The sequence below is a fragment of the Calonectris borealis genome, chromosome 3 (genome assembly GCF_964195595.1).
Source record: "Calonectris borealis chromosome 3, bCalBor7.hap1.2, whole genome shotgun sequence".
In the NCBI taxonomy this organism is placed as follows: Eukaryota; Metazoa; Chordata; class Aves; order Procellariiformes; family Procellariidae; genus Calonectris; species Calonectris borealis.
In genome coordinates, this window is record NC_134314.1 from 28,100,655 (window position 1) to 28,222,550 (window position 121,896).

Genomic DNA, 121,896 nt, shown 5'->3' on the forward strand with positions numbered 1-121,896 from the left:
CCCAGTTAGAAGAGAGCTTTTTTTCCTTCATCTCTCAGGTAGCATTATATTTTTCAACAGTTCAAGGAAGTTATTTCTTTGAAACAGTTTCATTATCGCCTTTTTTGCATTATATTTAATATGTATTTCAATGTATCACAGAGGTACCAAGAATTTTTTTCATGCTTTAAAAAAGGAAAAACTGAAAACAACAAATGGAACACTCTCTGGAATTTACAAGGTTCCAACATGAGAACGATACTTCTTGCAGGCAATATGGACATATGGTGCCGTAACAGTTACGCGGCTAAATCTTCTGATGAATTCTCACCTACCTTTTCCGTAAGTGGAAGAATACTATATACTTTTATCAGTGACAAGAGGAAACTTGTCAAAAAGTGTCAGAAAATCAATACAGAGCACTTGAATAGTTCTTTAAGTCTATGGCAGACAACCAAGGAGCCTCCAACCCGCCAATATACCTTCTGGAGAGCTAGCTGAGTGGCCAGACACCGCTTCTGGAAAAACATCTTCTAATGCCGGCATCTTTTGCCAAGAAAGGAAAGAATAACACAGAATAATACGATATACTGGAACATCATCAGAATATTTCTTTGTTACCAAAAAGCACTTTATGGAAATACAGTAAATACTGGGAGGTGGAAGATGCTTGTAAAGAAAAACTCAGGAATCTCATAGTAATGATTTACCCATTGTAAAAATGGACTTAGATTCTCCAGTATACATAGGTGATGTCCTCTATGAGAAAATCTTGCTTATCAATAGAAGAAAATAACCGATACATTTTTTTTTCAATATTAATTCAAGTTTTAAACATTTCGACAGCATCCCAGAAGGCAATAGTTCTTAAAATGGTTTACTGTCTCTGCTGAATATGGATTAATAAGATGTATTTTGATTTATCATCTATGCTTCCCCCCTTACAGGAAAATATTATAGTCTCTTTTCACAGGGGTTTGATTCAATCTGTGTGAAGTATAATGACAGATCCTGACAGTGTTCACTGCCAGGCCAATCAGATGCACTGATAAGAAATTTCATTTTAATGCATCTTGAGTATTCTGAGAAATTAGATTCTCTAGTTCTGAAAGATGCACAGATAATGATTGTCAGCTCCTCCTCAAAGAGGCCGACGAACCTTGAAATATACTGGCTACTCCTGAAGCTGACAATGACACCTTGGCTCTGAAGCAGTAGCAGGACGGTGATAGTTCAGTTCTTACAAGATGACTAGATTTCATTCTTTTACTTTTTCCTTTTTAATTGGAAGACTACGGTATCTTTCAGTTAAACAAATGAAAAACTGAGAACCATACATATACATATATATATACACACAGCATATATACATATATATATTCACCAAATAAATCTGCACGTGTGGAAGCCATCTGTGACATCTGGTCTTTTAATAAATTATATATATGTATATATAGACACATCACTCCATATGTATTTACTCCAAACTTCCCTAAGAAGATCATGATCCTCAGAGGTGCAAATTGCTGAGCTCCATACACCACTAAGCTTTCATTAAGAAATTTAGTTTCCACAGTAATACTTTGCAATTCTGCATCTTTATGTCCAAATACATGCCTCGGTATCTAAGAGGCAATAGCAATCAATGACCATGGTAAAGTGGTAAATATTAAATCCATTTGACACACACAGCGATATTATGAGTTGAAGCCGTATTCAAAATTTAGTGTAGTGAATTGTAATTCCTCTACTGACACCAACAGGCACTAGACCAATCAAAGAGTATATTTTTTAACTCAAGGTCACACAGCAAGATGCTACTAAAAAAAGTCCAGAAATTCTTTTTGCATCTTACCCTCTACTTAAAAATTAGCCCAAGATCCAGTTTTAAAGACTATCATCAGGAGAGTAAGTAAATGTCAGTTAACAGAGTTTCTCATAACTGTTTCCAGACAATATCTGGTAGCTAGATGGTGACATGTTTCACAGTGATTTTTTTTATTCACAGCTTCTGATTGCAGATCAACACCCGCAAGAACCTCATACAGTTTGCATGAATAGTAAATAAGAGTCTCTCTCCTGTGGATCATTAATCTGATGATACTCAAGCTTACACCATTTGATTAACCTCTTACTTTAGAATTAGTTGAAGATTTGGGAAAAATATTCATATTCTCAGTTAAAGGATCCAATCAAGATATGATCTTGAACACGCCTACATTTACTGTATAATCCCACTATACGAAATGAAGTCAGAAAATTAAATTATTTGTGAAGTCAGCTAAATTCTGGCTTGATAAAACCTTACAAGGAGCAATAATCTAAATCACAGGTTCCTAGGCTATAAAGTATGCATTTCAATGGGATGCAAGACACTTGCTAATAGTTTCTGGCTATTTAATCATATAGAACTAGTTTCTCAAAAGTGTTTGTCTTCATTTAAATAAGCTACGTTGTTATTAGCTTTCAAAGAGGAACCTGCACAGGTTAGATGGCTAGCATTTCCTCTGGAAAATTCCAACTTGTCAAAAACAAATCCTTTTTGTAGAGATGTGACAGGTTCACAGACTCAAATTCGGAGCAAAATACCAAAGATATAGCAGTTCTGAAGCTCAAAGCATCCAAACAGTTCAGCAGTTAAGGCAATCAAATAGATTCAGCTTCAAATCGCCTCCTTTTGCAGATCAAGGGTTTGAAGTTTGTTTTACATTCAGTGAAGCCTCTTAATTATCTAGTTTTCAAAGTCAGTCTTTCTTACTATCTTATTATACAAAGTGAGATAGCTCCAACATGAGATTTTGCTTTAAAGCTGTAACAAGGACATGCACTAGCTGAGATTCTACTCTTTGAGCAGCACTGTACAGAAATATTCATACCAGCTACCTTAGATACCAGAAGGAGCAGTGGAAAAGTAAAAGTCTCTCTTTTATTACCATAGACAAAAAAAAAAATTAAGACAAATGTCCCTTAGCTGCCTCCCAAGATGAGAACCAGAAGACCAACCACTTCAAATGTATGTATACCAATGCATGCACTCTGGGCAAAAAACAGGAGGAACTGGAGCTCCACGCCCAGTCAGAAAGTTATGATATCATAGGAATAACTGAAACATGGTGGGACAATTCACATGACTGGAGGATCGCAATGGATGGCTGTTTCATAAAGACAAGCAAGGAAGAAGAGAAGGAGGAGTCGTGCTCTATGTTAAGGATAACTTTGAACGTATAGAAGTCAACAACAGCAATTGTGGAAGCCCTATCGAATGCCTCTGGGTCAAGATCAGAGGGGTCATCTTCAAGGGGGATCTTACAGTAGGCATCTGCTACCGACATCCAAACCAAGGCGATAAGGCCAACGAAGAAGTGTTTGTGTCACTCTCGTGGTTTAACCCCAGCCGGCAACTAAGCCCCACACAGCCGCTCGCTCACTCCCCCACAGTGGGATGGGGGAGTGAATCAGAAGAGTAAAAGTGAGAAAACTCATGGGTTGAGATAAAAACAATAATAAGACTTTAATAAGTAAAGCAAAAGCCGCGCACGCAAGCAAAGCAAAACAAGGAATTCATTCACTGCTTCCCATCGGCAGGCAGGTGTTCAGCCATCTCCACGAAAGCAGGGCTCCACCACGCATAATGGTTACTTGGGAAGACAAACACCACCACTCCGAACGTCCCCCCCTTTCTTCTTCTTCCCCCAGCTTTATATGCTGAGCATGATGTCATATGGTATGGGATATCCCTTTGGTCGGTTGGGGTCAGCTGTCCCAACTGTGTCCCCTCCGAACTTCTTGTGCACCCCCAGCCTACTTGCTGGTGGGGTGGGCTGAGAAGCAGCAAAGGCCTTGACTCTGTGTAAGCCCTGCTCAGCAGTAACGAAAACATCCCTGTGTTATCAACACTGTTTTCAGCACAAATCCAAAACATATTAGCTACTATGAAGAAAATTAACTCTATCCCAGCCAAAACCAGTACAGTCACTTAAGCGAGCTTCGGGTCAGCAGAACCTGGTTCTTATGGGTGACTTCAACTACCCAGACATTTGTTGAAAGAACAATACAGCAGCTTACGTTATCCATCAAGTTCCTGGAATGCTTAGGGCACTGCTTCCTCATACAAATGATATGCCAACCAGGAATGAGGCACTGCTGGACTTGCTACTCACAAACCAAGAAAACCTGCCTTGTATTATGTCGGTTAGTGATAGCCTTGGCTGCAGTGATCACAATAATGTGGAGTTTGGGATCCTGCTGAGCACGCTGGAGGTTAGTACAGGGACAAAGGTTTTAGATTTTAGAAGAGAAAACTTCAGCTCCCTCAAAGCTCAGTTGGGAGGGATTCCATGGGAAGCTTCTATGGAGGACAAAGGAGCTAGCAAGTCCTGATAGTTTTTCTAGAATGCTCTCCTGGAAGTACAAAAACAGTTCATTCCTTTTAAAGGTAAGGCAAGCAGGCAGAGCAAGAGACCTCCTTGGCTTAACTGCGAGCTTCTGAGTCTGCTCAAAACCAAAAGAGAAGCAGACCAGAGATGGAAAAGTGGATGAATACCCAGTACAAGGGCATTGCCAGGGCGTGCAGAGATGCAGTTAGAAAAGCAAAAGCTCAGCTTGAACAGAAATTGGCCAGAGATGTCAAAAACTACAAGAAAGGATTCTTCAGGTACATAAACAACAAGCAGAAACAGAAGAAAAATATTGGCCCACTGTTAAACAGGAGAGGTGAATTAGTCACCAACTACACCGAAAAGGCAGAGGTTCTCAACACTTTCTTCACCTCTGTCTTTACCAGCACTGCTGGGCCCCAGGCCTTGGGAACAAAAATCCAGGTTAATGCAAACACAGACCCACTGACAGTGAAGGAAGAGTTGGTATGTGAACTATTACAGGAGCTTCACCCCTACAAATCAATGGGCCCTGACAATATCCACCCAAGGATGTTAAGAGAGCTGGCTGACGTCCTTGCGAGGCCATTCTCCATGATCTTCCAGAAGACTGGAAGAAGGCTAATGTCACCTCCATCTACAAGAAGGACTTAAAGGAGGATCCAGGAAATTATAGACCCATCAGTCTTTCTTCAGTCCCTGGGAAGGATATGGAACAAATCCTCCTGGGGACTACCACAAGACAAACGAAGCACGTGATTGGGAAAAGCCAGCATGAATTCTCCAAGGGCAAATCGTGCTTGAGAAACCTGATCACCTTCTATGACAAAGTAACCTGCTCGGTTGATGTGGGGCGAGTGGTGGACATTGTCTACCTGGATTTCTCCAAGGCTTTCGATAAAGTTTCCCACAGCCTCCTCCTAGAGAAATTGATGTGTTACCGTCTAGACAAGTGGTCTGTGCGGTGGGTGGGGGAACTGGCTGACAGGCCGCACCCAGAGGGTGGTGGTAAATAGCTCCTTTTCAAACTGGCAACCTGTCAAAGTGCGGTCCCCCAGGGATCAATATTGGGCCCAACGCTGTTTAATATCTTCATAAGTGATCTGGATGATGGGATCAAGTGTATCCTGATGAAGTTTGCTGATGATACCAACGGAGTGGGGAAGTGGACTCTTTGGAAGGGAGAGCCACCCTGCAGGAAGACCTGGATAGGCTGGAAGAGTGGGCTAACAAGAACCTTATGAAGTTCAACAAAGACAAATGTAAGGTCTTGCACCTGGGAAAACATAATCCAGGAGTGCAGCACAGGCTGGGATCTACCCGACTGCGGAGCAGCTCTGTCAAAAGGGACCTGGAAGTCCTGGTAGACAAGCAGCTCAGTATGAGTGAACAGCATGCTGCTGCGGCAAAGAAAGCCAACAGGGTTGCATCAACAAGGACATCAGTAGCAGGGATGAAGAAGTCATTATCCCACTCTACTCAGCACACACACTGGTCAGGCCACACCTGGAATATTGTGTTCAGTTTTGGTCCACGCTATACAAAAAAGATGTGGACAGGCTGGAGAGGGTCCAGAGAAGGGCCACAAAGATGATCAAAGGACTGGGAAGCCTGCCGTATGAGGAAATGCCGAGAGAAGTGGGTTTGTTCAGCCTTGAGAAAAGAAGGCTTAGGGGAGACCTTATCACCAATATTCCAGTATTTAAAGGGTGGCTACAAAGAAGATGGAGACTCTCTTTTCACAAGAAGCCACATGGAAAAGATGAGGGGTAATGGGTACAAGTTACTCCTGGGGAGATTCCTATTGGACACGAGCAAAATTTTTCACAATGAGAACAATCAGCCATTGGAATAATCTCCCCAGGGAAGTGGTGGATTCCCCCACATTGGACACTTTTAAGATTTAGCTGGACAGGGTGCTGGCCCATCTTGTCTAGGCCATCTTGCCAAGAAAGGTTCGACCACATGGTCCTTGAGGTCCCTTTCAACCTGGTATTCTATGATTATATGAAGATACAGGTTTCCAATTAAGGAAACAATAAAATGAATAAGAAAACAAGGTAGATGAGAGGTATTCAAAGGGAAATATTGGCATAGGTAAAAAGCGGATTGCTTCGAGAATTGGTTTTTGGATCGACAATACTGTTTTCTGTAGTGACCTTGACAGAAAAAGTAGGAGCATGCTAACAAAGATTGGATCAAAAGAAAGCAGGATCAGAACACAAGAGGAATTAGTTTGGAATTAGAACAGTAAAAAAGCTCTGAAATGCAGTGCTATGTACTGCAAGCTCATACACTTAAGAACTAACAAGCATAGCTACTTTAAGTTGAGGTCCCCTCCAACCTGAATTGCCCTATCCTATAGGAGCTCATCAGCTACAAAAAATAGAAGAGGGAATAGATCTGGGTAAAACTAGTTCATGAGAGAAGACCTACATGACTCTTGTATAACTTCCCCAAGAATTAAGAAAACGAGAAGCCGAACAGAGCTACACGCTTTGAGTAAGTATCAACATCACCGAGGTATGACTGAGGTTCCTTACCTAGAATTATGGACATATTTCTAGAATTACTCATCCCCCCTCAAAAAAGTGAAGCAGAGAACTACAAGGATGAACAGGGAGTGGAGAACCTTTCAAACAAATGGAAAATAAAAGGTTTGCTTGCCTAACCTAGCAGACGAAAGGCTGTCAGGGAACACTGGTTTTCTAAAAGATGCCAAAAGAAAAGGAGTGACTCAGGCCAAAGACAATGTTAGCATAAGAATGAAGGTATATAAAACGGCCATTAATAGATGCAGACTGGAAATTACATATAGATCCTCAGTCAGAGTCATTCAGAAACAACCTCCAATAGGACTAATGGGGTGACAAAACCACCACTACTTTTAGAATTGAAGCTTGATGTATGTGTGAATTTGATCAAATGAAATCATAACCTAAGCTACCAATCAGACTGGCTGATAAATCAAGACTTTTTTCCTGACAAATGCACTACATTAAGATTTTTCTTCCTCTTGATAAAACTGAAATGTTTGTATATAGAAGGAAATGTTTTGCCTAAATGAATGAAAAAAAAAAAGTGAAATATTCAAAAATGTCCAACTTTTCCACCATGTTTCTGATGTGGAAGAATGTATGTGTGTTATTTTAAATTATAATGAAAACAAATACTGGGATTTTCTACAAGTAAGGAATTCTAGTTTTCTGTTTGTATTCGCTGCAGTCAGAGGTCCTTCTGACTTGCCTTTTTTTTTTGTTTTTGCTTCCTCCCAGGCTCGTCAGTCACACCACCATACATCTTATTGGAAAAGGTGTCTTAAACGTGGATTTAAATTAGCATGCAGTGTGGACAGCTCAGAAAGGCTCTACAAACATGCTGGGATTCTGATTCCTTCCTGTCCTAGCGACATGTTTCACTTCCAAATAAACAGTGTGAGATTGAATGCAACAAACTAAGAGGTTTCTAGATTCTTTCTTCCACAAAGTCAATCAATGCTTGTTCACATGAGCAAAGTCCTACAGTGTGTACCAAGGAACACTTGTCTAGGGAGAAAACTTCATGCACAGCTTCATTTCTCAGGTCCATGTCAGTATCTTTCAAGAATCATCTTGGAGGTTTTTAGACTAGGTTTTATGAGATGCTAATGACTGCACTGCGCTATAACCAAAGCTGTGGTTTGGCTAAGCTACTCACTGCAAGCACCCTTCCGCGGGCCGCAGCTCTGGGCGGGCAGCAGCCATTGGGCACAGTGCAGCTGGCCGCTCTGGCACTCCCTGCCCCGCCGGCGGCGGGAGCCCAGCAGAAAGGTGCTGCTCCCAGGGACGGTGCTTTCTTCAGAGGAAATGGAAGGACTCTGGGGAAAAAAAGCAGAGCTGCAAGGTGGAGCTATCCCTCCGTGTATAACAGGCATCACTCTTTTCTCCGACACAGGACACAGGCGAATCTTGCAATCTCTCATCAAACTACCACCAGTTCTTTACAAAATTTTATTTTACCTTGAATGTCAAGCGTATTACCAATCTCTCATAGTAGGACAACAGAAAAACAACACATTAGAAAAAGCCACTTATAAAGCGTCGGTTAAGTTTAGTACAAGACTCTGCCTTAATTTAAGAAACGGATTTTAAATTCTCATGGGAACTGTGCCTTTGCTCTTTATGTAAAAGCAAGCAATACACCTCATTAGCAAAGCATACAATGAAAATTACACATAGCTTGCTTAAAATGAAAAAGGAAACGGCATAACAAACATTGCAGCTAGTCAGCCAGCAGTTAGACCTTTCTCCTTGTAAACCTGCTTCTTCAATTTGGCAACTGCAGTCCTTGGGGAGAAACAGCAAAGGGTATATAATTTAATACTTAATTACATAGAACTGTTACATTGGGGTTGTGCAAACATTTTTTAATTTTTATTTTTGTCAAATCATAGCTACAAGTCAGCTACACTAATTTTTTGGTTTCATTTTGTAATGCTATTTGCATATAAGTTGAATCACCCCCATGGAGCCTTTTGACCTTTTGTAGCTGGAAGTACCATCTTCAATAAAACCTTGGCCCTTCTGGAACCAGTAGGAGTTCTACCCTTGCATTTCACCTTGGTTTTAAGCAAAGAGTTGCATGGTAAAATAGGTGATATTACTTCCACAATAAGTCCAGTCATTTCTCTTAATTTATCAAAATCCGATACATGCTCTCGCTCACAGAACACTTGGAGCTATGACATATGAAATGTACAGAAGCCAATGAGATTCACACACATATGAAGTCAAAGCCAGCCACATTCTTTCAAAATCAAATACTGTATGTGTCGGCTGCGTGTGAAAAGTTTCACAGTAATTTATACCTGACCAACACCATTTAAGGCCTAATCCTGCTCCCAGTGGCATCTCCAGCAATTTTGCAAAGGACTTCAGTGGTAACAGGAGTATGATAGGACACTTAAATAGTAAATACCAAGTATTATAGTTAATTTTATTCCTATTAAAACTCATGATACTTTAAAAACACTTAAGATTCAATTGATGCAAGTTATAAAAAAATTATTGGAGTTTCTTTTCTAAAGGAATGTATAACCTTTGGGATCATTATTTATAATGTTTATAATGTCAGAATTACTTTTGTTCCTGCTTATGGGATTATTGCTGGTCACCTTCCTGAGACTTGAAAGACCATAAAAGACAAGCACCATACCTATTCCTCTAAATTATTGTATCACAATTTAATAATTTGGTCCCTTTCTAAATGGATCTCTCCCCACAATTACACTAAAACACAGTGATGGGTCACAAATTCCAGGGGGTCCAACTGGTCCTGGCATTCCTGGACTGCCACGATCTCCATCTTTACCGGGCTGCCCACGCTCTCCAGGACGTCCTTCCTTACTCATACCTGGGGGACCTTCAGGACCTTAACAATACACAAGCAATAAACAAATACGTTACAGAGGATTTTTATTAAAATGAAAATAAGAGCAAGTATGGACCCACAAACCCCCTGCTCTTTGGTGAAGTATGCAGATAAAGAAAACTTCATTTTCTGAAAAGGACATTTCTTGTCACAAACCGTTTATATGTTTATATAACCAACATGATACTTTATTAGGATTTTTTTTAAAAAAAGCATGTGGAAAACACTTTAAATAAAAATAGCTTTCAAAAGGAAATATAAAAATCTACTTTAGTACACTGCTATACTTTGTCATATAATCTGGAACCACCATGGCATGAATGGTGGCCTCCAATTTCTATTCGTTTCTCTTGGTTTGGATCACGCCCTAATACCTCTTCCAAACGCTCAGTTTTGCATTTTGCATGAATACACTGCTGTTAGGAAGAACGTTTTCCTTCACTTGCACTCTGCTCAGCAATGCTTACAAGTCACATGATTATATCAGGGCTCAGTTCTCAGATAATGGCTGACTTCAACATCCATCTATCAAGAAACAGCAGTCTCAGATATCAATCTCTACAACACCTGTCTTATATTAAATAATGTATTATATGACAATTTAAAAGGCATGCAAGAGACAGGCATTAGCCATGAAACATATATGGTAATTAAGATGTGCAAAAACTATCTAAGTAAATTTTCCAAATGATACCAACATTTTTTCTAAACCACATTGTTTTGGAAATTATTGGCATGCACTGGATCTGCACAGCTGAACCGTCCCTCACCTGGAGGTCCTGGGGGGCCTTGGATCCCAGGAACCCCAATTCCTTGATTGCCTTTTGCACCATTTTTCCCTGGCAGTCCTGTGAATTAGCAAACACATGTATATCTTCGCACACTAAAAATACTTTCATCCAATGAATTAGGAAGTCAGCATTCGATAATACTTATTGAACAAAAAATGTAATAGCTCAAAAGCAAATAATGGGATGTAAAATAAGCATTCCCTTGTAACCTGCACAGTGTAACTGAGTTCTAAATTATCCTCATTTCTACTGAATTAAGAGCTGATGTAGCACCTGTTAAGCAGACAGCCACTATGAGTTGAGGGAACAGATGATGGGCAATTAAGAAATTTGCTGTCATTGCCTTTCCAGTGGCAAAGTTTTTAAGAAGTTGCATGAAGGAAGTGTAAGGTATTCACCACAGTCCCTGTGGAATACAAAATATATAGACAATCTTCCACAAGAAGATTGGCAGAATTAAGTCTCCACCAAAGAAATACTGAGAGGGGCAAAATATGTGCTCTGTTACACTAGTACAACCCAATAAATTCAGTTTCTTCATAGAAACAGATATCTATTTTTCCAGCTCTTACAGAATAGCCAGAACTGTTAGTGTCAGCTCCAGAGGAAAACTGCACATTCTCCTACTGGAGATAAAATTATAAAAGCACTACAGAAAAATCATCATTACATCCAAAATGAATTTGATGTGCTAGGTCACACTTAATAAGTCACAAAGAAAGTAAATATTTACCAACCATTTGCCTTCCTGCCCTTGGCACATTACTAGTCATCTGTATTTCATACAGCTTTCCTGATTATTTTGATGCTATAGGAAACACAGTTGCTGCTGGGACCAGTTACCAAATTATGGACTTCACCCAGTCTCTTGGTCCAGACCAAGACCATATATGCATACTTAACTTAAAGTCTGTAAATACATCACACAAATCAGTTGGAATGCTCAGACGGATGAGTTACCTGCAAGCTTGCCTAGAAAGAAACCAGAATGTTGAAGAAAAGCATAAAGAAAGGAGTAAAAATCCTTATGAGATAAAAAGAAAAAAAGGAGAAAACCCCAGGAAATCAGAGGGAGTATAAAGGTTGTCGCATGCCAAAAATCAGCCTACAGGGCAGTAGATAGTAAATAGCCGGTGAATAAATACTGTTCTTTAAAACAGCAGAAACAAAGAAGTTTGGAAGAAAAGAAACCAGAAAACATGGAAATACATTGAAATCCTTGTCTAAGCATATTTGATCTAAAAAAAAATCTAAATGCAGTTAAAAACATTTACATGAGACTACGAACTCTCTAAAAAGATCAAAACAAAGTTTGACTATGGTAGAACTGAACACTAACTATCTTGTTGCGTTCTTGTATGTTCTTTTCTTCTGACATGCGTTCTTCATAAGCTGTGAAACATTCACATTACACCATGTCCTCAATTACACTTTGTGATACAAACCCAGCTATTCCCTTACTCCACCATGCACTAATCCCGTTCAAAACTGGAAGCAGAAAACAAAGGCATAAAGGCCATTAGCACTGTGACACATGCATGCAGTACCTCTTGTCCCACGAGCCCCAGGGCGACCCGGGATGCCTGTCAACCCCGGAATACCATCATTTCCTGGTAAACCAGGAAACCCTCTTGGGCCTTCAGGGCCTCTTGGACCTGGTGGTCCTGGAAGTCCCGGGGAAGCACTTTGGGATTGACAGTGGCTACACTTTTGTAGCCTTCCACTCTGGAGGATGGCAGGCAACTGGGCTGGGAGAATTAAAACAAAAAATTGCTTAGAGTTTTGTAACAATGAAATATAAAAATATTGCCCCCTAGCCACTAATACAAAACCAGTTTCCTCTCTTTAGAGAATATGATACTTTTAGGAAACAAGATGGTAAAGTACAGAAATATTGCTGATTTATCACTTGTTTTCCTACAGCCTGTAGGAAATCAATCTTCCTTTCAAGAAAGCATCTTTATAATTATCAGGAAATTTCTTTAGCACTTTAAACAAGGAAAGAACAGCAAAGAGGCTTACAAACTTACTTCTCAGTACATCTGAACACACCTGTCGAATAAATTCTTCTGAAAATTCTCGTGCCTGAATTGAACAGAGAACGGTTAAAAAAAGAAAGCATGCGTTTGTTTGGGGCTTTTAAGGTACCCAAAATGACAAGTCTGAGGTTCTATACATACAGGTTTTCCATCTGATCCAGGTGGTCCCGGCGGTCCTCTATCTCCTGGCTGACCTCTGAGACCAGGAGGTCCAACAAAACCCTGGATACCGGATTCTCCTTTCTGTCCATTGATGCCTCGAATGCCTGGATCTCCTTTCTCACCTTTCTGGAATGAAAACCAACAAAAAGCCAATTGAATCTTCACAGACCATTTGGAAGCTAGGTAGCACCAAGCAAACATATTCTGAGAAAATCTTCATTGACGATCTTAATGAAATGAATATAAGTTGTCATCGAAAACTAACTTGATACTGATGAGATCTATTTCACTAAAACGTACTGAAGTTTTCAGATTCTTTAGTAACTGTTTCAGATACAGTTATTTACCAAATATAACTAGAAATAAATTACCATTTCTTTTTTTTAACTTTAAGGACCCATTTTACTTACTAATTAATATGAAACAAAATAGTCTTCCTTATTAACATATGGAAGGAAAGGCTTTATTCGCTTTTTCATGAGAATTAGATAATTTGTTACAGTACATTAAAATCCTTCAAAGGCGGGAAAAATTAGAAGTTAAATTCTGGCATCACTGAAGTTCTTGGCAAATGTAATATAATAATCAAGACTTTTAGCGTAGTGTGTAAGACAAAGGAAAAAAATAATTTTATTTCAGTTAGGGTTTTTTTGTTGTTTTTTTCTGACTTCATTTATTCTCTATATGATTAATAACAACTGTAGACCTTTTGCTTCACTGGAAAAGGTTAAAATAATAGTGGAAATAATTTTGATATATCTTCATCAAAGCAATGTTTCTTCTATGTATGTGTGCTCTCTCCCACAGGGTGGGGAGTGAGCGAGCAGCTGTGTGGTGCTGAGTTGCCGGCTGGGGTTAAACCACGACAGTATGGAATTACCTACTGCAATAGTTCATGTGGAACTCTTTCCCTATGCTGTAGCCAACAAACATCAGTACAATGTAATTTGGTACGTGCCCAAGATTAAAGTTAGTATACTATGTTTGCTCCCTGATAAGTTTTTTCCTTCCATTTTTGCACAGTTTCCGCCTAATGTTATCAGTTGCTTCAAAATTTTCTTTTGCCCTATCCAACTATTTTACATAAAATTATGGAAACAAGGCAGCAGGATTACTATATATGACAAAACTTATTGGAGCAAATAATGTAAGCTTCAGAAGCACTCAGGCATACAGTCTTCATAGACTTACACTGAATTTTAAATTATGGTATTTATATTACTTTGTATCATTGTATATAGTACTTATCAAAATTCTTTACATCAGAAAAATTCAAAGCTTTCTGGCTTGGTCTGAATTAGTAACAATTCCCAGAGTTTTCCACATGAATTATTACAGGGTAGCAAGCTTCAAATTCAGTATCGGATTACTCAGTTTTATGCAGAGAGCTAGCCACTAAAATAAGGCAGGTGTATCTTAAAAAAGCAGAGAAATGAGACAAAACGTGACGGATGTCAGTCAAGTGCCTAAGAGTACTGCTGGAAAGATGGTCCACCAGTAAGATGCCACGCATGACCTGAACAGCTGACTATACCCTCTTTCCACTAGAAAAGTTAAACACTAATTCAGAACTGACTTTTTCCAAGGTTATAATTGTATTTTATTTTCTTGATACTGTCAACTTGAATGTTGTAGTCATAGAGAATTGATACTCTTAGTTACACCAGGTAGATTTGTACGTGTTCATTTCTATTACATAATTACAAATGTTTTTTTCATTAAACAGGGTCAGCAAGGCTCAGAGATAAACATATGGAGCATATGTCTGTGGCTATACTAGAAGCTGTATGTGCTGGGATCTGAAAACTATGCTGTTCTTGTAGCTAGAAATTATTTGTTTTAATTTTAATTACTTTTACAGCTATGAACTATGAAAGACATCTGACTTGCAAGTTGATTTATTTGGACTAAATGTTAAAGGGGCTAGAAAGCATTAAGAACCAGGGAAATAGTGGGAAAATGGCATCTATTGTAGAAAAACATTACAGGCAAGAAGCCAGTATAAAAACACCAGGACAAAACATTGGAAGCATCAGCACAACTGCCTGCAGAACTTGCCAAAAAACAGTGAAACTGCTGAGGGAACATTTTCTGCAGTATATCTTGGTCTTGTAATGCTCAGCCACATCCCATGTGTGGCCTTTGTTGAAGCTTGCTATTGGCAAAGAAAATAAGAAAAAAGGAAAAGAGCTCAGTAACTGCGGAGAATTACAGACTGAAAAAACTTTTTATTGAGGAGTCAGAGTCTAACAAAAGACAACATATTTTATGAAAACAGAAAATAAACTAATTTTATAGGTCTGATAAGTAAACACAATGACATCATTATATCTTAGCGTATAGTAAGAATATTATTAAAAGGATTTTTCAGAAGAAATTTATTATTACCACGATATTTAAATATTTAAAGAGGCTCGTTCAATAGTATACAAGGAATCTTTTACCAATTTTGGCAGTGATTTAGCAAATCACCTATAAGCCAAACTGTAATTTTAAGTATTTCATAGAACCACAGCAGCATATAGGGCAATTTATATGTTTAAATGCATAAAATTATTTAATTATGAGAATTGAGCTTCCAATGAATATGTCCAGTTATTGATATGCAACAATGCTTTAATGAAAAAGAGTTGAACAAAGAAATCTCTAAATAAAGTTGAAGGAGAATTATATTAATGGGACAGTGTGTATCCTGATTCCACTAAATATTGGAATAAAAAAACCGCCAAAGATTAACAAAGTTAATCTTTAAATACCAATTTTTAAACAACATGCAACACAAAGATTAAAAGGTCTGGCCATAAATATATCTACATTAGACAAATACAAGGAAAAAAAAAAAGATGGGACTTCTAAAAATATCCTGGAGACCAACAAATGCAGTTTCTGACAGACCAAGAGCGGTGCAAGCAGCCTTTCCCCTTATGCCCCTCAAGTTTCAGGCTGAGTTGAATTATTCCTGTAAAAACTTAGTAGTAGAGAGAAAGAATTCTGCCCTGCATTTTCTGAGTCAGTCTCAGAGACAGAATCCTCCAAAACCAAAATCTTTGTAAAGGCGTCGTTATTTTTCTTTTCATTAGCTTTGAAATAAAGGTACACAAAGAAATGTCACTGGTGAAGGTTAAAACACACAAGATAAATAGTTCAGCTGTGAAAGTCCTTACCACAGACTTTTACGGAAGCTGAAAGTACAGTATATCAGCATAGTTCAAAAGGAATGAGGCAAATTAAAGATTGACATTAAATGCAATGGTCTTGATCTCTAGCTTAAACGCCCCTAATTTGTTGGCTGCCAAAAAGAGTGGAGGTATACAAGAAGAAGGATCTTCTTTGTGTATCCTATGCCTTATTTTTGTATCCTGCCCTGCTATTATTGGCTGCTGCTGAACAATATGGATTATTTTGATCAAGCATTCTGTATTCTTTCATGAACTATATTTTTATTTTTCCCTGAACTTAGAATCTCTAGATTTTTTTTTCTTTAATTATTTGCTTTCTTCAACCAGCTCCTTCTTGGGTTTTTTGTTTGGTTGGTTTTTTAATTCTCTTAAAGTATATACTTGGCTTTAATTTTTTTTTTAATCTTTCATTTCATGAAATTTATATTTCACTATGTCTCTTTTTAACTAATACTTCTTTCTCTTCTCTTATTTCTCAATTCATTTCTCTTCTGTTGCTTATAGAGATGTGAGTACGGAAATAAGATTGTAAACACATTTTACAGATCACACAATTTGCAGAAACAAATGGAATAATTTTATAATACTATATTTGTCATTACAAAATACTTACCTCTCCTCGTTCTCCACTCAATCCTTCTACTCCCTTTAGGAATTAATATGAAAAAAAAAAAAAAGGGCAAGTTGAGCCAAATTACTTGGAATCAAAAATAATATTTTTGTCCTTTGTTTTCAATAATTAATCACAAATGCCAATTTTTAAAGATTCTGTGATTGCTATTTGTACAGAAAAACCAAACTGCATTTAAGGATGAGAAATGTGTATCGTAGTGAATTAACACTTTGGTAATACCTTTAATATCATATACCAAAAGGATAAGTTGGGAATATATGATACATATTATAAACCATATATTTTATTAGTATACAAGAAGTGCATATAGACAAAACCTTATTCACTCTACAAAAGACAAAAGAAATAAAATTTTGTGTTCTAGCAAAAGGAAACTCCTGATTTTACCTGTTTAATACTGTCTTACTAGACAGAAATCAAGTTCAGAGCCTTTGAAATACAAACTTAGTTTGTAAGCCAGATTTTGCATGTTGGCAAATGGTTTCTGCCATATGGTTCAATGGTGTTATTGATCATCAAGTTCCATGGCAAGACGGCAGTTCAGAGCAGGCTTTTTCACTTTTCTGATATACTCTTATGTACAAGGGAATCTGTATTGTATCTTTGAGAAGTCCTGGAGGCTTGAGAAACCTTGGAAGGACCTAGCACTGTGTACAGAAGTATGTGAATGACTGATTTTTTGGTTGCTGACCAAACTAGATAAGCCTGGGAAACAATTTTAGACCAAGCCTGTATTATTTTTTCAGCTTTCTCCAAAAAACAAAAGCAAGCAAAAGCAATTCAGTTGCATCATTCTATCTGGAAAAAAAAAATTAATGTTTTCTTTCACTATCACTTTGTTTTACCTTATGATTAAAATAATAAATATATGAAAAATTTGTCCATTATTTGCAAAAGGAAAAACCAGAAAGTTTAATTTGTAGAATGTTAGAGTAGGACATTACATTTGGTTAAAACCAATGATCGGCCTCCTAGTTTAAACTATTTTTTTTCAAAAATATCTGCTTAGCTTTACTACCGGACTCCTGTCAACCTACATCCCCCTGAGAGTGATAAAACTAGACTAACATACAATTTAGATCTCCTGCCCATGCTCCACTGGAATCAGCTTCTTCTGGCTAGACAGGCAGCTGTATCGATGTCGTAATTCTGAAAAAAGCAACTGACTTCCTTCCAAGTCTAGTTTTAGATATGTACCTCTAACAAATACTTTTCTGTTTAGACACGACATAGATTATGTAGTTAACAAGTATTTATAAATACTAACAGTTATTTTCTGTGGTATAACAAGATAGCCAACTATGACACAATCAGAATACATTGGCCCAGAGTTAAAAAGAAACAACTGGATCTCACTGATTTGCAGCTGAAACAGGAAACATCTGTAATTTATGAGCACAGAAGATGTCAATAATGTCTCCCAGTATAGTCTAGGAGGTAATGAACTACATGAAAGTGTAGCATGGTACATGCAAAATCTTAACATCTCAAGCATCACTCTTTCAACCTTTACACAAAAACCACTTTGTGCTGTTATCTGCATTTTATATTATTTATAATTGTTTCATGAAAATTTTCCATAATTAAGGATTTAATAAAATAATCCAGAAAAATGTACTTCCGGTCTGTTTCTCAAGATATAATACCCCAGAACCACAGAAACATGTAGGTTGGAAGGGACTCCATGGGTTCAACTTCCATTTCAGAACAGATCCAGCCAGAACAGGCTGCTCAACGCCCTGTCCAGACAGATTTTGCTACAATCTTTGTGAGCAGCCTGCTCCGGTGTTTGACCACCCTCAAAGCAAAATGCTTTTCCCATATATCAAGTTGGGATTTCCTGCATTCCAACTCGTGTCCGTTTCCTCTCGTCCTTCCACTGTGCACAGCCAAGAAAAGCGTGGCTCCATCTTCTCTATATGTGTTGTATTTGTTATTTTTAAAATACTAAGATTGTTTAAGAGGTAATTTATATAACTATGTAATCATGTTATACATAAATATATTTCACCTAATGCAAAGAACTATCCATGTTGATGGAAGTAATCTTAAGAAACAAATATGAATCATGGCTCTCTTGAACTAGGATCAGTATTTTAACAGTACCTGTAAGCCTGGATTTCCTTGTCTTCCTTTTTCTCCTTTCAGTCCCTTCAGAAAAGAAGCACATTTTATTAAAATATACATTTATCTAGGAGACATAATTAAACTATCAAAAATAACACAAACCATAAGATCTCATCCTAAACGAGGCCCAATCAATCTGAAAAGTTACTCTTCAAGAGTTCAGAGCAGAAACTGTGCAGAAGGATACAATTTCTACTCCAAACACAGAGGAGCCAAGTTAGGATCTGAGTAGTGACATGATACTCTTCTTTTTCCTGTAGGTATTTCCATGACTTTTAGATAACAAGGAGGAAAATCCCACTGGTTATAATATAGTAGGTAGGCAGAAGCCAGGAGGCATTATTTTGACTATGAGCATTTTTGTGATCCCACAGGGCCTGGGGCAGGCAGGGACAGAACCCATCCCAGGACAGTGCTGGGTCATGTCCTAGCCCCCTGGGGCAGCAGCACAACCCACATCCCCAAGCCCGCACCATTGCTAGGACCACACAGCTCTGCACCAAATGTCAATAGCCTGCTCAGCCCCAGAAACGCAGCTGGAAATTCATACTGGGCAAACCAGGCAGTTTTCCTTGAAGAAGCGTTAGGGCTCAGTGCTGCTATTCTTCAAGCAAACCTTCTGTGGAGCTTAATCTTAAAAAAAAGCTCCTGAATTAACACCTAAGACTTGTATTAATAGATGATATCATTAGAAACAAAGTTGATATACCTGGATACCACTTTCACCTTGGTTTCCTTTGTCTCCCTGTAAAATATTAGAAGAAAAGTCTTCATTGTAACATGATTCATCTCAAAGACATGTAGCCTGTGTTTTAATTTAACACAGCAAATACAAGAGAAGCATCTAAGAGCTTTTATTTATACTGAATGAAAAACAAATCACTTTATCCCCATGTACACAAACACTGAGAAAAGTACAGAAAGTTATATTAGGAAGGGAATCTGTCATAGAAAGAACTAACAAAAAGAAAAGTGGATACTCATATACCAAATTAAAATTAAAAAATACAACATAATGAGGTGACAAATGCAGCAGGATTTTATCCACTCAGTGTATGGGAGCGGAGAGGATGTAGGCAGGGGGCGGGGGGGGCAGTATTTCGGGTTAAATTTCATCTGAATGCTAACCACTAAGTATGCTTGCCTTCACCCACAGAAAATAAGTACAAATAATTTCTGTAACACTTATTATAAACCCATTGAACACACCAAAGAAAAAAAAAATTTTTTAATCAGAAAAAAATTATATTTAAATTTAATCAAAACTGTGTAAGGACTAATTTCCACTCCCACTCACTCCTTTTGACTTTCATTGAAATGTTTACAGTAAATAAACATTAGTGGGGTGATTCGCAATCAGATGGTGCAAATGGTACTTAAAACACAGGTATCTAGGTTTATGAAGTTGTCTGAACACCATCTAATTGACACTGGAGAGAAACAGGCAGCTCTTGAAAATTATTCATGCCAATTAACGACAGAGGTATAAAATGTGTACTCCCAGAACATGCCTCTCTCTCTTCATTGACTGAAAAGGAAACAAAGTTATGGGAGATGGCTCCTGCCCTAAGTCTGACCTCTTAAATCACTTTGACTCTGTTTAAATAGACATGAATCAAAATGTTGGGCCAAGAACATAGCAACTCATGAAACAAAAGAGATCTGTGAGGGGGTGTGCAAAACTGCATTTAATAAAGAAAATAATTAGGATGGAGTTTTTTGGATCTGTTGTGCCAGTTTTCTTGTAAGAGTCAAACATGTGTGTGTTTCGTTGCTTTTTGAAAGACAGAATGTTTCGTTAAATGCTGAACAGTAGTAAAGAGGAGATTTTGGCCATGGCCAATATTTTCCTGACTGAAAATCCCAGAACATAAGAGGGTATTTATGCCAGCTGTATTTGGTTGTATTGTACTTGAATATAAAACATTTGGTTTGGTTTCAAGTTTTAAAATGAGCTATAGCTAAAAGGCTTCACTTTTACTGACAGATGCCCAAACTGCACTGTTTTTTCCTGAATAATTCAAGAATTTGTCATACTTATGATTTGTAACTCCAGTTAACCAGCAATATATATTCTGGCTTGCATCTTTTCTATAAAATGGATAATGACTTTTGCAAAACCTTCTTCAGTTTAAAATTTAGAGAGGTTCCATAAATTTTAACAAAATCTCCCTCCTTAAAATCAGTATTACTGTCTTGGCACATGTTCCTTACATGACTCTCAGATACTGAAACTGAATATATGGTGATAATGAAATTAATTGAACTATTGCTATGCCTCTGACTCAACTCAAGTCACACTTCCATTGGGCTTCAATACATTTTGAAAGACTTAAGCCAGGAAATCTTTGTCCTTATGAGCTCTGGAAATCACTGTTTTGAAACGGGTCAGAAGACTAATTTTTCTACATGTTGTCTTGGAAAATGGAACTCAGGTTCCATTATCTCATTTAGCTGAGATAACCTCATCTAAATTTGGATCATTCTCTAGCTTCCATTGACCAGGGACTTGCGTCAGTTGTCTAAACATAGGCATTTAAGATGCTTTAGGCAACCCAAGGCATCCCCATATGTGCCTACTGACATCTGAAATATTCTAGCATACCTAAGACATCCATACATGGCTGGCATATATGACACTGGACATACAGGAAACCTGTGCCCTTATGGAGCAGAAGCTGAAGTCTAGTGGAATACCTCTGCATAGGATTTTCATAAAACTTTAAATATAACACCACGCTTCTAACTTCCTGCTTCTTTGCCCTTAAACCTTTCTTTCCATAGTGCAGTACCTGATTCAACTCTATTTCTGTAATGCCTTTTTATGAAGGGCTTCATCCTTCAAAAGGTGGTCCTCTACATTATTGGTAATACTACACAGATGCATTATCATTTTTTACTAACTGCTTATTTCTATCTGACACCTTACCTGAGCTTCCTTTGCTTTTACAGGATTTCCTGTTTATTCTGAAATCTGTAATTTGAATACGTAATGGAGAAATCTTTGCCCTATTTGAGACTCCAGTATTTCCCAGGAAACACTGCTAGATTTCTAACGCAAGTGTCAGATACATTACCTAAACACTTTATTTATTTTTATACAATTTTTTTCTATATATCCAAATTTGAAGTTATTTTTAAATCAGTTCAAATATAATTTAAAATTTGATTTAACTTATTAATTTAATTGTACTCATTTAATTAATTTAAAATTATATTAAATTTTTAAATTTAAAATTTACATCTAAGTAGTAAATTTGGGCTGATAGCAAATATAGCAACATTTTTAGCCTCAACAACTTGTTGTTTGAATAAATATCTAGTTTGAATAGTTGCAGGTAAAGCTTCTTAGTTATAATAAACTATATCCTAAGGAAACAAGTATATTTGTTCTATGACATCAGATCACTTATATTGCTCCAAAGAAAAGTATAACACTAAAATAAGCTTTATACTCATATATGCAATTAAGAAACTCACTGTAAAAAAAAAATTTTTGTCATGTTTTCCCATAAAAATACAATAAAATATTGAAACTAATAGCCATACTCATTATCTTGCAAAGCAATGAAACATTTAATTTTCAGGATGCACATATTATTGCTTTAAAAGTGTCCAGAATAAAGAAATCTTAGTTACAATTTAGAGTAAAAATGTAATGGATACAAGTCAGAGCTTCAGTTAAAATAGAATTAATTGATTTACAGCAATGGAACAAATTTGACTTCAACCACTTTCAAACGATGAGAGCTGACAGGTGTTCAACCCTGAAACTCTCCTCAAATCATGTTATTGAGATTACAGAGAATATTTTTTCTCCAGCTGTTTCAAAAAAACATGTCGTGTTTCCTTCACATAAATTTGCCTAAGAGCATATGTAAAGTATAAATTCTTGGTCCTTCTCTGTTTCTTGGTTAAATTACACAGAAGAAGGGTGCCATCCTGAAAAAACATCATCTAGAAAACACAACTCCGTTTTAAGTTCTTTGTAGTTATCCACACAGCATGAAGATCAATGATTTTCAATTACTTTTAATTTTCAGGTTCTTAAATCCCATTCTATAGACAAAGCATAGCTGATTTTTCCTCAAGAGACTCATTTCACACTCCAGAGAGTTCTGTGAGTTATAGTAAGATAAAAATAAGTCAGTATTTTAAAACAAGAGATATTCTAGGGGCTTTCCAGCTTCCAGTCAAACAAAAAGTTCTGCAGTATTGGCTGAGACAAAACTGAGAGGTTTCAACCACACAGGAGATTTTTAGTAGAATCCTGTCATCTTGTAGAACAAAATCTCTAGGAAAGCATTTAATGTAATGTTAATTACAGCTTTAAGTTATGCAAAAAGCTGTGTGCTTGAATTTCAAAACATGCCAAAGAACAACATTGCCTATAATCTTTTCAACCTGGGACTCCTTAAAGACATGTAATTGTCAGAAAATCCTACATACCTACACTTCAAAAATAAGGATGACTATCCAGTTAAGTCAAATATCAATATGAAATTTTACAACGTGTTCACAAAACAGTTCTTCAGCAATGAAGAATTTCAGCATAACCACACCTATAGCAGTGTTTGATAGATGTAAGGCTGCACCAAGAGATGCTCCCACCATGGTGAGCACATAGCGCTTGCTGTGGTGGGTTTGTGGGAGCGTGATATAATCAATCTGCCAGGCCTCCCCATATTTATATTTCAACCATTGTCCTCCATACCAAAGAGGCTTTATTCGCTTGGCTTGCTTGATTGCAGCGCATGTTTCACATTCATGGATAACCTGTGCAATAGTGTCCATGGTCAAGTCCACCCCTCGATCACGAGCCCATCTGTATCTGTTGCACCTCTTCTTTGATGGCCTGAGGCATCATGGGCCCACTGAGCTATAAATAATTCACCCTTATGTTGCCAGTCCAGATCCACCTGAGCCACTTCAATCTTAGCAGCCTGGTCCACCTGCTGGTTGTTTTGGTGTTCTTTAGCAGCCTGACTCAGGTACTGAGCATCTACGTAACGTACTTTTACAACCAGGTTCTCTACCCGGGCAGCAGTATCTTGCTGCAATGCGGCAGCCCAGATGGGTTTACCTCTGCGCTGCCAGTTGTTCTGCTTCCACTGCTGCAACCACCCCCACAGGGCATTTGCCACCATCCATGAGTCAGTATAGAGATAAAGTACTGGCCATTTTTCTCGTTCAGCAATGTCCAAGGCCAGCTGGATGGCTTTCACCTCTGCAAACTGGCTCGATTCACCTTCTCCTTCAGCAGTTTCTGCAACTTGGCGTATAGGACTCCATACCGCAGCTTTCCATCTCCGATGCTTTCCCACAAGGCGACAGGACCCATCAGTGAACAGGGCATATTGCTTCTCGTTTTCTGGTAGTTTGTTATACAGTGGGGCCTCTTCAGCACGCGTCACCTCCTCCTCTGGGGATATTCCGAAATCTTTGCCTTCTGGCCAGTTCGTGATCACCTCCAAGATTCCTGGGCGACTGGGGTTTCCTATTCGGGCCCGTTGTGTGATCAGTGCGACCCACTTACTCCACGTAGCATCGGTTGCATGATGTGTGGAGGGGACCCTCCCTTTGAACATCCAGCCCAGCACCGGCAGTCGGGGTGCCAGGAGGAGCTGTGCTTCAGTACCAACCACTTCCGAAGCAGCTCGAATCCCTTCCTATGCTGCCAATATCTCCTTCTCAGTTGGAGTGTAGCGGGCCTCGGATCCTCTGTATCCCCGACTCCAGAACCCTAAGGGTTGACCTCAAGTCTCCCTTGGTGCTTTCTGCCAGAGGCTCCAGGTAGGGCCATTCTCCCCGGCTGAGGTGTAGAGCACATTCTTCACATCTTGTCCTGCCTGGACTGGCCCAAGGGCTACTGCCTGAACTGTCTCCTGTTTAATTTGTTCAAAGGCTTGTCGTTGCTCAGGGCCCCATTTGAAACCATTCTTCTTCCTGGTCACTTGATAGAGAGGGCTTACAATCAGGCTGTAATCTGGAATATGCATTCTCCAAAAGCCCACAATGTCTAAGAAAGCTTGTGTTTCCCTTTTGCTAGTTGGTGGAGACATGGCTGTTATTTTATTGATCACATCCATTGGGATCTGACGACGTCCATCTTGCCATTTTTTTCCTAAAAACTCGATCTCCTGTGCAAGTCCCTTGACCTTACTTTAGTTTATGGCATATGGTAAAACTGTCCTTCAGAAGGATTTGGACTATTTTCTTCCCTTTCTCAAAAACTCTTCTGCTGCATTGCCCCATACGATGATGTCATCAATTTATTGTTCCAGAGCTTCACCCTGTTGCAGTGCAGTGTGGATCAGTCCATGGCAAATGGTAGGGCTGTGTTTCCACCCCTGGGGCAGTCGGTTCCAGGTGTACTGGACGCCCCTCCAAGTGAAAGCAAACTGTGGCCTGCACTCTGCAGGATTGAGAATGCATTAGCGATGTCAGTTGTGGCGTACCACTTGGCTGCCTTTGACTCCAGTTCATATTGGAGTTCTAGCATGTCTGGCAACAGCAGCACTCAACGGCAGCGTGACTTCGTTCAGGCCACAGTAGTCTACTGTTAGTCTCCACTCCCCATTAGACTTTCGCACTGGCCATATGGGACTGTTGAAGGGTGAGCGAGTCTTGCTGATCACTCCTTGGCTCTCCAGTCGACGAATCAGCTCATGGATGGGGATCACGGAGTCTCGGTTGGTGCAGTATTGCCGAGGTGCACTGTTGTGGTGGCAACCTGTTGTTCCTCGACCCTCAGCAACCCCACAACAGAAGGGTCCTCTGAGAGACCAGGCAAGGTGGACAGCTGTTTAATTTCCTTTGTCTCCAGGGCAGCTATACCAAAAGCCCACCGGAACCCTTTTGGGTCCTTGAAATACCCTCTCCTGAGGTAGTCTATGCCAAGGATGCACGGAGCCTCTGGGCCATTCACAATGGGGTGCTTCTGCCACTCATTCCCGGTCAGGCTCACTTCGGCCTCCAATACAGTTAACTCTTGGGATCCCCCTGTTGCTCCAGAAATACAGATGGGTTCTGCCCCTTTATAGTTTGATGGCATCAGGGTACACTGTGCACCGGTGTCTGTGAGAGTCTTATACTCCTGTGGGTCTGATGTGCCAGGCCATCGAATCCACACAGTCCAGTAAACCCGGTTGTCCCTTTCCTCCACCTGGCTGGAGGCAGGGCCCCTCTAGTCCTGGTCATCATATTCGTTACTCACTTCTTGTAAATGCAAATCAAAAGTCCCTTTATTAAGATCAGAAGTAAAGTCAGGTCTTCTACTCTGTCTGGGGAACTGCTCACTGGAAACTGAAGCAGCAATTTTCCTGGAAGAACCCCCTTTTGTAGTTGTTTTTCCTTGCAACTCACGTACCCGTGCCTCTAGGGTCGAGTAGATTTTCCACCCCACTTCCTCATGTCCTCTCCGTGGTCACGCAGGTAAAACCACAGGGTGCCCCGGGATGTGTACCTTCTATATCCTCTCTCTTGAGCAGAGGAATGTTTACTCCTAATGGCTGAGATACTGGTCCATACAGGTGGGGAATAGGACATATCCTCTTTGAGTTGCTGGATCTGCTGAGATCGTTTTTCCACAGCAAAGACACAGGCCCATAGGGAGGAAGAAGTAATTCTTCATATTGCCGGAGTTGGCCAGCCAATTCATCCACCTTTTGTTCCTCTCCATCTTTCCAGGTTATTACTGCCCATGAGTTTGCATGCAACGATGGTGCGCTCCGTACAAACTTGTACGGCGCCACATGGGTCATGTGCACTTGACTTTATCTGGATCTTTGGATAACTGCTCGTTGTTCAGGTCATCATAAATCATCTCCAGGACAGCTAATTCCCTCAGGTACTGGATAGCTCTCTCCATGTGGCCCACTTGCTTGAGTGACATATAACATCTTCCTTGAAGAGATACCTTTCCTTCACGCCTGACAGGAGTCACCTCCAGAGGCTGACTTATGCCCCTTTTACAATTGCTTTGTCAATGCCCCCTTCCCTACAAAGGGATCCCAGCTGCTTGGCTTCCATACCCTCTAATTCCAGGCTACTGGCCCCATTATCCCAGCATCAGAGCAGCCAGGTGACAATGTGCTCTCCTGGACGACTACTGAAATCTTTTCACATATCGCACAGCTCACTCAGAGATAGGGATCAGGTGGTTACCATCTCGTTTATGGGTTCTGCCTCTTCCTCCTCCTGTTGTCATGATGGCCCTGGTTCATCTTCATCCCTTACTAAACGAGCTGATTTTCCTGTGTATTTCTTCTTGTGTATAGGGGTGACTGATACCAGCATGGGTTGGTTCTCTGGTTCAGCCACAGCGCCTGTTGCCGGGGTTTAAGTAGCTGCAGTACCTGTCGCGGGGGTTGGAATAGCCACAGTGCCTGTCGCCGGGGTTGGAGTAGCCACAGTGCCTGTCGTGGGGGTAGATCTCTGGATGGTATTCTTAAATAGTTGTTAAACCCTAAACAAGATCTGAACTACATTCAGGAGACATAGCAATAGGTACATGCTGGCTTGAACATCCCAAGGATATTCAAAATTCTCAAGAGCTGCTGTAACTAGCCTGAAGGAGAAAGGGAAGGTGAAGGAGTGAGGGAAAGTGTCCCCCTGTCTCCCCCACAGATTGGTTCTCCGAGGAGAAAAGGTAAAGGGTGTAATTATTAATAGTTTCCGAGAGGTGGCTCCCGAAGTATGGAGATGATGGCAATGCCGAGTAAAATATCATATTAATCTCATGACCAATGATTTTATCATATCATAAACCAGTGTTACACAGTGCAGCAAAATGATAACCTTGATCCAGCTCTCAGAGGTGATAAACAGCACAACAGGGAACATATACTGCAAGTGAGGTATTACATAACACAACTTTGACAGCAAGCACGACAACTTTGAGAGCAAATAAATCAACATAGTGACCAGTGACTATTAAGCCAATATAATGAACGCTTATAACAAATTTGCCTTAACACGCTCTGGTCAGATCTGCCGTTATCTCAACCCTTTATGCCCCATGTTGGGCACCAAAAGGACTGTTGTGGTTTAATCTGGCAGGCAGCTAAACACCACACAGCCATTCGCCTGCTCCCCGCCCCAAAGTGGGATGAGGGAAGCGAATTGGGAAAAAAAAAGTAAAATTCGTGGGTTGAGATAAAGACAGTTTAATAGGACAGAAAAGGAAGGGAAAATAATAATAATAATGATAAAAGAATATACATAACAAGTGATGCACAATGCAATTGCTCACCAGCCATTGATCGATGCCCAGCCAGTTCCCAAGCAGCAGTCGCCACCCCCCGGCCAACTCCCCCCGGTTTACATACTGAGCGTGATGTCACATGGTATGGAATATCCTTGTGGCCAGTTTGGGTCAGCTGTCTTGGCTGTGCCCCCTCACAGCTTCTCACTGGCAGGGCATGAGAAGCTGAAAAGTCCTTGACTAGCGTAAACACTACTTAGCAACAACTAAAACATCAGTGTGTTATCAACATCATTCTCATATCAAATCCAAAACACAGCACTATACCAGCTACTAGGAAGAAAATTAACTCTATCCCAGCCAAAACCAGGACAGTGAGATCCTTGAAGACATGATCTTTATGAGAACTCAGTATGCAAGAGGAATAAACATAGGTTCTTGTCTGAAAAGAATAAATAATTTTCAACCTGTACAGTAGAAGTAGGATCCATCTAACCTAACTAAAATTTCAACATTTAATTTAGCTAATTGTCTAGGTTTCAGCTACAGTCAAAGAAAGGCTTAGAGATGTAAATTAATGACTCCCCAGGGAGCTCAGACTCTCTCAGCTAAATATGGAGAGAACCCGGACAGCTTGGTTAGATCAGATAGATAACTCTTAATGGCTAAGGCTAACTGAGCTGAACCTGTCCCAGCTGCCTAGGGTTAATTGCTCCACTTCTTATGGGAGCTCCACAAAAGACTTTGTGTAATAGACTTTATAGATGTAGCACTTGCTATAAGATATAAGACTAAGTAAATATAGAATCATGGGTCATACCATTATGTACCATAATTCATAACGGAAATTTCATTAATACCTATGCCGTAGCATTTTATGTTAACAGTTTCTCCATTTTGGCCATTCTCTTCTCCCTATGAAAAACGATTGTTTTTCTAAAGAATGGGCCTTCTGAAATATACCAACTATTCTCTAATAATAATGATGTATTTAGAAAAAGGATTTCATTTAATAATGATCACTTATAAGAAAAGCACTTCCAATAAAAGTTGTAATTAATGTAAAACTGAAAAAAATACTTACCTTTATACCCTGGGTACCAGGAATGCCTGGGTAGCCTGGTTCACCTGGAGCACCTGGTAATCCTAGTTCTCCCTGAATAATACAATAGCTCTGTGTCAGTGACGTCCTGTGTGTAAAAACGTATGTTGCATGTTTTCTCAAGGTCACATGACATGCTTTGGCTGTGATATTTTGAAATTTTATAACTGAGGATGATTCAAATGTCTGGAGAATTTGTGAAGGGATGTTGAATATAGAGAAGCCACAAAAGGGTCTCCTAATTCTTAACTTTAGTTTTCCAGTATCTATCTTTTTTAATTGCCTTTTAATACAGTTCATGTTGATTTTTCAAAATTACACAAATAAAACTACCTGAAGTAATGGCAATGTTTGCAGGTTTGAACTTCATGAACAGCTGACTTGCATTGCCTAAAGTCTAGTATAAAATCAGTAAGAATAAGCCATCAAGTGGATTTTATGCTAACTACTGTTTTATTTTGAAACAAACTGCCTTGTAACTAGTCATGGAAGATCATGGAAAATCAGTAAATCATGGAAAAGTAAATCAATCCCTCCTTTAACTAGAATACTTCCAGATTCATACTTACCTTGGCTCCTGATGATCCTGGTTTTCCCTGTGTTCCAGGTTCGCCTTTATCACCCTATTTAATAATATAAGAGTGTGGCTGATACATCAGTATGTTTTGTCGTATGTGAATGAATAGCAAACATAAACAGACACTGCTGGGAAACTGGCTCTTAAAAATGGGAACAGCTGGTGACTGAAAGGCTGAAGTTCTGCTCCCTTACAGGAAACTTGAAGTTTCAACTTTCTCTCAGGAAAGATGAGATACTGATGACAAAATGTGACCTGCCAGCCTCTGCTCACCTGTCCCTTCCCCACCTGCCTAATTTCCCTTGCCCAATCATACCATGTTTGTGCATACTGACTTCAAATTTCCACCATCTTATTTAATAAAACTCTGAAAATCCTCGGACCTATCTGAGGCAAAATATTTATTTAGGTTTTGGGTTTTACTGTAGCCTATGGAATTAGCACGAGGATTTTCATTAAAATGTAAGAATTATTAATTCATGATGCTCCTCTGTAAGAAGAATGATTCTGTAAGAATCACCCTATAATCTGAATGAGAGATAAATACACAAAACAAAAGCATTTTTCACAAATGAAAATAAAGCTAATTAATTTTAATAATTTCATAAGTATTCAACCTTCTTGACCATAGCAAACACTGACCACTTTAAAAAATGTTACCTTCAGTATACAATTTTAAATAAATACATATGTACTTTTGGACATAAAATACTGTATGGGTGGAAATGGAGCTAAATGTAAATACAAAGTTCAGGAAATGGATTCTATATTCCTAAATGTTCTCTAGGACATACAATTCAGTGCTTACTAGCCAAAACTCATCTTGGATTAAATTAAAAGGTTACACTAACCGATCTGGATTTACAGTATCTATTTTAGTTTCTGAGAGCATGGGTCAAATTAATTCTTGCTGTAGCTGCAGTGCAATCAATAAAGTTACATCTGAAATAAATTTGGCTCCTTGGGTGGAAAAAGCAGCATGTAGGTTATTTAACACAATTAAAATATAAATAAATGTAACATGGGCAGAAAGTTCTGATGTATACTAAGAATTATCTGGCTCCCAGCATTGCAGAACATTTTCCAGGACTGCAAAGCTGAAACAAAGTCTCATGACCATTTCTGCATAATTGTTCCAAACCTCGTGGGATAACAGGCACCATTTACTGAGCTATATTAAGCTCTCTTGAGACTGAACTATCACATAAGGTAATATAGGGAAAATCATATAGCTACTCGCCAATATTCAATATACCAAAAAATTAGCTGCGAAATCCTGGTGTTTTGTCATCTATAAAGCAGTCATTTATCAAAGTCACAAGCAAATTAACACAAACACTTACCTTAGGCCCAGGAGCTCCAGGTAGACCAAATGAGCCTTCTGGTCCCATCAAACCCTATTTATTATTGAAAAATGCAGAGACATTTCTGTAACAAGCTAGAGGAACAATGGCTTCAGTACAGTGTATTAGTATTAGTAATAGTAGTAGTATATTTCTATAGTGAAATAAATAGGACAGGAAATATAATGTCTTTCACCATATTACTATACAGGCTGTAGCTCTGATACAGCACAGTGGATTATTTAGACCTTCTATGGCCTAAGGCAGGGCTACTGTGAAATGGAAAAAAACATTCAGGAAAAACCACAGCGTTGTCATGACATACTCCTGAGAGAAAAAATTCTGCAACTCAAAGACAACTAAACGTGTTCTTGTTATTTAATCTTTGCTTTCATATAGATAAAAACAATCACCTTCCATTTAGTACTAAATGTTAGGAATTATTCAGTTTAATGACATTATCTCAGACCTCCTTCAAGAGCTACATGTGATCAAAAATAAATGTATGTCTACAGTAATTTGTTACACAGATTGTAACTCAGTTTTGCCAAAAAATTATTAACTTTCATTGCTAAAACTAAAAGGATGGCTTTATTTTTGCAAATACAAGAGAAAATTCAGAATATTTGTAATTCTTTGTAGCCAGGGTTTTCAGCATTTCATCAATTTTCTGGTATTTCACCTATGCTTTACTGTTAACTGAGGCAGCACAGATTAACTCAGGTTTCTTTCCTGCTGTGTTGTAAGAAAGTACTAATCACCAAAACTTTCTATCAACAAAAAAAGTAACTTGCTTTACAGGCCACAGACACAGAGCTGTGAACACCAAAAAATGGTATCAATCACAAGACTAAAACTTGAGTAACTTTACTGCCAATTTTCCTCAGTCTCAGACTTTTCCCATTCAGTCAATTGCACATGAAAATTCTTCTATTAAACTTCAATTTCTCTAAAATAACTAATAATATCATACATCAAATAATTTCCAACACTTTCCTAAACTTTGAAGATTAGATCTGCTTGTTCTTACTTACATAGAAAATCAGTCATCTTATCAAAGATGATGCAGTTAATCTATCATAATCTATTATTTGGTAAATAAAGCTTTATTATACCCTATGCCATTTCTTTCATAATTTTGGAATAGAAATTACCAATTCCTCTCTAAATGGAGTGAAAGTTTCTGAAGTCTGCTTCCATGCATAACCTAAAAGACAGTGTATTCCCATTAACCATTTGCTTATGGCCTATGTTCAGCATCAGCTTTGTTACAGCAAGCAGAAGAAAATATTAATTTGGTTTTGGAACCTAACCTTATTATATTAAGACTGTCTTAATTCACTTGCACATCAGGCCTGCTTCTTCACTTTTTCTGTTTTTATTTACATAGCAAAATAAGATTTTATCAATTTTAATTTCACTGTAAGGCTTAATTCAATTTGACTTTTTAAAATCAAATTTCATGTTATCTATTGACGACTTCACTTCTGAAATACAGCTCTCTTCATCGTGTGGTATTTTTTGCATTCCTTGAAGGCTACCTTCCTTTTCCAAAAAACGCTGTGAAATTATTATTTTCTTCTCCTCAGATTCCTGTTTTGTGCTCACTACTAGCACGTTAATTGGTAGAGAAAAGCAAGCACAAGTTTGGGAAGGAATAGCTGGAAGGGATGAGAAATGTGACTAGGGGATTTCTGGCCCCTTTCACGTTGCCACCTCAATGTCGCCCTGCGTTTCAAGTCAGGTAACACGCTGTTGAGAGCCTACCCCCTACCAACTCCACACTAGATCACTTCTAGTTTATGTCCACCAGTCCTTGGATTACAGAAGTGGTTAAATGTTCATCACAAATGTCCCTCATTCATTTTATCTTATACAAACTGGAAATACTATGTGTACAGAATAGCTGGTTGGGTTTTTTTAAATCAGATATGTGTATATATCCACACTGATCTGCAAACACATACTAGAGAAGGCAAATCAGAAAATACGTTTAGCATAACTAAAGGTCAGGCATACATCTGCAGGAAAGGGAGAAATAAAACCCAGTTGTCCTGACTTCCTTTCTTGCACTTTAATTACCAAGCCATATTTAACGTATTTCATTTAAAAAATTGCAGGAAGACAACTACATGAAATCAGTAAGCTGCAAGACGAAAACTTTCAGATTCAATATAGGAAAAGCTTGAGCACATAATCTGAAAACTATGGCATGTAAAATTAAGAGAAGAGCACATTCCGAATAAAAATAAAGAACAATTCAAGAACATAAAATGTAGCATTACCCCCTCATTTTCCAGAGCTGTCACTATTTATGTGGCAGATAGATTAATAAATTACTGATGTTGGCAATGTAATAAGGATACTTATTACTGAAGAAGAACTTGTTACTAAAGAATTTTCCCAAGGTATTATTAGACCATCCACAAGCTTTCCATCTGTTTTTTCTGGAACAAACATATTCAGTGTGACTAATACAAGGAAAATCCCACTGTCTTTTCTGGTTGAAATTCCCTAATGCCATATAATGCATTGAAATATTCCATGTATCAATTTCCTACTTGTTTTATCAGGTGACAAAAGATAGATTAAATGAGTTGACAGGAAACATGAACAAATTATTTTCAAGTGTATCAAGAACCAGATGCTATTTATCTAAATAAAATTTGAAGAAAACATGGTAGGTGAGTTACTTGAATAAATACGCACACTTTGGAATCCCACAAGGCTTTATTATAGCTGTTGATTCAAGCTTCCCTCCAGCATTTTGTTCAGCTTTGTCAGAAAGAAGTGGAGAAAAAATTTCCAGAGATAGGCAATAAAAATGATTAGAGGCACAGGTGAGAGAACAAATGTGCGTGTGTTAACTAGGAGTAGGGACATCTGAACTTCCAGTTCAGGCAATGTTTCTTCCAAATGTGATCTGAACAACTGCAATAACTGGTTCTCAAGGAAATTTATTCTTTCCAGAGAAGATCTTTACATGGCTGAAAAAGTCCTTTAAGTTCATGAAAAGAAAATTAACCGGTGTACTCACTTTATACAAAAGGGCTTCTGACAGCTGTAATGTATTGGTCATGCCTGTGGTAGAGTCACGAAAGGAAGAGCTGCTGGGTGGATGCAGGGTAGCTGTATATTGTGCAGGAAATTCTGAATGTATTGGGTGACAGAGTAGCCCAGAATTTGTAAAACCCAAAACTGGTTTCAATCTTTCTCTCCAGCCAGGACTGTATTGGTTTTAATTGATCATATATTTTATTAAGGAACTGCGAGCATGGAAAAAGAGGTGAGCTCTTCAATACATTTATAGACATTCATATGCCTATATATAATCTTTTTTATCTGGAAACCAGAGTCAAGTTTTTTTAAAGCTAGCATCATTCAGAGAGCAAGTTCAGGGCTCCCTCCTTTGTCTGTATTATCTACAGAGGTATAGGAGAAAGCACAAACCACACCCTTAGTTCTTCTGAATTTTCTTTGATGAAAACCAATAAAACAAAGCAAAAAATTAAGAAAAGAAATAGGAAAGAAGATGAGATTTGTGGACTGTATAACTTTGAGAAGTCTATTTACAGTTTAATAACCTCCTTGGCTTCTTCAAGTGATAGTCCACATATCCATTTGGATTCCACATGACTAAGCAATACTCAGAACAATCAGAGCATCATACAGTAAATATTTAAGAGTCCTTTGTGGAGTCAATGATCTCAGCATCATTCTGACAAATGCACAATTGAAAACAAAAGACCACCTCAGAAATGGTGAAGTTTTCTTGTGATAAGATAGACATACATTACGGGACAGACACGCAGCAAGCCTTGACTTATAGGGTGTGTGATAATTCCTCCTTTTGGAAGTCTGAACAACCTGACTGATTACAAATGAAGTTCAGCACCTGATTTAAGTGCAATTCAGACGCAAGATAAAATAGAAACTTGGGAGGGGTCTAAAGATATATTCTCTCTGAAAAATAAAGTTAGAATACTATTCAGCCTTAAGCATCTGAAGTTCATCCACCTTCTGACTGGAGAGAAAAGGCAATCTTCACAGAATAGAGAACAAATGGCCAGTGAAAAACAAGAAGTCTTCCCACAATGGACATAACATTCTGTTAAATCAAAGACCTTCTCACCAAATAATCAACCAAATAATCCTTTTTTTGGATTTTGCAAACTTTGCAGACAACACCAAGTTGCACAGGAGTGTTGATCTGCTCGAGGGTAGGAAGGCTCTGCAGAGGGATCTGGACAGGCTGAATCGATGGGCTGAGGCCAACTGTATGAGGTTCAACAAGGCCAAGTGCCGGGTCCTGCACTTGGGTCACAACAACCCCATGCAATGCTACAGGCTTGGGGAAGAGTGGCTGGAAAGCTGCCCAGAGGAAAAGGACCTGGGGGTGCTGACTGACAGCCGGCTGAACATGAGCCGGCAGTGTGCCCAGGTGGCCAAGAAGGCCAATGGCATCCCAGCCTGTATCAGAAATAGTGTGGCCAGCAGGAGCAGGGAGGTGATCGTGCCCCTGTACTCGGCACTGTTGAAGCCGCACCTCGAATCCTGTGTTCAGTTTTGGGCCCCTCACTACAAGAAGGACATGGAGGTGCTGGAGCGTGTCCAGAGAAGGACAATGAAACTGGTGAAGGGTTTGGACCACAAGTCTTATGAGGAGCGGCTGAGGGAACTGGGACTGTTTAGCCTGGAGAAGAGGAGGCTGAGGGGAGGCCTCATCACGCTCTACAATTACCTGGAAGGAGGTTGTAGCGAGGTGGGTGTTGGTCTCTTCTCCCAAGTAACCAGCGATAGGATGAGAGGAAATGGCCTCAAGTTGCGCCAAGGGAGGTTTAGATTGGACATTAGGAAAAATTTCTTTACTGAAAGAGTGGTCAAACATTGGAACAGGCTGCCCAGGGAAGTGGTTGAGTCACCATCCCTGGAAGTATTTAAAAGACGTGCAGATGAGGCACTTAGGGACATGGTTTAATGGGCATGGTGGTGTTGTGTTGACGGTTGGACTCGATGATCTTAGAGGTCTTTTCCAACCTTAATGATTCTATGATTCTATATAAACTGACAAAATCCCAAGGAATTTGGGGCAAAAAAAAAAATACAGACATGCTTTTAGGGAGAGGGCAGCAGGAGTTACAGATACTGAAAGGACTTTAACTGAACTGATGCACATAATCAAAACTTCAACACTAAGATATAATCAAAAATAGCAAGTATAGAGAGGACTCAGATAAGCCTTAGGCCAAGTACATGCTCCATTTAGCCAGGTAGGCATATTTTGCTCTTATTCCCAGGAGTAATTGCAAAAGAACAGGCTCTTTCTAGAAATAAAGAGCCATTCATCATATGTGTTGTAACTGGAGCATATAGTCTTCTCTAAATCCTTTATTGTCAGGTTTTCTGGGTGTGAGAAAAGCATGGGACTCCTTAACGCCAAGCTCAGAAAAACCACAAAACAAAACTGTCTTAGCTGGCCAGATGTAGGCAAAATCTAGTAAAGCGCATCTGACTTTGTCTTTTGGTGATCCTTAGACAGCCATGGAAAAGGCATAAAGCATTATCTCCCTCTGTAACTTCAACTCCAAAAGTGTTAGAACTCTATAGGAAAGCAGAGTATACTTGCAGTTGAAAGCAAAGGAGACAAAATTTTGGAAAAGCCCATTCATTAAAATGACATCTAGAGCAAATTTCCCACTCCTGATTCAATATTCTAAAGTGAATGAGAATGTCTGACATCATGTTCAAGACTCATATGTGACTCGCATATCTGACAAAACAATTGCAGTATCTTCCCAGAAAAGAAGAAAAACCCTTTCATTACTTTGCTTGGGGATGGAAACAATCATGTTTTCAGTTACTATTTGCTTATAGTGAGCCCTTAACCTGCGCTTCCCATAAACAAACTTCTCCTAAAGCTCTGAATTCCAATACGTCAATGTGTATTTTCTTTTTCCTCTGGAGGAAAGAAGACTCCTGGTTTTGGGTACCGTTTCTGTCTTAGGAGGGAAACATGCACCAGTAACAATCTGGACAGAGAACTGCGATACCCTGAGGAATATTCCATGCAAATGACCCTTAGGCTAGTAGTTACCTTCATCCTCAGATGGTTAATTTGGCATGCAGCAACACATAGTTATGCAAGACTGCATGTACCAAGATGTATGTGTCCATCCAAACAAGGATTCTCTTTAGAATGAGGAATGATGCAGCAGGATGTAAGCCCCAAATAATTTTAATATCAGGTCTGCCCTTATGCACTTTAGAGGATGGTAACCTTAACTAGGATTTTAGAGAGATTCAGCAAGAAAACAGAGGATCAAAAGGTCCACACTGAGATCCTTGGCATCCTCTTTCTTCAAGGTTCCTTACACCCACCAAAATGAGGCACCAGCTACCACAACAACACGGGTAAACACCATTGGAGTCACTGACAGCAGAAAAGAAAGGTCCCTGAAAAGATTATTCCTGTCCTGCAATGAAAGGTAGATACTGACAGTAAGATGGCCTTAGCAGTGTGACAGTAGGCATCCTGATGACTGAGAAATGAATATCAAACCCTTTTCAGAGAGTCACTGACTATCCTGTATTTGACTTCGCAAATGTAAGTATGGCTTTCTTTAGGTTCAGAATGAGCCTTCTCCCTTTCTTCTACTTTTAACACTACAAAGCGGCATCTGAAACCCTTTTGTCTTTTGAAATGGATGAAATCCAGTCTGGCAGCTGGATGTCAACAGGAAGTTCGCTACCGATTAAGCATTTTCCTAGTGAAAGACCTTGAAAAGAGATGGGGTAGATAAATTGAGAGACAGACAAGTTATGAAACTGAACAATACAATCTGTTAACAATCACCAAAATCCAAGAATCTATAGCAATGTTCTGTCACCTGTTGCCAAAATATCAAGAGGTATAAGGTAACGGCAAGGACAGCAGAGAGAAGAGTTCACAGCTTTCATCCACAATTTCCACACTTCAAAGATGCTGCTGGGCTAAAAACTTACATTTGCTATAACCTTGTCTTCTGCTGCTCATAGAAGGAATATTGCGACTTCTAGGCATAGCTTCCCTATTTAGGAATAAAATGGTCAGTGCCATTTGTACCTACAATGCAGATGTCACCTTCTAAGCTTCTCAGTCTCTTCTTCCATTTCATGAATGCCATCTGCTTATTTCTAATGGTTTTTCTTAAGCTCTATCCAGAGCATTTCCTTCTTGCTGCTATTTAAATCCTTCACCTTTGTCCAGATAATTTCCTTTACTACTTCCTTTTACTCTTCCATTTCAGACAGAATTAATTAGCAAAAGAATTACTGCTCTGAGATTAATTTTTGTAAAAAGTGTTCATTTGTTAGTCTCTTATTTATCAAAGCAATGCTATCAAAGCATTTATAAGAATCTGATACTTCTTCTCGGTTCAGATATTAGAAAACTGATCACTATTGTTATCAAAATCAAAATCGCAAACAGAGTTGTACTTGGTGATTATTTATCTTCAAATGCATTTTCCAAGCTAAAGAAATTAAGGAGTATCTTACAGTTTCCCATATAATCATATTTATCCCAGTAGTAACACTACAAAAATGCTGAAATTTCCCAATTAAATATTTTCACTGAACTGCTTTCTTGGCTTCCTGAGAAACTGAAGTTGTATCTTCTATTTGGACCGGGCATGGACAAGTCCATTACATGCACAGCATACAGTGAATCTCAAGATGAGGCAACAAGGAAAGAAAAAAACAAGTGATCTTCTTCCCATTGTTGTCACACATTAAAACATTTGAATATGCCAGTTAGCTACAAATCAAGAAGTGTTATGTAATTTTTTCCCTGACAAGTGTTACTAATTCTGAATACAACTGCATAAAATCTCTACCATATGGCTATATATACTAAGAATAAACAACAAATTTCTTAGAAGGTTAAAACATTTAAGTCATTTAGTGCCCTATTGTTCATAGAGATAATAGCATGAGTCTTAATTCTGTACTTGATTCTTTACAGTATTTATTTCATTCTAGTAGTAATAGTCTATGTTGATCTGCTTGAGGTCGAATATAGGGTGAAACATAGGTTCTTTAACTAAATAAAAAGTCAGAGTAAAAAGCTTGCTTATGATGCTAAGCCATGTATCTCTCAGGAAAGTCAGAAGCATTTTAGTCAGCAAAGATAAAATATCTCAAACACGAAACAAAAATGACAAAAAGACATGTGAGGATGATTAATAATGGAACCATGTAAACGTTGCTGAACTTTTCAACAGAAAAGATAATTATTTTTTAAGGCAGCATATGTTCAACCAATGATGAAGTTCCTAGTAATTAATGAAAGATCTCTAACCAGTTTTAGGCAGCTGTCCCTTTTGCCTTTAAAATTTCCATTTTTTAAAGTCTACGTATACTTGCACCAATTTTCAGAACAATTATTTTACTACTGTGATTTCTAAAGGATTATAAAGAACACAGAAATCACCCTATACAGACAGTAACAAAGATGTGGTAAGCTGGACTGTCTAAAAAGAATGAATTGTTTTCCATTTCCTACATTCCAAAATTAAAATCTCTCTTTAAGCATTTCGGGAATTGAGTGATCTCAGCTATTCTCCCAGTCTTTGTCAAAAGAGCACTATCACAAAAGCATCCTGAAATTCATCTTCAGAAATCCATTGTACACTATGATAGTATTTAAGTCGCTCTTAACTTTCATAATAAATTGATTTGAGTACTTTCAAAGTTAATTAATTCAGAGAGTAAGTTCAGACTAATGTGTTTGCTGGATTTGTTTATCAAATGTGCAGTCAGGAAATCAATTTTAAAAAGAAAAGTGGGTGTATAATATTTTGGGGGGAATTCAGAGATTAGACTTAGTCTGATCATATTTGCCAACCTGAAAATGTTAGGTTGCTACTATATTTGCCATTTCTTGTTTGTTTATTACAATTAGAGAATGACAGCGTAAGAATTTGTTCATAATAACACCATTTTGCAAACTTACAGTATCCCCTGGTGACCCTTTTGCTCCTGGTTGACCCGGTGGTCCAATTTCACCCTATATTTTTTACATAGAGAAGAGCTTTGTGATTAATGTATGTATAGTTAACAAATTTGTCAAATATTCATGAATTATGCATATTTATTTGATTATGATTATTTCTCAAAGTATTATGACATTAACTTTGGTACTTTTAAATTATTCATTCCTTCTGAAATAGTAGAAATAAAACCTAATGAGAGATTTCAAACATGCCACAAAGAATTTGAAGCATGTCTCCATTCATTTGCAGCATGATTTGATGTCCTAAATCCCCACTATGAAAACTCTCAGCACAGACTGAACCCTTACTTTTGAATGGGTACATATATGCACAGGTTTTAACTGTGTTTTGAACTATTAATAATACCTTTTGTCCTTTTGCTCCTTGATTTCCAGGGATTCCAGGAATTCCCTGAGGGGGAAAAAGAAAACCTTTTAAATATATGGAATAGTTTCTCCAGAAAATAATATATAACACCCCCTGCTCCATGTCCTCATAAATTTAACATTTGCCATATGATTGGGGTTCAAAATATGGTCAGGAAATAGAAAATTAAAAAAACACATAGGAGAAAAGAGCTTCAGCTGGAAACATGCAAACTATTTTATCTGGGGATACAATGAAACACTAATGTTCAGTCGCTCCCCAGTGCTTTCCTGCCAGGAGTCCATGTCTGCCACTGGGCAAGCTCAGATGCTCCCGGTTACCTACCAAGGGCTGCAATGCTTTACTGAAAACCTTGACTGACAAGGGGAAAGAAACCACTTTTCATTATCCATAAGATTTCTCACATGAGATAGAGCATATCTTCTTCCAGCAAAAGGTCTGGTCAATAGGACCATGAGAATGAAAAATCCTATTTTCCTATCTAAAACACAGTGATTGTAACAGAACCCAAGAAACAGCTGTAATTATATTTGATGTATGCTAGCTTCCACCTCCATAAATACTTGAAGATCTCTCTCATTTCCTTAGCATCATTGCTTATTTAGCGCTACAGTATATCTCACAGTTTTCTTATAGTGATCACTTAATTGAATATAATTCAGTTTTAAAACAAAATTCCATATATGCTTAAAACTGTAGTCTACATTCAGGTAATCTATTTCATCAAAAAATAGATTTTTTTTTAAACTATTCAGATTTATTGGATAGACACTGTTCTTACTTGTACCATCATTAATCTGCAGCAAGAATTTGGCTTACGGACTTTACATTTTAATCTAATATTGAAATTAATATGCTGCAGTGAAAACAAGAGGACTGTTGGAGACACCACCAAAACAAATGCATTCTGTGGGAAAAAAAAAAAACATGAATGTAACAACCAGGAATAACCTGATAGTTTCCATATGGCTTACATCTGTGCAAAACTGGCTTGGAAAAGATAGCTCCATTGTTTTGCAGTTTACACCCAGCTTCTAGTTAATAATGACCCCATCAGGCAGAAACAGTTCATTGGTCAATGGCATATGAGTTAACTATGACATCCTGAGCATTTTACAGGTCATCAAAATTCCAATGTGCCTATCATTAAAAGAAGAGATCAAAGATATAATAAAAAGAACTGGAAAACAACGCCTCGTTCTAAGACTTCTGTTCACATTGTGTAACATAAGTCTTCTTGCTAAACTTTTGTCCAAAACCATCTTAGATCTTTTGCACAAAAAAAGAGATGGGAAATAGGGCATATTTATCACTACATTTAGGAACTTCTAGAGCCGTCCATGAGTTCCCAGTATAATTATTTAAGAGCTAATTTCTGTAGCTGTAAAATGTAAAACTAAACTATAAATATCTGTACCTGGAATATAAAACAGAATTTCATATATGCTGAAAAAACCTCTCACTAGGGCAGCAACCTTCTCATAGTGCAAGGACGTACCAAAGCTTTCCATGGTTACATTTCTACGCTGTTTGCAGGGCTGACCAAAGACAGTTCCACATACTTATCCAACACAGCAAATGATTTACCATTATATAAGCATGCCTAAAAGAAGAAACACAACGTCCCGCTGAGCTGTGTTGAACTTTCTTGGCTAAAAGAAATTGCTGACACAAGACTTTTAACTTTACCTTTATATCAATGGCGAAGAAGGATAAAACTCAAACAAGAACAATTGTAAAACTAAGTCGTATTTCCTTTTTTTTTTTCTCCTTTTTTTTCTTCTGATTGACTGCACTACTGAAGTACACGGAACTTAGGCTCTTATTTCAGTGGGAGCTGGTCCAGACCCTTAAAATTCTCTTACGGCTCATTGACATTCACTCAGCTAAGAATGAATCTATCACTTATGCTAATGTGAGTGATCCCAGAGTACGTGGAGTGGAGATTTTCGGTTATTCTCCACATGTCAGTTGGCACAAAAGAAGGAGAATGAAGTGGCTAATTTGGTCATAAAGAATGAGTTTTTCCCATGAGAGTTACTTTTCTGTATAGCTTCCATGGTTCAGCAGTTACAAAGACTAATTTCTGTAGGATCAGCTCCAGGATGCCTAAAAAATTAAATTTGGTTTCCTTCTCATTAATTATTCCCAATCTATTACTTCCTTTTACATGGATAATCTCTGATTATGCCAATTAGAATTATTTGCACTTTCCCAAAAGACAAGGTTAAAAAGTAATTTAGATATCCTGAGTTTCTTCCCTAACTTCTAGGTCAAAAGCCAAACCAAGCTTTGGAAATGTGTCTTGTTCCTAAACAGAGACTTCACATGCAGTACAAATGCTCAGAATCTGAGCATTTTTTTGTCCGCCATAAGTAATAAGGCACTTTTAATAGGAATTTATGTTTAATAGGGTGACACAACACTAACTAAACTATCAAAGAAACCTTACTCTAATTATCAAAAAATGTATTCTTACTTCAAAGCATGAGGCAAAGCAACTAGTTTTACTCCATTTGTAAGATAAAAATGTAATTTTTATGAAGAGTATATTGTAACTAAATTTATCACAAATGCCTGTGTTTAATCAAAACTTAATATGAAACAGATTCATCATGCAATTTTTCTGCCACTAAGGGAAACACAATGTTTGGAACTACTACAAATGGGAAAACTGCCACCCACTGAGAGTAACAGAATCAATGCAATGGAATAATTCATGATTCACTGGCCTACGGAAAAAAATTGCCTTTGGGGATGTCCTTTGCAAAGCTATCAAGCAACATTTTGTTCATATGAAATAAGAAAAAGGGATTGTGATTCTAGATTTTCTTTTCTTTGTCTTTCCAGAAAACTTATTTTAAATGGTTTATATTTATCATATGTGCAGTTATAATATCAATAAAACATAGCATTAAATTTCTAGTCAGAATAGCTAAAACTCAAAGCATCTACTGTGCTTTAGTGATTTCTGTCCTTACATGAGTTGGACCATCTTACACTTCTGAATCAGTTAATTTGTTCCCCTTCTTCTTTTACATCAAATTTCATGTAAGGTTTATTCAGTGTTTCTTCATATTTAAAAATCAAGTTTATTGCAAGTCTTACCACTGCCTCAGCTCTTTCAGCATCATCAATCTGACTTTCTCAATTACCTTCATCTCATTCAAATGCCTTCCTCCTTTCTCTGAAATTTTCCCTTAAATGGGAAGTCTTCCCACCCCTTAAAAGCCTGTAATATTATTCATTATTTTAGCCTTAATCAGCAAGTGCTATAATCACATGAAATTTAAAGCCAGCAAGATAGCCTAGTAAACCTAATTCCTTGGTTTAAAAACATGTCTATTCTAAAGATTCTCAACTGCAGTTTTATCACACACTGCTGAGTTTGTGCCTAAAAACTAATGTGATCATGCGTCAGCCTGGCAGCTAACCAAGATTTTTTATTTGTTGAGACACTGCTGTCTTTACCCTTTATTCAGCCTTCTTTGCCTGTTTAATCATTTATCTTCCACCCCGTGTTACCTATGTGTACCTAGAAGCCTGTCAGCTTCCTAAGCTCTTGTTACAGACCTGGGGAAGCTTTGCAGGATACCCCCAGGACCTAAAGTGACACTTGAATGCCATGTAGGTAACTGAAATCGTCTCTGGTGTCACTGAAGGGGCTGTGGGATAGCTGATCTACCCTTTGAAAAAGATGTCAGTCTGCTCCAAGAACTGTGTCGCACATGACAGATGTTGCAGTTGCCTTCATACATCTCAAATGGCTCTCGGTGCCAATGCCTAAGCAACCAAATCCCACACACCTTGATGTCTCATTCTCTGGAGCAAAAATTATCTCTTTTTTTTCCTTTTCTTTGCTTGTTTATATATGCCTGGTGTGACAGGTCTCTATAGGCTCAGATAGCAAAAACTTCTGACAAAGTCTTCACATTGGCTAGGAATCACAAGACATATATAAGTGTAAATGAGGATATCCAAAGGTAAAAGGAGCTATGGGTATGCTCCACCTGCAAGAAATAGCAATGCTTAGCCATGGGTCTCACAGCTTCATCACAGAAGGAAGTTCATCTAGGTATGCAACTAAATCCCCTGATGCAGTCTTCCTCAGCTGCAGCCCCCAAAGTTGGGACTATGGAACACCCAAAAGCATGAATTTGTTTCTACTGTGATGATGAGCTTCAATGATTACACTTAATCAATTCTGTATAAATATTCTATTTTATCCAGTTTTAGCAATTTAAATAAATCTTCCATTCTTTGATAATACCTGGCAGATGTAATGGATTTAACTGTAAAAGGAACATGGTTTCACAATCCCTGGAAAATCTTTCTTGTAGCTTTCGTTAATCATGAAGCGTCTATTTTTGTTTTGGATTATATTAAACAGCTGGATTTTTTTCCATGCAGCCCCACAAAAAATCCATTAAATAAATTGCCTGAGGCCTTGTATACAGATCAACTAGGTGTAAGCATTTTTAGTTAAGCCACAAGCTGCATTTCTTAAAATATTTTTCCCACTTTTTCTAGCTAGTATTATGGATTATTTGTATCTCCCTCATGATTAACTAGATGCTTGCGAACAGTAAAAGAAGCCATGCATAAAAACTTTTTCCAGAACAAAACAAAACAAAACAAAAACTGGTTTAGTCCTAAAATGAATAATTATTAGCCTATTCTATTCTTTATTTTCTGCTCCTGTCTTTAATACTCCCCATCTCTTCAGTGCCTGGTAGGACTTCATTCTTCAGTACTGGCTGATAGCCCTAGTGTGGAAAGTAGGAGTTTCTAGACTACAGATAATATATCCATTATCATAAAATTCTATCTCTGGAAGATGCAAAATTACAGAATATTTCCAAAAGCGTCTCTGGTATGAGCAAACAGTTTTGCAGCCAATTCCCCAAGAAGATGGAGAGAACATTAGTATAATTATCTTATTATTATCTTATTTTCTTAGGGTAGGTATACAAAACCGTACTCTTTCAACATACTGCTTTAAACAGGCTCCTCACTGAATACAGTACATCTGGACTTATTTTGTAATGTGTCAAACATTTGATAAATACTGTCTAGGACAAATCACTATGGAACAGTTTTTCAAACTATCCATTCTTCCTTCAACATCAAGACAAAAATACCTGAAATAGTATCATTTTTCTCTATTAAAAATGATCATGATTTTTAAAGTTATGATAAAACAATATTTCCTGTTTAAACAGTGAGACCTTCTGAAAAAATGAAAAAGAGGTAAAATGTAAGGTAAGCATAGACCCTTTATTTCAGAGGTTATTATTTAGGGGAAAAAAATCTACCAGCTTCTCTACTACTATTGTTGCATATTGGTAAATATTATGGTTTATTTTATGGCTTAACATAGTATCTGCTTTCTTTTTTTTTTTTTTAATGAGGATGGTCAGTGAGGTTATTTTGCTGTGACTCTACCTTGTTTAAATTATACTCATTTTTAAAAATGGATCCACTGAGTAACATTTAGCAACTTTTGTTAAAAGATGGTCACATCCTAGGCTGTTGCCCACTTACACAACAAAAATTCAAACTGTATCCCTAATAATGATTCGTAATTCAGACAGTGACACAAGCCTCACAAAAGATTCCCAGCTAGGCACTGAGAAACTGTAATCAGAGTTTCAGCCTTAAAAAGTCCATAGGCTTTTTAAGAAGATTGCCAGAATGGTGCTAATTTTGACCCTACTCTTTCTTCAACTATTAATAAGGGTCAGCTGAAGGATAAGGTTTAAAACAGATAAAAGTCATGACTACTGATAAAAAGATGTTTTTTTCTAGTGTATATGAGTTCTCTGAATTATGCTTCAATCAAATGGCTCCTTCCACTCTGAAAAATCTGCAATTCTGATGCTGGGAAGACACTAAATGACATTACATGAATTACAGCAATAGAACAAGATTCACAAAAGATATCTGTCTACTCAGATGTTCCCATGATCCCTTTAAACACCTGAAAAATATGACTGTTTATGCATTAGTGATCCTTACTTGAAAAAGCATACTTGATGATACATGAGAGATTTACTGGAGGTACATAAAAAAGTACAAGTCAAGCCATAATTTGGATAAATGTACAACAGTCAAGATACTTTTTAAAAGATTACAGCAGATCTTTGCTAATCCTAATAGAATGAAAGACACAAACCCAATTTGGATAACGGATGAAACTTTCTACTGGGGAAAGTAGCAAAATATATGTAAAAGAAATTCAATGAAGCTGCATCTGCTACTACTGAGTAGTTGGAACTGATGACAAAGAAAAATGGGCTAAATACAAAGAAGCATTCCCACAGACATAATGAGCATCCACCAGACTAGCACAGCAGCATTAAATCAAATGCAGGAAAGTAAAACGCATTACCAAGATCTTTGCAGTTATAGTTTGCAAACACTTTTTTTCGGAAATCAATTATTAAAAATAAAACACACATATATTAAATGTGGAACACAGTGACCCCTGTTGCATTGCCACAACACAGACTTTGGAAAACTGTAATTTGAAAGCTGGCAATACTAATAGAAAATGAAAACTGTGTATATCCTGTAACAGGTTGAAATTGGTGTCACTGTTTCTTGTAAATACCCTTCAAAATATTGTGAGTATCAGACTTGTCAAATCTTTGTGGACCCAAAGGTGGCCAGACAAAACCCGAGGCCCCAGCCCTGCAGGTGACACCGTGATGCCCTCACTCTGCCTGCCATGCCAGGCACCAGCCTTACAGACTGTGCAAACCAACACCTAATCTGTCTAAAAAGTTTACACTGACTTCTAACAGCTGACAAACTGACCCATGTTTGACATTTACATGTAAACACACTGATATTCAAGCAGTTACATGCCTTCAAAATGTTTTAAAATTTCCCCACTACTTAAATTATGGAGAAAAGCTTATGATGGATCACACAATTTGAGCACCTTGCACACATAAGAGAGGGCAGGCTGAGGATGGTAGACCCTCCTCGAAGGGCACTGACTGCTGCTCTGCTCCTTGCACCCAACACGCCCGGCTGTCTGACACTACAAGAATCACAGTTCCGTTCACACAGGTCACACTGATGCAGAAGAACGCAATTTTCAGCCATCCCCCTTTCCTATAGTAAGGAGTCACTCAGTTAAATTAGCAGTGAGTAGGTTTAATAACAAATCATGCATTTTTTCCATATGGTGCATACTGTGAAGTTTGTCACAGGATGTAGCAAATGAAAACAGTAAAACTGTGTTCCAAAAAGGACTGTAAAATTACTAGAAAATTGGTCCATTGCTGGCTATTAAGTAGGACGGGCAGCCAGCATGCATTTTTGGCTAAGGAAGTCCCAAAAGCTCTGACAGACAGAATCTGGCAGTAAATAACAGGCGAAAAAAAATCGTTTTCTACATACTCCTATCCATTGTTAGAGAAAAAGTTCTGTGGTAATTCCTTTAGTCTGAGTCTGCTTGGCAGTTCTTACCTGTTTAAGAAATAGTTAAGAAACCTTGGTGCAGAGACTGGGATCAAACCCTTCCAGAGCACAAACACGGAAAATCACACCTTGACTCATGTAGCAATCACTAAGACTACATTTAATTACTAAAACTAATTACTAAAGCAAAAATTAATTTGCACAATAAGAGTCAAAGGTTGTTTCTTAAATGGTTTAATATTTTTGTAGTACATTTCTTTATTCTCGGTCTTAGTGGATCTAACAACCTTGATTTTGCTGGTCCTGTACTGATTTATTTCATATTGGTCCAATATGAGTAAAATGTGTCAAAATCCTAAAGTCAATTTTTTTTAAGCTTGACCTAAGAAAAAGGATCCCATAAGCACTGCATTCCTTGTGCTTCATTACCCCAGAGTACTATTCGATTTGCGATACATAATCTTTTTAGAACAATGGCTAAGCACAAATATACAATATTTTAAAATTATCTATCTGAAAAAAAAAAAACAAATGCTGGTCATAACACACATAATAATGAAGACTTCCAATACAACAACATGTGGTACTAATGAAAAAATACGTATTTTTATAATGGGCGTTTTTTTCAGTTTGGGAAGGAGAGGTCTTATACCATCACGATATTTTAATCTTAGCAGAAACATTAATTAAAACTTACAAATGGATTTACATTCACTCTGATTAAAGATTGTTTAGTTTTTTGTTTCATTATGGATAGGAAGCCAGCCTGTATTCAGACAAGACTTTCCATAGCTTCAATTCACTGTCATTTTAATATGTAACGATTACAAAAATGAAAACACTAACTGCAACAAATTTCCCCAAATTTGCTAGCACTGTATCTACTTGAGTGCCTGAGACTTGAGTATCAACTTCTCAATTCACACTTAAAGCTCTTTGTTGCCAGGGAATGTTTTAATTGCTTCCTGAATAAAGGTGAACCAACTGATCTCAGTTACAAAACTATCTGTATCACCTTCTTTATAGCAAGAATATTGAGTATAAGCAATACTAACATGGTTTCTCTGATGAAAGGATTTTTAAGGCTCACAAACACTGCAGATCTCCCTTATTTAACTTTACTGTATCTTTTCCTATTTCTACACTACAAAGTATGTGACAATCTATCTTGAACAGCTGGCACAGAATCATAGAATTGTTTCAGTTGGAAAAGCCCTTTAAGATCATCAAGTCCAACCGTTAACCTAGCACTGCCAAGTCCACCACTAAACCATGTCCCTAAGCACCACATCTACACGTCTTTTAAATACTTCCAGGGATAGTGACTCAACCACTTCCCTGGGCAGCCTGTTCCAAGGCCTGACAACCCTTCGGTGAAGAAATTTTCCCTAATATCCAATCTGAACCTCCCCTGGCACAACTTGAGACCATTTCCAGCTTGGTGTCATCTGCAAACTTACTGAGGGAGCACTCGATCCCCTTGTCCAGATCATTGATAAAGATATTTACTTATATATAAAGATATACTGAAGCATATAAAGATATATATAAATATATAAAGATATATATAAAGATATACTAAAGTATAAAGATATACTGAGCTCTAACTGAGCATGACCCTAACTGAGTACACTGCACAAGAATAATGCAATGCTATTGAAGGACACATGAAAGAAGCATAACAAGAAACTAGTTGCTCCTGACAGCCCAGCTACCACTTGAACACAAAAATAACAAAGAAGCCCTGCTTTAAGTTGTTTGCTTGTTTTTCTCTTCCACATTTTCTGGAAGGGTTCAATTCAACTAACTTTACTTAATCTAAAAATCTGAACTGTCTAAGCCAGTTAAAAGAAACAGGCAACTTCAGAAGAAAATGACCCCTTCTATTCGAGACAAGTATTTCATGATGGGATGAATAATCCCATGCAGATATTAGTTTCATATCAGAGAAGAACCATAACACAAAAATGGACTAAATATGTCTACTTGACTATATGAGGTGAAATGAAAACCGTTCTGGATAATTATCAGAGACTGTAGATTCGATGCCCAGATGCAGCACTTGGAGCCCTGAAGGAGTTACAGCTAGATTGCTTCATATCACCACCCTGATCACAGTTCTCAAGGAGGCTGTAACTCAGACCTTCTGAGGACTTAGGTACAGCAAATCTTTTCTCTGGCTTGTCCCATATGTTGAAGAAGAACGATGACTAGCAAGAAAACTGGCTACCCTGCTACCACCCTGTTGAAGTTGGATCAGAAGAAGGAAAGTCAAACATCCTTTTGGCAATCCTCTTTCTATTTGTGGTTAAGTACAGAGAAGCACAGAATAGAACAGCAATGTGTAAATAAAATCAACTGAAATAATAAATATTTATGGCTGCTACATTCTAACTGAGTGTCTTCTTCATTCACAGCCTACTGCCTATGTTTGGTTTCTAAGTATAGCAGTCAGCTGGGGGAAGTTTCTGTTTGGTCTCCAGAGTCACTGGAAGCTCCAGCAGATATTTATCTAAGCTGTAAATCAAAATGCTAACTCCTAGTGTTCATAGCATATTAGGAAAGGAAGATAGAAATATTTAGGGGATGTGTTAAAGGCATTCAGGCATCTCTTCTTTTGATTACTCTCTAGCATGAACATTAACAGAGACAAAATTCATACCAACAAGAGGGCGCTTTCCCTAGAAACCTGAAACACCATGTCCCTGTGCTCTATGGAGCAACATTTGAATACATATAGGAATTTGTCCTTGAGCCATACTACTAAGATTCAAATCACAGTTTATATTACTGTTATGTCAAATTGCAATGATACAAACCAGAGACAGTTGATAATGTGTGTGCCTAAAAATGAAATATGAAATTGCACACACAAACAGAAATTGTATTGTGAAGCATTAGCTCCTATAGCATTGCCCACGACTACATGGAATTACCAACATACAGTTTAAAAAGCTTGGTCTAATTTTGTATTTATACGCCATAAATGGGGGAGAAAAACTCTACACACACTCTGCTTTTATTGACCATAAATTATAATCTTAGAGCTAAAATTTTATTGTCTGACAAATATTTAAAGATTCAAAACATTTCCATTTGGCAACATATGTTAAAACATATCCAGCTTGATTTTCCATAGCTTGCTTCTGAGACCTGACAAAATGAAAGACCACAGTAAGCACAGTGTTTAGTGACTTGCCACTTAGGACAGGGGCATCTTAATTACATATTTATACACAGTCTAACATAGTCTAACATACATGGCACTTTCTGTGTGATTGAACACAGCTGCTGAGCAATAATCTTGAACACAATTGTTGTGAATTACCAATGAAAGCAATGCAAAAATGATGTTCTTATTTATGATCTGGTAATCTAAATTAATATGTTCTATGCCTTGTATTTTTGCATAAAATCTACTTTCTAAATGACCATTTATTGTTGCTAAAATATTTTTAATTCTATTAGTATAGATACCAGAAACTGAGGTATTTTATATCCTAACTCTGTAATATGTATGAGAGCGGAAAATTAGCATAGACAAATACACAAATAATAAAGCTAGCATTGCTGCAAAATATTTAAACACAAAGAGAAAAAAAAAATCTTGCATATTACTTACTTGTAACTCCTCTGCCACAATCCACAAATGGGATGTTTACTCCACTGGTTGTCAAATATTTTCTCCTTTACAAAAGAACTTTTTTTTATTTTTTGCTCTTTCTTCCAAATAAGCTGCAAAAATGTTACTTCAGTGATTTCAAATACTTTGTCATATCATTTTGGTTAAAAGGTCATGCATATATGACTAAATCAGGCCAAAATCATGTGATGATACCGCCACCCAATAGAGACTGTTGGGTACTTTGGCTGTCAGAAGTTCATTCAAATTCGTAAGTATTTCACTATGCATATATTTATTTTTCTGATCCCAGGCATAATGCTTCTGTTGAGGAATATACAAAATCCATTTTGTTAAAGATGTAATTTCCAATGTGTTATCTATATTACTGAAGGATTTGACAGTGTCTTGAACTGTTCCTTGAAAACTGTGGGAGTTAAGAAAACTGTAAGGCAAGAATAATGGAGAGATGTTGCTGTTTCAAGATTAATCAAGCACATGTGAAACATTGTTTACTGGAAGTGTAAACACCAACCTTCCTGGCACTAAAATGGCAGACATCAGCCCAACACACAATATATATCAGTCCAATCATTCTCTTCAAGCATCTCCTACTTCAGAAAAGCCTTTCTTGGATGCATGAAATTAGCACACAAGTTCAGGAATGCCCTATGTATTATTATTGACATCAGGTGGATCCAAAAGAATGCAAATGAGTCCTTTTTTAAATATCACGTCAAAGGAAGTGAATGTTAATCACTATTTTATACCAGTTTTACTATATAACTTTCAAGATTTTTAGTGGTTATTCTCTTCTTAGCAGAATGGGTGAATTAACCCATTATGCCTGGAAAGTATTAGATCAGATCAAATTAGATTAAACACTTAAGCAACACATAATTTAGTACATTTACAGGGAAAGTAAAGAATGATTAAAGAACTTCTAAATTTTCTAACTCAGATCAGCTACCCAGACAGCGCCAAACTGGATTCACGCACACACACATACACACACCACACACACACATACTGAGATTATATAGTTTTAATTCTTTAATCTAAGCCAATTCAGCAACCGATCACATTTTTAACTGAGATTTGGGAGTAAAGAAATTTCTAATAAAGAATACAGGATCAATTTACAGTTGTGTGGATTTGTCCATTCAACTCTTCAAAAATCTCCACTTGATCAAGTCCAGTAATTTTTTAGAATGTCTTTTTTTCAGTCCAAGCAGTAGTATGTTAGCTAACATACTTGAAATGTATCTGTACATCATTTGCTCAAAATAACATAAAACAACTCATCGGAAAGGCTTTTGAATGATAACCAGTTATAGTAAACTGACTTCTTCCCATTTAAAAATACATTAAAAGTCAAATTGTATAGCTATAATGTTCAAATACTGATAAACCATCTCTATAGAAAGGCCCACTACAATATTAATGCTAAGAAAATCTAGTTTCTGGTACTCAGAAAAAAGGTAGTGATGTTTGTAAGCATCATTGTAAGCATTGTGCATATTGCGGTCTCTGCAACTGATGTGAAGGTCTCCAGTCTCCTAAACGCACAAGCATTTAAGTGGGCAAACATTTATATGTATTTTTGAGTAATATTGCCACGAGAGGGGATATCTGATGTGTACTGATTACATCCATACTGCCAAGTTGATTCATTCTTAGTTTCACACCAGATCTCTAGACTCCACCTTAGCCAAGCCGAGAACATGACAGCCGAAGGCTGAAGCTGCAGTACGAAGTGAATATGATCATTCCCTCCGTGGGAAAAACCACAGGTGGAACAATGTGTGTCACAGCTCTTACCCTACAGACAGTGTAAGCTTATGCCAAAGCACCTCATCTGGGAGTTTGTGGTTTTCTGTATAAACAGAACTAGTTCATTGGAATCACTCATGGAATACAAATAAATAAGCACTACCACTGATTTTGTGCTTAGAAGATAGTTACTGCATTCTTTAACAACGCTGCACCTTCGAGGGTTTGCTGCAGGACAATCCTTTCAGAACCACAGCTTTAACAGTTTTTTTTAATTTATACAAGATTAACAAGTTATTAAGAGACGTTTTAACAAACGACAAGCATCTGTTTATTGTAATACAGTTCAGCAAGTCAGTAGGGAGATTTTAAATTGGTACAAAATATTGATCAGACGTATTTCTATCACTATATTTAAAAACCAGCTGCAATGGAGGAGGAATGGCGGTATGTAACTTCTATCAGCACATGAATTAGTAAGAAAAGTGCAAGCATAGCCATAAAAAGGTCACTACAACATACAGGCATAAAACAGATTACTCTGAGTACTGTTTATAACTATTTATAGTACACACCATTCACGTCCATAATAGGCTTACAACTACAGCTCCTTTCACATTTCTTACATCTTTTAAGAAATTGCCTTTGTTAACATTGCATCTATTAAATAGTCTTAAAGAAATGGCAGCAAGGTATGCCACCTTTTCTCCACTTGATTTTCCAAAGTTACCAAATTTGAAATTGTACTAATGGAAAAGATAAAAAAATAATACTTTCCCAAGTCTCTGTAGACAAAATAAAAATAAAAAGATACCATATAATTATAGAAAATTAATATAATTAATGTAATTGCATAGTGTGTGAAGACAGAAATTTAAAAATTAGAAATCACGAGGAACAGACAGAAAGTGAGAATTAGATGGCAGAGAACTGTTAGTTTTACAACTTAGAAAAGCAGGCATTATTTTCCAAATTGCACTAGGTCAGTGGGTCCAAGTTTATTACAGCATTTATTGTGGCTGCAGTCCAGACTGAATTCAATGGGAATCTTTCCACTGACTTCAATACGCTTTGGATCAGCAAGTATGCTGTCATGTCTTATATCATTTTTGTCAACTAGAAATAATAGAGTAGTCTGCCTGAAGTTCCAGAAGTCTTTAGTTACCTGTTTCTTTACAGCACCATTCTCATATTTATCTTCTTAATAGCAATTAACTCTGCTGAAAATGTAGTATGGAATGAATTTAGTTAAAATAACTTGTCAGTCAGAATGAAGAAGATAACCTAGGTTGCAAATAAAGTCTGTTAAAAATATATACACCTAAAGTGGACCTAAATGTTATAATTGACAGGAAAACCTGCATTCAGTCTAAAAAATGTGGTTGAGCTTACAGCAAGCACTGTGTAATTAAAGAATGATTATTGAAAGTATTGTGCTGTCAAAGCTGTCATCTCCCGCTTCCTCAAGTGGGAACAAGACTAACAATATCTGTTATAGAAGCTCCAGCGATCAGAAAGTCATCAGTAAGACTCTGCCCTGTCTAGTCCAACAATTCAGAAATTAGAAGAAGAAATGAAGAAACAATCACTAAAAAACTAATTCAACTAACCAAACCTACTTGTAAAGAAATATTGATGTATGGCATATGACTACCAAAGTCTTACTGCATCAGCTGTTTATGTAGAAAAAAACACCCCACCTGAATACCATTTCACTTTATACATAAATGTATTTACAGGTCAATGTCAGAATTTTCAACAAAGCAGCAAGGTATTCTTTTGAGACCCACAAGACATCATTTGCAGAGCAAATACTAGTTCTTGCTTCCCTTATGACTGTAATACTGACACCTTTGAAAAGCAAGCCATCAGTGTTCAGAGTTCAGCTGCTACTATCGAGGCATCTCAGACTAGTGGAAAAGCAAGAATATTAGATTTGAAGCTAAGAATTTTGATAGACTCACACCAACCGGTTTGCTGAGTCTCCTGATCACTTTTGTCTTAAAGACTGACAGGAAGTAATTTCTTCGATATGTATTACTTATAGAGAGAGCACTATTTTATAGCAGTGCCTGCTTTAAGGGAATATAAAACTTGAATGAGTATTTATTACACTATGAAAGATTTTCACACAACACATGATCTTTTGAGCACTGGAAATACAACAGGATTTTTATGCTTTAATCTACTGAGAGATTAAAAATAGAAATGCAACAATAATCGGACTAGGTGCATTAAAAAATAAACCAAGGAACACTTTCAGAAAGAAAGATCTTTTCCACAAGGCCTATTGCATAGATATACTATAGAGTTTTTAGGTTTGTTTCTAACTGAAGTATTTCATAACTCAGTACATAAATGCAGATATGAAATATAAATATTGAGTAAACAGCATCTTATTAACTAAAACTGGTACAAACCAACATAACATGAACATAAAGTGCATCAAGCAAAAAATATCATTGTGAACACTGAAGAACACATTTGTGCATACATGTGGTGTAATTATTTCATTTCCACTTATCTCAGCCAGTGGTCATCATCTCTTTCAGTCAACACTAACACACTGTGCTGCTCCTTCCATTTGTGAAATAGGAAGATAGGACTGACAAAGTATTCACACATGATGCTGCATTCTCAAATATGGTCGTTATTAGAAATAACTCTGCAAATACAATTGATAAATATGACCACTAAAAGCACAAAATTTGAGCTATTTTATTAAAGTTGAATAGTAGCTTTCCTCCTAAACAGACTAGCATAGCTTTACACTCCACTGTCTATTGCAAAGGTTTTGACTGTGAATTTTAAATTTCCTTCCATTAATAGTTTTCCATTATTCACAGTCCCATCCTACTCCACAGGTAACTGGCTACCTTCCCTCTCATATGGTCTACCTAACTTAACCAAGTTAAATGTACAGAAATCATGCTAAAATTACTTTCTGATTCTGTTGTAGACTTGAAGAAGGACTTGAACACCTTAAAATTTGCACATCTCATCTAACTAAATTAGATAATCTTATAAAAGACGTTCCTCTTTACACACCATTCACTCATTTCACATTTTTCACTCAAATATGGTAGTTGTGGTGTTAATATTTCTCTCCTCAGTGATTCTCATGGGAATGTACACATAGCTAAAGACATAAAAGGGTGCAACTAAAGTGAAAGAAAATTTTGTTGCCGCAGGTAAATATAGGCAAAATATCATTTTTCCAGAATTTCCTCCATTCTCAAAATATTTGCTCATTTTCAGTTTATAAAATGACAGTCAGTGATACAATATGTGTAAAGCTGTACTGAAGAAGAAGAAAGTTCATTAGAATCAGCTACATTTACATTTTAATAAGTAAACATCATTATTTCCTATATTATTATTATGATTGGCTGCCAGGCATTTGTTCTGAGAACAGGATCTCTAAGGAACATTGTCAGTATACAGATAACATAGTTGCTAATAGTTCTGTGTTTTGTGTCTGGTTTTTTCATAGTTTCCTATGCAAAGAAAGACAAGAGAGACAACACTGAACACAAGACTATTTAACAAGCCATCTTGCCTCAAGGTGTTGCACTCTAAGGGTTCCACTAAAGCAAATTTGTTCGTAGGGAAGAGATCTGGAAAACTGTACAATAAGGGAGAGGGGGGAATACTATGTGGCACACAGAAGGAAAAAAAAACACCAAAAAAGTATTTTGTTCTGCATACTGCCATATAACCAAGTCAGGAATTTTCTTTCCTTGGTTCCTGTTTCTATTAATCTCAGCATGGCTATAGGTCCAGTAGAATTACATTAACTTTAGATTTGCTTTCCAAATATACAGGCTACCTGGCTACACCAGTTTCTATGTTTTATTTTAAAGATTTCTGCTTTATGAAGAAAAATACAGAAACTTCTGTTAGAGATTTCTATATCCCTAGTGTATGTTGAACACGTTTCAGAAAGAATTCTGCTACCATACCCTAGCATAAACCACACATTTTTCAGAGAATGCATTCATCTAGATCTGGCATTCCTGATGCAGATCAGTAAGAGATCAACAGACAAACCGGGAGTATAGATATAACAGTGGGAGTCAGGTCAGAAGCTGAAAGCCATGCTGCTATCACTGGCACAATCGAGGCCACATCTGAGATCTTGTGATGTGACCTAAATATTAAGGGCAAACTCTACCATTTTAAATGTTTGCAGCTGTATTTCTGAAAAACATGATTTCTGGAGAGTAAACATGAGCAGTTGCAAATGTTCAGACATATTCCTTGTGGCAGGATAGCATATGCTAGGCCTAGAAGAGTGCTATAAATGTCCTGCCAGCTTCACCCACAAGCACTCACTTCAGAGTTCCCATCTGCATGATTGTAAACACAAGGAGAAGTCTAACACAGCTTCCGCTGAAACCAAACTCAGACAAAACTCTACCTATGTTGAAAAGGACAGCCAGGCTGAAATTAAGCTCAAATAAATCTTGATTTATTCTATCCTTTAGACAGTTGGCCCCTCAAAAACCCATATTTATCAAAACAGCCTGTCATCAGTAAGATAGATGACTAGCCATTAAACTACTCAAGTGACAGCATGACCTATTTTTGTCATCAGTAAAATGAGCTTGATTACTAGGTTTTACTAAATGCTATCTAAATTATTTTGTCCATACTGTCAAACGTTATTCTTACACAGAGTGGGTGAGATTGGGATGGCCTGGCTAACTTAAGTTCCAAATAGTACTATTGAGGGAAAACAACCACATCACTTGGAATTATTTACTTAGCTTTACAACCTACTTTTTCCTGTTCATCAATTTGGGGATTAATGAGAGTAATAATATACCAGAAAGTATGTGTCCAGAAAATAACCACATCTCTCAGAGGCTGGATGCAATGGGAGTTCATTTCAACTGTGCTCTTCATCCTAGACAGTTGCCTCTCAGATGTTGCCTCAAGACGCATTCATTTCGCAGCCATGTTCTTTTTATTTGCTAAAGCAAGAAGGATCATAAGATGGCTATTTTTAAAAGGATCAACTTAACAAATAACGCCATGTCTAACACTAATGTGGCTGAATGGAAGAAATACTGTTTGCATGTATGTGTGGGTGGGGTATCCATGCAACCTGCTGAGCTATCCCAGGGCCACAGTTGCATCTGGCTGGTTAAGGATATGGAGTCACACGGTTTCAACAGTATCATCCAAGGCCTGTCTGGAGCTTAGGCAGCCTATCTGGCTATCACAGGGAGGGCACAGCAGCGTTCAGTCCCCCTCTCCCACATCAGTACCCTGACTACTAGGGTATCCCACCAGAGACGATCACACTGAATTACACAAAAGAGGAGCAGAGAGGAGGCGCTTACATGTTATACATCAAATACACATTGGAGGAACAACAGAAACAACAGAAGTAGTAAGTTGCACAAGACATCCCTCACAGCCCCCACAATCCAGCTCATTTTCCATCAGATGAAAGCTAACTACCTTCTACCTATGCAGGGGAGCCCACGTATCCCATGGCTGAGGATAGCTTTCATTTTGCATAGCCCAAGCACACACTTTTACACAAAGTTGCTGCACAGAAATGCCCTTTGCTCCTTCTCCAGGCTCTAAATAGATGGGAGCACCATGTTTGCACATGCAGTCTGGTGCTACACCAGCAACAGTGGCAGACAAGCAGGTACGACCAGGTGTCTTGCATTTCCTACCGTTACCTTGAGGCAATTTCCTGGTCAGCATGTAGACTTTCCTCTTCAGAAGAACCTCCACTGATTATAAATGAAGCATATAGTGTAATCTGGCTTGCCCTGTTAGGATTGTGTAAATCTTTTGTAGTTGTTTATATATTGGAAGTCTTCCTCTATATTATTTTATGGTGATTTTAAAAGACTTTGTAATGATTTTACTGTTTTAAATCTGCCACTTCATTTCTCTTTAAAGCAAAACTATGGGTCTTAAGTGATGAGTTTACATTGCTGTTTAAAACGTTATATTGTGAAGCATTTATATTAATTTTAAATCAAAATATATTTCTTTAGTAGATGTAGGTCAGGCTTAACCAAAGTTATCAGATCAGAAAGAGGCTGTTAAAAGTATTAGATACTTAGTTTTTCCTAGGTCAGCAATGCCTTCTCCCTCCTATTTTTTAGATTAATTTAAAAAAAAAATCACAATGACTAACCAACATTTTTTTCTAAAAATGGAAAGAGACAAAACAAGGCTAGGGTCACTAACAGAAGTCTTGTTATTATTTCATATATCAACACATTTGTAATGGTGTACTAATAATATACCAAAACCTCTTCATTTGTATTTTATGGTTTTTAATTAACGTTCACTTTCAGCATTTCTTACATCTGAACATACCATAGATTGTAAAAGGTTAATACATCTCACAGGTATTTGGGGCAGAAAAAGAGGAAAAAAGAAAGCCAATTGAGGAATTACTGTGTTCTTCACTTAAGCTATCCAAGTGGGAAGAAAGTCTCTTGGGAATGATTGCCCAGTGTTTTGCAGTCTACTCACAGTGTTTTATGAGGTTTTGGTGAATACATAAAAAAATTAAATGAAAGAACTTGAGAATTTTTCCACCGGGAGTGTTATTTCCATCTCCTAGTTACCAAAACTCTCTACCAGATTTCAATACCATGTAACACATACCACCCCTCGTTACATTCAATACTACAAAAATTTCTGAATATATAAAGCTGTACCACCTTATCTTACAATTCAAAATGTAATTCAGAATGTAACTCATCTGGAAGGCAGCGTTCCATCAAGTGAGCTCCATTTACTGCTCTTGGCCTACAGAAGAATTACTGATGGTTTGAAGACAGCTGGCTCGCTCTCAGCACTCAAAGCTTTCAGCTATTTCTACAGATATCTTGGCTCCTCTGCTTCAGGCAAAGTCTGGTGGCCTTAAGGAGCCGAACAAGGAAACAAGGAGGACAAAGCCTAGCTATCACATACAAAGAGGAGGAAAAATGAGCTGCCCTGAGGAGTTGCCCAAACACCAACAGAGGAACAATGTCTTTGGAAACAAGCAAAACAAAAACGCAGCAGCATGTTCCCCAGCTAAGCAAGACGAAGAGAGATACAGATAACATGGACAGTGTAACAAGATGCAAGGAAGTAAAAGACCAATAAAACTGGACAAAGGAGAGGGGGAGGTAGAGAGTGAAAAAATAAACTTTAAAGTGCAATTAACAAGTATATGAAAGAACATATACCACGTCGCAGAAATGAGAGTTAAAAACATGCAGAATCTTTCCTCGTGTAAGTAACTATCAGTATCTAACCATACCATCCTATCAATAAGAAAAAAGTCAATAATGAGACAATTTTGTAACATATATACAAATTGGTATATAACAGCAACATAATTAAGAATCTTTTCTTGTTTATTTCTTTTACTAAATCCAAATTTAAAGATGAACACCACAAAATAAAAAAGCACTTTTACAAAAACGGACGTATCAACCAATTCAAATTAACATGGATAAAACATGAAGTATGACATCCATTAAGTAAAAAAAACCAAAACCAAACAAATTGGTATATAAGGATATGTCAGTAATTTAATCACTTACGGGCTCTCCCCGATGTCCTTCTAGGCCTGGAGATCCAGGCTGTCCAACTTCTCCCTTTAAAATAAAAAAGACTATTAAATACAATATTCAAAAAAAAGACCTTCCTTTGCATAATAAAAATAATTAGTTCAAATAGTAAATTATTATTTTTAATATAAGTAAAATGTAAAACCAATACAGATGATCAAGGCTTCATCAAACAAACTGGTTCTTAAAACCAGTTTCAAAGACAGTGATAAGTGTTGTCAATCCGATATTCCCTAATGCTGCGTCCAACAGACAGCTGTCAAACAGTTTGCAAAAAGAGATGAGAGACAATTGTCTTTTGAATCAGAACAGCAATTACTGCTTGAAGAAGTGCATAAAACAGTAATAAATTGCTATTGTCTAATTGTTAGTACTACTAATAGTCTGAAAACTATTTCAAAGCACTCTAGAATACAGCAGTACCAGATATGATCAAATCTTTATGTCCTTACTCAAAATATATATGATACCAAAAATATTCTGAAAATTTGAAGAATAATTCCAGAAATAAAAGCACATAAAACAAATGCAAAGATCAATTAATATATATATAAAATAATCTGGTAATAATTAACTTAAAATTACAAAAACTGGACTTGAAGTAACAATGGGTAGCATCTGGGTTTCAAGACATGCTTTTTTATCACGTTCTTTCCCAGAATGAATATTGTAAGAAAACAGGAAAGCTCCAGCAGAAATTTCCTTCAAATACAGCCTGTTTTTTACTGCTCTGAATTTGATTACAGACCCAGAATGAAGCAATGTTTTATAGAAAGCAGATGTTGAAGTCAAGCTGACAAAATGTTTGAATAAAGAATATGGCCGCTGTTAACTATTATATTATAAAATTAATAAAAACTAATGAGTATGTCATATTTTTGTACTACAATAATTAAGAAAATAGTCAAGAAAATGTCTTTCAGTTTAAATGTACACAGGTTCACCCAACTAATACACTGAATTATCTGTATATTGTTTACAAGCATAAAAACAGGAAAAAGTCTAATAACTAATTATGTTTTTCTACTTTCTATAGTACCAGAGAAGGAATTTCTCCACCAACTTAGCAGAGATATCTGTGTGTGTATATATATGTGTGTGTGTATATGTATAAAAAAAATAAGGCAGGATTCATTTCAGATAAATTCATGTAGGTAACTAAGCTCCTATCACAGCCAACAGAAGTCTAGTAGTCAAGACAATTAATGGAGGTTTGATTCAGCTGACCAGCCACCAAGAGCTCAATTTCATTGCCCGCACATAGACATCTGGTCATATTTGAGATACCCAAGGATGTCTTGTCTGGGTTCCTACTCCCACTCCAGAAAGGCACTGGCTTTCCATAGGACTTATGTCATATTTGTCAGCTCCCTTCGGATGCTTTGGACATTAATGCATCTCAAATACACCAGACACTTTTATGTAGGCAACTAAACTGATACCTACAAGTCGTCTTTGAGCTGAATTGCTCTCCAGACTCCACTGATGTTACTGGTTAGACTTCCATTGACTTTGATGGCAACATAAGTAGCTACTATGTCCACAGACACAAACATAGCTGAGTGTTTTAAGAATGCCTGTTAAATTGTCTTTGCCTGCCATATTTGCAAGTGTCAGAGATACATGCTCTTGTAGATATATATTAATCATGACAATTTGTAGGCAGATATCAATGGGATTTGAAGATCAAAATGAAATGAATGTAGGGGTATTTAAAACTAAACCAAGTAACAAATAAAGAAAAAGTCCTTCAGTATCGTAGAAATAATCTGCTGTTGGTTGCTGAAGTTAACTTCAGAAAAATGAGCAATAAGAAAATATTTTTTTCCATAATTAAGATTTACAACTTCTTTTACTAACATATTTTAAGCATGTAAACTTAAGGGCAGTTAAAGAAAAGCAGTATAGCAATTTGACATAAAATAAAGTTACTCCATTACCTTTTAGCACAGTCTCATTAGGCCTTCCAAAGAGAACAAATAAAATAGGAAATATTGAGTTTACCTACTGTAAAAGTTAAATTTTATATATACTTTTTACAGGCTGTTATTTTAGATGTGTTCTCCTAATAAATTTCTGAATTGCAGGATGCTTAGTTATACATTGAAGTTGGGCAATTTTTAGAACAACAGTGCTGTAGTGTTGTATGTAAGTGCTAACTCCCCCCTTTAATTTCAGATTAAGATGCCTACATGTCTTTTTCTACGTGAAGTTGTCTCGAGATACATTTGGGTTCTAAGATCCCATTACAGTGAACAGGGGCTTGATTCAGTTACCTAATCATAAATGCTTGGTGCTATCTGAGATGCTTAGGGCAGCCAAGGCTTCCACATCGGGCTGGCAGGTACCACCTACAGGAGACCTGGGTCCTTCTGAAATGGCACTTACAGGTCACCTGGGGTACTCAAAAACAGCAAATAGGACTGCAAACTTATGAGCGATCTCACGAAAGTTATAGCAGTTAACAGGCAGCAGCTGAATGATTTTAGAGGCTCCATTTAATGTATTTACTAAGAGCTTGATTCAGTTGACAACACATAGACATGTAGAGCCATTTCCTGCTGCAAATAAGGGTGAAAAATTTTTCACCATGAAGACAGTCAAGGATGGAACAAGCTGCCCAGTTGTGCTGTCTCCATCCTTGGAGGTTATCAAGACCCAGCTGAGCAACCTGGTATGGATTCAGTGCTGTCCCATTTGTGAGCAGGAGGCTGGTCCAGGAGATGCCCCAAAGTCCCCTCCAGCCTGAGCGAGCCTGGGATACTGCTGGATCCACCTTGTTGGTAGCTGCTGCCTGGAAGGGTTTACGTCTCTCATAGGTCTTGTGTCATATCTCCCTGCTGCAGCAGATGTCACAGATATGCCATGGTATCCCCAACTGCTCTAGACAAGCATGGTCACAAAATGAAAGAAAGACCCAGATCTCCAACTACAGTAATAGGAATTTAGACAAATACACTTAAAAGTACACTTGCATTTTTGGACACTGAAGGAACATTAATCTTGAGCAGCCCTAGATCACTTCATTATTATTATTAAGAAAAATATTATAGGAACAAAGCTGCTGTTAAAAAGCTTCTTTACACCAATTCAACTGAACATTTACATCACATATTAATAAATTTTTTTTCCTGTGAACTTAAAACTGATACTGCTAAAGTCCATCTTTTCACAAACTAGAACAGCACAAACAACAACTGGGTAAACAAAACGTCCAGTGAGCTCACAGACTGCAATATATTATAGAAATATCAGATCATGTAGTCTTTTTCACAGTAGACAGATACTTAGTCCACTTGAAAAACTGTTCTAAATTAAATGGGACTGCACAGTGAAGAGAATATGAACATAAACATGAATCTAATACTGAAGGTGTTTTCCCCTAACTTTCATCCAGCTCCCTTCAAAAGCAATAATAATAATTAGATTACTTCATTCTTAATTGTATACAACAGGTATGTTCTGCAGCGTATGCTTGTATATAAATTTCATTAACAGATTCACGGAGTTAGAGAAACATAAACAGGATTAAGGGAGATGAAGTATAAACAATCTCTGATGATCACTAATACACTCTTAAAAGCTTTGCCCTTGCTCACAAATCAACTGAAATCAATGAAGTCTGTCCATTGACTGCAGTAAACTTTGGGATTTCCCAGTAACACACATTATTTTAATTTCCAGTAATTCTCCACAGAATAAACAGGGTATATTTAGACCAACAGCAATGCTATTGAAGACTTTGGCAAGGTATGAATATACATTTGTACATACCTTGAAACCAGGACTTCCCGGTAATCCATCTTTCCCACTTCTGCCAGGGTCTCCCTGTGGCAATGGTTAACAGTCATCAGTAGGTGAATTAACAAGCAAAAGTTAAAGGCAAATTGTCTTCACAAAACTTACGGATCGTCCAGGCATTCCTGGAAACCCCGTATCACCTTTCTCTCCTTTTGAACCCTGAGAAATACAGCAAACGAAAAGTAAGTGGTGCTCAATGTTTATGCTGCAAATTCATATATTTAACCTATAATTCATGTATGTTATTTCTTATTTTGAAAATGTATGGAAGATCTGTTTCATTCTTAACACAGGCAGTGGTCAATTAATAACTATCCCCTGTTACGGAAACGTAAATATGCTCTAAAATATAGAAATGTGAACACAGACCCTCTTTCAAATTGCTTAAAACTCTAGACCAATAAATACATGAAGAAAATATAAGGACAGGTGAAAATGTAACTACTAACATTGGATGACCAAAACATGCTCTCTGAAATGTAAATGTTTAGATACAAACACACCCTGCTTTATATAAATTACGAATTAAAACAACATCTCTCTTCCAGGCTGCTATCAGTGTCACTTTGTGTGCTCCGCTCCTCACTCCCCTTACTCCTCTCCATCTCACCCGTTTGGTTATATGGTTCATGTACGTTTCTATGTATTAAAAAGAACAGACTTATTTGCAATATAATTATTACATATACCCCATATTAAAGGCATAGACATATTTGCAAAAAATACAAGCATTTTGTGTTATGTTAAAATGAATTGCATTGATCCATTAACAGAAGGATGAAGAGAGTTCTCGAAATACCCAAATAAGCAGAGCATGAGTTTAATATTACTAGATATAATTATATCCAGTAACTTTACTGGAAATTTTTCTGAGTTAGGACTGCAGAATTAAATTGTCTGTGAATACAGCTATTATATAGCTGCACGTATCCAGGCGCTGGCAGGGGGGGCTGCAGGGCGGCCTCTGTGAGGAGAGGCCGGGGCTGCCCCGTGCCGGACACAGCCGGTTCCAGCCGGCTCCAACTCACCCCCCGCAGGGCACGGCTGAGCCCCACAGCCAAGGGGGGGGCGCCTCTGGGAAATGTATTTAAAAACATGACACAGGCAAAGTAAGGAGTGAGGGAAAAAGTGAGAGAAACAACTCTGCAGTTGGTCACCAAGGTCAGTGAAGAAGGAGGGGGGGAGGTGCTCCAGGCGCCAGAGCAAAGATTCTCCTGCAGCCTGTGGACAGGACCATGGTGGAGCTGTCGTAGCCAAGCTGCAGCCCATGGAGACCCCATGCAGGATCAGGTTTATCCTGAAGGACTGCATCCCGTGGGAAGGACCCATGCTGGAGCAGGGGAGAAGTGTGAGGAGGAAGGAGAGCAGAGAGGAGCTGTTATGGACTGACCGACCACCCCAGCCTGCTCCCCATTCCCCATCCCATGAAGGAGTGAAGTTGAGCCTGGGAAAAAGCAGGGTGGGGGGAAGGTGTTTTAGTTTTTGTCTTTGTTTCTCACTATCCAAACCTATTCTAGTTGGCAATAAATTAAATTAATTTTCCCCAAGTCGAGTCTATTTTGCCCATGACAGTAATTGGTAGGTGATCTCCCTGTCCTTATCTGGACTCACAAGCTTTTCCATCTTATTTTTTTCCCCTGTACTCTTGAGGAGGGGGAATGAGAGAGTGGCTGGGGGGGCATCAGCAGCCAGCCAAGGTCACCCCACCACAGATGCCAATAACATTTTGATTTATTTTATGATTATAAATTTACTTGCCTTTTTTCCATATATTCCTGGCACACCTTGATCTCCTTTAGGACCCCTTTCTCCCTAGACAAAATGCATGTGAATAAGTTAATTTTTAAAATTGAAGTAGTTATACACAAAGTATACATGTATAGCAGACATAAAACGAAGCAGGCAAAGAGCTCCATCGGATATAAAAAGATATGCTCAAGACAGTAAAATCTTGAATTTTCCAAGCTCTCCTAGCGGAGGAGTCCAGAATGTCCAACACTGCTGGTGAGACAATCCACAGCTTGCAGGCTTAATGCTTCTATTTTCAATGGAAGGCACTTTGAGTTTCTGGTCGCTTCAATATAGGTAGGTATCTAAGTGAAAATTCAGTTCTTTGAAAAGTGCTGCACTCTTCTGAAGACCTTGTTTGAAAAGTTTAAAACACAAATTTGGAAAAACTAAGAAGTAAATTCTGTTGAGTACTAACACAGAAGAGCAAAAGATACGGTTGATGATGTTTTGGGGAACATACACGTGAAATAAACTCATTGGGTTAGACCAGAACTATCCTTCAAAATACTGTCACTCAAATTGAATGACTTCACAACAATTATATAATTTTTTTTTTTAGCACATTATTTGTGATGAAGAAGGTTCTAAGTAGTAGTAAAATCAAAGTTCAAAGTAATTAATATAGAATCCCATAGGACAGCACAAAAATTTTAAAACCTGGCAGTTTTCATTGCTTGATATGTATGTAATGAAGTCCCATGGCATGCATCTTCCTTCAATTTCAGCATCATATCTATTCATTTTATGTAGTTCATCAAATGCACTGACATAATATTGCATACAAACTTATTTTTCCTTTAAATTAAACTATAGAGCAAGCGTAAACACCTGAATATTGTAACAAGAAATATTTAATTTCAACCTTTGGTGCTGGCATCCCATGTAATCCAGGAAAACCAGGTAGTCCACGGTCACCCTAAAAAGGCAAACATATTTTAAATCCTTATATCTAAAATAGTAGTAATATATTGTAATAACATTCATATTCTCAATGATCAACAAATAGAGGAAAGGCGTTATATATCACCATATCAACTACATAACATTGGTATGCTGACTGATGAGAGTTTGTTGATCTTTAAACAAGATTCAATACATAAAAGAAAAAAATTAAACAACCACCAGACTTTTTAGAAAAAAATTTACTATGACCTCTTTAATAAGGTTTATAGAGGTTCAAAAGTAGCAATTTAGCTTTGACAAGAGGAAAAAAAGAGGAAAAGAGTTTGTAAATCTCTGTAGGAGCTATGATAATTCTACCATCCATTACTAATTCCCAAAGAATGGGATGGCTTTGCTCCTACCTCTTACTGAAAATATCAAAGACCTACTGACCTTATCAAATTTCTCACCAGCTTCCTCTGGATGAGTGAAGTATTAAAAAATAAGGTATTAAGTACTTTCTCTAAAAAATAAACAAAATGAAGCCAAAATACTCTGACAAAACAACTTTGGCACTTTGACAAATGAGTTCTCATTTCAATGGAAGAAAGAATCCACTTTGGTAAAAGCAGTTGGCAATTGAAAACACAAGCGAAAACATCTGTTCTTTCTATTGTCCTCACACGTGTCAGATATCAGGAATTCCAAAACTTTTGCTGTTGGTACTGAAGATATTTATCTGACAATTTGTCTGCAAGCTCTCTTGAGCGATTACAACAAAAGGCTAAATTATAACTTGGCACTACCTGACTTGAAACAATAAAAACTTGTGCCAGTAGACTGGATCTACTTCGCCCAGGACAAAGAGCCAATCACCAAATCATTTTTGGACAATCACAATGTTTTGTCTCTGTTAATATTTAACTTTATATTAAGCAATATATTTCAATTTGTTTAATATATTTCAATCATAAAGGAGGAACAGTAAATTATGCTCAGGAAGTTATTTTCTATAATATTTCAAGTTATAAGACAAAGGGTAAAAGAAAACATGTCTCAGTGTCAAAACCATTCATGTCTGAACAGATTTGGAGAGGTCTGTCACATATTCACAGAAGACAGGAACACAACCACAGAAATGATAGCTTGTGGGTTAATGCTATCAAAATATCTTTCAGCAAGTAAGTATTGAAAACAGGCAAGGGAATGGAGTTCAAAAAATCAGCAAAGCTTATAAACTAAACACTTCATGCATCCATTGCTTCTTAATGAATAAGAATGGAGCCTCAATTTCTGCTCAGAAGTGGTGATTCAATTATTGGATAAACTAAAACATTTGGCAATGGAAACAGTTAAATTAGTTGCTATAGAAACTTTACAAGTAATGGGATGAAATTAAGAGATGAAAATCTGGGCTGAATCATCAGGAAAAAAATTCTAATGGCAAGACCTATTTTACAATGGAAGAAGTTTTTAGAAACAGTGGTGGAAGCCCTATTTCTTGGCATGTGTTAAACAAGACTGGACTGAGCATTAGGAAATATTCTATCTGTCACAACCCTGCACTGCCAGGACAATAGCGTTTTTCATCATCAGTATCTTACTTTCTGCACGTGGCCCAATACTAACTGATCAACTAAATTAACATCTAAGATCAATTAGATTAAGATACCTAAAGCACAGAACACATAACCACATTTTTCAGCTCTGCTCATGCATTTGAGAATTCTGCTGAACAGTGATGAATTTAAGGACCTGCTTTCAATATTGGGAACTTTAGAAGAAGGGAATTCTACAGAAAAATCTGTTTGGAAAACAAGTGTTTGTTTTACAAAAAAAGTCTTTGAAGTTTTAATAAACCAAAAACAAGATATGTTTTTATCACAATGAACTTAGAACTTTTCTAAACATAGGGCAAAAGTGTGAGAGAAGGGTGGACACAGATCTTTAAATATCAATGAGACTTGCCAATAGCCAATGGTGAGTTTATTCACTGTGTATACAGGAGATCCAGATTCAAGTTTATCCTGATTACCAGAAGGGAGTTATATATAAGCTTCCACATTTGTCTGCAGCTCCAAGCTACTGGCTACACCTCAGCTAGAATTTTTCTACGAAAAGCTTTGGTTTCAATTAGTCAGTGTTTTCTGATAAAAAGTGCCGTCCAAAAATTCCTACCTAGCTCACTTAAAGAGAAGGGTGAAAAGAGATAGGAAAAACCCATTCTGACAGATGTCTGTATCGTGCTTCCACGATAGCTTAGATATGCTTTCTAAATATAAATTATTCGGTGCAATAAAAGTGTTACTGGCAGTGGTAAAGCCTATATAAACTTTATTAAATAAAGCAGACCAGATTCAGAATTGAAGTAACATTCTAAATTTAGGATTCTTATTCCTTCTTCATTACCTTTTTAGTAAACAATTCTCACAGAAGCCTCATGTGAAAATATTGATACTATTAACTGTACAGCCAAAAATGATAAATGGTAAGAGTAAAATCTTCTTATCTATTACTCTTTTTTTTTTTTTTTTTACCTTAGCCCCATCTTTCCCCGGCTCTCCCTTGATACCTGGTAAGCCACGTGGTCCCTAAGAGAGAAAAAATGAAAACCAGCGCAAATATGAATACAGTCTGATACAGAATGATCAGAACGTAATGCAACATGACCTGGAGACTCATTTGTCAGCTGGCTGACCACAACATCTTGGTAACTGGATGCAAAAGCAGAACCAAGCATGAAATGTATCCAGCACGTATGAATATGGCACACTATCACAACCCATGACTGGGGAACACCAAAACAATTCTTTGCTCTAACCAAAGACCACCCCAAGAACAAAGGACATCACGCAGCCTGTATTAGTCCAGAGATGTCCCCTTCCTTTCAAATGTCCATCAGACAGCCTTCACATATGCCATGTTGCAGGCTTGCTCTTGGTCCCAGCATGCTCTCAGATATTTAATCCAACAAATTAGTAAGTCCTCGACTATCCAGCCAGACTGGATCATGCCACAAGTAAAATACAGCACTGGTTTCCAATAACTGTCCAGTAAGGGCTACTAAATTAATACAATGAAGAAAGAAAAAGAATTCTCCTCCGTCAGTCTGGGCTTTATCTGAAACCTTCCTTTGGACATGTGAGTTGTGGAAAATCAATCACCATGACAAGGCTTCAGATCACTGTTACTGATTCATAGAAAAATGGAAGGAACTCCTGTTTGGCTTCTGGATCAGGATGAAAATGTCTAAGCCGCAGCTGAGTCCTGCTCCTACAGACCTTACTTAGCAATGATTAGATTTGCAGTCTAATTGTCAGTCTACCTACAAACCCCAAAGCCATGTAAGTTCCAAAACAATTCACCCTAGGACAGCCCCTGACTTCATGCCGTCACTTGAGCCCTTTTCATTCCCCACACCTCAACTCTCAATGACAAACTATGGATATTGGGAGAGAGTTGGCGGGATTTGTCTCAGATTTTCAACTTCTAGGAATGAAACAGACACTTACTTGAACCCCTGGAGTTCCTGGGATACCTGGAGTTCCTGCTGATCCCTGATATCCCTAAGGAAAAGAAACCAAGACTTGTGACTTTTCATAAGTTATATTTACAAATTTCCAAACACCTATTTAAGGAAAAAACAATCCTCCTGGTTACTAGAGAACTGTTGTCACAACCCTGTCGTTTTAGGTCACAAATTTCAATAACTGCTCTCACAATCATACATTTGAGATTTAGATTTCAGCTTCCAGAAGCTTTCATCTCTGCATCTGAAGTTTGCAGCCTCCAGACTTTCTGCTAAAATCCGGTATTTTAGAATTGTTACATGAGAATGTAACAAACATATTGTTTTATTCCCCATTGGGGGGGGGGGGGGGGGGAAGAACAAATTAACTTTTTTTTAAGCTAAGACGCTTTTTTTTTCTCTCTCTCTCAAGAAAAATAGCTGAAAAACGCCAGGACTTTTAAAGGCTTATTTCCAGCTACATGAATAAGCTTTAACAAACAAGGCATGTTCTAATACATTATGCAGCTAGTTTTACCATATCTCTAAATAATAAAAATTCCATTCTCAAGACTAAGGACTTAGCTATGAACTTGAAGGTATGTAACAGGCTAAGCAAGTAAAAAAATAATTTGAATGACTGGGACTACGAAAAGAAATACTAAATAATTCATTAATTGAAAAGAGAATTTCAGGAATGCTTTACTAGAAATCAACATTGGCAGAACAAGAAAACCTTTACAGAACCCAAAATATATGCCTGAGGTGTTTTGATAGATTTGATTCAACGAGTACAGCAAAGATAGCCAGTTTTTATGCAAAATTAACAAGTGCTTTAGAAGAGCCCTTTTACAGAGGCAAGTAACTGAAGAACAGGAATTTTACCTAGCTCCATTAAAAACATGTAATTCCAATGGACAAAATGAGCTACAAAGAGGGTTTTTTTGCAAAAACATGGAAGAGAAATTGTCCTATAAAACTCTGAGGCTATTTGGCTCAGACCTTTCAACAGGCAGCCCAAACTAAATTTGATAAATCCCATAAAATGGACTATCCAATTTCAAATACCCAGAATTTGGTTTTTGATTTGAACTGAAAGAACTAATAATCCTTTTTCTAAATGAGTTTCAGTCTCAAAAACTTAGCACAAAATTTAATGGTGGGATTTCCACACTGGTAAAAAGGAACTAATAGAACCTTTCCAATACAAGGAAGGCAATGTGTATGTCTGATTTCTTCTTTAAATCAGTCAGAGCTTCCTGGGAATAATAAACAGACCTAAAATTATTTGCTGGATTAGATACAGGAGAGTACTTGCTGTGCCCTCTTCCCAAAAGACATTTGAACACATGCCCGACGAGCCAGCTGGTAATGTTTAGTATAGAAGTAAACAGAATTCTAGGTCTCTGTCATACATGGATCCTTTATCAAGCATTTCACTTTTAGTGCTCAAGGCAGTTCTCGCAAAATCAGCTTTAACTGTAAATGGTGTAGCATTCCCAGACTGCTTATAAGCCTCCCGGGTAGCTGAACCAATTCACCAAGCCAAAAAATGCCTTTAAAAGTTTATCCTTTTATTTCTTCTCCAATAAAAGCAAAAAGTTTGTATGACTTCCTCTAGGATATAACTCTGTATAAATAAAACTTTATTTCACATTTTAGATCTCTGAAATGCAATTTCCCTTCCCTCTCTTTCTAACTGAGTAGGGGAAGAAGTAGAGGAAGACAATTTCCTGGCTGAACTGAATTTCAAAATTCACAAGATGAATGGAGGATGGCAGAAGAGTTTTCAGCTTACAAAACTACATATTTAGCTCAGAGCTACATCTTGTAATGTGATTTCAAAGCAAATCAAACATATTGCCAGTGCGTTTGTTTAATGGAAAGCCGGAACAGAGAAGATTCAAAAGGAAATTCACAGAAAGTCACAAAAATGAGAACCGCTGTCTGGTACAAACAACATAGCAATTGTTTGGACAAGTTAAAAACACCTTCTATAAATTACGAAAACCGGCTTTCATAAAAACTGAGCGTGCTTTGTATCACTACTCCTTTTGCAATATGGATCATCAATCTATATGCTAACGCCTACAATTTTTTTGCACTGAAGTCAGCTCAAGTCCTCCTTCCCTAACCTCAAAGCCCTCAATAAGAGTAGGTATGTGACATACATACATATGCTCCAACAACAGCTGTGCCACAGCTGACATTTTATGTAAAAGGGACAGAAGTGAAAATTCCCTTTTCAATTGACACAGATGAGTTCAGTACTGAAGGTTCACTTTCAAATAAGGTGAAAGCACTAAATCTGCCACCAAAAAGAATCGTTTTTATTTGGATGTGGTCTTCTCTCGTGAACTTTTCAGAAGACACACAAATGGTGTGAAAAGTATTATGGCTAACCCTGAATTTGATACTCAGTTTTGAATCCAGTTGCCTAAACATAGGCAGCTCCTGCCTTTTGAGATTCCCTGGACACCCATCCAGTGTTAGAAGATAGTGGCACAAAATATTTGGGAGGCATTCATCCTTTTGAAGCAGCAGCGTGGGCAAGACAAAATACCTTACTCCATAAGAATCCCACATCTCTTGGGGTATATTAATTAAATATCTGTTGACTAATATGGGAATTTAGACACCCACTGTCTCTGTACACATGTGAACACTAAACATAGGTGCCTTAAACTAAATCCCACCTATAATGTTTCATCAATGTTGTCAATCAGCACTACTCCACAGCACTTTGTTTATATTCTCATTCATTATTTTACATCAGTGTAACTGAAATCAGGATTATACAAAATCTCCCTCTCAGTTTGTTGTGTGTGGCAATAGTACTGATAAATTTCTAGTGCCTGAAAATCTGTAAAGGCAAAGCGATAAACAGCAAAACACTGAGATGCTTAGTTTTGTAACAGATGGCTAAAAAATCACAGATAAAATGGGACTTTGGAATTTAAAGAAAATGGCAATAATTTACAAAAAGGGAAAATGTTGAACAGACTTCTTAGGCCAAAGAACTTACATAAAGGACACAGACAAATTAGCAATACTGTCACCGTCAGTGAATTAAGAGCCTTGCTGGAAAATGAAAGTTAGTTTACCTGTAGGGAAAAAATTGAGCAAGAAGGACATATGACAAGTATTAATTCCAAAGAACTTTTAGGTGCAATAGCAGAGTGAACCTCAGAAGTATATCTTCAATGCACTTGCATGCCTAAAGGACAGAAGTTCAGAAAGCATTCATAGGTGTATCACATCAGACAAATATAAAATAAAAATAGAGGATGTACTGATAAAGCAATGACAACTGCACTGCACACTTCCTTACTGAAAAGCTTTTGGAGTCACTGAACAACATAAATGACAAAGGCATAACACAGGACTAGTTGGGAAAGACAAGGGAGAAGTAAACAAGCTCAATTTGGCCAGGAAATAACCAAGGATCAACCCTAATGGTCTAAAGATATTTAAGGACTGTAAACACTAAGTAAACAGAACTATTTAGGGTGATGTAACTAAGCATAATGGAATTCAACTGCAAAAGAAAAATTTAACTTGGTGTTAGGAAAACATTCTGACAGAGAGGTCTGTGGACCTCTTGTGGAAGTCTCTTGCAGAAAATCTTTAGTACATTTAAAGTACAATTATCTAAAGCATTAGAAGAGAAGTTTTCAAACCCTTTTCATAAAATACATTACATCTTAAAGGACAGAAATTCTCGTAGCTATTCAGACACACAAATTTGCAGTCATGCTATGACCTTCTCCCTTACTGGCAATATCAGTAACTAAAATCCTGCAAGGCAACAAAAATGTTAGAAAGTATTTGATGTATTTGAATTAAGTGGTTTAGCCTTTTTCTGAGTTGTTGTTTGTCATCTAATATTTTTTCTCAGGTCCTTCCTCCTCCTTTTCTCAAGGAGCTTTTTTCCTATCCCGTCCCCAGATAACCTTCTCTAACACCTCACTATGCCTGTACTCATCTGCCTACTGCTTCTCTTTTTCCTGCCCATTTGGACATGTGGATCAGTCAGGTGGTCCTCTCCAGCAGGTCTGTTTGGAGTCTGTGCCTTATTCCTTTCTCTGGGACTTTCTTAAGCAGTGATAACTCAGGAGCTCAGAACAAGTGTCATCTCCTCTCTCCTCCCTCTGTTAAATAGCGTGGCCCTGTAGAAGGACTTCTGATGGCGTCTGCTTCTGCAGGCTACCAGAACTGTGTCTGCAGTGAAGCCCCTCTGTCTACACATACCAAAACATGAAAATGAAGGGCAGATTCAGCATTAGATCACAAAGGTAACTAAATGCAGCATTTACCCTCCAACATAAATTTGGGGGTGACTCCTGATCAAAGATTTGTAATCACGTGAACATTATTATGGGAAAAGTATAGAAAAGAGTTTTCTTTTGCCTTTTTTTGCTTTTTTCTGTTTTGGCCTGTTTAATTCTTTCTCTATTTGATTACATTTCCTTCCATTGGCTACTCCATCATCTGCCAAGGTTTTCATAGCTCAGAGCCGCTAGCAGTATATTTTACCTGAGCATGATGTTCTGGGCTCAAATACCACAGAGGAAAAAAAATCCATGAAGATTATTAAATAAAAGGTCATAAATCCGGCTTAAAAAGTTCCTGAGCTTCAGACTTCTGGGAGATGGGATGATGTACCAAGGGAGTATAACTTCCTGCTCGCTGCTTAAATATTCATCCTTATCATCTGCCCTTGGCCACTACTGAAAACAGTCATATGGTCTTTTGTCTGAAATGCATACCTGTATGCAACACAAGTCAACATCAGGCATTGCCCTGATTTCAAAGTAGTAGGTCTCAGTGAAGCCATTACACCACTGTATTAATCAGAATGGAGCAAACATATTTCCTCTAAGAATAACAAGGTCACAGCATTACTGAGGAATATGTATTTTTCTGGAATTAAGAGCAGCATTTTACAGCTGAATTATCAACTATGACTCTGAAAGTTTCCTGAGAAAAGTAGCTGCAGAGTTTATATCAACTTAAATCCCCAGGCAAACCATCCCATAGCACAGGCGATCCTATGTATACAGGAAACTATTACCCATTTTTATTCCAAAAGTACTATTGAAATAGCTGGCCATTGCCATTATTCTAAGCTCATCATAAAAGATTCGGCCTTCAGCTGGTCACCAAGTATTATTAAACTCTAGGTAGTGCAACTGTGTCGTGGTTTAACCTGGCAGGCAGCCAAATACCACGCAGCCACTCGCTCACTCCCCACCCCCCAGTGGGACGAGGAGAGAATCGGAAGAGTAAGAGTGAGAAAAACTCATGGGTTGAGATAAAGGCAGTTTAATAGAACAGAAGAGGGAAAATGAAAATAATAATAATAATAATAATGATGATAAAATATACAAAATGAGTGATGCACAATGCAATTGCTCACCACCCGCGCTGACCGATAACCAAGTAGCAATCGTTTCTTCCTGGATCACGCCTACCATTCATATACTGAGCATGAAATCACATGGTATGGAAAACCCCATTGGCCAGTTGGGCTAGCTGTCCTGGCTGTGTTCCCTCCCAGCCTCTGCTTGGTAGCATGGCAGCTGTCCTTGACAGGGTACTTATAACAACGGAAAACATCAGTGTGTTATCAATATTCTTCTCATACTAAATTCAAAACACAGCACTAGGAAGAAATTTAACTCTATCCCAGCTGAAACCCAGACAAACTGTAATAATGTTCTATAGTTTTTTAAAAAGAAATATTGGAATGATCAGAAATTACTATTATGTGAGGCTTTTGATAACTTACGAACTCTGTATCTGGGTATATCAGTAAACTCAGCCTCACCAGATTATTTTTAAACTGCTTATTGCTTGTGGACACTGCAAAGACAAGGCAAATGGTTCTAAACTTTCATGAATGAAACTAGATGGAATACTGGAAAATTGTCCAGATTTGCCAGCCACGTGGTTCAAAGTTCAAAATTAACAAATAAGTGTATTTTTTCATTTCTTTCAGCAGACTGGTAACCTATCACCTCTGTTAACCACAAGTGATCACTGCATAGACTCTGTTCATTTACTTTTCCCCGCAACTTGAGTTTTTCCCCAATATGTATAAAATATCCTTTGGAATAAAAAATGGCTTTGTGACAGCACAGTCAGGCTGCTCAGCGTTCTCAGGGCCAGAAACCACTCCAGCTGCTTCTTTCTGATGAATTAATGCCCATTAAAATGAGTTCCAGTTGAGATTCAAATACTATTTTTACCTTTGTAAAGGTAAAAAAGGTTAAAAAAAAGGCTTATTTATCGGTGCTATTTCTCCTGACAAGACAATTTAATCATTTCAGGTCCCGAATGACATTTTTGATTGAAAAAAATGTATTTTTCATTACTTATTATGCTTCTCACTTTTGTACTTTTCTCCAGTTACTTCAATAGATCTTTTCTGTATGTATCAGAGTATGGAAAATAAACAGAGGTGGCAATTAAACGGAAAAAACAAAGAACCTATAAACAAAACTATTTAAAAAAACAAATAAAGAATGATTGAAAATGAGTCATGTTTATGTTCACTTCCCCAAATATTACAGCAAACAATTTTACTGGGTAACACCAGGTAAACAATTATTTTCTCGCAATATTGAAGATATTCATGGGAAGTGTTTTGCATTTTTCTGGACTAAAACTAACTTTAAGTATTACAACAGTCTAACCAACCCACAAACAATAAACTAAATTTTCTTTGATGTTTTACTTTAAAAATCAGTTACATATAGTAATATAAATCCATGCCTAAAACCTATCTCAGAGGAAGAAACACTTTGTTGACCAGTTATACTGTTCCAAGAAAATGAATACCAGATAGGCAAACTGGAATAACTTTAGAGAAGAACATAAAAATGTGTTTGGGAACAGAAAAGACTGACTTTCCAGGAAAAGCTTTTCATGAAAAAGCCATTTGATTAAACAACACTGACGACACAACTACCTGTAAGCCTATTGTGCTGTCTGAATTAAGAGCTTGCTTTTCAGAGTTCCCCAGGGGATACAACTAAAAAGATTCATATCAGCAAAGTTATCTCAAACAAGGAAAATCACTGACAGCGCAGAAAACACGCATGTCGTATTAGCAAATAAATAAGTAAAACAGAAAGAAAAAGATGGAGAGAGGAATCTGTTTTCCTGCACAGTGTATCTAAAGGGTCTCCCACCGTTCATGGCTAAAAGCTAGCCTGGAAAGCACTCAAGAATGTATTGTAAGGAAGAATAATGTACTGGCCAGAGCTGCAGATGATCTAATAGGTTCGCAATTACAAAGAACAAGTGTAAAAAGCTACAGATTATTTTTCAAAAAAATTAGTCAGTTAATAAAGCTGTAGGATTTAACTGTAAGCACTTCAAATAACATATGACCTTCAATTCAGCAAAACGGTAAAATTTCTCCTTTAGTGGGGCTGTTTGATTCTCTTCTAATTGTCTGAGATACTTTCATTAATCTTTTTTATGTTCAGAGAATGCCCATCTATGCACATTATGACTCACTCGCAGGAAAAGAACCATAACTGCCAGATTACAAAGTTACAGAAAGACTACAGTATCCATTTATTTCTCCTTCATGACTCACACTGTTACAAATTTCAGTGCTTACGGGAAGATATATAGCATTGAAGTGGAAACCTGTTAATAAGAGCAAGAAAAAGTCATAACAAATTGTTTCTAAAACAATACTGTTTCAGGTGACTGGACACTTCAGAAATAAAGTCTTAATCTATTTTTTAAAAGAAAGAATGGAAACTGACAGTTCCCTGCCAATATCCAGTCCATTCTGGCTTCACTAAAGCTTACAAAGTATCACTTTATTTTTCAAAATATCAGTGTTAGCTGGATTAAAGACAGCTCTGCTATGCTTATCCATATTGCCAAGTCTACTTCTAGCAATCAACATGGTCAAACTGTGATGGACACCTTCTCCCATGCAACTCCGGGTTGAGACAGTTTGTATACCTGTCTGTATAGGAGAACAGGACCGCTCTTCAGAAGCGTAAGCACCATCAGTAATCAACTGAAAAGTTACTCTGATTAGACCATACTTCCCCAGCTCAGATTCCACCCATTCCTATTTTAAAACCTGTATTTTCATGATTGTGTGGAACAAAAATGTAGCATTTTATAGCACTGACAATTTCAATTCAGATTGTTTTCTCTACTTCTAGTTCCAAAAAACTTTGAAGATAATAGCTATCAAAAACTGTTTAAGACAAAAGCAAAAGTACAAAAATGTTTTTATATCACAGGACAATGAGGATCTTTGCTTGTGGAACTACTGAAAAATTCCTGTAGTCACTGCTCTCCTGGGCCATCGGGGCTACCATGGCCAGGTTTCAATATACCAAGTCCCATATTTTAAAACAGGAATTTTCAGTTTTTAGAAACAATTGCATTTCTTGTTTTCAGTGCCTATTTTTTTTCCTATCAAACTAACTCTGCTTCCAAAAGGAATCACCACAGTTAAATGAACCAGCTGGTATCCCTAAGAAAAGGCTAACATGTAACTAAGCAACAAAATAGGAGAAATGTGAACATTTTATAATGTGTAGCACAGAGCTTTCTCTTTGCTCTTTGTAACTGGTAATATTTATTACCCTTACAGCATACACACTTCCAAGTTAGTATCAATCTCACTGTTTCCATCTTTAGCTGACATAGAAATGAAATATATTACTAGTATTAAAAATTCTTAACAAAAATAGAACGTTAGGTGTTTTTATGAAGCCATCAGAGTTGGTGGGTAGTGCCTTTTTAGTAGGAATAACATGCTAGAGGTACTAAAATTGATAAGCGAGGGCAGATTTGGGAAAGACTTGTGATTAGTTACAATATCCTCATTAATCTTTCCACAGGACAGAAAAATTACTAAGAGAGTAAAGTTGAAAGGTCCAGTCCAGCCCTTTGTTGCCCTTCTTTGAACTCTCTCTAGTTTGTCAACTGTGGACCAAAATGGCCCAGAACAACTTAATATCCCTTCTAAGTCTCAACCAAACCCATAGACTATTAGTTCCCCAGTCTATAATCCAATGTTTCTTTCATAATTGATTTTGTCTTCTCTGCAGTCATCCACTTATATCTTCTAATGTTTTGGGACATCTTATATTTTTATTCTCAATAGTATTTGGGACTCCTCCCTAATTGTGTTTTCTGTGGATTTCAAGACATGATGCTTACCTTCTCTTCTATTTCACCATGGAGATTTCAAAATAACACTACAACCTAAGGACTCAACCATAACATTTAATACTCACAATAAGAATGAAAAGTTACAATGAATTAACAATTTCCAGTATGTGCATGCACTTTTCTTTTCCTGCTTTTGGTATCCAAGCAGAGAAATTACCCTCTTTTCAGAAGCAAATCATTTTTAATGCTCCCAACTGTCTATTACCTTTTCCTTTTTCTTTTTTTTTTAACTATAAATAAAATAGCTTCTAATGAATAGTAAGCAACATCAGAGGCCACATTCTTAGAAAAGAAGTATGGGTGGTCAAGTCTCCCAGCTTTTGGCCTACCTTCTCTTAACACACCAGAGGCAAATGCACACCACCACTTTGGTGACACAGAGACTGCAGGCTGTTAACAAAACCTTACTCAACAGAGAAGCTTGGCTGTCAGTATCTTAGAGGCTTCCAATTAGATTCAGAGATCTAATATATTTTTTACGGAAACCTTAGGTTATTTTTATATATTTATTTGCTTTTATTACAATTTTATTACAATAAAAATGTTAACCATGAAGACCAGAGGAGCCACTGCCAAATCTGTCGTTTTTATTTTAGGGACATATGTTATTCATCTACTTCCTTCCAGTCTTTACCATCCATACTAATGGAATGCCAGCTTAAAAAGTAAAATCTAGGGTAAGAGAAAAATACAGGTCTTTTTATGATGTATGTTTTAACACACAATGTTTAGAACTGCAAAATATCTGTATTTTTAACACTGTATATGCATATCTACATATTTTGATGGACTAGGCTGATGGCAGCCTAAAAATAAATTAAATGAACCAAGCTTAAACACATGAGAAGCAATCCCTAAAACAAAATAGACAGGATTTTAGGTACCCTAAAGTGCTTTCTAATGCAAAAATTCTTAAGCAGTAAAGACTGAAGGTCAGAAGGTGCTGCTGCAAACTGATGCAAAGACCAACAGGAGCACTTATAGCCTGTTCTCTGCTTTACAACAGTGCCATGATCATGCTATCATATTTACAATATTTTAGCTTGAAACAAAAATACTATGATTAACATATTCATAGAATTTTTACACTCAGCGCTTAAGTGACATTCACAGTTTCAAAGAATGGAGACAAAATCATCTGAATTTGAAAATCTGATATCAGTGGTACATGTTTTTTCTCCTGTTAGTTTTGCATTTACAATATATGACTAAGGTTTTAGTACTCACAGGCTTACCATCTGGACCAGGCTGACCAGGATAACCATGATTCCCAGGTTGCCCAGGGTCACCCTATGGAGAAGCAATATGTTAACACACAGCAGATATGAAAGAGCATTTTAAAATTAGCACAGAGCAACCTTAACCCTAACACATTCCACAAAACAGTGGTTGCAAGCCCAGATACCTGCTATTGAGGAGTAATTCCTACAGCAAAAAAGAACTGATCGTGTAACTCCCTCCCTGGGAAAATTCTCCCTAACTTCTTGTGCAGGATTGGAGAAGTGAGCCCACATTCAGTTACAGCACAAGTTTGGCCCATCATCTCAAATGCTTTCAAGCTTTTTAACATCTTAATCAACAGAAATAAACACACTTTTCATCAAATAGATGAAAAAAATCTTTATTAAAACCTTGTTAATCTAGTAGCCTTACTCTGAAGAAAACTCTCACCTGCTTTGGCTGAGTCTAGTTCTTAAAGCAAAAGCACTGGAAAGGCAAGAGCCAGGATTAAAACCTGCTAAGTACTAAACTCCTCTCCACACACTTATTGCTGTCTACAGAAAATATTACTTTAGATTTCTTCTTATAAGGCCTTTGCAATTATTTTTATAACCTCTGTTATGACCATGTTAAAGGAAAAGAAAATTCGGTTCCTCAGGCTTCATGTTTATGATAAGAAAGCAGGAACTTAACTTCCTATTTAATATATCTTCCTAGTGTATTAAAGTTTTCTGTTTATTTTACTAACAGACTTGATTTGAGCCCAGCAAAAGCCAATAAGACTTGATCTATGTGAAAACATTTTACTTCAACAGGAGCGTTAAGCAGGTACCACTTTCTTCAGCCTGAACCATCAACGGACCTGAGGGTCAGTTACAACTGCAAAATTGTTATAAACAGGGAGGACATTAGGAGGGAAATCGGAAACTAGCTTTCAATGTGACTGTGAAAAAACACCTTTTCACATATAAACCACAGAAATGTAATGCTGAATGAAATGGGAAAGGACATAGAATAATGTCTCTTTAGAAAAGCGTAACAGTTATAATTTGCTAAATTAATAATGGGTTATCTAGAATTATGATTGTCCTAATTAAGAAGTCCAGGTCTGAGAGTTGATCGAAAATAAATTTGCTTTCAAATAGACTATCTAAACTATGAAATTTTACGCCTTTAACTTGAAAAGGTTAAAATATCAGTTACTTGTATTTTTAAATTGTTCTAATTTAATTAATTTCATTGTACTCCATTAATATCACAAACATAAATTATGTTTAAATTTATACGGTTCCAAGGTCCAGTATTCAAAAGTTAAGACTAAGATACAATCTTAAATTGGCTTCCTTTTCACTCTTTCTGCAGTCTTTTGTGTTAGACACCATCTTGTCACCTGTATTATTCAGTTATCCCCAAACAAATATTATACTGCAATGCGACTGAAAGATTGCACATGAAGCAGGGATCTAAATGAAATTGTATAGGTCACCCTAATTCTGAAATTTCATACTCCTTCATACATTACAGGATGTGGCTTTCAATTTTTTTTAAATGATAAATACTTTCTTCTCTCGCTCTCTTTTTTCTCTAATATGCTAAAGAGAAAAAAAAAAAGCTAAAAGACCACAAAAATTCTATTACATGAAATAATAATGATCTCCGTCCTGTGGATTCCAATTCCCTGATTAGAAACCCTTCCCATTGTAGCAAAAAGCCCTTTGACTTGATGTAGCTGCAGCTAACGAGAGTAGAGGTTTTTTAATCATTTGCTTAACGAAAGACAAGTGGTTTGGGGTTTTCTTGTCTACCCTTATAAGGCAAGCTAGTAACTCTGGAAGCACAGTTATTGAGAAAAGTACTACAGCAAAATACTAGGGATTTGAGTTTGCCACGTTAGACATCTGAAACTCAAGTCTGGTTCTCATTTTAATCCTTCACCAACACTGAAGGGAGGTTATCAGAACAGCTAAGGTGGAAGTTGCCCAGTAGGTATCTAGTCCATTCTTTAACAAAGAAGGAAAAAAAAAACTCTCCATTAGGAGATGTTTATTAGCAAATCATTTTATTCTCACACAATTAGCAGTGCAAGATCATTTGCTGAAGAGTAGCAAGGAAACACTTGAAAAAAACAGCAAGGAAAATTTTACATCGATGAGCATTTTCCTTAAAAAATAAAAGATATATTTGTGTTATTAGGAGTTATGGCACCAAACCCTGGCCTTGACGATCCTAATCACTATATTCACGCACTGGAAACCAGAACTAGGAGAACGTGTCCCCTACTTTTTTAATCTCCCTGACTATGACTGGCCAACCTAAGATTTGAAAAAAGAAAGGAAGAAAAAAGTCATGTACGCTCAGTGAGGCAGAATGGAAACTTACTTTGGGGCCTGGAGGTCCTTGTTTTCCTGGCGGGCATATGCAGGGCGCAGGCGTGGAGCCTACATCACTAGGACCATTCATGCACTACCAAGAGCAAAACCAGCCATCAATACACATGCCAAAAGCATTCAACAAACGATTCATAACATTATATGAAGCTGATTTTCCTTAAGTTGCATCGGTCCTGGCTTTCACTCCTTTGTTCAGCTGGAACTTCTGCTTACCTGAATATTGCCCTCCAACTACTTTGCATGCATGAATTCATCATTTTACCCAGAAGAAAAATAAATAAAAAATTAAGTACCAATAGTGGGCTGATATCTGAAACTCTATTTGTGGAGTTTGTCATATAGTTTGATAATTTTAAATCTGGCAACGTGCAAAACTCTTCTCCTAAATCAACTGATATTCATCACTTGAAGTGTGATCAATGATCAAATATAACTATTTAAATAAAGTTTGTAAAAAGAATCTAACAAATATTATGTATAGCATAATGACCACAACCGATGGGCATGCTACCATGTGTAGCAAGCCTGATAAGAACGTAAAGCCCAAGTTTCCTACCTCCTGGGCACGTGTCCCAACTACGAAGCTACTTGAGGAAAGGCGGAGCATGGCTGCTACCACTGACTCCTACAAGTCACGAGTCCTGGCCCCCAGGGTGCCCATCCTCCGAAGACCATTAGGTGACCTCCTCCAAACTATGCTCCCTATACAAACAGCAATAAACACTAAACCTTGGCAGACCACATCACCCTCTAGAGACTTTTCTTTTTTTTTTTGAGGTATTTACTTCTCACCATTAAGACCACATGCAACCTCAGTGTTTTACCAAGGCAGGCAAGGGGAGAGCTACTAGATCAAATCCATTTGCCCAAGGTCAGGCACCCAAAATTTAGGTGCATCTGTACTAAACCTATATGCTGAAGTTAGATTCAGTGCATTTTTTTTCACCCAGCAAGTTCTTAGAACTATGGAAAGGCAAAAATTTAAGAATCCAAGATACAAAACCGCAGATTTTGTATTTACTATCTAAAACACATTTTACTCATATTTTCTAAAATAATACAGACTTTTTACAATGTTCTCTGAACGGAGTTCTTTCTCAGGGTCAAATGATTGATCAAAACACGAATCCACATTTCCTTTGCAATGGTACCAAGTGGAGTTATGAGGATGATTAGGGAAGCTATCATATTAAGCCTTCAAACAAGCTCCCCTTCAGGGAGCTCCCATTAGCATGATGCAGGTAACAGCTACCTGACTGTGCATATCCCCATTCACTTTGCAACAGCATCCAGCCCTGCAAATACGAGCAATTGAATTGAACCGGGGAAAAAAATCAGATCATTTATTCTAATAAACGTGGGTTTCTTCAGAAAACTGATTTTTAATTTGTCTATTGACTAGAGTTCAGTTAATGGAAATCCAGCACTTTTAACCTTAGCAAACCTCTGTCCACTTTCCAAAACAATGTGCATATTCCTGAGAATAATAAGAAGTTTATATAAAATTAAATACTACCTTAAACTGAGTTTGAGCAGTTTAGGATTGAGCCTACCTCTCCGTTCTGAAATAAGAAGAAACACAGTTTAAGAGTACATCAATATTTGTAATACGCAAAATCCATTCATTTTTAAATTCTATCAAAACCAATCATAAACTTAGCATTGTAACTGTCATGGAATTATAATTCAAAATTTTAGACTTTTTTAGACTTATGTGCTGCTGCTATGAATGCATATGAATTTTTAATTCAGTTCTTTTAAGGGCCTTTCAACAGGAGCCACCAGTAGCAATTTTTAAAAGGCAATGACAAAACTAGAATTAATACTGAACAATGTAAATATTTACACACTAAATGTTTAGATTTGGGTCAAGCCTTTTGCCAGGAGTAACTTCTCATCAAAAAAATCCTCTGCTTACTCATTCATGTCAGAGAATGTACCAAAATATTTCTAAAATCTCTGATCAATGCCTGAATCCAGCACTTGGGAAAACATACAGCAGCACAGAGGCAAGGCTGGCTTTGTCTCGCTTCCCTGTGTGACTGCATTAGACTCTATCAACTGAATTGAGTTTTTCAGTATCTGCAATACCACAGAATGATCCATTCCCAAACACTTCAGCATACCAACCATGAAATTGTCTGTCTTAATGGTTTAGTAGCCACCATTAGCTGCACCATGTACAGGAGTTTTCTAATGCACACAGTCACCACAGACATCATACACAGTCTGTGGAGAGAGACAGCTTCCTCTGTATGCAATTTCCATCTTAGGCAACCTCTAGAGAAGGTTGTCTTTCTCCATGGATCATAGAGGGAGCTTAAAATTACTATGCAGCTAGGTATCTCCAGGAAAGGGGATGAATTCAGACTGTAATTAGTACGTACAGCCCCTGCTTAGTTCAGGAGCTCTGACACAACCACACTCTGACAGAATACAACCACAAACCACATATTTCTCCTTGGAGATGATCCAACATTTTTATTTTCTGAAGGAGTCCAGAATTTCATGGATAAAGTCCAAACTTAATTTACAACAACAGCAAGTGAAACTAAACTGGCAAAAAGCAATCTTTTTGCTTGGACTTCTTGCCAAATCGCAGAGAACACAAGATATGATGGACTTTTTAGTGTTTGCTTTCTTGATGCAAAAATTTTTTTTCATTTGTTTACTTTTCATATCCTACTTCTATTTGTAAAGAGCAAAAAGATATGTGGTGTAGTTAAATAGCCAAATACTACACTTCAGGATTTAAAGCTAACTTTACAAAAGTGTTCCTGAACCCATTAGTTCTTGACACACACAGTCAGATTTCAGAACAGCTAATAATCCAGCCACCTACTCATTGCTTAAATGAAAGCTGTGAGTTTTGAAAAAGCCCTAATAAGAGTGCTGATTGCAATAGACTGGCCCCAAATAAACAGAAGAAAAGCAGACTAGCTGGGGGTCTGTGCAAGTCTGACAAAAATAAAATATCTGGATGTTGAAGATTCACAGGTTCTATTGTCAACCTGGCAAAATGGTCCTAATGCTAAACCAAATCACAACATGAAGAATATGCGTTTACATAGTTAAGACACTGGTGTCTGATTATCTTTGGCTCAGTTTGTTTTAGACACCAAACAAAGGAGGACATTTTGAAGGAAACTGTACGTATAAAACAATCTCTTGCTTATATTTCGAGATGGCAGCTGAATGCTTTCAAAAATCTGGCTCCAACTGTGTGTCATGAATGGTTTCCAAATCTGTTTGCATGTGGTTTACATTTCATTGCATAATTAACTGTAAGTAAGAGGGCAAAGAGAGGGTCAAAGGATCCCCATAAGCTTCCTAATTGTGCACATGAATCATAAAATCCTGAACAGGATTCTATTTTTGTCTTATCCATAACATACTTCATGAAATCTTGGCAACATTTCAGTTACTGGGATATTTAACACAGACATCAGCATAGATACTTCTGATAGGAAAAGGTGATTTAAAAATATAGGTTTGTTGGTTATGTACAAAAATTTCAGAGATTAAATGACCTGACAAGTAGCAAGAAGTATATCAGATAACTTAAAAAGTAATATTTAAAGTGTTTTACACTGCTGTAACCTAGTAGTTTTATTAATTTATAACATTTAAAATCTTAAATTGTAACAGAAGATTCAGAGATTCTTCCATACTGCTGTCAAATTTCCACCATCAAATATCTAAACTAAAAAAACTTTTAAAATATGTTTGTGCAAAAATAAGGCTGAAAACAGACAAGTTCTGTGTCACTTGATATTGCACAGGTAAACGCATTTGTTTGCAGCAGCTGAATCAATGTAGTATTACTTATTTTAAGAATTCATTGAGTCAGCTTTAAACAGGGATTTGTAAAAAATGCCAAGTAGTCCTCAAAAGATCATCTATCATACTCACAAATCCTGGGATCTCACAGACTGTTTCCCGATTATTTTGCTCTGGGTCACAGTAGATTCGCAGTTTTTGTATATCAAACTATAATTCAAAACATAAAAGACTTTTTTTAGAGAAAGTATTAATAGTCTGACATTAAGTTAGTTTAAACTATGCTCTTCATAAACTGTATCATCCACAAGTTTAAAAAAATTAATAAAATATTAAAAAGCAAGAGAAACTGGAAGCTCTGTGTGTCCACTACGGTTAAAAATCAATTAAAGATGAAAAAACATTTTTAGTCAGGCTACTCACAATGATTAATACGTGCAACCAATTAAACATTCTGTAACAGAATTATTTAAAGAAAAATAATCAATCCTTTTCTAAAGTAATAGAAATCACCGCCTCGAATCCTTGGCAATAAATCCAAACACGCACAGCACGAATTACACTGGCTGCCAGTATCATTGCGAAACAAGTTACAACAGCACAGGCAAAACCAACCTTTTCCTTTTTACCTTAACAGTCCTGGGAAGATGTTTCTACACTGACCTGTCTCTACTAGATGTCAGATTAGTAAGTTTTGGTGAAGCATCAGAAGGCACCCCTGATGCTTGAAAGAGTTTGGTTTAGAGTTTAGCTGTATAACGTAAAGGTTTAAGAAGCCACCAATAAAACCACTGGCCCAGGCAAGCAAAAGTTTGTGCCATTCTGCTCTGTCGCTATACTCCAGAAAAATGAAACCACTGAAGTCAGTTTTTCTAGCATAAACTATCATGACCGCAAAGAGGAAAAAGCCCTGTTACGCTTACTTGAAATCATAGACTATAAGTTGGACTAGCAGGGGAAGAAAGGACAGAAAATGGAGTCTGTTAACACAATGCCTAGTAATATGTGTTTTCAAATTTAAAATGTCTACAATTCACAACACTTAAGTATGTACACCATTTATAATCGCTATACTGGAATGCACTTCAGCCAGTAAGATCCTAATTAAATCGAGAACACTTGCAAAATATCACTAGAAAACATCTGAATCAGAGCACAGAAAGAGAATGAAAATTCACCAAAGAATCTCTGAAGAAGATTCTGGTACCATACTTCGTATCCAACTCCAACTGATTTCTTTCTTAAAGGATTTCAAAATACCTTTTCACTGAAAGGTGGTATTGCAGATTCATTAAAATATTTCTCTATAATCATAGTTTAAATAGAAATATCCTGGCAAAGTTTGATTGTTAATGCTTTGCAGAATGTGTCACAGTCTGAGAAAGTGGAGAAAGCAAATACCTTTTTTAAATTATAGAAATCATCTGGAAATATAAAATTGCAACCTGAGGCAGATTTTCTACTTTTCTTCTAGTCCACTGTCAGAAGAGGATCTTATACAATTCGACATTCCTAAAATGTTTTTATTTTTCATTTTAGATAACATGTCTTGCTACTAACATTCTTTAACCCAGAAACTGTATTACTGAGAATCTATAGAAGTCCCATTTCTGCAGTGACTTAAGAGAAAAAACAAGACACAACAACAAAGAAACAACCCTCTAATCCTAGAATGCACAAAACTATAAAAATGGGATAATCCTGAACTGACAGAGAAAATGCAAGAGACAATTGATTACAAGTCTGAAATCTCTACTTTCCTTGCAATAAGTGCTTGAAGTCCTATCAGAAATCTGTGACAAACATTTCAGTAGTTTTTGCAAAGGGGTACTTTAGATATACGGACAATGTTATCACCAGAAATGTTGAGTCACACACAGTGCGTCATCCAAGTTTCCATGTACTCTTTTAGAATAGGATAATAATAGAACTGAAGCCTGGCTACAAATACACAAAATTCAGGAGTAAAGACATCCAAAGAGAGTTAATGAAGATGATGCAAAACACATTAATATATTTTAATAGGAGCAGTAAGGATCATGAAATTAGAGTACAAAAAAAGCATAGCTTTCAAAATAACTAAAAATAACGTCTACTTATGTAATTCAGTATTTCTTAGTATCTTCTGTATCAGAAATAGTGTGGCCAGCAGGAGTAGGGAGGTGATCGCGCCCCTGTACTCGGCACTGGTGAGGCCGCACCTGGAATCCTGTGTTCAGTTTTGGGCCCCTCACTACAAGAAGGACATGGAGGTGCTGGAGCGTGTCCAGAGAAGGACAACGAAGCTGGTGAAGGGCCTGGAGCACAAGTCTTATGAGGAGCGGCTGAGGGAACTGGGGTTGTTTAGCCTGGAGAAGAGGAGGCTGAGGGGAGACCTCATCGCGCTCTACAACTGCCTGAAAGGAGGTTGTAGCGAGGTGGGTGTTGGTCTCTTCTCCCAAGTAACCAGCGATAGGACAAGAGGAAATGGCCTCAAGTTGCGCCAAGGGAGGTTTAGGCTGGACATTAGGAGAAATTTCTTTACTGAAAGAGTGGTCAGGCCTTGGAACAGGCTGCCCAGGGAAGTGGTGGAGTCACCATCCCTGGAGGTATTTAAAAGACGTGTAGATGAGGCCCTTAGGGACATGGTGTAGTGGGCATGGTGGTGTTGGGTTGACGGTTGGACACGATGATCTTAGAGGTCTTTTCCAACCTATATGATTCTATGATTCTATGATTCTATGATTAGTATTGTTTCCATTACTATCAGTCTAATTAGTAATGTCATTAACACATTGCTATAAATATAAGGAAACAGGCTATTTAGCCAACATCTGGAACACTGTTAACATAATAGTCTTCACCACTGGTCTACACAGCCTTTACCTATACAGCTTGAAGTTCTAACCAGCTTTTTGGTGTCTGCAGAGAGCTGAAGGCAAAAGGACTTTAACGTTCCTCAGAGTAGAGAACAACCTTGGTACAGGGTTTTCAGGGGGGTTTTCCACACAGCAGAATCAGTGGCAGTTGGAGTATCAAATATTTGCAGTATGACAGAAACAGAGTTGATACACTTTATACTTTCGTGACAGCTAGTGATGTCTTGTCATGATGAAATAAACTTCATCAAAATTTTGTTCTCTCCCTCTTTTACTGGCATAACCCATACACTGATGGAGGGAAATTATATGCACGCATCTAGCATAGAGGAAATCTCCTGCTTTGTGACACTGTTTCCCAAATTCGGGCAACCACATTGCATCAAATGTCTGTTTCAGCAAAAACGAACGCCCCTTGAAGTCAGCAAGACCAATTAAGCACCCACCACACAGGATACATCAGTTGTGCTGAGTCCTCCTGACCATTTATGTTCCCTCCTAACTATTAAAATTTTGTATATTAAATTTCAGCCTGGTGTAAATTAGAAGAGTAAGTTCAAGAAAACAGAAGGCATCAATGCAATGTTAACCTACAGCAGAATTTCTGAATTATTGTGATTTTAGCATATGCTTACCTGTACAGTTTCGTCCTTTCCAGAATATTTTCCTATTTGGGTTAAGCCACTTATATAAATACCTAAAACAGGATGTAATGGCTTCGTTTCAATTTCTTGGTCATCTATATACAAAGTTACAAAGTCTTCTGTTACTAAGAGGCGAATCTGATGCCAGCCTTCATCAAACAATGTCTAAGAAAAGTGAAGAAAATAGAATTGTCTAAAACAAAATGTCTTCAATTTAAATAACAATAAAACTGCATTTCAACACTTAAGCTACTTTAATGGTTGAGATGATCAATGTTCCAGGTTTCATCATACAAAAGACTGTAAACTGTATAGGCAAAAAAGTATTTGCCGAGTAATATTATAATTGAGAAGATGGTATTTGGTAATAATTAATCCCTATTTCAGAATTACTCACACAGATCTTAAAGACGACATGGTATCAGCAGAAAGAATCACAATATTGCAATGAATAAACCAAATACTACATTCATCATCTCACAAAACCTCAGGTTTCTAAAGCTTAAGATTTAGTTTAAACAAATAGCATAGTTCTACAAGTAATAGAAAATAAGAGATACCTTTAAAGAAGTAGTTATCTCACCTACCTTAGAAATGAAATTCAACATGAGAAGAAATGCTGCCTTCTTGAGCCTATCCATTAATATCAAAACCAATCTAGCTCTTTAGCCTAGCCTAGACTAGATGCTTATCTTTTATATAGCTAAATTTAATGGAGATTAATCCCACACTAAATTGGTATACATAAGAGTAAACTGAAACATACATCTTTCAGTATGTTATATATCTTTGTAACTTTTGTAGACATAAACAGAAATTAAGCTTACTTCACTTAATAGAATACACCCCTACATAGCACCTCTGTTTCTATTTTATTTTCATTTATAGATTGGATTTTTATTTATTTACAATGGCTCTCATTACAAGACAAACTAAACAACAGATCAGAATATATAACATTTACATTTTCCTGAGTGAAAGTGATAAATTATCATGAAGGTTTATTGAATAAAAAGGTTCATTAAAAGCATAGTGACATTTATAGTGTGTTTAGAGACATACAGCTCTAAAAAGGGCAAAAAATTATTGTTCTCCATAATAGCAATACAAGCATGGAGAAACACAAAAGAAAAAAAAAAAACAAAGTCGTCTTTTCATGGCAAAGTTCAGGGATACCTGGGACTGCAGGAATAAGATTGATTTGTCACTGTAGCTGCCAGAAACAATTAAATACAAATTTTCAGATTGACTTGAAACTGAATTTTCTAACAATTTCCAGTAAATAAAGTTTAGCACTGCTTCTTAAAAAAAAAAAAAAAAAATTATTTCACCTACAAATAATTATAAAAAGGCAGAGGAAATTTGGAAAGAAAAAGTAAAATTCTCCATCCAATAACAGAAGAATAAAATACCTCTCCCTAGCAAATGCTTAGTAGTTAAGACCTACTCTTGGATAGGAGTCCTTCCTTCTCTGAGGATTTATATTTCAAATCCCTTCAGCCTGATTTGGAGTAAGGATTCGAATGCAGGCCACTGCTTCCCAGAAAAGTTGAACCCACTTGGCCATGAAGCGCTCCAGCAGTAAATCTTCCCCCACTACCTGCTGAAGCATCCCTCTTTGTTCATTAAATAATACTCCCCGAGGTAGGAATGGGAATCTCTGGTCTGCATACTCCTATACTGCTACAAATGCAAGAGTAGAGACATTCAACCTCCTTCCCTCTGTCTCATCTGCAACCAAGATAATCTTTCTTACACGAGTTGAATACTTCACTGGAAATTGACTGAAGAAAGATTTAAAGAGAACCTTCAGATTACACTAGAAGACAATAAAACTGGTTTGCACAAAGAGGGGAATCCCTTCAGTGAGAAAAATAAGTAGCTGAAAGGAACTTTTATTCAACAAAGAACTAGACAAATCCATTTTGTAAGCTGCTATTTACTCTTCTGGAGAAGAAAGTAACTTCTGTCCTTATGTATTTTCACAGAATTTAGACACTTAACAAAAACTCTCTCTAAAAATGGGCTATTTTCATTCACATTTTCTAGTCTCCATATTAAAGGCAGAAAATACTTTCCAGCACATATTAAGCAAAGAGCTGTGTGAAAAAAAGTCTCTGTGATCTTCACAATTACCTGCTGGAAACTACTGAGTAGAAAGCACCTGCAAAGCATTTACAGTGATGATCACTGTGGACACTGTGGAAACATGGGTAAAGTACCCCCCATCTATTTTTAAATGCCTAAGCAGCCAAAAATAAGACCATGCATTTTTAAAAAACATAAAGGGCAAAGGAATAAAGCGTACTTCAATGAGTATGCCAGCATGATGATGACTTACTCCTTACCTTTACACGAGGTGCAGCAAAAGTAATAACTTGTGTGCCATTTATTAAACTTGTTGTAGTGAATGATAATGTTTTCTCTTCTCCATTAATAGTGACTGCTATCTGTGGTCTCTTATCCAGACTTAGAATTCTCCACAAATCCCATGTCTTTTTTACTTTAAATCTTTGAGTGGAAACAAACACATAGGACGGAGGCAGACCTTCTGGAAACACATTCCTAAATGAGGGGGAAGCAGGGGGGGGAAAGACAGTACTTGAACATTCATATAAATCTTAAAATAAGTCTCTCTCCCTTTAAGCAAACAAAAAAGATCTTACTAAATTTAGAAGTGTATTTATAAATTTAAATACCTTGTCAATTCTGACAGGTCAACACCTGAGGTTACTTCATAAGCTTTTGCATTAGTGGTTGGTATTTGAATTCTCTTTTTAACTTTTTTCTTCACACCTAATCCTACAAGAATGTCAAATCCTTTTTCATCTCGAGCTGCCACTGGAATTCTTGTCGGACAAACAGATTCTGCAAAGTAATAAATGCGAGTGTAGTTCAAAATATGACTTAAAACTTTCAAAAAGTAACCTCCCACCTAATTTTTTGCAGCTACCTTTCAAGAAATAAAAGAGAATTGAGAACTGCCAGTTAAGTATAACATGAGAGAAGTGACATGCAAAATCCTCAGAGACATGAAGTGAGAATACTGAGATGTCATATTTTACTGCAATTATGTTCACACATTATCTTGAATTGTCACTAATTGTAGTTAAAAGGTATTACAACATCTGACTAATAAAAATATTGAATTTAATTTCTAGAATTGTATGGTTTCAAAATGCTACAAAATTATAGATATTAATTTCCACGATGCATTAACAATTTGGATTGATCCAGCATCCCTTCCTATATCCAACTATGAAATCGGGTTGAAAATGGACAAAAGTAGAATTATCTGCAACTATTTTTTTCATCTTCTTTTGCTCAAAATGGACTCTGATCTATTTTGTCTGTTACACTGAAATCTGCTTGAAGCTATTCTCACTGGACAAATATTGTGCAATAAATTTTCTGTGGAAACTAAAGTTAGCTGAATGTTATCTCTGTTTAATTCGCTTTACACAAAAACAATACTAGGCAGTGGACTTAAGTTGTCTCAAAATAAAAAAAAAAGTGAGATAGCAGAGTGAAATTTAATGCTAAAGCCAACATTGTATTAGAGTAATAAATCAATGAAAAGAAAGCAAACAACTTTTTATTAAAATTATGCTAAACTATTTACAATAAATACATTTTCATCATTCATTTCCCATTCTTTCTTCAGAAAAGCATCAGTTCATAGAAAGGGAAGAGGTTAGGAATACATTCCAAAGAAGGAGTGGAGAGTTCTCTCATCTCTATCTGGAGAGCCATGGGCTGGAAAACTCATGTTTCAGTGCCAAGGAATTATCAGCTCAAAGGTCTAGACTGGCTTCTCTTTATAGAATGAGCAATGCTGCACGGCTTCTCTTTCTAACCAACCCAAGGGCAGCCAGAAGCTACCCCGCTCTGGTGGGGGAGGCAGGATGTATAAACTCTAAGAAAATTCTGCTAAGTGTCTGCACGAACTACCTATGGTGGGAAAGGACAATCCATCCACAGGGGACATGCCACAGGTACTTGGAGCAGCAGTGAGAAGCCACATACTTTCCCCTTAGTTTTCTTTTCCTCCCCACAGTAAAATTTAATACTCCCAAATTAAAAATGTATTAAAAGTTATCCGCCTGGTTCTACAAGAAAGAATTGCCTACATTTCAGAAACTAAAATGTCTACCTTCTGAATGTTTCCAAAAAAAAAAAAAAAAAAAGGAAATACAAAGTCCAACACAGCTTTCCTTCTCACTCTTCTCAAAACACAGATGCAGGATTTAAGTCAACATACTTATGATATTAAGTAAGAATAATAACACTTGACTTTTTCAGGCTTCTTCACTGTGCATTGTTATCATGGAAACATTTTCTAAACTCATTTATTTTGAAGCTGAATAACAGTCATATTGCCATTAATACAGATTACAGATAATCATATACACTGAGAAGAAAATGAACGCAAGAATCTCTTATCATTTGCAGTATTAGAAATTTGGTGTAAAATCAAAAAATAAATGCAGAAATAGGGTTACTTTATGTGAGAGGGCCATTATTCTGGATCAATGCCAAAGTAACTATTCCAAACCAATACAATACAAATTAAGCATGTGTAAAATTATACATTAAGAAACTATTCTTTACTTCCAATGGCACATTGAAGAATTACATAAAAATATTCCCAGTAAGGTAGATCTTTTTTGGGTCTTCAGGATCATCTTCTGGCAGGACTATTTTGATAACTGAGCCGTTATACAGGATGAAATTAAGAACTGTCTTCAATGGGAAACGGGGTTGTGTTTCCAGTCCATAGTACCAGTCACAGCAACTCTCTAGCCTATACTGAAACCTTGTTCCGTTTTAGTGTTTTTATATAGTTTTCAGATGCTTTATTTTTCCTTCCTGAAGCATGAAATAACTTTTTTATGTTAATTCCCATTATCTAGCACAAAGGAACTTTTCTCAGCATCCTCCAGTCATACTTCTGAGGTCTGCACTGACTGTTGTTTTTAAATGCATTCCTGACACATAATCTTTTCTATATTTTTGCTAGAGAATATTAATACTACAGGAACATTTGACTTCCAGAACAAATATTAAATATTCCTTAAATATTTGGGGACTCTTTTAGCCACGTTGTCCTTTCTGGATGGCGGGTACAAGCAGGTTTTTTCACCCTGCCGTATTCTAAAACAAACACTAGCGTTCCCAAAAGGCACACGAGAGCCCTCCATCCGTAAGGCCGTTCGTATTAGCACTACTTGCTACACGAGCCACGAAACCTCAGCCTCCTTTTTCCAGAAAGGAGATGCTGCCTCTATGTTCTTACATTTATGTTCACACAACAACAAAGTTTAAAACGCCATCTTTTTTTTAGGCAGCCAGCATTTTTTCAGGCATTAAAACAAAGACAATCAAGAGAGAATTGCAAAATTTTCAGGCAGTTTCATGTGGTTGATCACAACCAAATCATGGCTGCTTTGCCCTCATGGAACTTCCTCTCCCAGAGTCAAAGTGAATCTTAACAACATGAATAAAATAATCCACCACTCAGATATAAAATTTCCAGTTTACTAGTCTTTCAGTTCACCTGCTAAAGACATTGCGGTTAGAAATGAAGCTGCCAACTGGCTCTGATCACTTTTTGAGAGAGGCATCTCAACGCTAACGCGAGGGAAGAGTGCAACGTAAGAGAGTGGAAGCAAAGGGTCACTTAAAGTGAAACAGTAAGTACGCTTTTGTATACGTAGTCAACATTCGCAGATTACTGCTGTAAGAGTCGTGTCAAATATCACAGCTGAATTTTAAAGGATACTAGTTAACTTAATTCTGATAGCAGGAAATCCATCTTGACGAAATATAATATCACTTCTTCTAAACTTTATTTAAAGAAAATAATGTGTTTATTTTGGGGAATTTCTCCTTCCGTTAAGTTTTATTAAAGAATTCAGCTGCATTTAGCCGATTTAATTTTTGGACTGACCACCTTACTACATCAGCCACAAGGAATTATCATGATTTTCATAAGTGTATCAAGAAATAAACAGTATTATCCTCAACATAGGTATCACCATATTTTTTCAATGAAGTCCATACTCAAAGTGAGAGCAAATGAAAACTACTTTTCATTCTTACTAAGTGCAGAAATATGGTACAACTGAAATATGACTTGCATCAATTCTTGGTAATAAAACATGTACAAAATAGCACTGATAAATATTCACTGTATAATAGAGTCCTTCTGAGTGATACATTTTAGAAGCAATTTGCTATCTTTTTTACATATAGGGGAAAGCCATTGTTTTACAAAGTTATCAGAAAACTCAATGCAGTAATGCTGCTAGCATTCTAAAGCTAAAAAGTCGTTTTACAATGTTGGTCTTGGCTAATTCTCTTATAAAATCCTTCTAAAAAAGATTGTAACAGCTTGTTACAACTCCAGGCACTTTTGCCAAGAGTCCATCTTCTGGGTTTTTCAACACATACTAGCGGAAGAACTTCTGTTTGTAATGACAGGCTATCCTCTCAACGGTCAAGAAGAAATGCCAGATTGTGGATGAGTATCAGCCACACCTAGGAAAAGGATAAAGTAGGCCCTATATTCTCATGAATATGAGAATTGCTCAGCTATTTTAGGGTTTCTAAACTTTACCAATGGAAAAAATTGGGGGCTTAGGGCAAAATCCTACATACTGAAATTAAACACACACTGTGTTAAAGCATCATATCTTTCTCAAATATACCTCTGTTTAATGGAGAAAATAACATTTGGGGAGTGATTTCCGCAAACAAGATCAAAATGAAAGAAGATCATAGTAAAGATTATCAGGTGCCTTAGCCTACATTAATCATGCATTCTGCTTGTGAAATAAAGAAATACGGGTACAGAACTACATTCTGCGCACCTAAAATATTTTATAGTAAATTACTTACCTTCACAGAGTTTCTGCTTTATAACTTCTTTAATTCTTGATATTGCAATATAGTCTTCAACATAAAATACGTAAGTTGATGAAGGCTTGTTGGCAATAGCTTTAAGTTCATCCTCCTCAATTTCTGAGCCAACACCAATAGCAAACAAAGTGATTTTATTTTTCCTTGCTTCTGCTGCTACGTCTTTGACTTCATCTTGGGACTTTCCATCAGTGAGAACAACGGCTATTTTTGTTAAAAATCTTGAAGATTTTGCAAAAAGATGGTCAAAGGCAAACTGAATAGCTCTTCCTGTTCTTGTATTTCCTCCCAAGTAGTGTATGGACTCCATTTCCCTGATGAGGTTCTCAGTGGATTCATGAGTTCCGAGGGGAATTTCTAGTACAGGGTAATCGCTGTACTGGACAACCCCAACTTGAATAAACTTTGGCCCTATGTCAAAATTTCTTGTAATATTGACAAGCCAGCTTTTGATTATTTCAAAGTTTTCTGGGCCAACACTGTAAGAGCCGTCTAAGATAAAAACTAAATCCGCCGGAGCAGTTCTGCAACCTAAAAAAAAAAAAAATCAAACAAATATTTTAATGAACTCTTCCACTTTCTTCTTCCAGAGGAAATATTTTTCATATCAATTACTGTTTGTATTAGAACCCATACCGACAAATACGTTCCATTAAAAAAAAAATCAGCTGGATTTATCAGAGAAAACAAGATTGTTTCTGTAAGCCACACAGATCCAACTTGGTATCTGAAAACCATACCATTTTCTGGTTTTAACATTATCACCAGAAACAACTATGAAAAATTCTAGAATTCAGTTCCTCAGCTGGCAATTGCATTTCATGCAATCAGCAGAGAGGAATACATTTTGGTTTTTTCCATATCTCTTTGTCTGCAGAGATGATAAACATAAAAACTCATTTTTGTTAGCAAACCAAGCACGCTGCAGAGGAAGGCTATAGTCTGAATACTCCAGAATTCAGCAGTAATATCCAATCCTTTTATAAATACATTTTAATTGACTTCTGACACTGCTGCATGGCACTTGCAGAACTAGTTACTATAAAATCCAGAGTCTCGATCGAATGTTGCTGGGAGCATATTCTGATTTTAGTAGAAGAAAAATGCTTAGTGAACGAGCTCAACCTCCAGAATATAAGATCACGTAAGCATTTAACAAATATAATGTAACTGCATGGTGACTTAGGCTCTCCTAGCTGTAGTCACTTATAAATGGAGCTTTCAGACTAAATCGCCAACTACAGGCCATGGACTCACACAAGCATTTCTATGGGACAGTCCTATACATCTTATATGCACATCCTCAGATGGAGGGAATAACTCTCTAGAGGAGAGAATCACTTTCCATCGACTGTTAAAGGAGCTTAGATAACTGACACACGAAGTGCCAAGGAGATGGCCAAAACCAGGAGAGATTATTTTGATCCCATGATATACAGCGTCATGGGGGTTGCTGAGTATTACTATGCTTTCTGTTTTGTGAAAGGTTGCAGCTCCACCACAGGAAGGAGAGCTTTGTCTTGTCCTGACATCTGCCTACGCACACTTCTGGTCAGGTCAAGATTTCACCTTCCTTGAAAGCAACTGACCACAGTCTGCTGGAGAGATGCTTTCGCAGTGCAGGTGGTGGTGAAGAGAGAAGACACTGGGAGAAGGAGCAAGGGGCGAGCAGAGTGCATCACTCTGTGGTCCAGGGATATGAATCACAGCGTAATTTCAGTTGGAAGGGACTTTGGACATCCTTGGACCCTGCTGAAAGCAGGCCCAGCTTAGAGCAGGTAGACTGAAAAAAATATGTGTCTTTCTAGAGACCAAAAGGAATTTTATGGAGCTTCTTGTAAAATACTGAAAATTGCTGGATTGAGAGCAAAACTGGAGGAAAAAGACCTACCCTGAAAGTATCATGTGGCCAGAGGAAAGTTTTCCAACTTCTTTTTATCCAGCCACTTTGTCTTTCAAAAAGCTACCTTGCGTTAACTTTTTCTTTTCCATAAACCAGATTTAGAGTACAAAACTTGGTTTGGTGGGGTTTGAGATGCTAATTTTGAAGAATATGAAAGAAGGTCTGCCCCAGAGCTGGGGTTACCTCAGCTTCCTCTCACAGAACCTTTATTTCTCTTATTTAGTTTCTCACATAACATTAAGCTATTCAAAATACGACTTCTGAAGAAATGAAAATATAAATACTCAAGACACAAGTTTAAATCAAGACTGGAACTTTACAGTTCCATCTGCCCCCTTGGGGGTTTCCAAGACAGAAAAAGAAAGAAAGATATCCCCTTCCAAAAGGAGACATAAGATGTTTAAGTTACTTATCATATATTATAGGATTTTCACCAGGAAAATTATACTGGAAAAAAATCACCATCAACGGAAGTGTACATGTGAATGTGAAAATGGATACTATAAATTCACGGCATGCTTTGAAGTTGCCCTTATCTGAAATATAAAAATTAAGACTTACTTGCTCTTGTTTCCCCATCTTCAGCTGAGATGTAATCATGAAGTAGCAGAATTAATAGCATCTGAAAAAATGCTACAAGCTGTGCCATGTGTATTGTATTTTCAAACTCTTGAGATTAAACTAGATGGGGAAGAAATGAAAAGAAAATACAGTGTTATTATATTACAAACCAAATCCAAACGTCTGTGTTTTAAAACCTGTGCATGAGGAACAACTTTGAATCGAATCTGCAAACCCAGATGTAAGGCCAAACTGCAATGGACCACAGACCCAAAAAGTGTCAGTCAGGCATGTAAGCCCAAAATTGAGATTCTAAACTCAACAACGCTCACCAGCCTTTCAGTTGAAGCTCAGTTTTCACCAAGGCACATTTATCTACTTCTCCTGCTAGATACATACATACATGAGTAGATTATATTCCCAGTTCTAGTTGCACTTGTCCAACCTCTATCCCACTCTGCAGCCATTATCCAAAGACTTGACAGCTACTGCTTCAAAATATGGCAAGCGTTCATGCATCAGGTACTGGTGGGGAGACATTACTTCAGCCTCAACCCACACACCGGGCTACTTCAGGGAGTCTGGGACACTTCCCACTCCTCTACCCCAGGGCTGAGACTGCCACCAGGAGTCAGGGTCTCAGCGAGCCCCAGCCCTCTCCCAGCAGAGCCAAGCCCTGCAGACTGTGTACCGTGACACCCAAGGTTACATGAATTATATGCATCTTCAACTTTTGATTTTTTCTTCTGTTTATGTCTCCTTTGTTATGGTCTCTGAATTATATCCCCAAAAGGGTCCTGAAGCAAACATGCAATTTTGGTCTCATTTCGCTGTCCTAAATATTATTTGACAAATGTACTTAAATAAAGCCATATTTATTAGTTATGTTTATTGCAAAAAAAAAAAGAATCATAATGGGAAGATACATTTTTGGAGTACTGTATTAGAGATCCATTCATTTCAAGACTCTGGGGAAAAAAAAAAAGCATACTGAATCTCTTTTGTATTCTGTCTTCTCATCCTCCAATGCAAAACGCAATTTTTCTAACTACATTTTATCCTCCACTATAAAACATGAACACCCTGACAGAAAAAGGGAGGATTAACTGCTGGTCTGAGTAAGTGCATGCACTAGTGACTGTAAACTGGCATGGGATGCCCAGAGAGGCTGTGGAGTCTCCATCCTTGGAGATACTCAAAAGCTTTTTGGACATGATCCTAGGCGACCGGCTCTAGAATTTGGACCAGATGACCTCCAGCGGTCCCTTTCAACTTCAACCATTCTATGACCCTTTGATTTCTACTAAACTACATGAACTTGTTCATGTAAGCACAGATTTGGTCAATCAAATGTCACAAATATAACAGAGGATAGAATTTTACAGTAACTTCTATCTATCTTTGCATATTTTAACAGAAACTTTTTTTCCCCATTGAGTTACTTGGTTTGCATTCAGAACAACATTGCCTTTGTGCTGCTCAGTAATTGGCCAACCAACCCACTGCTTTTAATTTTTCCCATATTTATGGGAAAATCTCTAAACCATGAAAAAAAAAGAAGCTAAATTCAGGACAAATTTTCAGTAGCAGTTCAGGGCCAATTCAGTGCACTACCCTTCAGTGTCACTAATTTAAATATTTTACATCTAGCCAGAAGACTAAATACTCCTCTTCTCTCTACAGGCTTCGCTTTGTCAGTCATGTTAGTCATCTATTACACGTTAGTTTATCACTAACATTCTTGCTGCTTTTTTCAGCCCATTTCCTAGAATTGAAATGCCTTCCTTGAATAAGGCCAAGACTCCTTCCCTTTTCATATCTTTCTTCTAGTCATAAACCTTTACTTATGCCTACACCAAAATGATCTACACACTCACCTAAAAGGTCAAATATAAATGAAAATATTTATTACACAACAAAATTAAAAGTCAACCTATTGGGGAGGGGGGGGAAATGAAATCTGTGTGTATTTGTCCTTTTTATATTGCTAATCTTTAATTTTGAACTGTTCAGGGTAGACAATGTGTGTCCACCACATTACCAATAATAAGGTACCGGCAGATGTTCTGAAACTTCTGTAGTGCTGGCAAATACTATTCTCCAAAAATACACCAAAATACAATTCAGTATGCCTATTGCAAGTGCCTCTTAGGAGAAGAAATAGGCAAATGGAAGTAAGTAACCATTTTATTTTCCAAGACTAGTCAAGAGAGTAAACTGAAGAGAACGCCATTTAATCACTATAACATACTGAGCAGCCATCAAGCAGCCCATAAGCTGTTATCTGCAACAAAATTCTACAGCAATTAAACATAGACCTTTCTCTCTAAAGATGTATATACCTGATACGATGTTTTAGGAAAATGATATGGGAAAAAGAGTTGTGGGGGCAAGACAATAACAAGTAGAGAGGTAGTAATTTCAATGTCAGGTTCATTTCTGGCAGATTCATGATCTGTATTTGCCAAATAGAAGATGTGCCACAAAATCAGTAAGTTGAATTACTCTGTCTTTTCAGTCAGCTGCTTTGCTTTTTCCACTGCTTATAAAGGACTCATTCCATTAAGACAAAAAAAAAAATTATCTCCACAAACAACCTCAAGAAATGCACAAAAGTCAATTTCCAGGAAACGCTACTCCTACCTAATATAATCCCCCAAAGTTAATAATGCAAAACCATAATTATTATGTTATTAAATATCACCTTCAGATTACAGATAATTGCAAGGTAACACCATACTTTGTTATTCATATTACCTTGCGTCAGATGGGTGAGAAACCAGATGAAGCACTTTGGGGCCTATGGGATAGGACATAAGATGCACTGTTCCAATGATGCTACACAAATACTGGGATGTCAACTTCATTTAAATAGATTAAGTGGCAGTTTCTTGTCCCAGCTATTTGAAAAAGGATCTCTTTAAGCTATGAAATTAAGTGTATAATGAATAGGCATGTAATACATGAGAAAATCTTACCATAGTAGAAGAGGACAATTCACATTGATTATTTCAGACTTGATGGTTTGTAAGATTCATCATTCTAAAATCACTTTCAGCCTTTTCCGTGGCAAGTGTTTACTGAAGGGTAAAACACATCTCTCATGAGGCCAAATTGAGCAATACCAAAGAAGAACATATGAAATTAAATCTATGTGGGAATTTGAAGAGCAGGTAACCGAAGAAGGACAACTGTATTCTTCGAGAATATCAGAAAAATGTTAGCCTATAACTGGAAAAAAAAGGCAGACTACTGTACAGAGAGCTGGTATATATCAAAAAGCCACAACGCTGGCCCCAATAAACTATAAAATCCTATAGATTCCTCCCACCAACAACTCCAATAAAAAAAGGTCCAAAAAATGGATAGGGAATAGTTGTGAAAAAGACAACTGAGTAAAATATCACAACAGTACCTAAACTATTTTTTGGTGTTTGTCATCTCTGTGGTTGTCTAAAGGGTTATTTATGTAAAATCCATAGAACCTATGTAAAAGGAAAATAAAAATCAAGCAGCTTAGTGACTTCACTGCATCAGTCTTCACTAAAAAGAGTACAGGGACTGCTACCATTAATATTGCACCTTTTTTTGAAAATAAAACAGCACACTAAATCTACAAAATTATTTTAACAACACAATCCCTGCAGCACAAAACTTGTATGTGCTCCGTGCCATAAGCGCAGGCACTTCAGGTCAGGTGGGGACAGCGGGATCCTGCTCACTGGCGCAGCTCTCCTTTCACCAACCCCTGCAGAAGCCATTAATGCCCTCCTTAAACTGCACTGCCCCCTTTCACCTCTGCTCATCCTTCTGCAAACATTTACCCACTGGTACCTTCAGGGATGAACCCCCCGGATCGGCAGGATCGAGAAAAGCTACAGGGAAGAGGAAGATGCTCAGAGCTGGCTGGGAGGGAAGGGGAGAGCAGGGGGCTGCAAGGAAGCCCTGTGCCCCCGAGGAAGGAGGTGCTCCACAGAAGCACTAATACTTCACCGTGGTGAAAGCAGCGTTTACTGGCTGTCCTGGAGTACAGCAAGCGTCAGGGAGCCTGGTTTAGGAGCAGAGGGGAAAGGTCATGTCAAAATCACTGCAAACAGGAGATGAGGGGTGTTACAGGGGAACTAGAAGTAAGGAAAGGAAAATTCATGGGGATATGCTGTGGTGTGCTCCATTCATACACCCAGCAGAAATGTGCTGTCCTCTGAATTTTTCAGTTCTGTGTTCTCCTTCTATCATTCATTTGCATTCACCTCACTCATGTATATATTTTAAACAACAGGCAAAAATTAATGGCACGCCCCTTGTATGACCCTGCTGGTCAGCTCTCATCAAGTTGTCTCAAAACTCCGCAAAACAGGAGTCCCGAAAGAAAAAAGGTAGAACAAGAAAGAAGAAACTTTTGCAAGTTCCTCCTGGCCCAAGCCCCACCTACCCAAACAGAGAGAACTGCTGCTCACCATGCAGCCCTGGCCTCGCGTGAGGGGCACATCCAAACTCGCTCTCGCTCCACCGGTAAAAGAAATAATACTGGGAATACTTTCACAAGCTATCAGGCATCAGTGTGGGGGAGCACAGGAGGGAATTACACGGCAGGAATCATATACGTCTCACTTCTCACAGTGAAGAATTTCCAGTCTTCACTAGTGAATGCTACAGCAGCCTTCAGTGTACGTCTTTAATCTTGAAAGACGTTAAAGTAATGAAACTATCACATCACAGCAAGATTTCTTTTGGTGAAAACCATGCTCCAACTTGTATTTCTTAAAAAGAATCAGTAAAATAATTTGCAAAACAAGCTTATCTGATGTGCAGAATCAAATTGTAATCCCTCAATGGATCAATTTTCCCATCTATTTGTGAGTCCTTCTGTATTTCATTTACAACAAAGCCGGAAAAATATGAGATACTGAACTTGAGAACTTCATTATAAGTATAAAGCCAAATAACTATTTAGTAGTCCAAAATGGGACTTATTAATAGAAACCAAAATTAAAAGGATAAACCCAAGACTTTAGCAACCTGCCAATGAGGATTCCAGGAATTATCCAGTGTTCAATTTATTTGAAGAAAATAATAATATACCACTGCACTTTTAACAGTCAAAGGAGATGCCAAACCAACAACTCCAGAGACCAAACTTCTATGTCTTGTCTACACAGTAATTATGGCATAGGCAACAGAAGTGTACTTGAAATTACTTACAGAAAGTACTTGCCCAAGTGCCTTATTGCTACCATGGAGAGGCCACGATTAATATCAGGACCTCTCCATTGACGTTGCCGAAAGCCAAAATTCATCACTGCTGATCATGTCCTTTCTATCTTCAGGTTTTTTAAGAGAAACAGAGAAAGTTGTCTCTATGGTGGTCCATGGAAGTGCTCACTGCTTTCTTCTCTGCCCTTAAGAGTTCTGCTGGCTGCTACGAGAAGTCGGGGTCCTTGTGCCAAACTTCTGCTGCTGGAGCGGTAGGAGCTGGGTCAGATTGTGGAGGGAAGCGCTAAGGGATGGTAAATCTGTCCCAGCACTGCACAGGCAGAGGGACAGGGATTCACACTTGCTCCTTATTTCCTCTGCATCTGCAAACAGTAGCCAGGACTCGATGATCCTTATGGGTCCCTTCCAACTCAAGATATTCTATGATTCTACGATATTATGCTAAGCTATGTGAAAAATAAAAAAACAGAAAAGAATATTTTAAATAAAACTTTTAGCCCCTGTCTTTTTCTAAATTATCTGTTGTGATTAGTTTGTGGTTTTCCAAACATAACCAGGAAAACACATTTATCAAACTGCTTTCCCACCTCTCAGTTATACCAAACCACTCCTAGTGTATGGAAGCTTATGGAAGAGAAATCCATACAGGGTTACTGAATAAATACACAGACGTTACATCCAGCTCAAGTAAAGGGTTGCGGACTGCGAGGGTATTAGTGGAGAAGTAGCATCTGTGTTACCGTATTTTTCAAGGCATCCCCCATAGTTATTCCATTTTTCCACCTTAAATGGGACAGTGCACTGCAACCAGAGGCTTTGTAATTCTGATGATGCACAGGGCAGCAGGAGCAAGCCTTTGGCTATCTCCCAACTCCACAAAACAGTTTAAATTAAAGCCGCAAGGGCCCTATCAGACATTAACTGAGACAGGATACTGGGTTGGGTGGACCTTTAGTGTGACTCATTATGGCCATTCTTCTGTTCCTCACTGTATGCTTTTTATCTTGGTTTTTTACATGCCACTTTGATAGCAAAAGGGAAACAGTCCCCTGGGATAAAATGGTCTATCTTGCACAGAGGGATCCCCAACAGCTTATGTAAAGGCCTTTGCTCTGAGCCCCCCCTGCTACTCTGGTAGAGTACACCAGCTATTTTTTAGTATTTTTGAGACTTGCATCAAGACTCAGGCAAGTTTCTGTGCATCTCAGAGTAAATGAAAGGCAAAACCATAGCATCAGGTCCTTGAACCATGACCCACAGGGCAGTAGTATAAGACCTAGTGTGAGTTCTCCACCAAAGCAGAGTTAGCAGAGTATTACTGCTATCTTCACCAAAGGCAGGAGAGAAAGAGGGTACAATAAAGCTTCGCTGCATCAGCCCATGCCCCGTGAACACATGGTCAGAGACAGATAAATTACAGCTTCCCCAACGCATATGCAGTTTTTGTCACATATAGGAGGAAAACTCAATGAAATTTGGAAATTGGTAACATACTGACTTACCTACATGCTGTGTCATTTTAGGCAGCTTTAACCAATTGGAGAGTTCCTGCAACATATTTCTTGCTTTATTCTGGGCGCTGCAATTCTGCTGTGCAGCAGCATTTGCACAAACAGGGCCACTGAACACCTCTGACTGGGAAGGCAATTGAACTCAGGTTTCCTACACAGTGGACATGTGGTACAGCCACTATTGAAACCAATAGCCTCTACTTGATTTTTGAATTAATTCAAAGCTGCCAGTGTGTTAGAGATGGCAAAGGCATGCAACTCCCAGAACAGCTTTGCTACGCAGAAGTGACAGAGGTTCAAATGACAGCATCTCCTGTATGCATACACAGCAGAAGAATTTCACATCCGAATTAAGTTTTCAGTAGGAAATTTAGGTGTCTAAGCAGGTTAGGCAGTATTTCCACTTTGCATTTAAGATGCTTAAAAGCAGCACCTTATGCATCTCAAAAGGCAGTTTACTGATGCAGTCTTTCCATATCCAGCTTTCCAGCGCCCAGATAAGTATATCATTTTGTTCTTCCCAGGAATACTCTCTGAAGAAAGTTTACATTTAGAGCAACCTGGAATCTTCCAGAATCAAAAATATTTGCTCTTCAGTGCAGTTTTCTCACTATTCAAATTGGGGAATGGAGAGACAGAGAGAGAGAGAGAGAGATATTTCCTTTCTCTGAAAACCCTGGCTTCTCTGCTGCATGAAGATTTCTTGCTGAAGAACTACACTGAAGAAATATACTGAAAGGAGAAGTTCCTTCCTTTACTTCTTCCCATTGCCTAGCTACCTCCCAAGAAGGAAGCCAGGAAGGTTATGATTTTAACCTTTTCCAGCATTCCGAGAAAATAACCTGACTAAAGGTTATACATATTATCTCGCCTTCCAAGTATAAATTAACACTTCTCTCATATTACGTCACTGTATAAACATCTCTTAATTCAACTAGAGATTGTTAGGTTTGGCCTACAAAGGAACAAATATTAAAACATTACAACAACAATGATTAAAAGGACATACAGGAGATTCTTCGCATTTCCAAAACTTATGCAATACTACAGAAACTGTACAGCAAGAGAAAAGCAACCCTGAAAATCCTGATTTATACACATTAAATAATGTGGAAAAGTAATGCCATATTGCATCACCTTCTTTTTATATTTGTTCTCTCTGTTTTCAAAATTAATGAGTTTTATAAATAAAATGTTAGGGCAATTTACATTTAACTATTTATTCCTAACTCTACCTTATACTACCAGTCCTAAGCATTCAAAAAGTCTATGAGGTTACTCCAAGTGAGTTACTTTTAACAAGTAATCTGTATTTACTTCCACTTGGATTTCAGTCCCATTCTGCATACATTTTCCACATATTGTTCCTCTCCATTTATTTTTCTTGGTGGGCACAACTGATGAGGTTATTATACTTGCAAACATTTAAAAGAATAACAGCATTTCCTGGGAAGGGTGAGGCTGTGAAGACATCATTAATTTAGGCTCAGTTTACACATGCATATATGTACATAAATGCAGCATTGTGTATAAATAGATAAAAACGCCTACAGTACATTAGTATTCCCCATACCATTTCTTTCTATTTCTATGTTGGAATGAACTATTTTGGCATAATCACCAGTATAATTGCATTCATACCAGGAGTGTTCTACAACATTAAATATATAACTACAGAGTAGTTCAGACGAGTTTTTATTAAGAGGGGTCAAGAAAGCAAATTATGTGTTTAAGTTACACATATTGTGAGGTTTTGTTTGGTTTTTTTTTTTAATAGTTAGTACTAGTGCAAGAAGAATGAAAAGTAGCTGTAAAATGGTTCCGTCCTGGCTAAGCAATATCTGTACTTAGTCTATATAAGAATACATGGCTATATAAAGTACACAGTTAGGGTACACAGTTTGAGATATTTTATTTCCTAACCCTGAAATCAAGCAGAAAGCATTGCCTGGACTCCCTTAAAAAGCAAAGGCTAATGGGGCTTTTGCTTGGGCCCTCCTTCCCATTCCCACCATCTTTGCTGTCTCTGTGGCAGGGGTATGATGCACAGCTTTGTCTCCCCTCTCTCTAGAGGCCTAAAAGCTTACCTGATAGACAGACTAGAGAACAGACATCTCCAGACAGAGCTGGAGAAACACATGAAAGAAGTGAGGAGAGATGCAGGCAAAGACCTATTGCAGCTGAGTAAGTGAGTATATCAAGTCCACAGCTGCAGCAATGGGAGCTGTGCAGTGTCGACGGCAAAGCGACCTGGGTTAGCTGAAGGTGAATGTCCAAGCACCTGCAGAAAATGAATGAATATTGGAGACCTCAGGGAAACAGTAGCATCACATCTCATCTGCATTTTCAGAAATCAATCTCACCTGTCTCTGTATATACATCTGCGATCCCTCAAGTATGCACTACGGTGGTCTGTTCCTGCTGCTCAAATGTTATTTTGGATTTATCCCCCAAAGCTCAGTAAAGGCGTTAACAACTACTTCAAGTTTATGCTTGATTTTCCCTTTGCTTGTGCCACAGGCACAATTTAAATCTCTCATTAAAAATGGTTGACTTAACAGTCAAAAGAGCATTGCCCAAACTACTGACAAAGCAAACCAGTTTAATCTTCACTCCAAAAGACACTTTAGAGATAGGTAAGGAAAAAACCAATGAACCAGTTTAAATGAAACTCTTCTGCAACATGATTACAATTTCCACTATTAGACGTATTCAGTATAAACAAAATAAACCCACAGGAGTTAGTACTACATGATAAGATTACACTCCATATTTATAGCTTTGATATGTATACTGCATAAAGTATTATGCAGATTATATAAAGGAGCAGAGAGGATTAAAGAAATTATCATATTTTCGGCAGATTTCAGAAAGAAGGCTTTGTGTCAACCGTATAAAGGCTTCATACCAACTTCAATGCTGTACATCGCAGACCAAAGTAAGCAGTTGATATATATTATAACCCAAGCAAGAAGATACATATTTCTGAAAGCAAAGAATCCTCTTAAGTGGGATGGGCTGACTGTTTATTTTTCATATGATTCAGTAAAGCACAGCAAACCCACAGACTCCTCCAGTCTACAGCAGAGAAAGTTTGTATTCATGCTCCAACATCTGAAGTCACAAAAGGCTTGTATTTTTAAATCAAATTTATTCTGGCACTTTGCACTTTGCTGGATTTATTCCCACTCCAAGAGGATCCGGTGCCAGGTGCTGGCAATTACTTATTACGGGTTAAAGAAAAAGGAGGCTTACCACAGCATTTGAGCTGATACATGACTGATTGGAAAACAATATAGGATGGGCAACTTATGTAAGCAACCACAGCTGGCAGCACAGCATTCTGGCTGCAAAAAATGAATTTGAGGTCTCCCTGGAAACCATGATTTCATCCCGCCTGTGAAAAGCCCATGCTGCTATTTCTCTTTTTATCACGCAACTTGAGATTCCACAGAATTTTCCCTCCTTGGACAGACCCAAGGAAAACACAACAGCTAATCAATAGGATAAAATCTGACACTCAAACCGTACAGTTGAAATTAACCTAGCATACAGTAATAGGATTCTGCGTAAAAAACATTTGAACCTACTCCTACAGGAAATCCAAAAGGTTGAATGTTGAGTGTGCACAGGTATATGTATCTATGTTACCAAACAGGGAAACAGAAAACAATTTAATACAAATGACTACCTGGAGCAATAGTTTGGGAGACCATTTCGTCTGAGCTAAGGAATGTAGAGTTCAATTGCGCCAGTGACAATTGTTGGTAAACAGAAGGAAAACAGTCACCTGGGCACATTAGGCAATAACTGGAAAATATATATAATAATTATATATAATTACATATAATTATATATAATTTAGCAGTGAAACCACTATAGAAATTGGCTCAAGTCGGAGAGAAAGGTACAACAACCTTTAACAACGAACGTTGACAGAAAGAGTCATAAAGGCAACATAAGAACAGAACCAATCCAAGTAAGAACTTCTAATGCAATTTAAAGACTACGTTAGGATCATGCCTAGTTGACGAGATACACAGAATTGCTCATCCATTACTGCTGTGGTCTCAAAGTCCTCAGAAAAGCAAGCCAGCCAAGGATTCAGAAACATTGTCAGTGCTACCAAATTCAGCTAGGTCCTGATATGTCAGATACACATTTCTGCCAATAGCTCCTCACTCACTTGTTTCTTTTCCCCTAACATTTATTTTCTTTCCATTTTTTAATTTTTGTTCTCCACTTTTAAAAAAGGAAGGGTAGGGCTGGCTTAGCTGAGATGTTATTTGCAATGTGATGACTGCAAGATTTGCTGTGAAAACAAGAGAGAAGCAGTAAGAAATACACAACAGGTGATTTAAAATAAGTTTGCCATGAGAAGGAAAGAATAAGTCTATGGGCTCTGTTTGCCTCCTGCAAGTAAGAGCCAGCATCAGAAATAGAAGTTATATTTTCTGTCTTCCTATCTTTTTCTTCTATTCATTTGTCTTGTTTATCCCTCAAACAGGTTTGGATTCCAGCATCAAGCACTACGGATCAAGCCCATTAGTGTTATTCATTGTCTTTTTCCACAAATTATACTTAATGTTATTCTCAGTGTTAATTTAAGTACTGTCAAATGCTGCAGGGGATAAGAATGATGACATGGACCGCTGCTTTAGCTGAAGGTTTCAAAACTTTATTTGAAAGCTTAGTCCTTTCCAATTCTTTAACGGTCCTCCCTCTTTTTCCCTCATTTCCAGACACATTCAATAAAAGGCAAAACAGATTCATCTTTTTTTTTTTTAAATAGCAATCCATAGCCATGGGAAAAGCTGGTTAAAGTCTCTGTTCAAGCTTCAAAACTTGATTTTATTGTTTTACACTATAGAATGAATGGATGTTTAACTTAGTACAACAGCCTTTAGACTACATATAAAGGTATCATGAAGTAGACTGGCCTTTAAAACATTTGATTACATGTTAGCATTTTGACAATGAAACATAAACTCACTGACATCAAACCAAGAAGAGTCATATGAGGTAAACAGACAAAAAAGAATTTTAAGTTTTCCAATTATACGTTTTTTAAATGATAGGGTTTTTTTTACTTAGGCTTGTTTTTACTGAAAATGTTGACAAGTCATTCAAAGGAGGCTGTGATTGCTGAAGGAATGGAAATGGTAGAAATTCTAGAGGAATTTAGGACCTGAACTAGTAAAAACATTGAAAGCACTCCAGTTGTCTTCAGTGGAGCTAAATCAGACCCCTAGTATTTTAAACAGTTTTTTGAGGGAAGAAAACAGAAATTTAGCACATTCATGCTCAAAGGGGAAAACGTAAACATTTGCTGTTTCAAGTATATACAAAATGTGGAACTTTGAGAAACGCTTGCAGTGCCAGACAGAGCATGATCCCAAGCAAAAATTAAAACCGTGCAAAATTCACACGCTTAGCTGCTTTTCACCTGCAAGAAGACTAAAGATATTCCAGCAAGTATTCAAGATCACTTTCTTTACAATGTGATGACTCTTACAGCCTGTTATATGAAGACAATTATTTGTATTACATTCATAAAGTATGAAAGTTCTTCCTGGTCCCTACCATATGTTTTTCCTTGCTTGGTTGTGTACCAAGCAACTAAGGACACAGTAGCTGCAGAGTTGAGTAACTAATGAATGGACACATCACACCAAGAAGGTTTTGCAGACGTGCAGGGAGGGGGGAAGGCCAGGGCCATCCAGCACTACCCAACCCGTGTCTCTGGGTACTACCTCCCCAGCAAATTCCTGTGTATTCCTCTGCTTTCAGCTTTGTTTCACACAGGTAAATAGCATTAAGAAAAAATACAAAGTAAGCCAGCAGATACCATCCAAACCTCACCCTCGATGTTGTAAATCGCTTTCACCAGAATTTCCCAATCCCCCAGACAGGCATCAGAACAAGGAGCTGTTTGAAGTTGTACATGAAAGTACACACATTTAGAAGAGAAATGCCATTTCAACGTCCATACAGTTAAGTGAAAGTTCATCTGCTTTGCCAAAGCCATTATGTGTGATCTTGGGAAGAGAAAGGATCATCCAGGATATTTTTGTCATCTAGTTTGACCCCTGTATGCATAAACTATAGATCGTTTACAAGTAACTGAATTAAACTGCATTTTTAAGAAAAATACCTAATCTTGATTTAATGACTCGAGTGCATCCCTCCTCTCCCTAACCCCCTTAATCTTTTCCACTGTTTAATCAGCCCCACTTTTAAGAAACTGCATCTTATTTCAAAGATGAATTTGTCTGAATTTCCAGCCACTAGTTCTGCCTATGACTTTCTCAGCAAAACTGAAATGTCCCCCCGACTCCCTTCTGTCTGTATGTATACATAGACCAAGCCACCACTCAGTCCTGTCCTTCATATACTAAACAACTTGACCCTCGTAAGATTCATGTTGCTGTACTTGTTTTCCAAATCCCTTCTCTTTTTTGTTACTTTCCTTTGAACTCTATTTTTGACACAACGTTTTTGAGGTGTGGACATAGAACAGGGGCACAATATTTTAGCGTGCTTGTTACTGTAAGATCCCAGATTAAATCCCTGTTTCTACTCAAAAGCCTTGTGCTTCACACATCCAAACACACTGGTCTATTTTGTCCAAGCCCTGGAGCAACAGCGCATATTGAGGTGATTATCTACTGAATAGTGACACCAAAAAAACCAACATCTCTGAGGTAACCTACAAAGAATAATCTGATTACAATGATTATTCAGGATGATCTCAGAAGCACTGCTGTTCGTCGGTATCCCTTAGTGTCTGCTAATGAACCCGTTTCTAATTATTTACAGAATGGCCTTTGCTGAAGCAATTTAGCTCCTTTGGGGGGAGAGGGGGACGGGGTGCGGCATTGCCACAAGTCACTAAGAGAGAACCAAGAGGAAGGTCAGATCTCTGGGAAGGCTCTGTAGGACTCCTGGGGCATAGGGAGCGAGGATGGGGAAGCTGCATGCAGTCCTGGTCAATATTGTTCTGGGGCTGTGGGAGACTAAGTGGGAAACAGGAATAAAATCGGGATCTCTTCCTCTCTCCCCCATCCCCAACCTCCCTACCTAAATGCAGAGAAAGCTGCGGGGAGATCTCGGTGTAGTCTGCAGCTACCTAGAGGGAAGGTGTAGAGGAGACGGAGGCAGACTCTTCTCACAGCCACACAGTGGGAGGACGAAGGGAATTGCCAACTTAGTGCAAGGGAAACATTTTCTACCAGGAAGATGGCGAGACACTAGAAGAGGTGGCAAAATCTCCATCAAAATCTCCATTCAAACCTGGACTGAACAAGACCCTAGCCAGCCTATGTTAACTGGGTCTGCTTTAAGCAGAGGCTGGACCGGATGATCTCAGGAGGTCCCTTCCAACCTCCATGTTTCTGTATCTCTGCAGTTCCTTTCCAGTACCCCTCCTTCTCACTCTTCACAGTACAATTTCCAGGGCACTTGCCCTCGAGGTGCACGGCCCCCATCCCTCAGGGACATCACCCTTCTCCAAGCCATTTGCTTTTCTGAGCTATTCTGTTGCAGAACAGGGCCTATGAAGGTAAGAGGAGAGTGTGAGGAAGAGCAGACAGAGGAAGAGGTGGGACAGGGTGAGGAAAGTAGGCCCTGCCCTCCTTCATATGGGGCTTCAGGGGCGGCCACTGCCACCCGTCTTATTTTGACCTCTCCTCTTGGCAACAAGACCAGCAGAGAGCTGAGTAACCAGGAGACAAACTTTGGGTATTCTGAGTACACCCAGCAGCTCCTTCATATCTCACCCATCACATGCACAGAATATGCAGCCATATTCCCGCACGTGAGATGTCTACCAGACGTCTTCCAGTTTGAAGTCAGCAGTGACAAAATAGTACTTTTTTTTCATTGTGACACCTCAGAGGTGCTTAAGAAGGAATTTATCTTGTGGTCAGAGGCAATAGGAGCCTTTGTAGAAGACATGCACCAGCTCTTCAGCTTTCAACCTTCAAAGTGGCCTTTTATTGCCTGTGATTCTTTAACAAGTAGTGGTGGCTTTCCCCCTTTCACGAGTAACTCCAGCTCTTCTCTTTTGTTGTTTAGGGGTCAGTGTTTGTATTAACACGTTAAAAATGTTCCCTATGTCTCTTTGTGTGCTTGAATTTTCACATGTGATACTTCGTAGCTGGATACATAGCTCTGTATCTGTATCATAACTGCCTAGCTATCACATTCTTGTTTTATGATGAGCCATACCCTAGGTGATGCTGGGGAGCGATTCTTCCACTACTAAACTAGCAGAACCGCAAGTACCATCTCATCTCTCCCTATGAAAAAGTCCCTGAACCCTGTAATACTGCTATAATCATTTACCTCCAGTATCTTTGCTTTTTCTTTTATCTTACTCCAGACAATATCTGTGCTATTGGCCACTTGTTTAATCTTCAGACATTCACTAATCAGGAGTTAATAGTACAATAGGAGTACAACTCCAAATCTCCAGGATACCATGAGGAAAACTACCCTCAAGTATGAGGTGTTTGTTTTTACAACAATTACAACAGTCAGGGCCATGCAAGTTTGTTATGCACTTGCAAATTCTCAGAAATCTCAATGTTCAAAACTGCAGAAAATTATTCTTCAGCCATTGCAGACAATTCCCTGCAATGTGGCACTGAAGGATGGAGTGGGGGTGGAGGGCAGCATCCTGTTCCACCTTGCCAGGTTACAGCACACGGGAAGAAGGCAAATTCTTTCCTCCCACTCTATGTCTATGAAGAAATCTTCAACATATGGGTCAGAGAGTCATCTGGGCCCCAGGGATGAGATTTGCTACTATACTCAGCAGTGATCCCTGACAGTCATAAGCAGTCATCACCCACACACCTCTTAGGTTTCCACCAGGGAACCAGAAGAAATAAGGCAATTTTTTCCCTTCTTTTGAGCAATAATTAAATATTATTTAGCACAAAGACCATGCTACCTCAGACTACTCTGACAGATTATATGTTTTACAATATTATAGCCTATACAGTAAATAGCTGAAGACTTTCCCATTCTGCCTCCTTCATGCCATTCCACTTGCAACTTTTCTGTTCAAGAGAACAGAGCAAACAGTTCTGCCCTTTGTTTCTTTTTGACATTAAGGGCCCTAGAATTTGTTAATAAGTCAGGAGTATCACATTTCTGAATCAGGCAACTTGACTTAAATTAGCAACGGGTGAACTAAATGGCCATTAGAGGTTAGAGCAGTTTAGGCAACATTTTTTCTTTCAAAAGCACACATGAATTTTTCCAAAGTAGTTCCCGTATCTCAAAACATACAAAACATGTGTAACTTATTTTCCATAGAGTCCATTAAGAAATGCCGACTGTCATCAACGTAGGTTGTAAAAGAAAGAATAAAACAACATGGCACACTTTCTAGGACCTATGACAAGTTGCTTACACTGTATATTGATGGTATCAGACAGGCCTGAACAAAATACAGGTCATGCTTTCTTGCATAAGCAGGTGTATAACTCACCTTTCAGAGAAATCCCACAAATTGAAAAAGCAGATTTTATATTGTCGTAAATTTTAATACATGGTTTTCAAAAAAAGTAAAAGGAATACAATATGTTATTATTCGCGCCAGAAATTTGACATTTCTAAAGATGCCAGATGCATTTTCAGACATATTCCAGAGTTATTCAAGTTGAGATGGGCTTTTTTTTTAAATGGCAAAACTGGTGCTCTTAGAAAAATGGGTAGATTTGGGGTTTGTTTGTTTGCTTGCTTGTTTTAAAAAGCTGAATTTATATACAAGGGAGAATTCTAATATATTCTGTGTTCCCAACAACACAAAATCTTGAGCATCGCTTACAATGTTTCAGAGCAAACACAGTGTTTCCAGGGTTTATTCTGGCACTTGAAGCTAAGGATTATACAGCTGGACAAAAGCACCATGCACGCAGTCTTAGTGACTTCATATAAAGAAGGCTTGTGGAGATAAATTCATCTGTTAAATGTCAGTTCCAATCTGTATTTCTTACAGTAAATGAAAAGCCATGGTTTAAAAGCATTACTAGCACAAATTCTTCAGACCATGGTGTTCTGCAGCCTCCCTTTTGGGAGCAATCCTTTTTAATTATATCCAATCCTTAACCTTCTGCAAGCATTCCTAAGAGTTTATCACCAGATAAACTAAACTATCACCAGAACACTAAAGATGCTGGAGGTAATAATAGCACGTTTTTACATTTTTTTGCTCCCATTAATTTTTAAATACTTGGTGCAAAGTAGTTACTTACAAAATGAGATGCTGCTAGTGCCTGTCATGGTACAAACCAAAACCTCCAGATTCATCAGAGTTCAGTGCCTGCATTTATGCTACGGAGCACCAACATAAAACCATTTGTTTTATATTTGCTCTCGATAATGCACAAGGTTCATGTTCATTTCTATAGTGTTATTAGAAAATATCTATTAGCTTTTAAATTGTGGGATTCATAAACTGTCAAAAATATAGCAAGCCAGCAGCATGAACAACCATTAAACAAACACAGAACAAGATAAAGAAAATAAAATGTTCTATACCCAACTTACCCGACATATAGCAATAAAGAATTTATGCTAGACAACATACACAAAAAGAGTTCAAAATGGATCCAGATGAAGACTTTCTAAACATATTCCCTTTTATATGATGTTCCCTGTCTATGAAGTTTGCTTCATAGACAAAGTTTTAATAGACTTAATTAACATGAATTTAAAAAGACAGGCTCAAAAATGCATTAAAGCTTTATTTCTATATTTCAGTCCTCTACTAAGGTAAGAGGTAAGAACACGGTACAACTAATAGGTGTTGAAAACTCTACACCAGAAGGCAACCTCCTGGTGGTGAAGGGTAGTCTGGAGTCAGGCACAGCCTTTGCTGGGCAAGTCTTGTCCGTCAGTGCTACAGAGCATCACTGAGTGAGTGTCAGAGAGACATTTCTTCAGTTCTGCTCAGAGACATCTCGAATAGGGAAATCCTAAAGAAGCTATTGAGTGTGCTATTGCTCGAAGCAGTATGAACAATGCATTTGTGTACTTTAATTTTGTGGCTTTGTTTCTAATACAGCAACACACACACACATGTTTGCCATTATCCTCGATTGAATAAATCAGACTTTTCACATAGCTTTCCTCTTCATCTAGTAAGAAGCATAATTTCTACCATAGTTGACACATACACATCTCACTTTGGTCCAGTGTAAACAACAAATGCTTCCTGAGTGATGCGGCTTGCTTTTGGAGGCCTAACACCCAAAACAAATCAGAGCTCTCTAGTGTTGATGAATGTGTTATGCCGCAAGGATCACTTTAGAAACTGAAAATGTGATACCTATATTTATGGCTTTCTGCAGCACTGGCAAAAAAAGGGCTTGAAACACACAATACCACCCATAGTTACACCATACCTCATACTTCTCCTATCCCATTCCACCTTCATCCAGAAGCTCACCATTTAAACATTTACCAGAAATGTAAGGTAAATGGTTCAAACTGCTTCAGATTGAGGAAGGAACTAAACCTCGGTCTTCTTTTCTGACTAATGCTCTAACCACATGACATAAAGAGTAAAAAATACTGCTTTTCATGGAGCTTGTTCCAAAAACATGTCTTAAAAATTCCTGCTGGATCAGGACCCACAGGGGAGACAGAGGAATTTCTACTCTGTAAATCTTTCTAGGAATCAGGCTTGTGCTAGGTACCTACTGTGCCACACAGTTCCAGGCATGCCTAGCATCAGACGTATAGGTGTGTAGGAATTTTTATTGACAGAAACACAGGCATAATGACTTCAGTTACCCCTGGGGTTGAGTAGAAGCAAGAGTCTCTATGGCATTTAAATGTCAGACCTAGGCATCTAAAGTAGAAGTTACATACCAAAGTCATCAGGCCTTTGAGGAATGATAAAATCAAGCCTCATTTCTGTACCTGATGGCAGCTCTTTCTAAGTAAGCCAGAATGTACTAGTAATGCAGAACACAGATGCTCTGCAGTAGATTCTGTGCTTCAAAACAGAGATGCAAACTTCAACTTAGGTGCTGTTTGCTGAAGCTGCATTCCCAGAAATCCTGATTTCAATGGTCTCTCCTTCTCAGGTTCATTCTTCCAATTTTTCTGTGTTCCCATGTGTCCTACGGAAACCTGAAAATGAAGATTCATTAACCATTCATTAATGGTTCATTCATTAGCACAAGCCAATAGTAATATTACCTGACCTGCACCAAATTATATAGAAAACTTTGTACAGAATTTAATACTAAGGGAGAGATGGACAAATTCCTTTTCAGTAAAGTTCAATGTATTTTTATATAGTAAAGTATATTATAGTCTACATTCTATGCTGAAGTATAAAAAAAGATGTAAACTATAAAATAAAAATGTAAAATAAATACAGCATTTACCTGCAAGTTGTAAAACTAGCACCTGTGGGTTTAGGCAAAACCAATCATTCTACAGGCACAGTGTCACTCCTTCAACTTAAAATGACCGAGTGGACTGCTGTTTCCACTCAAAAAAAAACCAAAATAAATTAATAGCGATCTCAATGGATCATAAAATCTGCACCTGGACTGTAATTTGTTGCATTGAGGCCTAAATAAACATAGCATTGTCTGTAGGACTGGGCCTCCAAACAAAACAAGTCAGGAAGTCATCAAAATAAATAAGCATACACTTTACATTGTATAACTTGAAACTTTAAATAACGGCTATTCTATTTCCAGTTACAGAATGATATGCCATGCTCTAACCTCCATCTAACATTACTTTTCATGTAAAAGAATCATACAGAATCATATAGAATCATTAAGGTTGGAAAAGACCTCTAAGATCATCGAGTCCAACCATCAACCCAACACCACCATACCCACTACACCATGTCCCTAAGCGCCTCATCTACACATCTTTTAAATACTTCCAGGGATGGGGACTCAATCACTTCCCTGGGCAGCCTGTTCTAATGATTGACAACCCTTTTGGTGAAGAAATTTCTCCTAATGTCCAATCTAAACCTCCCTTGGTGCAACTTGAGGCCATTTCCTCTCGTCCTATCGCTTGTTACTTGGCAGAAGAGACCAACACCCACCTCGCTACAACCTCCCTTCTAGTCTTGTTTGCTTATACACTTTCACTGGTTGATATTTTAAATCTATTTTCGTTGTCATGGAAGCATATTTTATAATATGGCTGAAAAGGAATTGACTTCCTGTGTTGTCTTCTCTAGTTGTAGAGCGCGATGAGGTCTCCCCTCAGCCTCCTCTTCTCCAGACTAAGCAGTCCCAGTTCCCTCAGCCGCTCCTCATAAGACTTGTGCTCCAGGCCCTTCACCAGATTCCTTGCCCTTCTCTGGACACGCTCCAGCACCTCCATGTCCTTCTTGGAGTGAGGGGCCCAAAACTGAACACAGGATTCGAGGTGTGGCCTCACCAGTGCCAGGTACAGGGGCACGATCACCTCCCTACTCCTGCTGGCCACACTATTTCTGATACAGGCCAGGATGCCGTTGGCCTTCTTGGCCACCTGGGCACACTGCCGGCTCATGTTCAGCTGGCTGTCAACCAGCACCCCCAGGTCCTTTTCCTCTGGGCAGCTTTCCAGCCACTCTTCCCCAAGCCTGTAGCGTTGCATGGGGTTGTTGTGGCCAAAGTGCAGGACCCGGCACTTGGCCTTGTTGAACCTCATACAGTTGGCCTCAGCCCATCGATCCAGCCTGTCCAGGTCCCCCTGCAGAGCCTTCCTACCCTTCCTACCCAGCTTGGTGTCATCTGCAAACTTACTGAGGGAGCACTCGATCCCCTCATCCAGATCGTTGATAAAGATATTGAACAAGACTGGCCCCAAAACTAAGCTCTGGGGAACACCGTTCGTGACTGGCCGCCAACTGGATTTAACTCCATTCACCACAATTCAAGAAGCATTCTTTGAAATTCTATTCCCCCAATTTTGATACTATATTTACAAAATACAAAACTACTGAAATATTGAACACTATGAGAATACTAACTTAATACGTTCAGGCACATTTTATAGAAGCTATATTTGCCAGGCAACAATGGCGGTATCTGCAGGTACTTTAAGACCACAATAGTTATATAAGTGGTCTGTGAATTCTAGATACTCCACACAATAAGCTAAGTAATTTCATATGTTTATTTACCACTTCAGAACAACTTGTCACCTCCTTTAAAACAAAAAACCTCATTGGAGGAATATCTGGGGTATAGTATCAACATCCAAAGACTGTGTGCATAATATCATATACTGTTTTCTTACTTAAACTATAAGAAATTGATCCACTGTCTGACTAAAATGGATTTTCTTGCTTCTAAGCCTTATTCCAAGACGTGTGATTATATTCTCTGTCCTTATATGGGCTGTATAGTTCATCAGAATTCACAATCAATTTGCAAGTAACAAAATTTAGCTATAATTTAGCCATAATAACTAGCAACTATATCATAATCCAGAAGCATTGCTTTATATTCTAGATCTTTAAAATCAAATGCTGTCATGTATGTTTTGGATGAACTCTATATCTAGACACGTGGTTATTGGTTCTCAAATAGCATTAAAGGTGACAAAAGCACGTACACAAACACAGGAAGTCAATTCCTTTTCAGCCATATTATAAAATATGCTTCCATGACAACGAAAATAGATTTAAAATATCAACCAGTGAAAGTGTATAAGCAAACAAGACTAGAAAATAACCACTTCAGGAAAAAGGCAGCAAAATGTCTATGTCACAAAAGATAATAGGATTATTTCATAATAATTTTCATAATAATAATGAATATTTTCCATGGCATCAAAATATTCAGTACATCTTGGCCTATTCGTTTTCAGGAGAGAAAGGCTGCCTCCTGTTTATTCAAACAAGAAAGTAGATTAATGATTTAAAGTGCTTATATATTTA

At 37.6% G+C, this 121,896-nt stretch overlaps 1 protein-coding gene across 2 annotated transcripts; it reads right to left on the reverse strand.

The window, feature by feature from the left end:
- Nucleotides 1–8,336: 8,336 nt before the first annotated feature.
- Nucleotides 8,337–100,362, reverse strand: COL21A1 (collagen type XXI alpha 1 chain). 2 transcript variants are annotated; one of them, XM_075145247.1, is made up of 29 exons: nucleotides 100,249–100,362; nucleotides 97,764–98,315; nucleotides 93,563–93,731; nucleotides 93,212–93,428; nucleotides 90,855–91,028; nucleotides 87,494–87,571; nucleotides 85,135–85,143; nucleotides 83,571–83,654; nucleotides 81,198–81,260; nucleotides 70,756–70,809; nucleotides 69,781–69,834; nucleotides 67,224–67,277; nucleotides 66,329–66,382; nucleotides 64,676–64,729; nucleotides 64,544–64,597; nucleotides 60,743–60,796; nucleotides 40,322–40,366; nucleotides 39,916–39,969; nucleotides 30,924–30,977; nucleotides 29,573–29,626; nucleotides 28,986–29,057; nucleotides 19,406–19,441; nucleotides 18,676–18,720; nucleotides 16,549–16,581; nucleotides 12,736–12,882; nucleotides 12,586–12,640; nucleotides 12,103–12,303; nucleotides 10,535–10,612; nucleotides 8,337–9,764 (listed from the first exon to the last, which is right to left on the reverse strand). In XM_075145247.1, the coding sequence occupies exons 1-29, from the start codon at nucleotides 100,334–100,336 to the stop codon at nucleotides 9,577–9,579; spliced, it is 2,874 nt and encodes a 957-aa protein (XP_075001348.1). In that variant the 5' UTR covers nucleotides 100,337–100,362; the 3' UTR covers nucleotides 8,337–9,576. The 2 variants fall into 2 exon arrangements, with proteins under 2 accessions (XP_075001348.1, XP_075001347.1); XM_075145246.1 differs by lacking the exon at nucleotides 85,135–85,143.
- Nucleotides 100,363–121,896: the final 21,534 nt, after the last annotated feature.

What these genes read in the sequence shown, in the direction of transcription:
- COL21A1 (XM_075145247.1), bottom strand. Translation starts at nt 100,336, where the DNA reads ATGGCACAGCTTGTAGCATTTTTTCAGATGCTATTAATTCTGCTACTT. An exon ending in CTGGTCCAGATGGTAAGCCT is followed by an intron (nt 70,810 to 81,197) that starts GTGAGTACTAAA and finishes TCTTTTCCTTAG; the next exon opens with GGATATCAGGGATCAGCAGG. An exon ending in TGAGTGGAGAACGAGGAGAG is followed by an intron (nt 12,883 to 16,548) that starts GTAAGTATTTTG and finishes TTTTCATTCCAG; the next exon opens with AAAGGTGAGAAAGGAGATCC.